Source organism: Oxyura jamaicensis, chromosome 2 (assembly GCF_011077185.1).
Source record: "Oxyura jamaicensis isolate SHBP4307 breed ruddy duck chromosome 2, BPBGC_Ojam_1.0, whole genome shotgun sequence".
Classification (NCBI taxonomy): Eukaryota; Metazoa; Chordata; class Aves; order Anseriformes; family Anatidae; genus Oxyura; species Oxyura jamaicensis.
Genome location: NC_048894.1, coordinates 118,657,456 through 118,780,310, shown reverse-complemented (window position 1 = coordinate 118,780,310; position 122,855 = coordinate 118,657,456). Strand labels below are relative to the sequence as shown.

Sequence of the window (122,855 nt, the reverse complement as noted above, 5' to 3'; positions counted from 1 at the left end):
GCATTGCTCCAGGGGCAAGACTGCAAAAATGCTCTTGGCCAATGTGGCTGAAAACACTGCAAAAGGGGCCTGCCGTATGATAGCACTAAACCTGCCAGGGTAGGCACCCGTCTTTGCATTGCCAGAAGCTGTTGCTACAGGTCAGAGCCTGTATTTCACACTCCATCCACTTCATACCTATGTTTAGATTCTCTTAGCTTGTCTCAAGGTGCTCTTCTGCAGTTGTGGTATTAATCCACAGCAGCAGGTCCCAAACTGTTCCCTCTGGTCCATTAGTGGTCAAGGATGTCAGGGTAAATCACTGTGAAGCCTCACCTGCCGTGCCAGTTCGGTTAACACCTCGGAGCTTTCTGCTAAGGAGAGCCTTTGCTTCATAGTTGAGCACAGAGTAATCATACTGGGAAGGGAAAAAAAAAAAAAAACTATCAAGCAACTGTTTGGCAATGTGTGTTTGAAACTTGATCTTATTATTTATAAACTGGGGTTAAACCTTTTTAAATGTTTATTATCGTGGCTCTAAAGATGCGCTGTAAAGTAGCATCACAGTTCTTGCAGATGTATTCTTGGCGTTTAGGTTTACCTCTGACTGCTTTAAGGAAAACTTGCTTGTATTTGCTTCTCCGAGGTGTCATGTGTCACACCAAAACAAGCATGCTCTAAATTACAAACTGGATTCTCTTCTGGCTTCTGCTTGCAGTCAAAAAAAATGGTTAATTGGTGGCCTACCTTCAGAGCAAGCTGTGTGTATGGACTGGCTTCAAATAATGATACTGCTTCCACCTGCGCAATTGATTGTATCAGAACTGCTTTCATGCAACTCAGAATATCTTTTGAGGTTGATGGGGTGTGACTGGAAGCAACATTTGGACTGTAAAATGCGAAACGAGTGAGAAAGAATGTAGGTTCATCACCAAACCCCAAACTGAGATCACAGAGACTGACAGCAAGTGGAAAAAAAGAAAACTTTGATTTAGAACCGGTAAAGAAAACTCTCAGAAGTCACTAAGACACAGGCTAAGGAACCATGACGCTTTCAGAGTAGGACTCTAATTTAAATACTTAGGAGGTAAATGTGTCTTCCTTCCCATGATCAGAAAGTAATTTAGGAGAAACACCGTGCTAGCTTTATGCTGTAACGCAGTTCTTAGCATCCACTGAACCCCAAGGCCTTGAAGGGTTTGGTGCATTGTACCCCAAACAAACGCACAAATAATAAAGCAGTGATCATGGAGAAGAATGTAGCTATATGCTCTTAAAATCTCTGAAATCAGTGCCGACCCCCGGTCCTTTTCATGGTTTAGAAAAAAAGGTGGCTGTTGAGAAGCACAGCAGTGATGCACCTCGATCAAAATCAAGCTCCGCTTTGCGAGAAGGGACCCGGGTATTTGGTACGTATCTGTTGTGGCCTGTGGCATCCGCACCAGCGCGTTAGACCGTGAGGCCCTCGGTGTCAGGGCTGCCGCCTGCTTTGCAGATCCTCAAACAGCGGTAGCAACTGACAGTGCTGGCAGACAAAGAGTTCTTGATACACAGCTGAAACGCAAGCGGGTGGACTCAGCGAGACCGCTGCTGTATTCCCTTCAGCTCGGCGCATGGATGAGGCTGGGCAGCTGTTGCGGCATCGGACGCCCAGGCGTGTTTTATTGGAGAATACGACACACGAGCCTGGCACGTAGCGGTCGCTGCCCTGGGTTGTTGCTGCTGTCACATCGCAGCCCTCAGGACACAGGCCGTGTGTTTCGGTGTTAATTTTAAAACTTCTCACTCTGTATTTGTTCTCAATGACACTTAAAGCAGCCAGAGCTCAGGCCGACAAGCACAGGTTCACACAGCTTCCCTTTTCCTCGCTGCGGGAATAGCAGTGAAATGGGAACGGCGTGCCTGAAGGCCTCCTTGGGTGCCTGTTGCAATGCCCTGGGTTTCCCTGGGGAAGGGTGGCAGGGAGGGAAGGGGGCTGCTTGCCCCCTGCAGCTCTGCTCCCCGGGCAGTTGTGCTGGAGCTGAACGGGGCTGTGAAGGACGTCCTGGGGTGACTGTGTCTCATGGGAAGCAGTGGGGCTGTGTCATCAATGGGAACACAGGAAAAGAAATTTTATTAAGAATAAAAGCTTGGTTGGTTTTAAATCTGTTTTAACTGCATTCACAGTGGAAGAAATTGGATGGCTCCCCGCCCCAGTCCTCAGCAGCCAGCTTCAGACAAGGCAGTCGGTTACAATAAGTCTGTTTCGACCCCAAAATGCCCCTCTTCCTGCTCAGAAATTCGGTGGGTTTCCAAAGAACAATACAACAACCTTGACATGAGAGGGGAGAAATAGAAAGGTTTCAGCAGAAAAGATGAAAACTACTGAAAAAGGACATGGGGTTTGAAAAAAATAAATGTGTGGAAGATCTGCCCTATTATTCCAAATGAGACTTCAAGCAATAAAATTTGGGAACAGTCCTAATACTAACCCTCAGTTTTATGAATATATATTTTGTTACCATGTTCTGAAACAACCAAAACCTCATATACCTATGCTCCTATAATTGCCTGCTAAACAGGTCCACTCGCGGACCCTTTGTCCACACCTCCTTCTGCCTCAACCAACTTCCCTTTAGGCTTCTCTGCAACCTCAATCTCGTGAAAAGAGATTGTGACAAGTGCACTTTTCCCATGAGAAGGCTGAAGTTCGTGACGAAATCATAGCAGAGATTGTCTCTCTGCTGTTTTTATGTATTATACAGCACAAAAGTCTGTGCCAGAATTAGAGGGCTTGGAAAATAAGCCTAAAAAATCCTCTCTCTCACCAGCGTAGACGGATCTGATTATTGCAGCTTTTTGTTGCCATCACAACTCACCTGCCTAGAATGCATTCCTGTGCGGATCCTAAGTGAAGACTTTTCATGCAAACATAAAATCACTGTGCTGCTTGGAAAAGGAGCGTAAAATTCCTGCTGTCTACATTGCTTACTTCGTGGAATGCTTAAAACAAGGCTAAAGCTCTGTGGGGCTTTGCCCCCACTGCCCCAAGGTGTCCCTGCACAGCTGATGTGCCATCACATCAACTGATGTGCCATCATCGTCACTGTAGCGGTGCCCCACCTCTGGCATCCCTAGCGTTGTTCTCTAACTCGGTAACAGCCCCTACGATGCATTAGCACCTATTTATCTAAATCTTCCCCAGCCAATCTGTTTCCCATTGCTGGGCGATAACCCAAGTTTTCCATTTGCATTCGTCTCTTGTCCAAGCTGGCTTCCCTGTGAACTGAGATAACAAATTCGAGTACCAGGGAAGATCTCACGCCTCATTCACTACAGGGTGATGCCTTTGACACCTTCTGGCTGAGCTGATCCAGAGTTCAAGCAGGGTCAGCTGTCTTTGGGACATTACATTTGCTTGTTTAGGTAAAGAGCTAAACCCTTCTCAAGGTGAAGGAGACCCCAGTTCTTGCAGATGTTCTGAGCACCCCTGAAACCTCCCCCCCTCAAAGCACCTGTGCTGCATCATACACAGGGGAGCAAAACGAAAGGAACAAAACACCTGGAAAATGCTGCAGGAGCTGTCTGCAAAGCCAGTGATGCCCAGAGGTAAACTCTGGGGAAAGAGGCACGACCTGTCTTTGAAATCTCATAGTAGGACCTGTATTGGCAAAGCTGACATCCAGATGAAGGTTTTGAAGGGTGAGGAGGTCCCAGATAGAGAACAAGTTTTCCAAAATACTTGTCTGCAAGAGCAGAAAGACACTTGCTGGGATATTCAAAAGCTTTTGGCTGTATAAGTCCCATAGGGATGCTGCGGTGCTTGGGCGGTACAGCAGGCACCAAACGCTAAGGCAATTAGTGTAAGCACTGTGAAAGTGTGAAAACATGGTGAAAAGAGCAAAAAGCTCCTCTGCAAAAAGCACTGGGACCAACAAAGCAAAATTAAGTTTGATTTCTGCCAGAACAGCTCTGTAAATTTAGTGATAACTTTACTACAGAGGATCTAGAGATAAAACACATCTTTCCAAACTGCACAGGGTGTGATAGGAAGACGAGCCCAAGCCCCTCTGTATAATGGTGGTTACTGTACCCCACGGATGGCACAGAGCACTTTCTGCCTTTATGGTGCTGTCAGGCTTGCTGCCCAGCGTGGGCACCTGTGAGCAGCCAAACCAGGCCCCTTGCTCCAGTCACATTTAAGTAACAGGTCTCTTTAAGCGCACTTTTAAACCTGGTTATGCCTGCATACGCTAATCAAATGCCTGCACTCACCTTCTCAGCTGCTTCCTCTGAGCGTGACTTTGAGCTGTTTAATGGAACTAGGTGATCTTTAAGGTCCCTTCCAACCCACCCCCCCCCCCCCCCCCAAAAAAAAAAAAAAAAAAAGTGATTCTGTGATGATTCTGTGATAATGCATCTGACGATGATCATTCTTGCCTGGAGCCCAGGGGAAACACATTCACCAGTCACTGGTTTACTTACTGCCAGGGTGTTTTGCTAGAGGCATTCAATGGACAGAACATCCTTCTTTTCTCCTGAGATTAGAAATTATGTGAAATACATGTGAGTTAATATATTTTAGTTTAAAATCCATACGCCGTGACTTTCTAGAGATTAACTTCAGGGTCAGAGAAGAATGTTTTCAGGTGAGCCTGATTGGGGTTCAGCTAGCTGTGACAGATGCATTTCATCTGGGGGTGGGAGGGGGAATTGTGGAGAGGATAAAAGAGGCTTTGGAAGGCAGTGTATGGTTCTTTCTCTCAGGGAAACTTTCCAGTCTTTGTCCAAGTAACTGCCTGCTGTGCCCTGCACTGTATTATGCCCTCACCTATTCCTCTTAATCACTTTCTTCCTTTGGAGCTCTCCCCGTCTGTGGACTTGAGGCCCTGCAGCAGCCCCCTAGTTATCCCTGGCAAAGAGGGGAAGGCGTTTCTGGGAGGAACCCCCTCGCCCAGGGTCCGCCGCCTGCCTCCGCGCCTGGCCTGGTGCTCCATCGACTGGGACCAGCTCTGCCTCCTGCAGCCCCTGGGCTCTGGGGGCTTTGGGTCTGTCTACAAAGCCACCTACCACGGTGCGACTGTGGCTGTGAAGCAGGTGAAGAAGAGCAGCAAAAACCGTCTGGCGTCACGGCAGAGCTTTTGGGCCGAGCTGAACGTCGCCTGGCTGCAGCACGAAAATGTGGTGCGCGTGGTGGCCGCCAGCACGTGTGCCCCTGCCAGCCAGAACAGCCTGGGCACCATCATCATGGAGTACGTGGGCAACATCACCCTGCACCACGTTATCTACGGCACCAGCAACGCGTGGAGGCAGGGGGAAGATGAGGAAGGAGGGTGCGGCAGGAAGGCCCTGAGCATGGAGGAGGCCGTGTGCTATTCCTGCGACATCGCCACGGGCCTGGCCTTTCTCCACGCGCAGGGCATCGTGCACCTGGACCTGAAGCCTGCGAACGTCTTCATCACGGAGCAGGGGGTGTGCAAGATTGGAGACTTTGGGTGCTCCCAGAAACTGGAGGATGGCTTGTCCCAGAGCCCCCACGTTTCCCAGCATGGGGGAACCTACACGCACCGTGCCCCGGAGCTCCTCAAGGGCGAGAGGGTGACCACCAAGGCGGACATCTACTCCTTTGCCATCACCCTCTGGCAGATGGCCATGCGGGAGCAGCCCTACCTGGGCGAGCGGCAGCACGTGCTCTACGCCGTGGTGGCCTACAACCTGCGCCCTTCTCTGGCTGCCGCCGTTTTCCACGAGTCGCCCATGGGCCGAAGGCTGCGGAGCATTATTAGCTGCTGCTGGAAGGCCAACGTGGAGCAGCGCCTCAGCGCTGCCCAGCTGCTGCCCAGCCTCAGGGCCCTTAAGGGGAGCCTCTAGAAAAACTGAAGATAACTCCTTTTTTTTATTGGCAGCTCGTCTTTCCCTCCACCTTCCCTCCAAACGTGGTGGGTCTAGCCCCTCTGTGATCTAAAGGCTTGGTTGCTCTTTTTATATTAAAAAAAAAAAAGTCACTTTGTTATAAGAAGATTATAAATAAAGACATTTAACTAAACTTTGGGTTTTTTTAAACCGTGGAGGGGAATAGAGAGGCAAGGATCAAGATATTGGTGGATATGACTTTTTCTGGTTGATCTCCGGTGTGCTGCTTCGTTTAGGGGAAAAAATGGGGAATGGGACAAGCAAAAGAAATAGTTTTGAAATACAAAAAAAAAAAAAAAAAAAAAAGAACTGCCTTGGGGAGGTTTTGTACCTAATGTTTTTTGTTGTTTCCAGTTATGAAATATGAGTGGTTCTTTAGACTAACTCAGTTTTTGTATTTAAACTTTTCTTCATAAATGAATGCAGAGTGTCAGTGTGTGTGGTTTTTTATTTTTTATTTTTTTCCTGTTCTTACAAGTAGCAATGTTGTTTCTGAAATGGATCATGTAAACTACTAGATCTTCCTGTTGACACAAGGGACCTTCTTGTCATTCTAAGACTCCTGAGCGTAAGTTGATAGACATACTAACAACCTGTGCTTTTATAAACTCTTGATGCTACCAGGTGTTTGTTGCAACTTGCTAGTTGGTATATCACAAACTGCAGTATCTGAAGTATTACAAGAACATCTTGTGTGGAATAGAAAGTTCCTACATCTTGGAGGTACAAGGGGAATTAAAAAAAAAAAAAAAAAGTAAGGGAGATGAACAGATACAAAAACCTCATAAACTGGAGGATGAGGGGAGAAATACGCTCCCTTCTTAATGCACAGGTCAGTACCAGATAAGATACTGAAAGTAGTGAAAAGCAAGATTGTTTAAAGCAGCAACAATGATACTTTGCCAGTGCTTAAAGTGTACACCATTGAACAATTCTCTGCTCATGACTGCACTGTTTATGTCTTATCTACTGTCTTTCCTAGTCTGGTTGTAACACGTCTGGGAGAGGAAGTGCTCTAGGCAATGCTAGAGACAGAGATCTCAGACCCTTGATTTATCAAAACTAATAATTATAGATCAGTCTAGATCTCAACCCTTGTGTGGAACTATGAAGATCTGGCTGCTCTAGCTAATGTTGTCATTCTACTCTAAAACTCTGCTTCTTTTTAAGACAGAAGAGCAAGAGTGATGTCTCGGTCAAATTGTTTTTCTTCTTTCCCCTTCCTCCCCCTTGCTTCCATTCTGGAAAAAAAATCCCAAAGGAATTGAGCCAGTTTCCTGGTTTCTGACACACATCTGTTCTCAGCTCCGTGAAATCCTGGAAATGAGCAACTATGTGAATTTGAGATGATTCTGTAGGTCTTTACAGTATTTGGGTTGTTCATTCATTGAAATTAATGTTTTATAAAGCATATCTAAGCTTAACTGTTTCTTGCTCTTCTGTCCCTCTTTACTGGAACTATAAAATGCCTGCCAGAATTGAGAAAAAATAAGGTAAATGTTGGAATAACATTCCTTTGTGTTTTCTTTGTCAAAATGATTATGCTATAAAACCAGAACTTGTTTTTCATGTTGCATAACTTTTTTTTAAATAAGCAATAAATCTTACAAGTTATCATAATAAGCCAGGTACCTTTTAAAATGATTAGCTGAGGGCACATAAGATAAACTGTCAGATAAAGCCATTGGCACGCCTTGTGTTAATATCAAACCTTAGAGGTTTTTCTCCAGTCTTCAAAAGAATACCATTAAAAAAAAAAAAAAAAAAAAAAAGTTTTTAGTGGTTCCTAGATGCTTATACACATTGTTTATTTTGCCAGTTGACATAGTATGTTGAATAAACTGCTAGGAACTTGGTATTTTGTGCTTAATGATACCATTGAGTCTGTGAAAAACCCAGTGCCCTTCAAATTGTCTTTTATACTTGGCAGAAGAATATCAGATGGCCAAGACCCACTCTTGAACCATAATCAGCAGTGCAGATGTCTCTGTCAATTTTACTGGATTCTTTTTCCAAGCTGGAGTGATAACTCTGCGAGGTATTCAAGATGTGGGAATATCGGAAGCTCCTGTCATAACAATGTTCTCTTTTTTAATAGGCTTCACTCAGAAGGAATTGTATTCCTTCTGTCACTGTCAAAACATGCAGAGAGAGGCATAGAGAAGCCAAAGTCCATCTCAAGCTGAATCTGGCAAGGGCTTGAAGAGCAACAGGAATGGTTTTTACAGGCATATCAGTAGCAAAAGGAAGACCAGGTCAAATCTGGGCCCAATGATGAGTGGGGCAAGGGAGCTGGTGACAAAAATTATGGAGAAGGCCAAGGTACTAATCTGTTTCTTCAACTCAATCTTTAATGGTACGATAAGCATTCAGGAATCTTGGGCCCATTGAGACCAATGGGAAGTCTGGAGCAAGGATGACTTACCCTTGGTAGAGGAAGGAAGAGGTCAGGGAACATCCAAACAAACAGGACATACACAAATTCATGGGACCTGGTGGAGTGCACCCACAGATGCTGAGAGACCTGGCTGATGTCACTGTGAGGCCATGGTAATATCTGAAAGTTGCGGTAAGTGAGGGAAGCTTCCGAGTGCTGGAAGAAGGCAAATGTCAGCACTATCTGCAAGATCATCAGAAAGGAGGATCTGGGAAACTACAAGGCAGTCAATCCCACCTCAGTCCCTTGGAAAGTGGTGGAACGAATAACCCTGGAAATTATTCCAAAACCATGAAGGACAAGAAGGTAATTGGGTGTAGTCAGCATGGATTTATGAAGGGGAAATCATGCTTGGCCAACCTGGTAGGCTTCTCTGATGACATTATGGGCTTGTTAAACAAGGGGAGAGCAGTGGTTGTCACTTATCTTGACTTCAGAGAGGCTGTTTACACTGTTTCCCATTACATCCTTAGGTAAACTGATGAAGTCCAGCTGGGGGTCGGTCATCAGTGGTGCACCCCAAGCATCAATATCAGGGCCAGTACAGTTGAATGTCTCTGTTAAAGACCTGGATGATGGGACAGAGGGCACCATCAGCAGGTTTGCAGGTGATGCCGAATTGGTTGGAGTGGTTGATACGCCAGATGGCTGTGCTGTTACTCAGCGGGACCTTACCAGGCTGGAGAAATCTGCTGATGGCAATCCGTGCCAGGACCTGCAAGGCCTGGCAAGCGGGGCAGGAGAACCCCAGGCACCCGTAGTGGGAGCCAGGGGGCTGGAAAGCAGGTCTGTAGGACAGGCCCCGGAGCTGCTGTCAGGCCCCGAGCTGACCGTGAGCCAGCGATGCGCCCTGGTGGCAGAGGCGGCCAACAGCAGCCAAGCGCCTTAACTCCAGGACTCCCCTGGAGCAAGGAGGGCATGGGGGGACTGGAAGGAGCCCAGCAAGGGGCGGCTGAGATGGACGAGGGGTTGGGAAAGGGCCTGGGGGGGTTCTGGGACTGCTCAGCCCAAAAAAGAGAGGGTTCGGAGGGGTTCACCTGCTTGTGTAAAGGCTTGGGAGGGAGTAAAGGTGGAGCCAGGCTCTTCTCAGCAGCGCCCAGTGACAGGGCAAGAGGCACAAGCTGAAATACAGAAAACTTCATGTAAAATTAAGCAAAATGTTTTTACTGTGAGGATGGTCAAACACTGGAATGGGTCACCCAGAGAGGCTGGGGAGTCAACCAGGGAGATGTTCAGACCACACGGATGTGGCACTGAGCAGGAGGGTGGGATAGGCAATCCCTGGAGGTCCCTTCCAACCTCAATACGTCTGTGATGATAATAATGCTTAGAGATGCCTGAGCTCCTGAGTCCTCCTACAAAAATATTTCTAGCATAAACCTATACTCTGTTTCCTCCAGGGACAACATAAATGCAAGGAACATTTTGACTCTTTGCAATGGTGTTTTTGTCTTGGGGGTCGGGTTGGAATTTTGTGCTTTTTTTTTTTTTTTTTTTTTTTTCTTCTCTTCACACTCCTACATCAGTAGATATACCAGAAAGTCTTGGCAGATTTCTCATTCTTTATATTCTGAAAATTATGAATTATTAAATATTATGAGTTATGAATTGTTAGTTCATTTTTTCCCTGAATTATGAATTATTAACTTTTTGTTAATTCCTTGAAGATTTCTTTCCATCGGTTCTTATATTCTTATATTTAATCCACTGGAGTCTTATCCTCTGTTTTCTTCATTTCAAGCTTCAGGTTTCTAAAGATGTGTTCTTGCTCCTAAAGCTGGCATAAAAGCCAATGAGTGGAGCTGCACATTGCACTTTGCTCTCTCACACTTGCACACCTCCGTATAAAATGCCAGCAGAGTGCTGTTTCAGATGCTTGTGCTACATCTCCTGTAGCATTCTGTTCATCTGAATTTTTCCCTAAGCTGATTTTTTTCTTTCTTTCCTTCCCCGTAGGTAGGTATGCAACACATGATGTTCCACATGTTTAGTAAGTCACAGTTACAAGTCAAGCTAAACTTTAAGGGATACAAACTTTAGGGATATCTCATCCCTCATTTGTTCTCCTTGTTCCTGAAACTGATCACCTGCAGCTTATCAACCATAACAAAGGTTTTATTAAAGGCCTGGAGAAAGTACCACAACCAGGTAACTGGAGTTTACCAACATCTTTCTATACTTTCTGAGCATGAAATACTCATGAAGTCAGTGCACAGCTCATTTGTCCATTTCCAGTTTGGGTTGCAGAGGTCAAAGGAGGGAGGAATTTTTTTATTACTGCTTGTGATGTTAGCAGAGTGTTGATATCAGTGTCACCCTGCCCTGATGTAAAATATAAAAAGGAACATTGCTATTTCTATCTGTGGACTAAATGCCTCAGCAGACTATATATAAAGGTATAATGAGCTTGAAAGGCTGAACTACCATTCTCGTCCTGATCGCCTCTAAGTTCTAGCAAACTGGGAAGATTGGGACCCAGCACTGCACAGGTTCAGACAGCGCAGGATCACTGGCACTGTAGCGCATCCAGGGGCTGTGCCCTCCAGCCTCCTGCCAGCCAGGTACACCCTGTTTGGTTTAGCATAGATCTCCTCAAACAAGAGTGACCACATCATCCTGACTGTGACTAGGAAGGAACAAAGCCTTGGTTGTCCTGATGGGTAAGTATCAGGTGTCTCATGTCATACCATCAACTAAGTTGCACAGTGTGATAACCAATTTCTGGGAAGAATGGGAAAGAAGGAAAAAATAAAAATAAAAAAGTGTAATTTTACTATTCTGTATTACTTTTATCTTACGGTCTCTATAAGCTATTGCTGAAGGTTTAACACCTTTAGTTTCCAAGTAGAAATATCTACAGATATCTCATAACCAGGTTGTTGTTGTTGTTTGTAAAGGCATAAACTGCAATTCCTATAGTACTCTTTCTGGGCAGTGTGGGAGCACTGTTAGACAAATTTGCTAATTAAGCAGACAATGGTTATCTATTTCACTGTTACATAGCTTCTGGCTTCCCATCAGCAGGGAGCCCCTGTAGCCCCGCTCTTGGCGTGTTCTGTTGTTTGGTTCTCTTTCCTTAGAGGCTTCTTCTGCATCCACTTATTTCATATATATATATATATATATATATATATATATATTTTCCACTCTGACACTGTATCTCAACGCAGAAAGCAAGAGGCAACAATATTATCTTACTGTGATAAAAGTAGTATATAATTTGGGGGTGGAGACATCACCAGTACAGGATGGGAGGAAGCATAAAGATTTTTGGGTTGCTTCTGTAATGGTAAGAAAATTTGTTCTTTTCATAAATTCTGGACCTTTCTGAGGTGGACTGCATTTCATATCATTTACCACAGACTCTAAATGCAAATAATTTCAGCAATCACAATCCAGAGTTATTTTTATACTCCTTATTTTTACCTACATGTATTTTATGATTATAATCTAAACACAGGCATCTAGTTTTATTCTCTGCAGCAAAGCAAAGAAAAAATGTTTTACAGAATACCACAAATATTTGTAAAATCAGTGCAGGCATAAGTGGATGCTCAATATTTGTATTGGGGTGTGTTTTTTTTTGTTTTTGCATTATTAGCATCTGTGTTTATGAATGCCCGGACTAGAACAAAGATAAAAATAGGGGTAAAAAACTAATGATTACTTTTAATGTTAGCTATATGTTGAATATTTTACTTATACTTTTAGTCATTCATCTGCTGCAAATATCTCATACCGTGTTCAAAGAACCTCTTTCTATGCTTCACTTAACCCAGCTGCCAAATATTTGTCTGCCTGTCAAACGAACAGCCTTTAAACCAGTTAAAGAAAGAAAATGGAGCAGCAACAACAAAAGTCTACTGGCTTCTGTCCCAGTACGCCGTCAGCTCAGGATGCCGTGGGACAATTTGATAGTAGAGGCACCATCCGACCTGGATTTGTCGGCGCACGAGGCTGAGTTGTTGCGCTCCCTACCCAGCCTGGCGTTCAATAGCCCGAGTGTTCGGCAGAGCAGGGAGGTGACTGCATTTGCCTTTGCAGGGCACCTGGGATAATAGAGTAATTCATAACTTAATAAATATTCTACTGCACATGTGCCAGGCTACAAAGAGCAAAGTCGGCTGCGTATTGGAAATGTAAATGTCCAGCCCTTTTTAAGTTATTCCCCCCCAAAAGGGGCGGAAGGAAAAGCCAGTTTTATTTTCAGGCCATGTGTTTTGCTCAGCCACTTCAAAAATGGTGTCAGAGTTTTGATTCACATATGCCACCAGTGAGACTGGCCCCAGAGACCAGAATGGAAAGTTGCACCTTAACGGCGGTATTAAAAAAGCTGAGTGTTCACGTGGGAATCCCCACACCGGGGAGGCTGTGTTTTTTTAATAGTAGTTAATAGTATATATTGTGTAATACAATAAGTTTAGACAGATAGCTATCATATACTTTGGCCACAACCTTGTTTCTCTTATCCAACAGTTTCATTAAGGGGATTTGCAGACAGCACAAAAGCCACACACAGCTTTTAAAGGACTGTGTTACTGTGTTGACAGGTCACCTGAATTTCTCTTTGCATATAAAGCAACAGAACCTCTCCAGACACTTAAAGTTGTACACCCTTGTATAGCTTTTGGAAATTAAATTATTAGATTAGATTTAAAGGGAAAAAATGGATGTTTTTCATTTTTAACATCTCCATGTCAGAGGCTGATGTTCAGAGGCAAACAATTTATTTATTTTTTTTTGTTGTTGTTCATCTTGAATGTTTCTGTATAGTGTATCTTATTTTATAAAGTTGTGTGTTGAATTACGAACTTTGCTTGGAAAAATGTGCCCTAACCATAAAAATCAGCATTACTTGAAAAAATCATAGCAAGGGTAGCATGGAAGAGCCATTTTTGTGTGGGGAGACAAGGGGTGGCTGGAGGAGGCAATGAGGCAAACCCCAAAAAAGGCAGCAGTTTGCTGCAAGTTTTTCAATCAGTGACATTCCCGCTGAAGAATCATCTTATGATGGTGTTTGAATTTCTGTCCTGTATGCTAGAGGTACCTGCTCACTGGGCTGTCAGTGAAAGAAAATAAGTTTATTTTATATACTTTATAATACATTATATACATAATGATTTTAATGGTAAAAAGCTCAATTTTCCATATCAAAGGTTTTTTTTTTTGTTTGTTTGTTTTGTTTTGTTTTTTGTTTTGTTTTGTTTTTCTTCTTCCAGGAAATGGGAAAAGCAGTCCCTAGGCATTAGCATATACATTTGTGCCAGCCAGAACAAAGTGACTCGCTCTACCTCACACCAGGAATATTTCACAAGAGTGTATTTGAAGCAGTTCTTCCTCTGAACACATCAGGGACTCTCAGAAAGGAAATGTACCTGCTGCAAGTTTGTGGAAAAGGGGCCATTGATAGAACAAAGTACAGGCAGGGTGGTCCCAGAAACATCTCCAAACAGACAAAAACATTGAAAGATGATGTTGTAATATAAGTATTTTTTACTGAAAAGAAAAACACGAGATCATAAAGCTGAAAAAACTACAGCTATTGATATTTATTTTTTTCAGGGGGCATCGCTACCATACTCAAAAACACCTTCTATGTATACTACAGAAATTAACTTTACCTGCCTAAAAATTGGATGTACTTGACCACAACATTCTTTTGTCCTAATGCTATTTTTACCTCAGTTTTAAACAAGTAGGTAATCCTGCTCCCCCTGGAAAACCTGTCGCTAGAGTTTTCACTGTGCATGGAGGTGGGGATGTTTCGGATGGAAGGGTGATCATGTGCACTCAAGCATAGTTGCTCTTACTACAATTTAAGTGATTGTTGCAGGGGGAAATGTATTTTCTACTTTATAGGACTTTCATAATACATTTCCTGGGATAATAAAGAAGCACTATTCTGTATTTGTAACAGTGATGTTTTACAGGCGGGTGTGAAAGGAAACATACAAGCCATGTTCTCATTACAAGTCAAATAGGAACTTCTGCTGTGTATTTAGGTCAAAGACAAGCTTTAATAGACTTACCTTACTCTCGTGTAACTTCTAAACAGGATGGTCGAGTCTTCTGTGAAACGACATTAGAAACTCTACAGTTGTTGTTCCTGCCCCCCAACCACAACCTCATAATTTCCAAGTAGTAGGCTGCAGCTGCCGCTTTGCCACGTTAGCTTTATAAGAAGTTAGCAAGACCTTTGAAACCCAAACTTCTTAATATTTGATGCCTCTTGGATCGCTTTCATGTTACAGCGTGGATCTGACCAGCTGTTCTGAACAATCAGTGTAATGATTTCCTCGGCAGCTATTAATTCCTGTTGCTAAAGCACATCTTTAACACCAAAGGTATCTCATTTAGTTCCAGGTTCTAAGTTTTATGTTATTCCTCCTTCTGTCGGTTTTTGAATAATTATACTTCACGACTTCATGCAGGGTCAGGTCACAACAGGGGACGCATTACTGAAATTGGCTTTGGTTTTCCTTTACAGACGTCAGGGTTGGGACGGGCAGCTCTTCACAAGTCACACAGAAGTCAGTCTGACACTGGGATGTAATCTAAATAAGACTACGTGATGCAACAAATCTCCTTCTCTAATAGTCCTGGACAATCATGATGCCAAATCCCTCCTTGCTCTATATCCCCTCTTCATCTCTAGCAAGCACTTCTTAAATTTTTCCAGTGCTTGCAAACATTCATCATCTGAAAAACAGATGATTCAGGAATATCTCAAGGAGGAAAGTATCCTTGAAGGAATAAAGAAGAATTTCTGGAAAAAAAGAAAAGAAAAAAACAAATGTGATGCAGTGATGCATTCTATGTCAAGAGGCTATCCCATCAGTCATAAGGCAGTGTGAGGTCCGAATCATTCCTGAAATTATCCTTGCTCCATGACAGAGGCAGCACAAGCACTGTGAAACTATTCCCTTCTACTCTGTCTCACTAAAGAATTAGATTAAACTGGTCTTTCAGAGGAAAAAAAAAAAAATATGTGATCAGTGGTTTCATAATAGGTCTGTAAATGAGCAGAATGTGCGTACCGCATGTATTGCTAAGCATAATTACTGCAGACATACCAACCTTTTCTTCCTCGGGGACAGGCACCCAGCCTTGCAAACACCCTGCTGCTGGTAGCATGCCACAGTCTTCACAGGAGCCAGACCCTGGAGAGAAAGACAACTCCTAAAGCCTGTGTTAGCCCAAAATGCATTGTGAGAGTTTGTACAGCCAGTGCGTGCTGCTGACCCCTCGATGCTCTGAGCACGGGGTCTGCAGAGAAGCCAGCGAGGTGAGTGTAGCAGCCATCACCTGGCCTGGAAGCCGCTTCCAGTTGCTAGAACAGCTTGCTGTGCTCAGACACGTGGATATTGGGGAAATGGATGCAGCTTTTCAACACAATACAACTATTGCATCTTCTTTAAGTATTTTTTTTTTCACAGTAAATCACCAATCATGACAAAAGTGCCGAGTGGTACTGCCTGAAGTGGCAAAAACGGGATTGGAGAGGTAGTTTGGAATACATTTGTTTGTACTTGGTTCACCTTTCCACACATGAGGTCTTCCCAGGTGATTTCTAAAATGGAAACTGTGTGCAGAAATACAAGTTTTTGTTTGTGTGCCCACTCGATCTGCTTTTACTGGGCTGACGCTGGGGGCTTTCTGCACAGGAATGGCACGCCCCCCCCCTCGGTAGCGTGGCCTTGATCCCGACAGGCGGTAGGAATGCGAGTGTAAATGGTGCGTGCGAGCTAATGCCCAAACCTGACTGTTCTCAGAGGGTGTTTGCCCAAAAGCTGATAATGCTAAGAGGAAACTAACAACAACAAAGTTTGCTCAATACAACGATCACACAGATTAAACAGAAAAAGCCTTTTAGGGAAAGGAGGTAGCCTGAAAAGAGGTGTCCTCCCCATAGCACTCAGCAAGCAGCTGCCACGCACAAGGGGACCCTCAGCAAGAGGCCACCAGCCGGGATCCCCCTCTCTGGGGAGCAGGTGGGAAGCCGGGGTACATTTTTGGCAGTATGTGGGGTGGCTGCACGGGAATGTGTGCCCACATCTCCAGCTAGCATTTAGGAACAGGGGGACCTGCACTCCCCAGAGTGGGAAGTAAACCACACTTCAGGCAAGGGGCTGGGAGGCGCACATGGAGGTGCGTGAATGTGTAGGTGGGATTAGAATCTGGGGAATTTGGCACAGCAGGATATTTAGGAAATTTGTAGGTGCTTGTTAGCATTTTGTAAGCATCCAGTATTGTGGTTTCTGTTGTCCTGCTGACACTCATCTACAATACATAGTTCACCGATTACTGACAAATTACATGTACTGTCTATCTTCTTTCAATCCTGAGTGTTCCAAGGTATGTTGCAGTGATGTACCAGATTAAGCATCAAAAGAAATGCTGCAGCATATTAGCTGTTAACTACTTTTCTTACTATAATTCGTGTCAGAAGAACAAGGCAACAGGCTCCAACCAGGTCAATGATACTAGTAGCCAACTGTATTACCTGTCAGTAGTAAAATACATATATGCAAGGAAAGAGCTTGTGTGGACTATGAAGATTGTGCTGCCCATTTGAAAAAGTCTATTTATCATCAATATTTGTGGCTACATTTATCCACTATATAGGACTCCCTCAAAGCACTATTGCTCTTTTTCTGAGTCATGGATCTAGTTCACTTTCTCCTCAATTACATAATAAATTAAAGAAAGCCTAATATGTTGAAAAAAAATATATTTTTATATGGTGGAAGTGGGACCAAAAAAAAATTAAAAATTTGAATGGACAGGCTAGGTGCAGTATTAGAATTCCAGCTATGGACCGGTGCTGATGCATTCTGTCCATCTGCCACCTGCAAAGTACGTTAAACCACCAAATAGCTTCCCAGCTACACAAGTCAGTCTTCAGAGAGGGTCTGCTTTCAGATCTGGCAGGTTTTCTGGAAGAGCTTCAACAGCTGAGGTAGCTGTGGACAGAGTAAATACAGATACTCAGAATCTACAGATGGATATTAGCAGGTTCTACCTAAGTGCTGGGCAAAGAACTTGTCGGAGATTGCTGAGATATGAGACAATTGAATAACTTCAAGTCAACACGAGAGGATCTGCAGACACTTGCAACTTGCAATTAAGCCCAAGCAAATGCAGAAGCCTTTCCGAAAATGCTTGAAAATAGCTTTTATTGGATTGCTGCTGACTGGTTTAAATACTCCAGTGCCTACTGATGATTTCCTGAGAAGCCTGGACTATGATCCTGCTTCACAGGTATTTTATGACCAGAAGTTCACATAAAATCTCAGTTTTCAAAGAACTCCGAGAAGGAAGTAATTTTCAAAGTAAATGGGAACGTATTTCGGCAGTATGTTCACCACCATTGAAAGCAAAGACTACAGGCTTAACCTGGCGTAACCCTGGCCCCACTTCCAGTGGGATGCCAGCATTAAATAATCGCTATCAAAAACGACAAAGCAAATTTAAGGAAGCTACCGTGAGCCCTGTCCTAATCGTTCACAAGCCTTCACTTCAGGACTGGTTGCTTCAGAAGATGCCGAGTGCCAGCAAGCACATGCTCATTCAGTTAGTCCTTCATCCACGTAGGTAGGCGCATACCAGAATCTGCTCTTGATTTATTACCACCCCAGCATTAGGTGGAACCTAGGAGATCTCAAAGATCTGTTTTGTCACATGAGCAAAGGAGGACAGAAAAGGTTAGACTGACAATAGACTTAATGGATTTAGATTTGTAGAATATTGGAATATTTTTTGGATAATTTGGATGATAGCCTCAGCCACAGGGAAAAAAAGTCTTCCCAGGCAAAACTTAGCAAGATTAAATTCAATGGCAATAAATAGATAAAGAATCCGACAAGCATTCATTTATTACAAAGTAAAGATGTTCAAGCTAAAATGAAGCAAAGGACCACAAATGATTACAAGAACCTAACTCCCAACACATACATAGTTTATTAACAAGAGGAACTGGGTAAGCAATCTGGAAGCATAAATTGCATCTAATTGGTTTTACTATAATCTGGTGGAAAATACATGGATAACAAAATATTCAGATCACTGCTCAGGCTATTTCTGAAGGACAAGCTGGCCAAAGGAAAAAACAGTAATCTATATATTAAAGGCAAACAAAAAAGAAAATGTCATGAATGGACATACGAGAATATTCTGAGCGACAAATCATGAAATTAGGTAATAAGTAGTTTTTGCTACAGGCTATTTGGTCACGTCAAAAAGATGGTTTGCTTCTTAATCTTCTACCTTCTTAGTTACGTGACATAAGGAAAGCACTCTTGGAAACTTCACCTAAAAAGCATATTGCCATCACCATATTTATTACATCAACAAACGCTGAATTTCATAGCTAAACTGAAGTTGGCACTAGCTGAGAGAAAAACCTGTATTAAAAGCAGTATGTAACCAAAGGGAAGACAGACATAATACAAAATATGAATTACATGTAAAAGCTGTAGAATATTCAGAAGGTAAGCTAAAGTTACATTGACAACGGATATTTACCCATGCGAAGAGCAGGAAGGAGTAATTAAAAAATAAATAAATAAAACACATTTCAGAGAAAGCAGAAAGTTTGGATAAATTTCTGTTCTAGATATTTGGCAAAACCCAACATATTACTATCAGAAAATTCTAACAATAACTAAGGAAAGCCTTAAACATAGGAGCTAAAGTAAGGCGTTTTTTAAATCAGCAGCTCCAGATAGCTAGAATCCAAGAATTTTAAGAGCTGGCAAAGGAGACTTGTGTGCTGTTAATGTGGATTTTCCATAAGCTTTGAGAAATCTGGGGAAGCTCAGAAAAAAAATCTCACAGAAAGCTGAGGTGGTGCCAATATTGGAAAAACGTAAGAAAAGAACAAAATCAGGAATTTACTGTCAACCTTGCATTAATCCTGGGGGGAAAAAAATAAAAGAACAACTGAATCCTTGGTAGAGGAACAAGAAATAAATGACAACACTTAAATAACACAGACCAAATATATGAAACACATCTTTTGACTTTATTTCTCTTACTATTAGAGCGTATGTTTGGTAGACAACAGGAACAGTGTTGACCTAACATATTTATACATGGACTTACTCAGTACAACACTGAGAAACTGGCTTAGTTGTGGACATAAGATTCAATGTAAGTAAATAAAATTTAAGTTTACAGGTGTGTGTCATCAATGAGGAATCGGACAGATGTCTTTCTAATTGAATCCCATTGGAATTAGTTCTTGGCACCAAGCTACTGAACATTTTATTGGGAAATGAAGTTTACTAACAATATTCACAAAAGCTCCAAATAAATAGTGTGTAGCAAGACAGCTGTTTTGGAATCATCTGTATTACTGGAAAAATCAAGTGCTTTAGCATGATCGGTGTGAGGTTATGTATTTAAGAATGATGAATATAAATCACTTTTAGAATGGAAAACTTCCTCAGGAGGTAGTTGGAACAGCTGATAACAGCGTAAACATGGATTCCTTATGCATAATTGAGTTCAAAGTTGTTAATGTAATTGTTAATCGGATCAGAAAACAAACTACCAGAAACAAAAGCTGCTTTCGCTGCAGGGAGGAAGAGGCCAGAGAAATAGGACTATCACCAAACAGATTTTCCAAGTATGGATTGCGATTGGCAAAGGAAGTTGTAACAGGATGACTACTTCTGTATTCATGTTTATTGAAGCTGCTTTATCAGAATACACCATCAAATTCAGAAACAATGCATTAGCAAATGAGAGACTACAAACTGTAAGTCCAAGTGATCCAACGGCAAAACAAATCCAAAACTGAACGATGCAGTAATTGGCATATAAAAGTTATGCATCTCATGTGAAATTTAAGGACCATATGAAGACCCATGAAGTATTTAATCACGGAAAAGAATATATTAATAGTAGTGTGACAGCTGAAACAAAATTCAGATTAAAACACCAGGCAGGCTTTTTTGAACAGATGTACTAAGTACTGAGCTTCCAAAGGTGGCAGTAATTGTGCTAACGTTATGCACATCTGTGATTACTGGACAATATACCCACAACCAGAATCGATATACTATTTTTAAAAGCTAAGTGCAATGATCTTACTATCACCCATTGTTTCTTAAGTTACGACACCCGTTACTCCATCAGGTAAGTGGCAATGCAAGCAGGATGGGCATACTTCGAGCAAAAAGCTTTGCGGCTGGCACTTGTCGACGTCCAGGCCACACCGAGTGCTCCCGTGAGGAAAACGTCCCCCCGAAGCAGGACCTGAAGGAGGGGAGTTCAATAAGCAAAATTAATCGAAGTTCCTGGGCCCGGGAGGGAATGAAAGCAGGATTTTTGCTTAACACCGCTTAAAGCTTCAGCTGTCGCGTCTCCCCTGCGGCAGCAGACACGGAGGGCCGCGCTGACACCCCGCTGAGCAGCCCAGCACCCGTCCCCGTCCCCCAGCACCACCACAGGGCTCCCCCAGCCGGTTCCGGGTGCTGCAGCGGGGGTGAAAGGTCCCGCGGCTCCCGGATGGAGGCGGCGCGGCCCTGCACAGCGGCGCCCCGCCCGCTATATAAGCGTGGCCCGGCGGCCGGGCCCTCCTCTCGCCGCGCAGCCCGCTCCGCAGCCGCCGCCGCCGCCTCCTGGCTCACCGCTGTTCGCTGGGCCCCGCGCCGGGAATAAGTCGGTCAGGAAGGCCCCGCTGCCGCCATGGTGAGCCGGGGGAAGGGAAGGAGCCGGGAGCCGCCGCTGCGGGGTCTGTGGGGCAGGCTCGGCGCCGGCTGCGGGCCCGGGAGCCGCGCTGCGGGGGTGGGCGGCTGCGGCTGCCTGGCTCCGAGCTGGGGCGCCGTGTTAGGTCGGGGGGCTTCGGGGGCGCTGCCTCCCCCTGAGGGCTCCCCTTGAAGGCTTCCCTTCCTTCCTCCTTTGCTTCTTCCCGCGGGGAGCCGTGCCGGGGCGGGCCGCAGCGGGCATGGCGCTGCCGCTCCCGGCGCCGCGTGGCCGGGACTCGGCCGGCGCCGGGCTCCCGGGGGGGGACCCGCGGTGCGGCCGTGGGGCAGGGGCTGCGGCCGGCGTTAGGAGAGGCCCCGTGCTGCCAGCGCTTGGTTTTCAGGCTCTTTTTTTTCTTAAATTCAGTCTCCTCAGTGGGCTAATTAACTTTTTTTTTCTGGCCAGATGCCTCTCTTTGTTCTCGCTGTTTAGGTATGCTGCTGTTTAGTTGATGTCTTTCTAACTTGATTTGTGGCGAGCTTGCTAGGTACATAAAACCCTAAAGGTGATTTATTTGGGGTCCAAGGGGGATCGGTGTCTGGGCGGCCTGCTTTATATATAGGCAAGCCAGGGAGGGATAGTGTTGCAGCTTTCCTCCTCTTCCTGCTGTTCTTCCTCGCAGCAGTTACAGCACTGACCATCCTCCGTGCTCCCTCTGTTTGCTCCGTGCCCTTGTACCTGCCCGATAAAGCCATCCGGTCACTCCAATAAATAGTCCCAGAGCTAAGCCATTCTTGACGCTCCACAAGTCTGTTTTTTATTTTTACTGTGCCATTAGTTGGTGCTGACCGTAGGGTTTGATATTTACAACTTCGGTGTTTTAGGCATTTAAGGATACTGGCAAGGCACCTGTGGAACAAGAGGTGGCAATCCATCGCATCAGAATTACTCTGACAAGTCGCAACGTGAAATCACTTGAGAAGGGTGAGTGAAACCTCTTTTTGTTTTAACTGGGGTAGCGTTTTAAGTAACAACTGATACAAATGGTGTATTGCAAAATGTAATTGTGTTGAAATTAGTTAGAGATTTTAGCATTTGCCTATTTGTATGTGACTGCAACTAACACCGTTAGCCATGTGAAGGGCTTCATATGCTGGTAGGTAGGTTCTAATTGAATTCATAGTGGAGACTAGTGTTCAGGGATTTCTGCTGTGCTGAAAATGCCCGTCCTCAGTGTTAACGTAAGAGCACAACTTCTGTCCCTCGGCTGTTGTGGGGATTTTAGATGTTACTGGTGGAACATGTAAGAACCAAAAGGCACAGGTTTCTTGGTTGATATTCTGTTGTTATTAAGTGGTCACTTAGAAGTTTAACATTCAACCCGGAATCACTTTGTCTTGTTTAGAAACTGACTTTGCCAGTGTTCTAATAATATGCTGGAAATATTGTAGAATCAATGTTTGTTGCCAGGTCTTTGGGCTGCTAACGGCTTATATACAGCTTAATATGTAGTAAGAGCTGCTGGCTGCTGTTACAATGTGATTTTGTGAACCCTGGGGTAAGCCTTCCACTTCCATGCAGTTGGCTATGAAGAGAACTCTTAGACGTGAATTGCAGTGATCACTCTATACGCTATTCCGAGCCAACGTATCTTTTCTAAGTCTTCACTTAAACAAAAAAGCTCCCAAGCCTGAAACTATTCTGTATTTTTTTTTTTTTTTTTTAGTCTGTGCTGACTTGATCAGAGGTGCTAAGGAGAAAAACCTAAAGGTGAAAGGACCTGTTCGCATGCCCACCAAGGTATGGAAACTTCCAAGATGAGAAAAACCACTTTTTTTTCGAGCAGAGAACATCTTTTTAGTAGTACTGCTTTTCATCTCAACTTTTTTCTAGACTGAGGGCGATATAGTGTGAACAGATAACGGCTTGACAAGGTGCTTTGACGCTTGGGACAGCTGTGTAGTAGTGCCATAAATGTTGAAATAGGAAAGGGGGCTTCTGTGAACCTCAGCTTGATACCCCGTGTTTATGGTCTCGCTGCAGACTCTGCGCATCACTACCAGGAAGACACCTTGTGGTGAGGGTTCGAAGACCTGGGACCGTTTCCAAATGCGTATCCACAAGCGGCTCATCGACTTGCACAGCCCCTCTGAGATCGTGAAGCAGATCACTTCCATCAGCATCGAACCAGGCGTAGAAGTTGAAGTCACTATTGCCGATGCCTAAAAGATGGTCATCTACTTTTAATAAAGCCGATTGACAAATTTTCTTGGCGGTGCGTTTTTATGCTTGTGCCCAGAGTCTTTGGTAGTCCTCTGATTTTCGTGAAGAAAGGCAGCAGAAATCATAATCTGTGTGCTTTGGGGGAGGACTGCATTTTGTTGATCTTTTGAGGATGAATACATAAATTGCAACATGAGGAAGATGAAACTTGGGCATCACAGTTTCTTTAGAGTTTGACTGTATGGACATACACAGCACTTGAATCCTTTATGGGGGAAAAAAAACAACGCTTCAGTAATTTAATTCTGGCTGAAATCATAGACAAGCAATAGCATTAAAACCGATGCCTAGGTAAACTTTTGCTATGCAAGACTGAACTAAAGCAGCACTTTTTTCCCCACACTTCTCACAGTCCAATAGTTGAGGCTTTTTTTTTTAAAAAAAAAAGATTGTTGAATTTTGCAAGTTCTTTCTAGACTTGTTCATAGAACCACAGTCAAAATGAAGCCTTGGAACTCTAACTTTTTTTGAGGTTTAGATTTTCATAGATGGAATATTAAAAGCAATATAAAATGTAAACTATACTTTGTGTAAAGCAACAAAATATCTATTTGTTGCAACTTGGGGCTCTCAGGTGTGTGGTTGTGTGGGCTTGTGTTTATTTATTCTGCGAATTAATCTTTTAAGGAATGGTGATTCTTAAATGTACAAGAGGTAATGCCCTTTGTGCATTTAAGATGATGTTGCTGTTCTAGCTTCTGCTCCAAGCATGTGGGAGAACTTTAATTAAACAAGCAGCAATGAGGACAGAAGTTTGTGTGGAGAGCCTCATCTTTCATTTGTATTCACCAAGACCCACAACAGGCCAAAGCTTGAGCTTTCTTTGCCAAAGGATGCAGGAGTTCCTCATCTGCCCACTTGTCTTAATGTCATTAAATTTAAAGCCTTTCTTAGAAGGATTCTGTCTTAGTGGGCTTAAGAGCTGTGGTGAACTGAGGAGGTGAGAAATCGTGTCACATTTACACGTTGCTAGGCTGCTTCCTTGGGAACAGGGTAGGAATAGCTGTTCAAAGAAATGTGTCAAGAGAGGGCAAAAAAGTGTCTTCCTGAAGATCCATCTCCGGTAATGCTTTAAAATTGAGCTGCCTGACAAATATTTTGAGTTTCATTTTTAAGGTTTGTTGTATTTACAGGGTGCTCTGAAAAGTATGGTTAGGACTTGAGTCAGGTTAGAGGGGATAAACAGGCAGACAACTGACAGCCGGGCAGTGTTTGTGTATGATTAGCTATACTGCACCCAAGCCTAACCCAGTCACCTGCTGACCGAATGCACTTGCAGGGATGTGGAGAGGGCTGACAGGGCTGCCCGCCTCGTTCACGCAGTGCCCCCTAGACACGTCCCGTGGTGTTCGCCCACCAGCGGGGGCTCTACGACCTTCCTGGGAGCTTCGCGGCTCTGCCCTCCCCCCACCGTACCCCTATAACCAAACCCAGGCACCTCCGTGCCTCAGCCCCGCTCCTGCCCGGCAGAACGAAGCCCATTCCCCCGCATCCCCGTTTCCCTAACGCCTATTTAGCCGGCACGGCTCCGTAACGGCCGCGATCCCCGCACAGGACCGCCCGGAGCCCGCTCCGAGCCCCGCAGCGCCCCGGCCCCTCACAGCGGCCGCCGCCGCCTCACGGCCGCGTCACGCGCTGCGCCCCCTCCCACCCCGTCCCTCACGCCGCGCGGCGGGCGCCCCCTGCCGACCGCAGCTCTGGCCCCGCCCCCTCCCCGCCAGCCAATCAGCGCCCGCCTTCCCCCCGCCCAAAACGCTCCCCGCGCGCTCTGTGTGTGCGCGTCTGGCGGGCCCCGGCGCGCGCGGCGAGGTAGCGGCGGTTGGCGGCCGTTGGGGCGCGGTGCTGCAGCTTCCCGCCCTCGCGGCTTCCCGCCCTGCACGCGCCCCCTGTCGTGGCGGGCGGGGGGCCTCGGGGCCGAGCCCCTCACGGGGGGGGGTTGAAGGGAAAGGGGCTCCCCGCCGGGGCAGTTCGTGTGCCCCAGCCTCTGGGTTCCCCAGCACAGCCCCGGTGTGCTCAGGGCTCCTCCCAGCCTTGCTCTGGGCACCTTGTTTTCCTCAGAAGTGGCTGGTTTTACACATACTTCCCTGCTCCCTGTTCCTCCTGCGTATTTTGGCTTGTTCTGTGGAAAAAATGATATTTTTCTATTGATCATATGCTACCCTGCGCCCTTTTTTGTTCTTGTGTCTTTTGGCTTGTTCTGTGAAAAAAAACATACATATTTTTCTTACAAGTTCCTTTGTACAGAGCCATGGATGATGGAGGGAAAAGCTGTATGCCTGCAGAAGTATCTGATACATCGGAATCAGTTTCTTTCATGGACTTGGTGGGTAAACCCTCACCTATGGAGTCAACAGTGCTGTACAACCCCGAGGAGCAGGAGGTGTGGATTGGTTCTGTGACGTGCCTTCTGTTTATTTCATTTTTCTAGTTCAGGCAAATGTTTTCTCAGTATGAAGTGCTGTATTCCCCGTCCCCAAGATGTGTTTAGTTATTCTGCTTACTCCTCATTGCTTACAAATAGGTTATAACCTGTAGCAAAAGCAGGTGGTCAATACTCAGTATGGCGCATGCTAAGCTTTTGAGGAAGTAAATGACTTGAGTAATTGCACTGAATGTAATGTGACCTTCCTGTTCCTATTAGTAACCTAAAAAAATACAGATCCTTGTTGAAATTTTCTTAGGTGCTTGGGAATAAAGTTTTACTGCTCTGCTGCAGCCCATTTTTGAAGATGGTATAACCATAGCTGCTTTTTGAGTAGGAGGTTCCCTAGTTGATTGCACTCCAGGTGGTTTAACCTTGTACAGTGAGTGGTGTGCTGGTCATGGGAAGGCCGTGGGGAACTGGTGAGGCTTCACTGAATCATGCAGCTAAACAAAGCAGGGCCTCTGAAGCTCTGAGAAAGGAGGGAGTCTTGAGGTCCCTCAAAATCTCCCTGTCACTATTGCTTCCTTTGGATGGAGGGCACCTTTATATAAGGAAAAGCATGGAAAAGCCCATGTTAGCAAGTGAGAGTTGTTACTTAGAGGAAGGCGGTGGTAAAGAGGTGGTTTCTTGAAGAGTGTGTCTGTGTTACCTGAACATGCTCCATACAAAATGGAAGTGCAGAAATACAGAGCAGCAATTTAAAAACTGCAGCTTGAATTCAATACAGAGGGAGGCCAGAAGGTGGAGACAGTGCATTTTGCACCTCCCATAGCCTCCTTTTCTTAAAGTCAAAATATCTTCATCATCATGGAAAAGAACATCGAGTTACAGAATCACAGAATTTCTAGGTTGGAAGAGACCTCAAGATCATCGAGTCCAACCTCTAACCTAACACTAACAGTTGTGGGGTGACGTGGAAGAAAGGGCATTAGGAGGTCAAGAAGCAAGTGACAGCTCAGGGTGTGAACCTCACAAGGAAGGAGAGAGGGAGGCAGAAAGATAAAATAGGAAACAGTGCATCAGAGATGTATGCTGGCATGGTTTGGGGCTGTTTTATTTAAAAAGAGGCCATTATAACAATGCATCTTGTTTTTTTTATGAATAGGCATACCAACCTTTGAAAGTTTTCTTGAGGGTGAGGCCCTTTTCTTTAGCAGAACTGGAAAACCATGAATCTCAGGTTAGTTATAGAATTAAGAAATAAGCTTTTTCTTCTCCCCGAAAAAGATCTAGTATTGTAAGCTGTGACTTTTGCTTTAAAGTCATGTACTTCTTCTGAATAGAGTTAGTGGACACCTGCATAAATATGACTATTACAATTTTTACTAATTTGCACAATACCTGTATCTCCTGTGAAACCCAACTGGTATGTTATTTAAATACTTAAATTTGTGGTCACCCTTAGCTCTGTACGTGGCTCAGGAAATGAAAGTTTCATGCAAGATACATACTTCTAGGAATAATACATGTGTTTGATGCTTGAGTTTCTTGGGAATGTCCAGAATGCCTGGTCTTAGTTGATTTGCTGCTCTTCTTCCTGTCAGTTTTTTCTGTAACTTTTACAGTTTATTCTGTCATTCTTAGATGCTTCGGTGTTTTACACTCACTCGTGCACATGCAAACACGGGAATTCTCCTCCTTCCCCACTCCCCCATTGCAGACACTGCTGCACTCAGCTGCCCTTGGAGGATGATGTCTCTGCAGTGTGTCTATCAGCCCTGATCTTTGCAAGGCCCCATGGGCTTTATAATTTGTACATGACCTGTTTGAGGAAGGATTTAATATTTGCTCTGATTTGCTTCTTGAGATTTGCTGCTTCCTTTTTTGTGTGTGTGCTCTAGCATTTAATCTGCCAGAGGTGGAAACTCGCATTTTTTTTTTTTCCAGTAGGATTTGTTTCCCCAGTTTCAATATAGTTTTCCCTAGCCAGTCCTCATTGGCTAGTATGCACTGCCCCAGTATTTCCCATTTGGTGTCATTCAGCCATCTGAGCTGACTGTAAGGATAAACTGATTTACAAAATCAAATTGTTCTACAAGTTGTCTCTTAATCCTTCTTTGGAATGGGAAACTTCTGAATGCCTGACCATCAATGAAACTACCTGTATGCTCTTAAAAGCAGCAAGGGAGGAGAAGAATAAGTGCTGAAGATTTTTGTTTTAAAGCTTTTGTCTTCATGTAGATAATAAAATTGTTGATCTTCTGAGGTATTAGCTGTACTGTATTTTGCATGGTATGAAGGCTTTCTCAGCCTCCCAAAACTATGAATGTTTGCAAAATCTCAGGTGAACTGATCACTTGTTGCTTATAGAGGTAATGCAAGCAAGGCATAAGAACACAAGATGAAATTCTGTTCTTGGTACAACTGGCAGTGATCCTACTCTCCTGTCAGTGACTCTGGAGAAAGTTGTTTTGCAGATACAGACTTAGATCAGATGTTAGGAAGAAATTGCTCACTCAGAGGGTGGTGAGGCACTGGCACAGGTTGCCCAGAGAAGCTGTGGATGCCCCATCCTTGGAGGTGTTCAGTGCCAGGCTGGATGGGGCTTAGGGCAACCTGGTCTGGTGGGAGGTGTCCCTGCCCATGGCAGGGGGTTGGAATCAGGGGATCTTTAAGGTTGCTTCCAACTGAAACCATTCTATATGGTTGATGTGTACACTGCCAGAAATGGTCCAACTCGTGCCAACTTGGCTGTGGGGTTAGCTGAGGTAGACAATGAGATTGGCACATTACCAGCTGGATTTCAGCTCTGCAGTTCTGACTCCTTTGGGGTCTCTACTCACTACTTCTGTGAGGCTGGAGGCAGCTGATGGCATGTGCTGCTGAGGTAGGATCCTTCTATATATAGCTTGGTAGGATTTAGCACAGCTAACCTGCATTCCTCATCCTGCCATGTGGAGGGGATGTTAGAGAGCACAGGGGTTTAGAGCCTGGTATAGTGAGTAAATGATTGGCCTAGATTCAGTACCCAGCTTCTCAAAGCTGCTAAACAAGTTGTCAGACTGACTTGTTATGGAGACTGCTAGGAAAACAGTACCTCCTTGTGTACATGCTGCATGTGGATTATTAGTGTGGCCAGCCTCTGCACACAGATGTCAGATTTAGCTACAAATGATAATCATTGCTGCTGATACTTCAGAACACTGTCAAGCTATATTGACAGTTCAGTTTGTGGTTTTGGTAGCCTGTCTGGTGTAAAATCAATTTTCCTGTCATATTGTATTCTACATTTATCTAGTTATGTGAATGCCAGGTAATCGTATCTTGCCTTTTACTTAGCTGGGAAAAAGCAATCAAACTAGACTTGAAACTAATTCAGGTTCCTTCGCTACTGATAGCACCATCTATCAATCAAAGGGTATGCTTCAAATTTCCTTTACTTCATTTCTGCTATTCATAACTTGTTTCATGTTGCCCCACTTCAATCATTTTAAGGTTCTCTATAGCTTTGTTTTCATAGCTTTTATACTGCAAGCCCCAGTCACAAAATACTGGTGTTTGGAAAGGGCAGGTTGGGGTGGGAGGTGGGTAGGGAGGAGGGAGAGGAAAGGAAGGGTGGGAAGGGAAAAAGGAGAGGGGCACAAGAAAAGAGAGAAAAGGGAGGAAAGGGAGAAGGTGATAAGGGAAGGAGGGAGAGAAAAAGCGAAAGTGAGAGAAGTTGGTGGAAGGAATCTAAGAAAAAAAAAATAAAGCTTTTAGAAGGCTCCAGACAATTGCCTTAACTTTATCTACACCCTGGTTTTCATGTGAAGTGACTATCTCCATAGTTGTTACACACCTCAAAAGGGATTATCTGTAAGCTTTGTAAGTGTTCATAGTTGTGGTAAATGGATGAAAGTACTATCTTTTTTACATAGGTTTTTACCTAAATAATTTTGTGATGTTCTAGTTTACCTTCTCCTGTATTTTTTTTTAAGGGTTGTGTAACTATTGAAGATCCCCAGACAGTAATTCTTCATGCACCCAAAGAGTCTTCTGCGATGAAAAACAGTGAAAGAGGGATTGGTCAGTCTGTGCATAGGTTCACCTTTTCTCAGGTAAACAAACGTTTTTCTTCTTGTTTTTAGTTACAGTTTTAGTTATTTATCCACTGTAATGATAACAATTGGAGTCTTTCTACTACATTGTGCAATTTGATTTTTCATCTTTGGTACTGTGGCATTAACAACCCATCAGACTGCTTATTATTTACTTACAGGCTGTCAAGAGAGCTGTATTACAATGAAGCTTCCTATTAGATGAGACAAGGAAGCTTCTTTGGCAGCTCTGTTGTTTTCTTTGATTAGATGCCACAGACGCTTCTTGTAGGCACAAACTTACTGTGTTTCTGCTGTTCCTGCAGATGTCCTCATCTGGAAAGTGTTACAGGAAATTACATGTTTAAAGGGACTTATGTAAGCATGTGTTTAGGGACTTACTTTTGAAAGAACGGCAGCCTAACTGCTTAAGCCTTCTAGAATGGAGATAAATTTCTTAATTCTGTTACCTACTGCAAAAACTTCTGGTCTTACCATATCAAAAGAGAAACAGTTCCAGGTTTTGAGTCATTTAGGCCACTGTGACTGCTGATCTTCTCATCGATTGCGGGTGGTTGGTTCAGAGGAGGAGAGAGCTGTGCATTACTAGCAGAGCTGTTGAAGGTATCCATTAAACAGTATGTGCTGAGTAGTATTCTGAGCAGTTTATAAGTAGGAAAATATTTTTAAGGAATCTGAGTGTCTCTAAGAATTTAGCAGGCATTCTACAGAAAACCAAGCTGATATCTCCTACTCAGCTTGCCCTGAAAAACTAGTCACTGCTATTCAGTGTTCAATGCTCTGATACGTTTAAAGCTTCTTTATGCACTTACCGCTCATTTCTTCCGTTCTCTTTTCCTCCCTTCCCCAAGGTCTTTGGACCAGAAACTACTCAAAGTGATTTTTTTGAAGGCTCAACAAAAGAGATAGTAAGAGCGTATGTTAATGGAGTGAATGGACTGGTGTTTACTTATGGGGTTACAAATGCAGGCAAGACATTCACTATCCAAGGTATAACATGTTTGCCAAAAAGCACCTATATCAACCAAGTAAATATTCAATGAGAAGATTGTACAAATATCTAAACTTTGATCTTCCTTTATTTTAAGGAACTTCAAAAGATTATGGTATTTTACCTCGCTCACTTGACATGATTTTTAACCACATAAGGGGAAGACAGTATCTGAAGATGAACTTTAAGCCATATTTGAGCAATGATGTTAAGAAATTAGAAGATGCACAAGTTAAACAAGAAGAAGCCATTAAAGCTGCCATTCTTGCATCGTTGAAAGAGGTCAGTGACCAAATACTTCCTTATTACTGTATGAAGCTTCTTACATACTTGATATCAGGCTAGTCTTCACTGATCAGTTCCACTATTGATTCTTTAGATTTCTCCTAGTCTACAGTATGGATTCGTTATGAACTTTGGAATAATAAGGCAGGTGGTGGTTTTGGAATTCGGGATAAACTGCAAGAACTTTTTGCAGCAGCTCACAGTTCAAAGCAAAATTTGTTGCAAAGCCAAAGTCTGGACTTCCAGAGAGGGGCAGTTCTCCAGCTGATGTTAATAGCCCTTGAAAAGTCTCTTAAAAAGCTGACCCATCTTAAAACCTGCTTCTTGTTGTTGCTAACAGAATCTTCTTTGGGTTCAGGTCCTCAGATTGCTTCACTGGGCAGCTGCTCAAATTCCAGTGCTAGTTCAGAAGAGGTGATGGCAACTCTTCAGCAGGGGCAGCAAAGAGGAGGAGTCTCTTTTGGTGGAAGATGGTTTTAAAGCAGATTAAAACTTGTAAACCTGTGGCTTATGTATGCGGTTTCATATAGAAGGTCCTCTGATAACAGCAAGTAAAATGAAAGGCTACAAAATCCTTTCCTAAAAGGATTGCAGCTTGCTTTAGGGGATTTTAGGTATCTCACTGTTCTCCGAGTCAATCACAGAATAGTTTGGGTTGGAAGGGACCCTTAAGAATTATCTAGTTCAACACCAAGACTGTAGGTATAACAGCTTTGATAGCAGAGACTTCTCTGTATCTAGTGAGTTCTGTTATTTGCAGGATAAGAAACAGCTCTCACCCAAAAAAGGGCACCCTTGTATAGAACAGTCAAGCATACTTCTAAGTCCATTTGCAAATTTTCACAGGATGTCTGACTTTTTTCATTGTATTCTGTTTATTTACTTCTGGTAAATCAGTGTATTTAATGCCAAAATTCAGTAGGTTCAGCTGATTATGATTCAGAGCAAGTCTGAATGAATACTGGGAAGTATAGAAGTAACAATTGCCTGGGTTTTCTTTTTTCTATGGCCTTTAATACCAACATTCTTCAAGTACTCAGTTAGCTCTGAAAGAATATCCTTCTATGACTCCAATTCATATGTAAAGTTCCACTCTAAATTCTATTGTTTAATTTAAATTCTGCAAACTGAACTGTAGTCAGTCTGATTAACTTTTGAGGTAAGACCTCAGATTTAAAAATCTAAAAGCCTGAAAACCGCGTATTTATTTTGTGAGTCTTAAAAGCTCACTCATACTTTGTGTGCTTGTGCAGGGGGTGAGGGTCTTCTGAGGATCTTAAAGAAAAATAGAGACGATCAGGAGGATAGAGGGTAAATATTTCTTAAAAATCTTTGTGCAACCTACCAGCTTACAAGAAGGAACAAGCAGGAACTTAGGATCCAGAACAGGAGGTTGAATGCTGTATTTTGAAGATAATGCCATACTTCACAAACATTCCTTTCTGTTAAATCACTGTCTGACTTTGCTAATAGTTTAGCTGCTCAATGTTACAGTAGGTGATCTAGATGCTGAGGCGCTACAATGAAAAGCAAGCAGGAGTCCATCATCAGGAAAGAAAGGTAAAAATGCACCTAGAAAATAATGTGTAACAAGAACTTGTTTATATGTTACAATACTTCCATGCTGATAGCTCAGCTGTCCCCCATGCTGAAGGCATGCTTCTCGATAGCTTGTGAATAGCATCACTGTTCGGATGCTTGCTCAGGCTTGTAATCTGAGAGCAGATATGGTTTGGTGGGCTTGGTTTTGCTTTACATGGATTTCTGTAGGCCCTTTTCCCAGGCTCAGTTTACAACTCATGCAGAAAGAATCTGCTGTTCTTTTCGTTCTCAGTTTAAACTGCTCTGAATTACTGTAATACCCTTGTATTTAATGTTCTGCTGTTTGTTTGCTATACAGTACTGCTGCAAAAACTTGCTTGGTGTACTTTGCACAGTTTCCTTCCCTTTACTTGTTCTTTTCACTGGGTTAAATATTGCTTTTTGCTGTATTAAAAGCTGCTTTGCTGACACTCCTATTCCCACCTGTTCTTGTACTTGCTATTAAATGTCAGCCTCTGTCACTGGCAAACAAAGTCAGTTCCTGTTCCCACTTGTTTTCAGTCAGTCTTAGTATTCTTCCCTGTAATCTTATGATTTGAAGAATAGTATAGAATCATGGCTAATTCACTCAGTTTTAAAATCTCATTACAAAAACATTATCACGTGCACAAGTATCTTTTGCATTCAGTTTTTCATGTGTATACATGCCATACATGCAAGTCTCTCTCCCTGCTTTAGGATTTTGCTTTGTACTTTACAAAGAGAATGAATAGAGTCCCTGCTTGTGGTTGTATGTGTAACTACTCAAGCAACATAAATATACTGACGGTGTAGTCTTTGTAAAATGAATGCTTCTAAATTAATGATAATGAAACTGCATACTATTTACCTTTTAAAAAAAGGCAAGACTTTTTGAATCTGTTCCTCTCTTCTGCTGTCGGATGACCTCCATTTAGCTTTGGGTTTCAGGAAATCAGTTTGAATGCCCTAATGAGAACTTATTTACACAGGTACATAAAATGTGGGGAGGCAGGGAGTGAAGTCCTACTTGGAGATGCAGGAATCTCTAAATAGTAGGAGATGCTACTTCTGTTACACCTGTTGTCCTAGAGATATTTTGAAGCCTATACTTTGACAAGTCTTAGCAGGTTTTCAAATAATTTTGTTGATGTGAAGAAACTTAGGAAAGGTGTTTACTCAAAATACACTGTTATCTGTATGGAATTTTTGTGGCCTTTTAATTTAGACATAGGCTGTTGCTTTATCAGATCTTTGAGTCCTTTATGAATCCATCACTTACTTTTTAGGACCTCACACCAAAAGGAAGTTTGACACAAATGCTCACAGACTTGGCACAAGCCTCTGACTCTTATTTATTAAGCGATCCCTGCTGCTTTTGTCTGTCCTTTGCCCCCTACCCTGCCGTCTGTCCCTGGAAGAGCCTTATTTCTCCTGTTTGGTTGACCCAAAATACTGTTCAGACTTGTCCAGTAATTCATAAATGTGCTCTGGGCAGTCACAATCTGAGAGATATCCTTGTTTCTTCCTGAACTATAATGTCTCTCCTATAATAGTGGCAAGTGGCCTCCAAGACATGTTGCTTGGAGTAGCAGAGGGCAGTAATTCTTGTGAGGAGGGAAAGAACACTTGCTGATTTGAGTTCAGTATTGTTAGAAACATTTCTATCACAGCTCGAGTAAGGGTGGCTTAACAGTGTATGCTGCTAGTTCAATATTTAAATCTTAAATACTAAAATGACTGTCACGTTTCACTTCTGCTGGTCTGTTCATTTGGATGTAACAGTCTCTTGTTTCCTCCAGGAGACGGAAAGTATCTCAGGTGCTGTTACAAATATGTGTCATGTGGAGCTGACTTCTTCCAACTCTACTTCAAAAAATCAGCCTTCTGATCCACTAGGTAAAGTGGAAAATGCCTTTTTGGGGAAAAAGGAATAGAAACTTCGGAACTTAAGAATATAAGTAGGTAACAACTGGTGGATTAAAAAGTCTCTGTACTGCACTGCAAATTAAATAAAGGTATTGCTTTACCGAATTTAAATAGTTGAACTGGGAGGAAGAGTAACAATGTAAAATATGTTGTGACAGCTTTGCTCCTTCTGGGGGGAGAGGGAGATCTCCTTCTGCGAAGCTAATGCATAATGTGCTGAAAGCTTGCAGTAGAAGGGGAATAGCTTACAACATGTGCGTGTCCTGGGTGCTTATGGCTGCTGTGAAGTATGAAGACTTCTGGGTAAACTCAGTTATCCAGAAGTTGTATATCATTGTACAACGCATATATACAAACCTCATTTTAGAAGGTTCTATATATTGCCTTAACACGAGAGACTACTAAAACTGTTAAGATTTATTAATATGTTGTTTGACCACTGAACTAATTTTCTTTTTTTGACTAGCAGAGAAGAACTTTGTTCCACTTGACACACATAGGACCAATACAGACCAAAGAACACAAGCATCTGTGTGGATTTCCTTTTGTGAAATTTATAACGAATATGTGTATGATTTATTAAGTGTATTATCTACATCTAAAAACCAGAAACGTAGAGTCTTAAGAATTTGTGAGGATCAAGGAGGCAATTCTTACATTAAAGGTATCAGTACTGCTTATGACCTCAGCAATTTCACAGAATGTCTTTAGAGATCAGAAGTGTAAAAGGTCTCTTTTCACAGACTTAAAGTGGATTAACACTCAAAGCACTGAAGAAGCCTGCAAGATACTAAAAATAGGAAACAAGAACCGAAGCTTTGCTTGTACTAGAATGAATGAGCAATCAAGTAGGAGGTTTGTTCCTTTCTTTATAAGAATACTCTTTTTTTAAGGGCAGGAGGAGGGGAAAGGAGGAGAAAATTTCAGAATATCTGTGAAGTGAACCACTAGTCAACATTAATTTAAGACTTTCCTTAATTCTGGTGTTGTTATGAAATTCTTCCTGGAAGAAAGCTTGGACAAGTGTGGAGAAGCCCTATGAGTTCAACGATATCTGGACTTTGGTTGCCATTTATGGCTTTAGACGATGAAAAAGATCAAATCTCATCTATTCTTGAATATTGTCAGGGCTATGGATTTTGACAAGCATTAATGACTCTGAGTGGGGAGGGCTGCGCAAGGACTTTGAAGGAAAAGCTGGATAATTCTGCCAAGAATTATCCTGCCAGCGTGAAACCTGGAGCCTGTCAATAGGGAATGTAGGAAGGAGGGAGTCTTGCAGTGCCTTCTGGTGCTGCTAGATTGCTTTTTGTAGCTGAGCTTGCTTGGTATTTTAAGATGTAAGACCCTAGCTCTTAGCCAGCTTTGGGAGGGGGTCAGGGAGAGCCTGGTTTGATTAAGTGGGAGGGAGTAAATAAAAAAAGATGGTATACTTTCTGTGGAAATTGCATTCCTAATTGTTTTTAAAAGTCCTCTTACTAATTTAAGTGTGGAGGGGCCTGCTGCAGCTGCATATTCAACTAGTATAATCATAGTGTTACTGAGGCTGCTTTTTCCCTAAAAAGCAGTGGTTATACATTTTGTATTAGCTAACGACAGCTTCCATCAAATTTCAAGCTATGCTTCCACACGAGCTTCCACACGAATTTCACTAAAGATTATAGTGCAGAAAAGAATCATTTGCTTTTCTGGCAGAGTTCTGTGCCTAGCATGTAATATTTATTTGCACAAGAGAAGACACTGACTTTGACTTAGCTTGTTCCTGAACCATGCTGTTTTTTTTATTTTTATTTTTTTAAGAAACTTCACTCTTTAGTTGTGGATTGGTGTTGAGGGCTAAAGCACTACTTTACATTTTTACTGGAGAACTTTGTCTCCTATAGTATGTGCTTCCTGATTTACTGGATAAACTGGGGACAGAGCACTTATGGCTCTGGAACTTTGGTTTCAGCTAGCATATGTCCATTCTCTTGTCTTTGTAGCTTGATGTCTGAAACAGAATAACTATGGCCTTTCAAATATTGAAAATTCAACCTTTCTGGAAAATTGAGAATAACTTTGAAACAGAACAAATAATTGTGTATGTTGAGAACTAGAAAGAATTACAGGATTGTTGACCTATTCATTTCTAAGTTAATGCTTCAGATTCACTGAGTTAAGATTTTGTATACCAAGTGACTACCTGAGTGCTCACTTTCTGATCAGTAGACTTAGGGAACTAGCTTTCTTTTTTTTTTTAAGACAGCTTCCAGGTTTCATGCAACATTTTTCCTTCCCCTGTATAGAAAGAAATGAAAAGTTCCAAAATAAAACTTATTTCTGCTTTTTGCTGCTGGATGAATGTACTGCGAACGTAACTACTGTAAATCAGTGAATTCTTGTTCTTTTGCTCTGAATTTTATGTAGCATTACACATTTTACTTTGCTTCAATGGCTGCTTAATTCTCATAATTCTAGTTATTAAAAAGGACTTCTTTCCATTCCAGTCACAGTATTTTCTCAATCCGGCTACTAAAGCTAACTGATGAACATCAACCACATGTTCTTGGAGTTTCAGAGTAAGTGAATGCTTCACTTGATTACCAGAATCTAAATATTCTAGCATGCTTGCACCTTATCAGATTTTTCTAAACTGTTGAACTGTCTTTTAATACAAAAAACGAGTCATCTGATTGCTGAGAAGGAAATCAGAATTGCACTGGCTACATAAAACTGACTGGACACCTGATGGGGCAACATTTCTACTCCTGTCCTTACTCTGTGAAGGCGTGGCTGAGGGAGCCTGTTAAAATTCTGTCAGTAATACATATACTTGGGGAAATATCTTCCGTAATGTGGGAGTGGGAGGGGGGACAAAGCAGTACTCAGTAATACCACACTAAAATATTCAGGTCAGAAAAATTCAAATGTTTGGCTGATAGAAGCCAACCTCTCAAGTCAGGGAGCAGCCGCTAACACTGAAGACTGAAGGTGCAAGCTGTACCGGCTTATGGGTTGAATGCCTGTGGCCACACATTTGGTGTACACCTGGAACACAAATTCAAGTCTATTTTCACTCAAAAAGAACGTGGGTGACATGCTCTGGGCCTGCTCTGTAGTGTAGACTGCGGTAGGAGGGGATCAAGTGATTTGCTTTGAAACTATTCTCATCTAGAATGCTACTGTAGGTGCACCTGGTGAGAGCAATTACTAAGTCCTTATGCTTCTCTTGTGATTTAGAGGAAGTGGCCTAATCTTTTGGCTTTTTAAATGACTATTCATTTTTTTCCTGATTGATTATCTGTTTAGTTTGATGTGGAGGAATGAGGGCAGTCCTACAACAGAATGTTTTAGTTCATTCACAGCTCCTACTGAACTGTCTCTGCTGAGCAGAGATAATAACAAATAGGCTTCACCATGCAGTAACACCTTTTAGTGTCAGATGTTACTGTGATTAAAAACTCTTAAGATCACCTGAGGAAATGACTGCTGCTGAATTCCTTACCACTTCCTGTCTGGTGTATTCTGCTGTCAAAGCTTGTGGCAGCTGATAAATGAATGACAGTTTGTATGTTGCTTAAGCTTTTTTACTAAAAGCTATTCATCCTGTACTGAAAAGGATAGAGATCATACGATTGTAGCCTTTCACACAGTTCAAATGTGCCTTTACTAGTATATATAGTACTAATATGCACTTCAGTTGTGTCAAAGGCTACAATCTTATGAAGATATTATATAAATAAATGTATAAGTGAGCAATACTTGGGTTATGTAAGTTATCAAACTTCAGAGCTTCCTGTATTTCAAGAGCTCTGTATAGTATGTAAAAGTGAAATTCCTTGATTATCCAGGCTAGTTTTGTGATTGTAGCCTGCTGTGTCACAAGGGACAATTCAGTGGCCTGACTTTAGAAGCATATAATTGCTATAGCCAAGCTAACAGCTCTGAACTGGTCTGGGAAAGGCTTCTGGCTTCTTATTTGCAGAAGAAAACCACTTGTTCCACATCCAAAAGAGGCAGACTACAGATTATTGAAGCATACTATTGTCTTCTGTGCTCGTGTTGCTTCAACTGTGGAGGTTGGTCAAAGTGCACAACTGTCTCTGCATCTCTCATCTTGTCTGGAAGCACTTACGTTGTTATTGCCACAAAATTTGAGTTCCTAAAGTGACTTTTTTGTAATGTAAGAATGCCTACAGAGTTTAAAATGAAGCCTACAAGCAGCCTTCTTTAAGGATGCTGAATAGGTTGTCTCAGGAGCAGCAATTTTATTCAAGTATCTTTATATACAAGGGGAAAATAGTTTAGTGCTGTTGTGCTAAATACCTTGCATAGTGCCTTCTGGACAAGGTACATAATAAGTACAAATTATTCCATGATCTAGGTAGGCTGACATGAGTTACACATTTACAACTTAGATGTGTAAAGAAATAATAATAAAAAAAAAAAACAACTCAGTTCTTATACTGTTTAGAAACATGTTTGTGTGTTCTCGATAACTCTTGCATGCAGGTTGTCTTTCTGTGACTTGGCTGGATCAGAGAGGTGTAATAAAACACAAGCCTTTGGAGACAGACTAAAAGAAGCAGGAAATATTAATAATTCTCTTCATATCCTTGGAAAATGCATTGCAGCCCTGAAGCAGAATCAAAATCCAAAGTAAGTAAAGAGTTGTAAACAGCATGCTGAGTGTTACATTGAAACCCTAAGCATCCCTTTTTGCTTCTGTGAGGGATTCACATAGTGAGAAGAACATACAACTCTAAAATATTGTAAGCCTTCTTTATTGCAGATGTCGCTGGAATACCTGAATTTAACACTTTATATAAAACTGTGGGGAACAGCAAAAAAAAAAGGGGGGGAAGCAGGAATTAATAGCAAGACTACCAAGTTTTTTTCTTAGTATTTTCATATAAGCAATATACTTTATGTATTTTTTTTGAGGTGGAAGTGAATAAGACAAAAATCATACAAGTGGGCTCATCAGACAATTGACAGATGTCCTGTACTTAGATACTGGTACAAACCAAAATGGTTTTCTAACACTAGGGAGCAGTGATGCAGGCACTTCACTTCTCTTAGCTTTAAATACTTAATTTGCCAGAGAGCTTATGAGTAAAGGAAGGCCTTGATCTTTGAGACAAAATAGCTTAGGTTCAAATATGAGCAACTCGATCTGTTTCCTGAAAGAGAAACAGAATTAAACCAAATTACAGTATCACACGAGCCTTTTCACATCTTCTTAGTTTCGTGTTTTCATTATTCTTTTTTCTATGAGGATGAAGCCAAGCTATATTCCGTTCAGAGAGAGCAAATTGACTCGTCTGTTTCAGCCGTTCTTCTGTGGAAAAGGCAAAGCTTGTATGATTGTAAACATCAATCAGCATGCTTCCACCTATGATGAAACGCTGCATGTAATGAAATTTTCAGCTATAGCCAAACAGGTAAGGGTGCATCTAATTTCCTTGCTATTCTGCAGTCTGCACTGCTAGCATTTTGTGGAATGATCACATAGTGCGGGCTTCAGTGTGATTAGGATTGTAGATGTGTCATATGAGTTCTTGTGCATACAGTTCCTCTCTAAAAGGCTTCCAGTAGTCTGGCCTGTCCTCAAACCTGTTTGTGGTAGTAAGACAAAGATAGCTGCAGCTGTCTGTGGCTTGTTCAGGACTGTACCACAGACACTGTAAAAAGTAGTCTGGGCAGTTTCATATATGACTGGCTATGCTGTACATCTGAGGAAGTGCAAGATTAAAACTTAAGCTTTTGATGACTTGTTTAATTTGTGTGCACTTAAGCATCTGTTTGTACAAGCTGACAATTGTTCAGAAGCTTTCTAGATGGCTAGTGGTGGTAGTAAAAGAAAGAGCTTCTCGTTTTGCAGTCCAGTCAAGGTCTCTTGTGCCTGTGTTGCTTCTATTTGGCTAAATGCAAGTAACAACAAAGAGAGAAGGCATTTCTTTGTAAGTTAAGTCTTGAAGGTAGCGTGCTCTTCTCCTTCTGCAGGCCTTTTAACAACAACAAAAAAGCTCCCTTTGCTGAATTTGCATACTTCCATGCTTTCTGCCAGCTCTGCTCCCATTAAATTCAGCACTTGGAGATGGTGTCTGGTCTGAAGTTCACTCAGTTTCCATAGAAGCTGCTTCTTGTAGGTTGTGGGATGGTGGGTGATTCTGTTTCATGGGGAAAAAAAGTCCATCTCTAGTCCATGGACTAGTTCTTATACTTCTCAAGTCTGTAATTGCATATCTAATCTCATCTCAGATTTTTTTTCTAATTATCTTTGGCTGCAACTTTCTTAATAAGATTAAGAGCCTGCGCTGAGGAGACAAGCTTCTTTAATATGCTGTCCTATGACATAATTACTTATTATATTTCCCTAACTAGGATGAATTTCTGGATCCTGGTCCCAGAATTTCAGGAAAGCAGCAAATGCTTTAAGGGTTTGCTTTCAGCTTTTCATCAGCTTTCCAGGAAACTACGCTAAACTGTTATTGTAGGGGGAAAGAGAACACCTTTCTAGACAACCACATCAAGTTTGCTAGTAGATAATCTTTCCCACTTTTGCTTTGCTACAGGACTGAAGTTTTTTGTTTGTATAGATGATTGTCTGCTAAAAGCCATGTAAAATGTTGTTAGTGTACTTGGAATCATTATTGTAAATACAACAACATGTTCATGCTACTTCGTAGTATTCTGATTTTGCAATGTTAACAGCACTGATATTATGTTCAACTCTGGATTTTTCAGGTAATCCAGACAATCCTGCCCAAAAGTTTAGGTTACTACCCACCAAAGTTAGTTGGAGGTGATGGCAAACCTATTGTATGCTTTGATGCAAACACATCTTTAGATGACCTTCCTGACTGTACTGAAGCCTCCACAGAAGAGGAAGTGGACATCACCATTCTGAGTCACGAGGTAGATAAACACCTACTCAAAGCTGAACCTAGGAAAGCCGTTGCTATTAGCTCTGATATTAGAAACTTGCTGTAAGAGGTGTGCTCGAAGCTGTGTCAAATGAGAACTGCAGACGTCTGCTCAGTGTTGAGTAAACCTAGACCTAAAGTGGTCTAGCTCCGAGGGAAACAAATGTAGTTGTGGGAGGTCTTCAGTGGCTTTGTAGATAAGCCAAGTGCTAAAATTTAACTGATTGCACAATGAGACAGATAAGGAAGCTGTACATCTGTTTAAAACACAATGTTATTTAGTTGCTTGTGCTCTTTTGGAAATGGCAGGAGCAAGTTAAGATGTGGCATTTTAAAAACAATTATATAATCTAGTGGTAATTAACCACTGATTAATATTTAAATGCCAAAATGTACCAAACCAAAAATATTTTTGATGGTATAAACAGTCAAGATGGAAGGAGACTGGCTTTTTGTAATGGAAGAAAATCAAATTTGAAAATATCTAATCCTTGGTGCAGCCCCCATGAAAAGAGGCTTATAGAAATGCCCATTGTGAATGTCTATCTGTATTAACACATCTTTTCATTTGATGTGCATATCGGTATGTACTTCTAATTTTTCTGAACTAAAATATGTTAAATTTAGGATCTCTTGAAAACTACAGAGAACCTAAGAGAGAAGCTAGTTGCAGAAAGGCAAAGTAAACTCCTTCTGGAAGTGAAGATACGTAGAGAGATGGCAGAAGAAATGTTCCGACAGCTGCTGGAAACAGAGGAAGCCTGGAGGCAAGTCACATTACAATCCTATTCAAAGCTGAATTCCACACATATAAAGGCATATGCTTACATATATGCAAGACGTGTGTGCTCATACTACTTAGAGAAGTTAGGACTGACTAGTTTAAAAGATTCAGATGAAAAGAGAAGAGGAACATTAAAATCAGCTTTTACAGATCTTCCTCTTCCTATGTACAAGGAGAAAGTAATGCTGCTTTCTGATGAACTTTGTAATTTGTAATTACTGCAGGTTGTCTTGTTATTAATATTTGGCAAATACAGAAGACTGTTGTAGGTACCTGACTGAGGCTTGTGGTTGCTCTAAGGCAAGCACTTGGTCACTGCATGTCAATATACATGCATGTGCTTCAGGTGGTTTGAACTGTATCTCTTTGAGCTCTCCTTCTGGCTTCTTGCTTCTTGATGACTTTTGAACTTATCTTACTGTCTTATTAATGCAGGCAGCCACAGTAGTTTACGTTACTAACTTGGGGATTTCTTCAAGTGTGTCCAGATTGCTCAAGCTGAATTTATTTCCTCTTAACTCATCTCTTCTTGAAAATGGTTTCCTGCTGTTTGAGTTGCTAACAAACACTAGCCCAAAGTTAAGTTGCCAGCTGAACCCTCCGTGCTTTAACACCTGTACTGACTTCAAAATTGTTTGGGTGCATTTTGCCAAACACATGAAGCAATTAATGATACTTATCTGTTGGGCTGATGTTCAGTTTCTACTGGGCCAGATTTTAAATTCTGACAAGACTAACGTGTACTTTCTGTAACTTGAAATAATAAAGTAAAGCAAATTTGATGCTTAATGAAAAGAATAAACAACAAAAAAAACCTGCCCACACCCCCCCAGAAATAGGTTTCAAATATCAGGTCTGAGTGTAGTCATACCTACCATTATAAGTTGGTGGTTTTTTTTAGTAAAACTTCTGCTTCACAGATCTTTCAAGACATGGTCTAAACCCTATACTTGAAAATATTATGCAGACATCTGTCTTTTTAATAGTCAGGCTAACAGAAATCTTCTGAGTGTGATGTAGCTACAAGCACTGATCACCGGTATACCAACAGGATTTAAGATATATCAGGAGGTTTTCAATGCCTCAGCTGAAACTGAAGCAAGGACTGCTTACACTCAAATTTAGATTTCAGGTTGAACTTTTTTTTAGCCTTGTTAAAATCACTTGAGCATTTGGGATTCTAACTGGTTCTAGTTCCTGGAGGCTGAGCAGTGACTGTGTGGTAATAAAGGGTTTGTAACTTGGGTTGGTGAGTTACTTGACAAAGGTGTGTCATGCTGATAGAGTATCTTAATTCCTCCTAGGCATCAATTTCCACTCGACTGAGTGCTTATGTCCTACTGAAGTAAGCTTGCCACTGGCTTACCACTTCTGCAGCTGTGAAATAGCAAGTTCAGTGTCACTGGAGATTCATGCACTTGAGCTGTGAAGTGCTTACGTAGTATAATGTGGTAGACCACCTAAGTACCACATAGATATTTTTACTATTAGCCACTACTATTATGACCTTCAGCTTCTAAACAAGAGTGATGTAGCTTGTGCTGAGGTCTGTAGCTGTGTTTAATAGTTCTCATATAGAAGAGAAGAAAGGATCAGAATAACCACAACAAGGCTGAGTTCAAGGGTTAAATGCATATTCTTCTACAGCATTCTGTTTGGTATGACCAACTAGAAGTTATGCCTTGATGCAAGTCTGTAAGATTATTGAGAATAAAAAGGAGACAAGGGAGAAGAGTACTTGTTTATTTGTTTACTATGTATTATTAGATAAATAACTCTGGTGTTTCAAGTTGAACATGTGTAGCCAAACTGTACTGGCTGTATAATTCTAATACGCTAAGTAAACTAACATATCCTTCTCAGTAACCGCTTGGAAGATATGAAAGACAGCTATGAAGAAAAACTGGAGAGCAAATTTGAAATGTATAAAGAGGCCATCAAGAAACACGCGTACATGTGTGCAATGGAACAAATTGAAGACCATTATGTTCCCATAGAAGAATTTATAGCTGAACAAGAGAAAGTTGAGGTATGACTTGATGGCTGCTAAAAACTTTTCTGACAAGCTAGCCTTTTAACTGTAAATAGGGCTTTTCAGACTCATTCAGGTGTTCTAAGTGTAACACTGAACATTCAAAATAACTGTAGCAGTTCAGCCTAGCTATTCTGATGCCTAAAACTATCTATAGGGATAGAGATGTTTTGTCTAACATTAAGTGATACTGTATACCGAAACTTCATAGTCTATGAGAGCCCAGTTCTCTTAAATCTTTATCTCTGTAATGCAATGATTGCAACACCTAGAGGGGTAGGTAGTGTATACAGCAGTCTGGCTGTGAATATCCTTGGAATTGTAGGGTGTAGAGTCAAAGGTTGGTCTGAAAGGGCTGATGGACAGTTTAGTACAGGATTGCTATTTTAATGGTAATGGATCTCTGCTCTGAAGGCCTGTAAGAGAGGATTATGGAAAACGAAGCAGTGATGAGAAATAAAACTTTACACAGGAGAGAGCTTAATCTGAATGTGCTCACAACTAGGGCTGCTCAGTAGCTGGTGTCAGGAAGTTACTACTCCTTTGCACAGCATAAAGTGTGCAGCTTCTCAGAACTGCACGAGTATGCTACCTTAGTGGTAAGTCTTCGTAAAAGAAGTGCACAGTAGCACATCTGGGAAGGTGTACACTGGAGGTGTTTTCTTGTTGCGCTCGCCTGTCCAGGAACTGATTAGACATCTCACTCCACTGATAAACAGGCTTCTTTCAAGTTGTGAGGGAAGTTTTTTCAGTTGTACATTGTGAAACATTTCTGTGCTTACATCCCTCTATTTAGGTGCTAACAATCAATACTGTATTGTGCCGTGGACTCACCTTTTTCCATCTCCTTCATACTTCTCTTTGACAAGTGTTATTTATTTTTGCACGTAATGGCTATTCTCCTCAGATGGTCTCATACCTAATTTTCTATCAAAACATTACCAGATCAAGCTCTGTGGAGGTCTCCTTAGAAACAATTGTCAATAATTCTCTTGATTGGTCCTGTGTGACTTCTGATTTCTTTTGTTCTAAAACAATATTGGATCAAATGTGTTTCTTTTTGTTGTTGTTTTTACATTTGTGTTTTTGCTGCTGTTTTTTTGTTTGGCTTTTGTAAAAATGAATGGAGATAAGTTGGGATGCTGCTAAAAGATAAGAGTTTACCCTTACTTGCTAGTTCTTGCTGGCAGATAATTAAAAAAGGGCAAGCAAAATAACTGACTCTTACCTGCAGTTCAGACTGGAATTCAGGGCAGGCATGATGACTCAGTTACCAGAACAGTTAATGTTTTTTTTATTTTTTACCTACTTAGACTCTGTTTATATGTCCTTTTAAGCCACAGTTATAAATCATTTTGGGGGAGAAGTTTTTAATAGTGTTCTCTGTAGTTATATCTGCCTCTTATGCAGCTGTATCACCAGTGTAAGGGAAGATTCAAAGCCCAAGATTTTCTTGGTAGAAAATTAGATAAGGTTAAGTAGATGTTTAGACTAATTCTACCAAGTCCCTTTCTTTTTTCAGGATAGAGAGAGTAAAATATTGCAATTGGAAAGACAACTTGATGAACAGTCACGGAGATTGTTGGCTCTGGGAAGTCCAGATTCAGATATACTGACTACTGAAAATGGCACAGAACTAGGTAGGGATCTAATCTGGATTTTTTTTGTTCCATCTACTTTTGGTTTTGTGTATAAAATCAAACTTTTTTTTTTGTCTATAGGTCTTGCAAACAAGATGATGAAGAGAGCCAATGAAGGACTGCAGAAACAATGCACAGAGAAAGATGAGGTAGCTCTTGCTTAATATTTAACAAATCTGGGAATAACAGTCCTAAATTCTGTCATAGCTTCAGTGAAAATCCTGCAAATGGGTGTCAAGTTTACAAAAGAGTTCTTACCCAATTGCGGATGCCTCTTGTCAAAGGTTGGCTGTGTTTTGGCATTACTGTAGCTTGCAGAGGTACCTACTGCTCTGACGAGTCATGTGGCAAACATAATATGAGGTGGAAGTAGGGGGATATATGGGCTTGTAAATGTGTTGTAAACATTGCTGCTGTGGCCTCGGTGCTTTCCTTCTGGAAATGCTGCCTGCTCATACACGGGGGAACAGTTAAAAGAATCTGGTAGATGTTTATATCTAGAGCCAAAATAGTGCCTTAAACCCATCCTCGCTGTGAGTACTGAATTCCACCATCCACCTAAATAAGGAGTGAGGTCTCAGCCCTTTAAACAGACATGATCTCCCAGTTCTGAATAACCTGTAGAGGTGGAAATAGGGGCTTCAGGCTGCGTTACAGAAAACAAAATACTAATCATTTTTAGGTAGGCATTTTCAGTTTTTAGTCCACACCTCAAACTTACTGTAAGGCCATAGCTAGCTTCCTGTGTTTAAAGAAGATGGGGAGGAGGGAAGAAATGAACCTTTCTCCTTTCACTAATAGCAAATAGGAGTAGGGTTTGGAGAAACAGTTCCAGTTGGTTCTAATAAGCCATGTAGATGGAAAGTGAACTTAAATGCCTTTCTATTTAAAAAGTATAATCCAAAAATAACTTTTTCCTACCAAGTTTAATGTCTCGTTTTATGGCCCTGGCATTTGTTTTCCACTCCTGTTCTCAAGAGCTCTGCAACATTTTCCACTTCCTATGTCAATTTCAAATTTTGATGCTAGAAAGCAAGTTTGTCTTCTATGCTTGATTTGAAGATTCAATATTGATTTTTTTGTGAGGCCGGAAAATGTCAGTTATGGGAGTGCTGCCTGGCAATAACTGAATTGAGTGTAGTTTAATGCAGCTACTTTCATCAGTGCCCTTCCACTGCTTTGCTTCACAGTATCTATGCATGTGTGTGACTACTGTTCTTCCCTCCCTCTCAGCCATTAAACACGGGGCAAAAGTTTTCTAATTTAGCAATGTAGATGCTTCCCCTGTGACCATGTAGAATTAAATCATTGATATAATGTTGCTGGTTCTGACTTTGTTTTCCCTCTCAAGACCTTATCTACCAATATAAGAATCCATCTGACTAGCAGAAAGGTGAGGTTTTCTGTTGCAACTGTACTCCAGGTCAGAGCATAAATAGTATTAATGAGATGAGAGCATTCTAACAGCTACCCTGATGGAAAAGGAGCAGACTGTTCTTAGAAGTCTGTGCTGCTGTTCTTTGATTGCCAGGTCTGTGGAATCAATGTGCAACTTCGTCACAATGGTCCTTGAATACTCCAGCTATATTTTTACTAGAAATGATGGGTTGGGACATGGCAGGTTGGAAGAAGTAGTCTTCATCTTCGCTGCTTTGATCTCCCAGTTTGTAAGCATTTCCGATTGAGCAGTGCAGTGTATGAGTTCTAGGCAGAAACCAAATGCTTATGAAATGTGGTGTCTTGAACTTCAGTGTGTATGGGTTTTATTTTCAGCTTATAAAATCTCTGAAGTTGAAAATACAGAAGTTAAATGAAACTCTGCTAGAAGCTAATGAAGGCTACAGAAAAATGGCAGAAGAGAACAGCAGACTGAAGCATACAATCATGCTCAAGGTTTGACAACCATTTAAAAACAACTTTAACGTGGCTTGTTTCTGCAGTTACATTCAATGTATCTGCATCTTTGTACATGTAAAAACACTGTTCAGTCTCACTAATTGCTTTTGATGTTAGCATAATGTGTTTTTTTTGTTTTCCTTTGTTCCATTCTGAAATTCCTGTACTTATAACCCTCAAGCTTCACTTTTTGGCTTTGTATCTTGTAACGCAAGACTCCTGAGACTCCTTTTTCAATTTAAGTAATAGACTCAGTCAATAGGGAAACAATGCTGATACTGCTTGCTAATCTAAAGATGCCCCAATTTATTGTCAAGCACAAACTACTGTGTGGAATACTTGTGGAATCCTCTCTCCTGTCTAATCATGAAATGTCCTGCTGAGGGCGGGCAAGCAAGCTAGTACACTAATGTTACCGCAACTAAACCTAAAAATTTTTGGCTTGAAAGCTGTACTGGCACTCCTGCAGAGGTGGCCAAGCTGGATAAGAGTGATGGGCAGGCAAGCCACTTAATATTTCAAAAGCTTCATAAAGTTGACAGCATCTGACCTCAGGCATCACCTAGACTCCTAAGTAAAAAATGAAAAAATTGACCTCTTGACGTTTTGCACATGTAACTTCCAAGTGAAATAAGACAGGTATCAGACTGAGTGTTTATCTGAAAATTAAATTACTTCCTGCATAGTCCCAAGCCTGAGACTGATAACTGTTAATATTGAATTTCATTATTCTTAATTGGTGTGCCTTTTTCACCACAAGGACTACAGAGCATCTTGAAGACTGTGTTCTGCCCACTCAATGAATTTATTCAGTCCTAGTTAGCAGACTTACAAGTTTTGATTTGACCAGTTCTGCTTTAGTAATCACTTTGTGGCTTAAGTCTGGAAAACTTTTTTTTTTGTTCCTTGAGCAACTGAAATTCTTTGCATGGTGTGGCTGAGCGTTAGTGTCAGCTACTTCAGTCAGACTTAGTCTCTGTATCTGGTGGCCCAATAGTTTGCTGTTCTATTAATTACATAAAAGTAATTCAGAAGAAATAGCTACTGAATATCCACTTAGCATAGTAATCACAGGGGTGTTTGAAAGTAGTAAAATAGAAATATAGAAAAAATAGAAAATTAAGCTATATGAAAGACTTTGGAGTGTTCATGCACCTAACACAGCTGTATGCTCATAGGATCAAGAAATGGATAATCTTCAGAACTGGGCTAAACGTGTTCTTGAGCTTGAAGAAACAGTGTCTTCCCTGCAAAAAGAACTCGATGAACGCAAAAAGCATTTCTCTATTGAGGAACCAAAACAACAAAAACCTCGGCGAGGTTTGTTGGCTAACCTGAAATCTACGGTAGCAGGCACTGCTAGTACACCTCTTGGTAAAGGCTGGGGCAAGTGCGAAGATGTTTCAACCCCTTCAAGAAAACATGTACTGTTTGCTCATAAAACAAAAGAATAATACTTGATTAATGAACTGTGCAATTACTGGGCTGCTTCATCAGTCTTTAGCTGTTGTTAGCTTTTTTTTTTATCTACCCTTAGATGCCATCCTTACTGTCATGTTAACTGACAAATGTTTAATGCAAGACTCTTTTAATCATGTTGGATCAAATTTAGAGCTATGTAACTGTAGACTTCTGCTTTTACTGTTGATATGGGGATGAGATTTGAGATGTATTACAATATATATAAAATATATAATATAAATCTTAATTCTTGAGTAACTGCTATTGAGGTCTTCATACTTAAATGTGATTCATGAAGTGGGATGTTCCTCCTCTGCTGCTTATTACCTTTTAAAACTAAATATTTTGCTTTTGTTGCTGATTCCTAGAAATCAGATGGCTTGTAATTTTATAAATTTGCTTGATCCTTCAGAAAATACTGTGGCTTTGACCTGAGAACTACCCTCCTGGGACTAAACTGACCAAATTGTTTAATATTTGACCTCATAGAAGAAATAAAATGAGGTCTTATCTGGCTTCTTGCTATTTTGTGGTTAGTTTGACTTTGTAAAGGAACTTGTTTTAATAATGTTTGACTTTCCACTAAGGACATACATTAAACTCTGAAAAATCTATTTATAATAAAACTTTCAATTATTAGATTAAGCTCTGAGTGTTCATTTTATAAAGGTGAGAATATCAGTGAAACCAAAGAAAAGGTAAAATGATAAACTTTGAGGCTGAGCTGTCATAGCAATTGACGAGTGGTGATCTTGAGCTGCAAGAATCATAGCTCTGCTTGTTACTTACCTGTATCTACTAACTCGATATAAGAGCAAGTCTCGGGCATCATAAAACTTGAAATAGCTTCCTTATGGCAATTTCAGTCGGTGAGTGTGAGGTTTTCCTTGACCACTGTGAAAATACTATGCCTATAAGAGTTGGAGAATTGTTTTAGGACAAAGCAGAGCCTGTAAATAAATCAAATGAATCAGTTCCTGCTGCTTCTCATGGTGGAAGGGGAACCCAGTTCAGCATGAGAACCTTCCCCTCATGTGGAATCGCTAGGTGGTGCAGCCTTCCTGTGTGATACTGCAACAGCCTGTTTTGGATGGGAATGCTCTTACCCACCAGTTGCTTGAGTTGGTCTGCTCGAATGCAGTGATAAGTATCAGAAGACATCACTCTGGTATGTCTCTAACCCGTCTGAAGAAGTAGGACTTGAGCCAGTGCAGGTCTCGTGTTTTGAACGGTTTCTTTTAAATATGGATTATCTCCCAGGGAGAATTTCTAAAATATTACTCTATTCCCACACAAACTATTCCAACTATTAAAAAATATTTTTGGTGTAGTGCTATAGTGCACTGAGTGCTGATCCCTTGAACAAGAAGGCTGCTGAGTACAAATTGCTCTGGACCAGCAATGGTCAAACAATAGGCTAATACTAGGAACTTACTATAATATCTCTTCAAATGATTTCATGCTGTGCTTTGATGCTCTGTTGCTTGTCGCTCTGTTGCTTGTCTGAGATTGTATGCTAGCACGTTTGCAGCATGCTATCTATAATCTCTTATTCTCTGAGCAAATGGCATTTCCATGCGCCTTCCTGCTTCCTGGATCACTTTTGTTGGCTTCAGGTTGTTGGCTTCAGGAAATGGTTTGAAAAACAAATTTATAGTATCTCTTAAGCTTTTTTCCTTAAGCTAAAACACAACCTGTAGTGAAGTACTTACCAAGTTTTAGCTGTAATCTCTTCCAAAGTGTTGTAACAGACTGTTACATTAAAGAATTTTGAGAAGCTGTTTTAAAGGACAATTTAGGACTAAACCTTTTCTTCCTGCCTGCTGAAAAGAAACCCCAAAAGGGCTGTAGAAATGGATGGTTCAATCTGCTTCAGCTTCCCAAGACTGAATAGATATAAGGTATGCAGAGTCCATCAATATTTACCATTCTAAATTACCCTTCTTAGTGGTAATAAGCAGAGGCTCCTATGTTCCATGTCCTACTGCTGTGGACAGAGTATCAGGTGTTTTTCCCCGAATTACTACTGTACAACTCATTTCAGACTAAGCGTTTATTAAAATTAAAAATCACCATACAATAGAAACAATATTTACATATTTATCTGATAGTCTGCTTAACCAGCGTAGTTTGACTGAAGGAAGCCAATGGAAAACAAAAGCAATGATTGTTTATGCTGCTGAACTTTAGCTGCAGGCACACCGAAGCTTTATCGAAAGGGTTGTAAGCTTCTGCAAAGTACCACTTGCCTAAATAATTGGGGTGAGAGGTGGAGAAGATGTGCTGGGTTTCAGTGGTAGGAACAGTGTCACCAAGAAAAAAAGCCCACTTATACTGTAGTTGTGTTGTAATTGCAGTAGCTCAGCTGTTTTGATAACTCATTTGGATAGAACAATTTAATATAGAGCTTAGCAAACTGCGTTTCATTTTTATGAATTACAGATTTGTATACTTAGCAACAACGTTATAGTGTTACTGCAATGTAACTTAATAGCCTATTGCATATTTCCACAAATTGGTTTTGACCGTGCTAGAGCTAGTTTTAGCTTTAAAACAGCTTTTAGGTTAGTTGATTAAAGCAGCAAAAATACAAGGAATACTCGGATAATCACAGACCATTAGAAATTACAATTAAAATATTTTCACGGGTACCATTCTCAGTGACTGCAATAAAAGTATGAACTTCCTTCAAATTCCTGTGCTTTCCCATTGATGATGACTTTGGCCTTGTGGGAAACCAAAGGCCGAACACAGAGCTGGGTATGCTGCTGCTTCTGCTGTCATGTACGCGCTTCTGCATCTGAGAGGGCTGTTGCATTGCTTTGAAAATGTTTTTAAACTTAATACGAGTGACAGAGCAGTAAGAGAGAATCATCTTCAATGTAAAGAATTACATACACAACCCTTCCTTAAAGGAAATCATTACAACATTTAGAAAGTCTTACAAGAGGTGCCAATACTCCAACTGAGACTGCAAAATAACAAGGATACAAAAATAGTTTTCACACTATGCTGCATTTCAAAAAAGGTGATTTAAGAGCAACACCATGTCTTAAATCTGTAAGGTCTCCTTCATGACTTTTTCTTTTGAAGACAGCTGTTCATGCATCCCTTTTATAAAGGCCTCCTTGTAATGTATTCCATGACTGATCCCGAGAAGGATTTGTCAGACTGTACAGGCGCATGGTTGCTTTCCTTTTGCCTCCCTTCCCACCCCAGAAAGCTGACTTGGTTTGGTATCTTTCTGCAGCTGCAAAACACAGAGCATTTAAAGAGAACTTCAGCCTCAAGAGGAATTGTTTTAACCAAAGAAAAGAATGATTATTTCGCTGCAGAATTAGTCTTTCCATCAGCATTTCAGCTTCCACTCTTGGTTAAGACATCCAAGCTCACGGAGTAATTGGTTACAGCAGTCTGTCCAGGTAACAGTCTGTGACAACGCTCCATGTCAACAGGAAAAGTGTTCTTTGTTCTATGGCTGCTGTTGATACTGCCCTTCTGTTGCTGTGTAGAAGTCATCGAGCACACTCTGTAGATAATCAAATGTTGGTCTCTCTTCTGCCTTGTCTTTCCAGCATGTTTTCATGATGTCATAAAGCTCAGCTGGACAGGTTTCCATACGAGGCATCCGGTAGCCACGCTGGAGAGCAACCATCACATCTGAATTGCTCATACCTTTAAAAATAATAAAAAAGAGGTTTAGATGAATTGATCTCTTAACGCCTTAAGAAACTATCTGACTTGATTTCTTGTTCATTTACTTCATGCTAAAGCTTTTCACACATCTAACCCAGAAATACAAGGCTACTGCTACTTGTTAAAGGCAGCTACTAATAAGGGTTCAGTAAACAAGGCCTAGGTGCGCATGGACACAGTGGGATTTGCTCTGAAAATCCCAGGAGAAGATGTCTGTTTCCCTGGTCAAGTACAGCACTGTCTTTAGTGCCAAGTCTAAAGAGCCTGGAAGAGTTCATAATGCTTGTCTCCAGAATCAGCTCCATTCTGTTCCCCAGATCCCTCCTGTGTCTCCTACTTTCAGAGGTGGTCAGATCCGCAGCCAAAACCCCACCCTGGCCAACTGTGTCACTCTTCCCTCTTTGTCTCTGGCTGCAGAGCTTTAAACCTGCTTGTTCCACAGCGATGGAGAGCAGCACACTGTGCTTCACCACACTGCCAGTGCCCCACGTCCATGCACCCTTCAGTGTAGTTACACACTCAGATTTTTCTCCTGTCTCAACTGTTGTGCATCTGCTGCTGATTGCAAGATAGTGGACGTCACCGACACCGTTACATGTAACAGGCAATTTCCTCTCCCTCTTGCTCATACTATTCCTGTTGTGCAAAACCATCTCATCAGCTGTGATGAGCTTTGCTTTGTTTCCCCGTTGTTGTTCTCTGAGAAAAAGAGCAGTAACAACCAGCAGTGCATCCCGAGCCTCACATACCTCTCATGGACCAGCCCCAGACTGCATCCCCCTCTTTTTTTTTTATCTTGTTCTTTTCCTCCTTTATATCCTCGAGAGATGGGTTCACAGAAGGATTGCAACACCTGCTCTCAGAAGGCAGTCATGCACATGAGGTCAGCTATGCCAGGGCCGACAAGAAAACCACTTCCTACCCCGAAGCCTGCCTTTCAGCTTGCCCTTTCCTCTGCACATCTTACGCAACTCAGGGGGTTAACTATGCCAGCTTTACCTTCTCCCAAGCCAGCCTCTGAGCTTTTTGTACTTCAGTGAATGCTCTTTCTTCCAGGGACAGGGCATGCAGGAAGCACCTGTGTTTCAGCCTGGACATTTGCCATCAGTGAGGACTTCATCTCTACCCAGAAGGGTATCTCGACCCCACAGCCGCTGGCTGCTCCTCAAACCAAGTTCCCCATGTAGTGCAGCTCTAAGACTACCGTGTGGTGTGTTTTTTTTAACCTCTGGTTAGGTGAGAGTGTGACATGCAGTGCTCCAATTGATGCCGAGGCTTGCAGCAGAGGTGCAGGTGTGCTGTCCCCTGGGCACACGGTGACGGAGCAGCTCCACCGCTGCAGAGCACTGCATGCATCGCCAGAGCACCGAGGCTGTGATTTAAGCCACTTGGCTGGTAAGGATACATTTGAATCACAACCAAATGACGAATTAATTCAGTGTAACTACTTAGATTTTCAAGATGACTTGAATTAAGGGGGTTTTCCTTAATACGCAGGGAAATTCTGCCAATCACATTATGCACACCATAAGACCAAGCCAAGTTTTCCTCAATTAGAAGAGCAGATACCACTGCAACAGAACATAGTGGATCCTCTTTGCATTCATTTCAAAGGGAGAGGTTAAGATCTGTGCAGGGTAGGATTAATTCCCCCAAATAATTTGACATTAACTATAGGATACTGCCCCAAATTCTTCCAAAGGTCAGAGTTCCTTCAGTTCAAGCCTTTTGGCTTTAACTTCTAGAAATATCATCAGCCATGAAATCTGGGTCTGAATCAAAGCGGTTACTTTGGGCACATCTTTTGTATTTTCAAAGTTTTTCTTTGGAAGGAGGAGTGAAGTTTTCCTAACACTGCACGTGTTATAGCAAAAGAGTATTTTGAAGGTAGCAATGGAATAGGATGTTTTCACAGAATAAGGAATTACTGCTATACAAAGATAAAGTAAAGCCAAAATAAATATAGAAAGAAAGCCGATGAAGTATTTTTACAGAGAACAATGATCTGACTGCTTGGGTTTGAGTACTTTATAGGCTTGTGTTTAGATCTAGTGTCTTCAGGATTATTGCTGTATTCTGAATGCTGCGTACTGTGTTTCACCTAACTTGCAGAAAAAAATATGCATTAAATAACCACTTAAGTTCATAAGACCAAAATGAAGAGCCTTTTATCAGTATTGCGTACTCAGTACAGCATCATGAACATCCTTATGTATTTTTTTTTTTAAACAGATAGGCTTACCTGTCTACCCCACACTTGATGTAGTACTCTCAGAATAGCTACTTGTTTAACTTTTCCAAGTTAGTTTTTTTTTTTTTTTTCTTTCAGCTAGAGGGATACCTGTTTAATCAAAACTATGTCCTAGTCAGTAAAAGACATCCCACATGCATATTCATTACACCTTACAGCAAAAAGACTAGCTAGCAAAGGACTACCTCTAAAGATTTGGTACATGTCTGTTAATTACTCTGTGGTACCTGAAGATTTCCTTATGTTACAGCCCGGGAAATGATGTAAACAAAGCAACATGAAGGAAGAATCCCAGTGTACAGAAAGTGACATACCTTGTGAAGAACACCTGACATATGCAAACATGGCTGGTTCCAATAAATTACATATTGTGTAATCACCAGGAAATTCACAGAATCAGAGAATTGTAGGGTTTGTAAGGGACCTTGAAAGATCATTGGGTCCAACCCCCACTGCCAAAGCAGGTTCCTCAGAGCAGGCTGCCCAGGTAGGCGTCCAGACAGGCCTTGAATATCTCCAGAGAAGGAGACTCCACAACCTCCCTAGGCAGCCTGTTCCAGTGCTCCGTCACCCTCACTGAGAAGTTCTTTCGCATGTCGGTGCGGAACTTCCTGTGCTCTATCTTGCGGCCATTGTCCCTGTCCTATCCCCACAAACCACTGAGAAGAGGTTGGCTACATCTTTCTGTCTCCCACCCCTCAGGTTTATAGACATTGATGAGATCCCCTCTCAGTCTTCTCTTCTCCAGGCTGAACAGACCCAGGTCTCTCAGCCTTTCTTCATAGGGAAGATGCTCCAGGCCCCGTATCATCTTTGTGGCCCTCCACTGGACTCTTTCCAGGAGATCCCTCTCTTTTTTGTACCGGGAAGCCCAGAACTGGACACAATACTGCAGGTGAGGCCTGACCAGGGCAGAGTAGAGGGGGAGGATCACCTCCCTCGACCTGCTGGTCATACTCCTTTTAATGCACGCCAGGATCCCACTGGTCCTCTTGGCCACGAGGGCACACTGCTGGCTCATGGTCAACCTGTCGTCCACAAGGTCCTTCTCCTCAGAGCTCCTCTCCAGCAGGTCGTCCCCCAGCCTGTACTGATACATCTGGTTGTTCCTTCCCAGGTGCAGGACTCTACACTTGCTCTTATTAAACCACATTTGGTTTCTTCCTGCCCATCTCTCCAGCCGGTCCAGGTCTCGCTGAATGGCAGCACAGCCTTCTGGCGTGTCAGCCACTCCTCCCAGCTTTGTGTTGTCGGTGTACTTGCTGAGGGCAGACACTATTCCCTCATCGTCAATGAAGATATTGAACAAGACCGGACCCAGCACCGACCCCTGGGGAACACCGCTAGTCACAGGCCTCCAGCCGGACTCTGCGCCGCCGATTACCACCCTCCGAGCTCAGCCAGTCAGCCAGTTCTCAACCCACCTCGCCGTCCACTGCTTTATCCCACACTTTCTCAGCTAAAATTAGTTTTTTTTCAACAAATTCAACCTACTTGCCTACAGAATCAGACACTTGTTTCGTATTTCAGAGGTAGTTCCTGAAACTATAGTCCTACTAATTGCTTTGAATTTCTCAGGAAGAGAAACAGCTGTTGGAATTTAGGAACAAAGATCACAGAAGTTCCAAGTTTCTTGGCTGGAAATGCTTCCTACCAAGCTGCCTGCCTAGATTTTCATTCCTAGCATTAACTATTTGTCAGCTGCAACTCAAACTGTTTTGTATGCAGCTTTATGCTGAAAACTTACTAGTTGCTGAAGCCGGTTAATACCTGAAAATAATATTTTGAAGTGTTCCCATTAGAACTGAAAAATCAATTTACTGTTTCTACTCCAGCAGCTGCTACTCACAACCTATCACTGGGCTATTCTTGCCATGCTGGGGTAATTTATCCAAACCTGTCACATTTCTTCATGTGAACTAAATTGGTCATCCACTTATTTTGCTGTCCCGCTGGTTCCTCAGTATCAGCTTTTTGCCTGTTAGGCTACTTCAGTTTAGACTTTTATTTAAAATAGTCATATATCCCTCTTGCAGTTGAATGCAAGCGATGCCTGCAAACTATTACAAGCATAATGCAGGCAAGAGGCTTCCCCTTCTAATCTCTGGCTGACAAATTAGTTCACAGTGTATGGCTTATTTATGATACTCATAAAAATGCTTCCATATTAAAACAAACAAACAAAACAACAACAACAACAAAAAAACACTATTGCCTAGGCTTCCCCTAGAAGAGATATTTTCCCACAGTAGTACAGTTTCTGCTGCGCCAATTGATTTTGTTCTTAAAATAAAAATATGATGTGTTTTACGGAGGGTAAAGAGACAGCAGACTTAGCTGCAGAATTAAGTATTGGTTGGGGTTTTGTATTTTTGTAGTGCTGGTTTCTGGGTGAACTTGTAGGTTTGCTCAGGGAAGGACAGTTTTCAAGGTATCCAGAAGTATCTTGTGGGGTCACCTCAGCATGGGCTAGTGTCTGGATGCATGGGCATGTGCTAATGGGAAATGAAGTATTGCAACTGTGGGAAGAGCCATGAATTACCCTGCTGCTGACAGCTTCCATCTGATCTTTCCTTGGGGACCTGAGCAGCTTTTTTAGACTAGGACTGGGAGGACCATCTACTCAGTCACATATTTTATAGCCCTTACCTAAAAAATGACCCTGAGCGTATGTTTAAACATTTAGCTATACAAGTAGTAGCCCTATCACCTCTTGAAGCTTAAGGGGGCTGCTCTCGAGCTTAAGTGCTTCCCTGGACTGGAGCCTTGAGGAGAGATAAGAACGTCTGCTTTGGTTCTGCCTCTTGCACAGAAAGGTGGTATGTTCTTCCTTCACATAACATCAAGTTGGCTGCCACCAACCTGTCCCTGGCTGCTTGAGTCTCATGGGAAGTCTGGTCTCCCTGTGCCCACAGGTGTTAAGCCTACTGTCACGGCAGGGTTCAGGACTCAGGTCACCCATTGCTGTCGCCTTGACATCCCTGGTGTTTCAGGAAGCAGAGTTCCAGCTGCTTGTGAAGGGATGGTGAAAACGTTTTCACTGTTTAAACAGCAAGAGCTGCTGCACTGGAAGTGCTGGGAAAGCATTGCTTGAATATATAATATCTGCTCTCCCTTTCCTGCCTGTAAACTGACGGATCCGAAGGCTTTATCTCAGGAGTTACTCCGTCTGTTAAATGGAAGTGAGCAGGCCAGGTGAATACAGCTGCACTTTCTCCATTTGCCCACAAGATAAGAGAATTTAGGTTAATTTTCCATAACCTCAGCAAGCTGATGTGAATGCACTCTGCTGCCCTGAGTTAATCAGCTATGCCGGAGATGTGACAGTTTTATATGCACAAGTATCCTTTATATGACCCATTTCTATGCATTGGAAAGATTACTACGTATTTTGTTTAACAGAAAGAAAAAGGAAACATGAAGCACATCACCATTTCACGGCTACCTTTATAGCCATTATTGATGTACTCCCCTGTGGTCTCGTATCTGAACCATGGGAACAAAGAACAACTATTCCATGTGGTTAAGCAACGCTGCTTTAGGCTCTGTTTCTTGTTTGTTTAGATTAGCTCATGATGACAAAGTATTAGTGCCTATTTGCTTGTGAAAACACACTTCTTTAGTATTTTCACATATTATGATATTAAAAAAGGCAGTAGCTTACACAGTACCATTAAAACTTGTACTGTGTCCTCCCCGAGACAGTGCTTTAACCTGTGAAGTTGGGATCTTTGACAATTACAGCAATTCTGCTGTAAATTCTTTTAAATATGTAAAAATGACTCTTCATTCAAGGTGCTAGTAGTCCATTTACTAAAATTTACCCCCAAGAGGCACATGGCTTGCACATATGGTGATGGTAGCTTTGCAAAACACTACCATTACCTGCAAGACATTCCCAAATCACTGGCGTTGCTACTGTCAGATGCTAGTTCTTTCCCTGGGTAATTTCTTTGCCTTTAACACCAAAGTATAAATACAGAGTAATGGTATAATTGTACATCCATACCTGGATAAGGAATCTTTCCATACGTGACGATTTCATACAGGAGAATCCCAAATGACCACACATCAGACTTAATAGTGAAAGATCCATAGTTAATCGCCTCCGGTGCTGTCCATTTAATAGGGAATTTTGCACCTAAAAACCAATACAGACTCAATCAGTCAAAGGCAAATTTAAACACTCTATATCAAGTAACTGGAAGGTTTTAAGAGACTTGTTGATGGTACCCCTAGATCAGGAAAATTACCAGCAGCTCCTTCTATCCAGGAGTTACCAGCAGAGATGTGCTGGAAGACACATTGCCATGCTGCATGTCCTGCATTAAAGGTGCAAATAAAATGCTGAAAGTTGCATAGCACCTTTTGTCCCTCGGGTATTGTGAATTTTTGCTAAAATGGCAGTAAACGTTTTACCTTCTGCCAGTGATCAGGGAGAAGTCCTACAAATCCCATTTGCTGGGGATTAACCTGGCAGGAGCTCAGCACCACGCAGCCATTCACTCACTCCCCCCAACCCCCACTGGGATGGAGGAGAGACTTGGGGGAAAATAAAAAAAAATGCCCAGCCAGACCCTGAGCAGCAGCACCCCCAGCCAACTCCCCCCATTTTATCATTCAGCATGATGCCCTGTGGTATGGGGCATCCCTCTGGCCAGCCTGGCCAGCTGCCCTGGCTGTGTCCCCTCCCAGCTCCTGGTGCACCCCCAGGCTCCTTGCTGGCAGGGCAGCACCAGGAGCTGGAAAGGCCTTGGCTCTGTGTGAGCGCTGCTCTGCCACAGCTAAAAACATCAGTGTGTTATCAGCATTATTGTCATCCTAAATCCAAAACATAGCACCAGCTACCAGGAAGAAAATTAGCTCTATTTCAGCTGAAACCAGGAAACCATCAGCTGGAATTTCACAAGACTTAACTAACTTCTACCATTTTAAAGAAAGTCCATCTTCCTTCAACATGCACTTTAACATATGCCACACAGTTATTTCTAAACAGCCATGGATGCAAAAGGAGTAGCAAGTCATATCTTAATATACGTCTTTCGTGTCTAAATAACTGATTCCAAAAAATCCCATATAAATGCAAACTCCATCTATTTAAGAATGAAACCCTTAAGCAGCCATCATTGGGGAATATTACTTTAGCTCTTTGGAAAAAGAAGAGTAATGCGAACAGATCCTATTTATGCCCTTTCAACCCTGCTCTGTCATGCTGGCACAAAAGCTAGGTAAGCTAGGAAACTACCGAATGCCAGAAAACCGATCAAAGAAACCCAGCATAAAGAATTGATAACATGAAAGGATCATTTAATCAATATACAATGTCCAGAGCTAGCTAAAAAAACACAGGTATGGGTTCTGTTCCTCTGAAAGCTGCTTAATCAGGTCCTTCCCCCTGAGCTCCCATTGAATTAGTCACTGGTTACCTAGTGACTTCTGAGCAGCCCTTTAATCGTCTCCCTTTAATCTCAACTGTAACGCATTGTTCTCTTTCTTCCGCATGCCCTGGTTCTTCCACTCTCATCCGACATTACCACAGTTTCCACCCAGTCAGTGTGAAAACATGAGGTAGTGCCCTTAAAACAAGAGCAGGACAGCCAGCCAACAGGCACGCTCAGAGATGCTGTAGGGCATTTACCCTAATGCAATCTGTGCATGGGAACATTAAAAAAAATCTTTTCACTACAGCTAATTGACTATGTCCTTCTTAAAACAATTTGTGACAATATTAGCAAAACACATATGGCAAAATACAGACAAATCTTTAACAGCATGCTTTCCTTTCTCACCAGTCCTGCCCCTGCTGCAGCGTTACCTCCCGGCCGTGTGCTGAACAGGGAAATGGAGGCAGCCTTTGAGCATCCCTACGCACAGGAGCAACGCTGCTGAACACGCAAATTGATGCTGCAGCTCCTAGAGCAGCTCCAAAAGAGAACCAATTTTGCAAAAGTTTCCCCCCAGCAACTACAACTACCAGGGCTGCTTCCTTTCTGAAAGGGGAGGGAGGTGCACGTGGCACTTAGGATGTGAAGAGAAAATAATTTTTGTAATTTCTCAGCACTGAATTCAGTGGGATGGAAGCTGCGGGTCTTTTTAAAAGTTGGTAGCATTAGAACACTGTCTCTAGGAAGCTTTTATGGCATTTTCTGTCCTTGGTGACCATATTATTTTTAGATACAGCCTTATTTCCTCCCAGAGACTGAAGTTTTAAAGATAAAACAAAACAACAACAGAACATACCTTCTCTTGCTGTGTATTCATTGTCTTCAATAACTCTAGCTAGTCCAAAATCAGCAATTTTGCACATCAGTAAGTCCGAAACCAGAACATTAGCTGCTCTCAAGTCTCGATGGATGTAATTTTTCCTTTCTATGTATGCCATCCCTTCTGCAATCTGTAACAAAAGAAACAACTATTTTGGTATTTCAGCACAATACAATGCCATCGGCAGGCCAGGCCTCTCTGTTCTTTCAATGTACCACCAAAGGCACGTTCACTTATTCATTACCAGTAACTTTGGAGCATTTTGTACATGAAAACTAGGAGAGGTTGACTGCCATGCAAGACTTACGTGTAGATCCAGTCCTGCACAATGATACAGTAGCAGCTTCAAAATAATAGTTTGGATGAATAACAGTTGGCAGGATAAGATACACGTTTATGAATCTTCCCAAATCAAAAATGTAAATGAAATGCTCATAAGATTTCTACTACAATATTCTCTTTCCTAAATTACTAACCAGTTTATTTTTAAAATAATAAGAAAATGGAAGAAATTGGTAAGTTAAATGAGAGACATGTTCTTTTAAGTTTCATTAAGCAACAATGCCGAATGTTTTTTAAAAGAAAAGGAAACAACACAAAAGCAAACAAGCAAACAAACAAAAAACCCACCAGCTTTCTAATTACCTGGTATAAGCCTGGGTAATTACTAAGACAGGTCAAATAACTATGTATGTTTTCACCTCCGACAACATCTATCTGCTCATACATGAGGGAGCAAGTACCCAGATACCATCACAAGTAAATTTAATTTGCATTTCAGCAACCAAAATTAATTTCCAAATCAAATTAAAGGTGATTAATGCTCTCAAAATACACACTGGGGATGATTACCTCAGCATTTGTCCAGACTGCCCTATTTCCCCTCCCAAAGAAAAACATACTATTTCTCAAAAAAAAAAAAAAAAAAAAAAAAGAAAAAAAAAGAAAAAAAAAGAAAGAAAAGTTTCTCACTCAACTCAGAGCAGTAAAACTTTTGTGTTGATAGTATGTTAGTAATGTTAGTATGCTGTCCAAAAGTTCAATAGGAGATAGGAAAAAAAATAAGAACAGACTAGTGCTTGGGAGCTGTCAGTATTTATTTTCCTTGTGAGACTGGGGGTGCCATTCCCAAGCAAGGCCCACAGGCTAACTGTGCCACAGACACTACTCCAGAATTTCTCTAGGTGACATGTCTCTGCCATCCACGTTGTTTGGGGAACACAAGCTCCCAGATTTGTTAATGAAGCAGCAGTGAAACGTAAGGGCCCTTCTCGCCCCAGTCCCTACGATGCTCATACATGTGCCCTTTCCCCTCCATCTCAGGAGAAGACGAGCACACGGACACCTTGCCAGTGCCAGAGCTGCACATTTCAGCTGTGCAGTAAAGCAGACAGGAGCACCTGGCAAACTTTTAAGAAAATATTCACACCACTTCTGCTTATCCGTTTTTAAAAAGTCCCCAAGAGATACACACACCACACGCAGGCAGCACTGCCACTTAGAGCAGTGAAACCCCGTTACCTTCGTTCCTCTTTTGTTGTTCAGGCAATGGAACACGCAGCCACTTTCCCTCCCACCTCTTGCCACTAAAAAACTTTTCTTACAAACCAATATATCGCCACTTCTTCAGGGCAGTCTTAAATTTCACTTACACAACACAAGGGGGTTCTCACACTAAACCAGAAAGAAAATCTGTGATGTTGAATAAAGTGAAGAACATCTGCATTTCAAATTTTCTAGAAATATGTAAAAGGTATTTTATAATGAAGGAAGCAGCTACTAGTGAATAGTCACCACAGAGACTTACTAGAGACTTAAAGACTACTCACAAAATAGAAGGGTAGCATTTAATTCTCTCCTCCACATGTGATGATTTGGGTTTGGGGAAGAAGGAGAACTGAAAGCGAAAGTTTTGCTCTAAGATCAGTGCTGAAATGGCGCCGGCCAGCTTGGCAGATGCGACTGAAACGCAGACAGGTGCACTAACGCCACTGTGAAAATGCAGCAACTATCGAGAAGGAATCAACTTTCCTCTTACTTCCCTGCACAGATCCAACATTTGGACTAACCGCTGGCTGGTGAATGATGAACCGCTTCATGGAAGAGAAGTTTGTGGCTGTGATTTTCAGTTTCCAAGCTCAGCCAAGCAAAGCCATTGGAAAGACCTTTTTATTTCCTCTTCTTTGTGCCAGTTCCACTGAACTTATCATCTGTTCGTCACAAACTAAGAATGTGACAGCAAACAATTCACTGTGTTTTCAGCAAATACAAATTACATTTCCACGCAATTCCAGGGCAATGGTTTTGACTGGATTGAATCAGGGAAATTCAAAGAAGCCGTGTACATACAAACGTTAGGGCATGCAAAAAATTCCCAAAAATGAGTGGGCAAGGAATTCTGATTAACAGGAGGGGAAAGGCAGAAAATCAACAACTGAATTCAAACATCCAGTTCATGTTAAGCCCTTGTGATCGACAAACAAAAAAAAAAAAAAAAAAAAAAAGAAAGAAAAAACCACACACACAAACCCACAACAAAACAACCCCCACAAAAGGATCTTTTGATGAAGGAAATGTGTGCCAGAGCCCATGCGATAACTCTTTCTGATAATTGTTGGGTTTTCATTGCCAAATGTTATGTTAGATGTAGAGAAATCCACAGGAACAAAAGAAAAAGAAAGCACTCTTTCCCTCTCTTTTAATGATCATTTGTACCTGTCAAGGCTGTTCGGTGACGTGCAAGTCAGAAGCAGGAAAGGAAAGTTTACTTGGGCTTGCAGGATATTTTCTGTGGCCTTTAAGAAAGGATCCTGCCTACACTGCACTACTACCAGTCAAAAAGAAACTGGTTTTCTCATAACCTGTAATCAACTACGGGCATGCTTGTAGAATTACCTAAGCTAAATTATTTAACAATAACAATAATAAAAGGCAATCACTAAACAGTAGGAACGATGTACATAATGTAAGAATGACAAGTAACTAACTAACTCCTGGAAGGAATAAATCAGCCTGTAGGACAGCCTCCAGACTATGAATCTTCAGCTGAAGTTCAGACGATAAATAAATGACTCCAAGCCAACATTTTGCATACGGCTCTGTCACTGACGTGGTGATTTCAGCTAGCTGTGCTCTTTTCTCTCAGTTTCTGCTCTTTCTGCCTGTAAAACATGGTGATTACTTAACTCTCCAGAACGCTTGTGGGTCATCTCACAAACAATAAAACTCTTATTTAAAGAAAATGGTAGGAAAAGCAGGCAGCAAACAATGGTGCTAAAAGAAGCATTCCATGTGATCTGCCCAGTCCTTCACATCTTCTGAAGGGAGAGGGGAGAACCTAACAAACCAGCGTCTCAGGAGAGGAGACTCTGCTTTCACAGCAAAGCTACACTTTCAGAAAATGAAAAGCACTTGGTCACAACTCACAGATTACATCAGTGAAATGCCATAGCTGAAGCTAAACAGCACATACAGGGATGGGCAGTTATGTTCTCTTCGTTTTTTCGAAAGGACAAGGACAAATCTCTGCCATTTTTTTTAATTTTTATTTTTTTTTCTACAAAACTGGAGAACTTCTGGGTTCCTTAACAGCTCAGCTGTTAAGCTCAATTGAAAGACGTTTCATTTCAACTTTCATTCCAAGGCCTGTGATTCATTTTTGCAAGAGTTATTTCAAACGAGACATGTTTACATATTGTTTGCAATGCTGTTTATTAATGCAGAAGGAGGGTTGCAGTAACATCTGTAACAGATTCCACTTGTGCATTTGTAAGCTATGTGTAAAAATGTGGAATACTAAAAAGGCCAGATGGGCTTGTTCGGGGTTAACCTGATAGGATGTTTTTGTATCATGCTGAGAATATATGATATCATGTTGAGAATGAAAAGTGGGTGACGGGGATCATGAAACAGATGGGAATGAAAATGAAACATAATGAAAGAATGGCAATATGAAGACTTCTGTTTTTCCTAGGAAAGCAAATTTTAAACAACTTGGAGAGTTGGCAGGTGCAACCTTATAGGAAAATAGTCTCAGGAACAACCATGCCAGCAAGGAAACAACAATTACAAGTGCAAGGGCAAACCATGCATTGTAAAAAAGGTGCTCAACAAGAAAAGGTTGGCCAAATCTTACATGGTCTGAAACCCCTGAAAATGATACAGTCAAATTGAAAATTGTAAAAGAATACCCAAATACAACTAAAATCAGAAGAAGTGACCCACAAAACATGCTGAAAACAGAAAGCATAAGCAGAGAAAAATTCTAGAGGTGCATTTGTAACAAGATGAGCAACAAAAATATTTATGTTAAACAGATGGGGAAAGCTACATGCAAATGACACAGAGTTTTTAAATGCCTGCTTTTGCTTCAGTCTTCACTAAAAGCATCAAGGATGCACGCATGGCTGACATGAATAACAAAGGGGTAAGAACTCAGGGTGTAAAATGGAAACTGGGCTAGAACAGTTTTGAAGGACATGGGTGTTTATGAAACACCTGAACACTGTCAGTAAATCCAGTCAGAGAGCCTCTACTCACCTGCAAAACAGGGAAGTAAAATATGGACAAAGAATAAATAAATTAAACTGATGAATCAGTATTCAAGGTTGCACCTAGTTTGTATTTGGTAACAAATTAAATCAATTCTGGGGGGAAAAAGAGAAGAAGAAGAAGAAAAACAGAAAAATATATGACCTATGATGTTATGATGTCCAAAAGACTGAGAAACACTAGGCTAAATCATCCCCAGTCCTCTCCAGCACTATTTCATCTATAATTTTTAAACCAAAATCATCTAGAAATGGTTACTTTGGGGATGGTTTAGGTACTTTTAAAAGGCTTTCCTTTGCATTGACAGATGGGGCTTTTTTGTCCATTCAGGATCCGTACATATGAAAGCTACAGGTGAAACTGCACCCAGTAGAAGCCAGGGATCTATGAATAAAGGTGGCTTCAATGATCCCTCTGTATTGCTGCTGCCTGCTACACAAGTGATTCTCACTCCCTAGGGCTGCTCTACCACTGAGGCTGCATCTGCAGGCTCAGCAGTGAGCAGGACATCCTGGCCACATCCCTTTTCCTTTGCTGGGCTGGGCGCAGGGTGGCCGCAAAGCTGCTCTCACTGCAAACCAGCCCAGGCCCGTGGCTCTGTGGGAAGCTCCTGCTAGAGCAGGTGAAGCAGCCTATGTAAGTCAGAGTACATAGGAAATCAGCGAAAAGCAGCTACAACATGAGGGACTATCCCAATGAGGTTAAAGAAGAGGAGGTAATGTAGCATTTGCTGAGGTTCACACTGCTTTAAATTTGGTAATTCCCAGTTTTTAGGGAAGAGTGTCAGAAAAAACAGCCTGCGGTTTTGGAAGGTTTAAGCAAACACATGCTATTGACCTGGATAAGACTTTATTTGGTCTAGGGTTAACCAAAACCAGATTCCTTTCAATGATGGCCAGACATGTAATAAAATAAAACATGCTTGCAGAATTTGAAACAATAATTCATCCTCACATCATTAGGGTAAGTGCCTATGAAGAGGGTATAGACCCTCTGTATCTGAAAACTGTTGAGATACAGAGACGTTTTAATTCTTCAAATGATAATTATTGTAATACCTATTTTCCATTTGCAGCAGAGTTTATACTAAAGGTGAGTCAAGAAAGGCTGCAAAAATGTATTCCACTTTCTCCAGTCAAACAGCTAGATAGTTAAAGCAGACTCACATAGAAAAAAAAAAAAAAAAAAGAGTAACGTACTGGAATATTAGAGGGAATCATTATTACTATTTCAATATTATTATTAGTCTAATGGCATTTTAGCCTTAAAAAACAGAAAGAGGATAAAATAAGAGTTGCTAACAAAGTTGTAGATCATAGAAGGATTAATGAAAGTATCAGCGCTGCATGGAAAAGACTGTTTTTTGTGATACAACTGACCAGTTTGAAAAGTATGACACGAGTATGTTCATTAATATTGATATAATTTTCCTAAACCCAACATGTGTATACTAAGCAGCAGATAACAGATTTGCATAAGAAGTAGGAAGAGTTGATAAATGCAAAAAGTTCACTGAATTTGCATCACACGTTCTTAGTTGACCTCGTAAAACAGAGGCAAGCATGATTTCAATAACTGGAAGACAAAGAATTGGAAGCTCTTTGGGCAAATTAGCTGTGGGGCAAGACAGGAAACAACTACCAAGATCCAGTTTGCCAGTCACCCTGGTGATGCAACAGCCAGGCTATTGCCTGTAAACGACAGAGGGGAATACAAGCAGCCTGCACGCTGAGTGTTTTGGTCTGCTGCCTTAGCAAGATCTGGCAGCAGAGCTTGTGGACAAAGCAATGAAATTAGCTCACATTCAAGCCTGTAACTGGGAACTGATAGCCAACAGCACCTTTGCATTTCCTCAGCCTGATTGCTGAGCTGAGAAGCAGAAGTACCAGGAACTGCTCGCAAGTTGTGTCAGCTCGTGACTGCCAGACCAGGGAAGTTACTGGACCAGCCCATGGGGTTGCTGGGCTACTTAGCACTCACCAAGCAGTGGTCTCATAGGCTGTAAGTACAGGGAAAGAGGCTCAGGTGTTGGTTTCTCCATGTACCTGACTTTGTTTCTGGCGGCTATTAAAAATTCACAATTCTGCTGAATTCTACAGGGGATGCCACTGCTCTCTTCTGTATGAAAGCAGGCAGTACTGAAGATATGTGCTGAAGATATGTTTGCAAAACTCAGCTTCTTTTAAAACACTCTCATTACAGAGACTGCTAGCATTCATCTCTAGTGGCCAAAATTATCTTTGCCAGGGCATAACCAACCCTAGATTTCCCTAGCCCCTACTCATACACACTAATTAAAACACAGAAGAGAAACCTCAGCTCTTCCAGAGGGCAGATTGTTTTAGAAACTGAGCTGGACCTCCTTCCCAGCAAGCATTTTCTTGCCATGTTTTCCACAGACCTAATTTCACAAATTGGGACTGCTAGTACAGCAAAATAGAGAAATTAAAAAAATAAAATCCCTGAGTCCACAGCTGTACACTGAAGTCACCACCAGACTTAAATCCACCTAAATCCTCCTCTGTTGCTGTTAACAATGGCAACTGATGCATGCAGATGCTCAGATAACAAAATAGCAGAATCAGTACAGCAGAGCAGAAGTATATTCAATTACTTGCTTGCAAAATGTTATCTTTTTACAAGATGTTTATTTCACCTGTTGGAGCAGTCCTAACTTTTTTTTTTTTTTTTTTTTTTTTTTTTTTTCCAAAATCAGATTATTTTATCCCTTGTAAATACAGATTTTTTTCAAGATTATTCAAGGCAAAGGCTTCATGAATTCAGTAAGTGAAGCACTGAGTAGCCATCTGGCAATGCAAACACCAGCTCACAGCACTCTTTAATAGTGAAAAAATCAGCTCCAGAAGTGGGTTCATATTTAAGGGCATTACATTCTTCAGCTATCTGTTAGTCACACAGCCACAGCCTCCCCTCCCTTTCTCTCACTCCCAGTCCTTCCCTATCTGACAAGGCCAAAGGTGACAAAGGCCTTTCCTCTAGATAAAAAGGCAATGTATTAAGTGGAAAGACTTCCTGACCATTTTCATGCTGCTGAATCACAAGTCCATTGCTAATGTATTGTTCCGCATTGGGTAGAGTTTCAGAATTTTTTGTTGCAACATAATTCTTGCATAGACACGTGCATACAGACACGCCTGCTGTGCAGTGTGGCTGTGAGCAGCTCAGCCTTGGGAAACATCACAGGCAAGCAAGGGGAAAAAAGAAGACAATCCTCAGCTACCATTTGTTGCATTTTCAGTCTTCCTGAGAAGCCTGGATGGACAGGTAAACTGGCTTACCAGAACAGTGTGACTAAAGAGACATGCAGAGCTCAACAGTGTGTCAACCAAGGCCAAAAAAATATTCCTGATCTTATTTTAGTTCACTGTGAGTTTTCTCCCTGGACATTTATAGTGTGTAACTGTCAGAGGCAGAACACTGCACTATAGGCACCTTTCATACAGACCTTGACACACAAATCACTTTGGGGTTTCTCTCTACATTTTTTTTCTTATGGTGTGGGATAACTTGTATATTTTGAGACTATCTCCATGGTTTCACAACCAATGAGATTTCTTGTGAAATATTGATTAGATTTTATTTGCTTCACAGTAATTTACATATGAATTTGAAACAGACATTACTCTGTGGAAGTTAAGATAGAAGTTTTACTAATTGAGCTAACCTAAGAAATAAAGACAACACCACCAATGAATGCTACTTGGAGGCATCTCGTAAGCACTCACTCCACAGAACTTGTACACTTTCACCTCACTTCTGTTGGAAATGAAAACAGCCTTTTCACAAAGGAGAGTGACTGTGTACCACTGCCATCTAAGTAGATTGCCAGCAGTATCAAAGAGGGAGGCCTAAATTCACAAGTTTCCTTTGAAACACATTTTTCCTCTATTCCCTCCTTTCAAGTAACCATATTTACTCAGACAAAAAAACTAAATTCTCCTTTAATGCGACAAAGTTTAGGATAAAGTTTCCCATTCTGAATTTCAGACTTGGAGAGAAATAGAACCCCTTAATATTGAGCATGGTTCTTAAAACTTACCTGAGCAGAGAAGTCAATTAGTTTTGGAAGCAACAATTTACTTCCTTCATCACTCTTCAGAAAATCCAGCAAACTTCCTGTTACAACAGAGAAAGACTAAGTCAGTGTAGCTTATTATCAGAATAAAGTTCCCACTAGGTCCTCAATTTTCTGAGTCACAGAAGTTTTGCAGTGAATGGTTTTCATGTATTTTCAAGCTGACTACAGTAAGCCCATCTCTTTACACAACCTAATAACAGCAACATTCAAGTCAGCATGGCAGGTATCCAAGTTTTGCAATTTTCCTGGGTGTAGAAAACTCACATCAGAGCATACCTTAGCTCATTGGTGCTGAATTGGATAATTACCCTAATCTACGGGCTATCAGGAAAGTTCTCTAGGAGAATCTCACTCATTAATTATTTCAAGGTGATAAAGAATATGTTGCCAAATGGTAGCTAGTGTTTATGAAATCATCAGCAGAACTGCTTGAAAACAGAAAACAAACAAACAAACAAAAATGCTACTACCTAAGAAAATCTGAGAAGGAAACCTCACTTATTTTGTGTAATGATACTCTACTACAGGTTGCCCTTTCCTAGTAGTGCAGCAATCCTTTCAGGAACACTCATCACTCCCTTATTAAACAAGTATTTATCAATTCAAGAGCTACATAAGACAGTTTCTAAGGTTTTAATTAAGTGCCTTGTTACAACAGCAAAATTAAGTATTAGAACCCAAAGGAACCAGAGCTATTTTGAGGGTTATGCTCTGCACATGAAACAATTAAAAAATGATGCATTTAAGAAATCTGTAAAAAAAAAAGTTATTTCAAAAATGCATAATGAATCATAAAATCAAATCCTTATCCCTCCTCTAAGATAAGTGCTCCCTCACTTTATATCAGAGCATACAAAAGAATAATGTGAAAATCCCAAGTTTTCTGTTGCTTCCTTTTTAAAGAATGGGCACTGACTAATGAATGACTAATAAACAGAAGTGTTTACTAAAACCATGCTCACAGACCCTGTGTCACTCTCACCTTTTGCCATGAATTCTGTTATAATATAAATAGGTTCTTCTTTGGTCACTACAGCATAAAGCCTAACTAGCTTGTCATGCTGAAGTGTTTTCATGAGGTTGGCTTCCTCCAGAAAGGCTTGCACAGACATCGTTCCCGGCTTCAGAGTCTTCACAGCCACTTTTGTACTGTTATGATAATAACCTAAAAGGAGGAAATACATTCAGTGCACTCTCAGTCACCCTGCACCATGCAGCACCCTGACTAGCAGGAACCCATAAAGCTGGTGAGGTTAGATTCCAGTAACAGCTAGGAGCCTGACAAGAAGTCATCACATGTAGCACAAATGTTTACACTAAAATTCCTTTATATTTTGCCGATGCACTGCAGTCAATTATAACCAATTTTCTACTTTTTGTGAACGGTTTATTGGAATAAATAAAGTTTTCATTTATAAGTAGCCCATGAGAAAATGCTAAAACAGTCAAGATGTTTTAATAAACATCCACATAAATTGTTTCAAAATGTAATAGAGCCCATGGATTGCTTACAAGATTGCGGATCATCTTTAAATATCATGGTTAGAACCATTTTATGTGTGCCAGTCTCATGCTTATAATCCTTTCTTTAACCCTCAGTACTCAAAATGGAACTCTTCAGTAAAGTGCAACCAAATGAGCATTCTCGTGACCAACAGAGATATGCTGGCAGGACTGCAATCCCACAGCGTTCAGAGAGAGATTTAAAACATGATAATTCCTTTCCACATAGCATATGCCAAGAGTAGAAATAATCGTGGCTGTTTCATTTCTCTGTTTATCAAACCTTCTAATGTAATACTCTGACTATGTGAAACTCAACTGTCAGTAAATAAAGGTTAAAATAGCATTAAATAAAATCAAGAGAATAGCAAGAACTGATCCTGAAGTTCATCTTGTAAAGTTGTTTAATTTGAAAAAGAAAACAAATAGGAAAGAAAACAAATAGAAAATACAAGAAATAGAAAAAGAGAGGGATATAAATGCAACATTCCAGATTTACTGTTTGCTCCAGTAATATTAAACTGCAGCCTGTTGTCCCCCCTACTACACACATTTCAACATTGTAAAAACACTTCTTGGAGAAGTAAAGCTTTTGTGACTCAGAGAAATAACCTCAGTTCCACATTCAGCAGTAATCCAGACAGTATTACCACAATGGATGTACCTCTAAATTGGAGCCTGTAATTTCTGTGTATTACTTATCGCCTTAATATAGGAGCTCAGTGGCAAAGCAAGGAAATAATTTCTAGATCCTAAGTAATTGCTCTAACCACTGCACATTTTATCACCTTTTTTAAAAGAAAGATCATCACCTGAGAAAAGCCACTATAACTGTGAGCAAATATTCAACTGCATGATTATTAAATATATTTTTTCCAAGCACAGTATGGTCAAAGCATAACACCGATATGCCTCTCTCTAGATGGTCAAATCAGAAGAAATAACAATAACAGGTCAAATTCTGCCATTAAAACTCAGGTATACAATTTCTATTCATGCAAAAAATATGTATTAAATACATCTCTTTCTGCCTAAAAAGCAGAAGGCTTATATGTGTAGTTTGTAATATTCTGCACCATACCCTGAATGAGAACACCAGCTCCACTCCCCATTTGTTGAATACTCTGCTAAACATACTAATTAATACCTTTACTTCTGTGAAACAATTCTGATCTACACTCTTAACATTAACTATGTAACAGTACTTCATATTCACTAGAGATTCATCAGACTAGGTTTCTGCTTACAGACAATTTGCATTACTAACAACAAAAACCTCACCCAATACTGATGTTCTCTGCAGGAAAACAGTCTATCCTGGTCATCTGGTGGTAACATACAAAACAAAGTAGCATGAGAGCATTAGACACATTTGACCCTGATCTGTGTCTCATTCATTTATTTCATCAGGTTTTGGGGGAGGTGGCAGGAACAACAACACACAGCCAGTGATGAAAGGTCGTTGAACTCTCATCATCAGTAAATGTTATGATGTCTGTAAAAAATTGACCCTTGACAGCTCAGGAAAACTGGAATGTGTCACCTCTTTCTCCCACCCATTACAAGTAAAGCCCTCACAGAGCATGAGGCCCTACCTCTTCAGGTAAGCTGGTGTTACCTAGCCACCTGAGAGAAAACTCCCATCATCTGTGAGCCAGAAGTGGCAGAGTACGAATAACACATGAAGAGGAGCATTATGTTAGAATATCAGGCTAGACAGACATGGAGCAGGCAGCATCTTTTCAGTATGCATCTGTACCACCAAAGCTTAATGTCCTAGTCCTCAGGTTGGGTCACTTATGATTACCACGAGGACCCCACACTTGCTGTGTCATCGTATTCCTTGGCATACAATATTAATGAACTTATGCTCAGTTTGCCACCGAAACATGAACTCAAAAGGACAGATAAACAAGCAATGAAATTCTTGCTTACATCTAGGTCATCTGACATAAAATTCAGATTCTTTGCAACTAATGTTCAGCTCCGGTATGTACTGTAAAAATACACCTGTGATGCTGGTGAGATCTAGCCAGTTTTCTTGGTTCATTTTAGATGTCTTTGTGAAAATAATAGTATTTCTGAGCTATGGTTTACTCTGATTTTAATAACAGCTGCATAAGAAAATACACCCCAAAATGTTTATTACTTATATTCTAATTTGAGGTTTACAAAATGAGAGAATCTTTTACACCCGAGATGCAAGCAAAATGTGTCTCATTAATAAAATACACCGTAATGGCTCCATTTGGCTTGTTAACTTTTCTCCTATCCCTGCTTGAGAATTCTATTCATGGGTTATTAATGTCACAGAGCATTATGGTTCACATCATATCGGTGCACACTAGGAACAAAAATGCATAAAACATAGACCCTACAGTGCTACTCCAGTTCATCCCTTCATTAAAGAAGATGCCCAAATTAACTAAACGTGGCAGATGAAAACCTTTTCATACCATGGCAGGAAGCAAGCCCCTCAGCAGTTTAGGCTTTTGTTAAAAATTAGATATGATGTGAGAAATAATAGGCAAATCTGAGGAATCTGACAATTCCTTACAGAGAGCTATGCTCTTCTTACATGTATGAATAGAATCCTCCAAAAATTGTGTTTCACAAATTTATTTTGGAGTTGATTATGGTATTTTCACAGGCAGGTTGCCAGATTTTCACATGGGCTTATTCAGGCCAAGCTGTGATACAATAGGCAATAAGTTGAGCCTACCAAAAGCATTTCTGACCAGATCTCCAGGACTGAAGATGGACGGTTTTGTGAACGAGTCTACAAGAGGCAGCTTTCTCCTTCCTCTGCCTTCACACAAATTCCCTATAAGGTTATACTGGGAACAACCTGAGCTACATAAGTATGACACTGTTAGAAGTCAGACAATGTCTTGGGCCATTGCAGGTACAGTATTTCCAGAATGCTGGCTGGAAAGAGACTGAGGAATAGGAGCTTCTCTGCATCCTATTGCACATCAACACATCACTCCTCCTTCACCATCTACACCATTGAACAGTTTGGGTTGGAAGGGACCTTAAAGATCCCCTAGTTCCAACCCCCTGCCATGGGCAGGTATGTCACCACCAGACCAGGTTGCCCAAAGCCCCATCCTGCCTGGCCTTGAACACTTCCAGGGATGGGGCATCCACAGCTTCTCTGGGCAACCTGTGCCAGTGCCTCACTACCCTCTGAGTAAACAATTAGTTATGTCTAGTATAAATCTCCCCTCTTTATTTTAAAACTATTACCCCTTGTCCTATCAATACAGGCCCTGGTAAGAAGTCTTTCTGCATCTTTCTTTTAACCCCCTTCTAAGTATTGGAAGGCCAAATTAAAGTCTTCCTTGGGCCGTCTCCAGGCTAAACAACACCAACTCTCTCAGTCAGTCTTCACAGGAAAGGTGTGCCAGCCATTTGGAGGTCCTTTTATGGACCTGAGGTCCTAACAGTTCCATGTCCTTCTCGTGCTGGGGACCCCAGAGCTGTGTGCAGGACTTGAGTAGGCATGAAGGAGTAGGCATGCAGCTGTTCATAGTGATGGCATTTCTCTTCCCAAGAAACTGTCACATGTGAAGATGGCTGAACAACTGCCTGACAATGGGAAGTGGCGAATAAATTCCTTATTTGTCTTTGCTTGTGCATGCAGCTTTTGCTTTACCTCGTAAACTGCCCTTATCTCAGCCCATGAGTTCTCGCACTTTTACCTTTCTGATTCCTGCATCCCTCCCTGAGGGCAATGACTGAGTGGTCTAAAACATAGATGTGTTATCAGCATTACTCTCATCCTAAATTCAAAACACAGCTCCATACCAGCTACTTGGAAGAAAATTATCTCTGTTCCAGCTGAAACCAAGACATTCTTCTCTAACATATGCTAGCTTTCTCTAAAACCCAAAAGTAAACGTGCAGGAGGAGGATGTCAGCTTGGAAGCTCAAAAAGTACTTACTGTTGAACTGAAAAGACTATAAGAGAATGCTGGCAAATCTTCACATTGCAGTAACCACATGGTCTCTATCTTCCCATATACTACAGAGTGGTTAAGGTTGGGAAGGACTTCTGTCCAACCCCCTGCTCAAGCAGGGCCACCCAGAGCAGGCTGCCCAGCACCACGTCCAGGCAGCTTCTGAAGATCTCCAAGGAGGAGACCTCAGCCTCTCTGGACATCCTGTGCTTGGTCAACTCCCATAGTAAAGAATTGCTTCCTGTTGTTCACATGGAACTTCTTGTATTTCATTCTGTGCCCACTGCTTGTCCTGGCACTGGGCACCACTGAAATGAGACTGGCTCTTTCCACCCTCCCTTCAGGTATTTCTAGATGATGATAAGATTGATAAGATGCTGAATAAGATTCTCTTCTCTGGGTGAAAGGGTCCCAGCCCTCCCTGCCCTTCCTCAGAGGAAGAGATGCTCAGGTCCCTTTAACATTTTCATGGCCCTTTGTTGGTCTCTTTCCAGTAGTTCCATATCTCTCATGTTCTGGGAAGCCCAGAACTGGACACAGTTCTTCTGAACTGGAACTGGTTCCCTCTGAAATCAAAATTCTAGGTACCCTTTAGCAAGCAGAAATTTATTTGGTATTGAAGCTATGGAATAGTATTTCTCATTCATACTATGGCCTAAACATAATTTTGCTCCAGATGAGGTAAGTAATCAGGAGAGTCGAACAAGTAGTTTATTTCTCAGTATCTCTATTTAACTGCTGATGCCTCCGGTTAGTCATCATTACAATAAACAGTGTTTGTTCATATCCTGCACTGGTGACGTGATAAGTGTTTTTCAGCCTGAACTTCCTTGGCTCCAAGATTAACCATGCTCCTGATTTGAAAGGATCTGCGCTGAGCAAATCAGCTTCTCTTGCTTCAGAAATGAAGCAGAGAAGAGGAAACACAGTGATCATTTCACAGTACATTAATTTTTCTCACAGTGCAACAATTCAGATAAAAGGGTTAGGCCCAATTTAGATGTCAAAATAACGACACAAATAAGAGGAAGCATATTGAACCAGAAACACCCTTTTAAAGTTTTATGCCTTTGTGTGTGTATGCAGAAGTAGTCACTTCCCATTATGATCTACATTTTCAAGCAGGTGATAATGTTCTGCCATGAAGTCTTCCACAGCATTTCAATGTCAGTTAATTATTTCTTGCCCCGGTTTATCAGGAAGAGAAAAACTGTACAATGGCTGACACTTGGCTCGACTGTCAAGTAAATTGTCATTTATGTATAACACAGCCAGAGCCTTTCTTAAGCCTTTTCTTGTGAAGGCAGATGAAAGGCTGAATTTGTCTATGTTGCATCATGGAGATGTGTTGCTGACATTTTTGCATAATTTGTATCAGCAGATTGCACCTATTAGAAAACATCTCCTCAAAATAATGAAATATCAAGTGTGTTCCTGTTAGACTGCTGCACTCCTGTCGGTCATTAGAGCACCCTTTGCATCTTCTAATAAGCTTTGGGATATGCTTCTAAGTTTCTTAGAAATGCCCTGCCTATAGAATCTTGATAATACCAATAATAAAAAAATGTTGTAATAGTATTACAACGATATTATTGCTATCTAAATATAACCTCCAAAAAGGAGACTCAGGGAAGGGTTAAACAATTATTTGACCTGATGAAACATCATAGTGAAGACTTTGGAAGGAAGGCATAGTTTATCTCAATTAAGTCAAGTAAGATGGTAACTGTTCACACGTGCGTAACTAATGAATAACATACAGAACACATAATATGCTTCCCAAAGGAATACTCAGACCCCTGAATAGGCAGAACTTCAAAAGCAAGAGAATTAAAACATTTCTGCAGAACACGATTAGACAGTGGTCATAGCCCTTTGCCAGGGAAAGCCATTGAGGCTGAGAAAATAAAAATGTTTTTAAACAAGCAAGGTTAATTATTATTATAATAATTAACACTATCACATTTAGCTGGTTATATATTAAAATTTACTACTTGTAAGTCTTACAACATTTTCATTATTGGGGACCTGCATGATAGTTCAAGGCTGGGGGTGATCAGTGTCTTATCGTCTACCTACATCAGCCACCTGCTTCCTGAGTAGCAAGCTCCAACAATAATCTTGTATTAAATATCTTTTTTTTTTTTTTTTTTTTTTTTCCTATGGTAGTGCCATCCATTTATTTTTCAGTCTCTTCTTTGCCAATAGATGATAAAAACTTTACACATAATTCACTGTAAGACAATTTGTTCCATGTCTGTGTCAGGTACTTTATCTTTCACAGATCCTCTCTCCTATTATTTTTCCTCATGAGAAGGTATATTCTGAGCCTGACTGTTCTGTTTTCACAAGTATATCATACCAGGCTTATGTCCACTATTATTTTGAGTGATTCTTAAATTGTAATTCTTTCAGCAAATTTAAATATTCTTTTCAAAGAAATAAACTTACCCATCCAGACTTCACCAAACTGACCAGCTCCAAGTTTCTTCACTAATTTAATTGATTCCCGTGGAATTTCCCATGCATCTTTATCCCATGGTTTTTGAGGCTTAGGACAAATACATGCTTTTTCCAACCTTCTACATAAGCCATCTGATTGCTCTGTTTTTTCAAAGGAAAAACAAAATATAAAATCCATTGCAATCCATTTAGTCAAAGACCACTTGATTTAGGTGTGCATTAACCAGCTGAAAATAATTTTCAAACAAGTCAGTGCCTTATGAAAATGTTATCTTTTTAGTGCTTTCACACAACTTTAAGCGCTTCTATAGTTTCAAATTCAGGGACAGATTTAATAGAGAAGTGCCACACACATCTGGCTACCATCAGGTTATTTTGTTTTAGTACAATTTGTACCAAATAACTATAAGATCTGATTGCTAACAGCAAGTATGAAGATGCACATTGGTGTCAGGCTTGAAATCTTTATTCTGAATCTGTCCTTAAATTTTCTTATGCTGTGTGGTTTTAGATGTGTGCACACATAAGAATGCAAGCATAAGTAAGTCACGATTATTTCTTCTCCACTCACTTACCACCTATAACTTTAATAAAAAATGTAAAATAATTCTCAGGTTTATAAGCTGTGCAGAATTACCACGCATATCTAACAACTCAGAGAAATGTCATGGCCAAGTCTCTGGTGTGGCTTTGAAAAATGAATGTGATTTCCTGTCTCACATCTTTTTTATTCTCCGTCTTCCCAGTGACAAGACAAAAAAAAATATATTTTGGAGTTACCCACCATGAGGTTATACAGAATAAAAATTCACTTTTGTAACTAAAATATAGGTGGAAACTTGTTCCTATCCCCCTCTTTTGTTAATAATAAATGTGTACATTCTCTGTAGGTGTAATTTTCTTTTACAGCCTTCAGAACTCCATTGATGAAATAAATAAATAAATGTACAGGAAAAAAAAAATCCTTCACTCTCATCATCAAATATAAAAAGTATATACCTATTTATATTATACTATGTAACTTTATATACCATACCTATTTCTGCTAATCATGGTTACAAATTTAATCTCAAATATAGAATTTGTTTCCAATGCAGTCAATTCTTACTATAGTTTCACATCATCGTCACTATGATGAGATGTTTCAGAAAACTATTCTTTATTTTACAGTGGTATGCAACAGAGAAAGCAGTATCAGGTCTGATTATATAACAATCTTACATGGGTTCCAACAAGTTTTACTTTATCTTCAGTAACATGCACGTCTGAGTTATTTAGAAAAAAAAAGAAGAAAAGGTCTGAAACAAAACAAGAAAGCATTTATTTTCCTTCACAGGAAATAACAGCTGTATTCTATTAAGTAATCCACTAATTGATTTAACTTACTTTGATAATGTTTGATCATATCATTGATGCTGGGAAAAGTTATTCTTGGAGAGATATAAAACCCTCCGTTGTCTAGACTCCTAATTTTGTAGTGCTTAATGACATCACCATGTTGCGGATCATAGTCTCTTATGGACAATGAATAGCTGCCTGTGGATAAAGAAAGAATGAATATTAACAGATAGCAAGTCTGTACTGTCTGCACACACAGCTGAGCTCAACAAAATTACCTTGTCTACTTTTTTTCCCACTCCCCTATTTCCTCAAAAAACATTTTGCAATCAACATGAGGAAGTTAGCCAATAGCTGGTTCTGAACCAGTTACCAAAATGCTTACAGTCAGACTTTTTTTTCCCAATCTTATTCAATAAACTTAAGAGTTCCATAATTCAGACAGCTCCATGACTAACACACACTTCTGCATAAAGTCCCACTGACTTGAATGGAACCACCTAGGAAAGCAGCTCCACGGTTGTCATGCTAATGAGACAGGAGCTAAAATTCTGAGATCAGCATCTTGGAAAAGGAACACACTGGGGGCCATGGGCCAACTAGGAAAAGGGTTGTTTGGAAATGGCTTGAGGCATTGAGGAGGGAAAGAAGATCTCTTAATACTTGGGATCCTAACCTCAGCTAGGATTTAAGATGGGCCAGCATAATATCTGTCCTAAACTACAAAATTCTTAATTTCTTCCACTTATGCAATTCTTGTCATCCATTTTGAAAGGACAAGAAACCACTTCAGTTCCTTCTCTCTCTTCACATGCAGATCCAGTGACAGAAGAAGACAGAAAGAAATATTTTGTGGTGACTTTGCATTACTCCCATCAGTCTCTGCTGAACTTAGACCTCTGTCTTCACTTGAGACTACAGAAACAGTGATGTGGGCCCATTACAAAGAACTACCCGGTCAAGAATAATTGAATTAGGTTGGAAAAGACTTTGCAGATCATAAAGTCCAGCTGTTAACCTGACTTACAGAGTCCCATCACTAAACCAAGTCCCTTAATGCCATGTCCTCACACCTCTTAATTACCTCCAGGATTGGGAACTGCTCTACTTCCCTGGGCAGCCCATTCCAATGCTTGACCAAGAATCTGCAATGTTAGGACCAAAAAACTACCCATGTGGAGAGGAAAGACATATGATCAATTGAAGGGGTTAGCATGTCTTCCTCTGGAGGGTCCAATGTTAGAGTATCCAACTGAAGCATCCAATTAGGACACTGTTAGAATCAAGATATTGGAGGAGAACCACCTTATGTTCTCTGTCTCAGCTAAAAAGTCTGGAGCTTTTATTAAGCATTTCAGTACAAAGAGCTGTGTAGAAATATTTATCAAAAAGGTTTTTTGTTTATTTGTTTTAAACCATATTACGAGGTAGAAAGAGTAAAGTCTCATTATGCACTAACTATATTTTAAAACTTTTAGTGATGGATACAGACCCAATAATGAAATACTTTATTATAAAATGCAGCTTCTGATATTTACAACAAAAAATGTCCTTTAATAAGGAATCACAAATGTTAGGAAGGAAAAAGATATTTTAATTCACTCCTGCTTTTTCTCAACGTATTAAGCCATATATATACACAACCACCACCGCCAGCATGTCCCATCTCAGCTCAATAATTTTAACTCCCCTCTCTTTCTCTGGTGATTTTCTCATCCTTCTCATTCCTAAGTAACTGCAGTAAATTCAGATAAGACACTCTAGAATAACTCCCTACCAAGTGCCACTTGATGCAATGTTTTGTGAAGCCAGATCATGTGTTTTTAACTCTACTATCAATTCCAAAATCACCCATCCCAAAGCCTACCTTTTAATGTTTCACTTTCTCTGATAAGGAAAGCTCCAGGAGCATTTCCAGGAGCCAGGAGTTGCCTTTCAGCATCTTTTCGGGTTATGTCCTTGAAGAACCACCTGGAAAGTATGTCAAAGAGTTAGAACCTTTTTCCCCCACCCACAAAGGATACAACACCAGGGTGAAAAAGAAATTTGCCCCTACTGAGAGGACAGAGGAACTTACTCTTCTGTTTCCAAGGTGTTTACTTTTGCTACATAGTTGCTGGGAATGAAACCTTCTTTTTTTGTTATGAGAGATTTAGCTTTCCACCATTCTCCCAGCCTAGAAAACAACAAAAAATAATGATAGTATTCAAAGGAAAACAAAGTCATAAAGGGTTGTTAAGGTTCCACTGTGCTGAGAGCTTTGCCTGTGCCACAAAGTGCAAAATCACCTTTTCTCTGTACTCAGGCTCCTCTTAGAAGCCATTGGCTCCATCAGATCAAAGTTTGGTCATTGTTACCAAGGAAAGCTGTCAAGTCCTATTAAAACTACACGTACATTTATATTTTCACTTATAAGGGATTTCCCTTAACATTCATAAACTCATGTTATAAGTAGGATATCAAAAATTTTAAAAGGGATTTAGATAAGTCCGACAAAAAAACTACCATATAATCAGTACTGTCATACTTACTCCTCAATAACTTTCAGTTTTTCTCCTTTTTTGAAGGACAAGTCATCTTCATGAAGGCCATCATAAGGATACAGAGCTATCACAATGACTCCATGCTCTTCCGTTTCTACAAAGGTAGAAGGCCAAAGGAATGGTCTCATTATCTCACAGGCTGACAAAGCATAGCACACAGGCAGTAACATTTCTAGGAAAACATACCTTCGTTGGCAAATATCTGTCCTGGTAAAAGGTGTGCCTGTGTATTTGCCTAGAATGAAATATGCCTTTAATTAAGCAGTTTTACATTTTTGTGACAAGTCTACATTACAATTATACATTATTCAGTTACTTCAGTATTATCCTCTATGTCTTAGATTAAAAGAAAGCATTTTGCAATCATTTCTGACCATTCTTCAAAAGCAAATTACAGTGGAAAAATATAGCAAGTCCCAGCTAGATTTTGAATTGAGCAGCTCAGACCTCGGGAAAGTGCGAAACAAGCTGTGGGGAAGTTCACATTTTGTGACTTCTGCTGAACAGGCTTAATGCAAGAGAGCTTAACAGGACAGTATCATGTTGTCAGTAAGAGGAGCTGTCATGCTAAAGAACTACAAGCACATCTACACTTCTTAGGTTCTGAAAGATGAAAACTGTAATTAAAAAAAAAATGCAAATGGCAATTGTGATTTGTGTACATTGATCCAGAGTCCACTGAGTCCACTGTGTCAGCTGGTGACATGCAAAAGAAGGGTGTTAGTCACACCCACAGAGAATATGGTCCCTAAGGACAATTAGGAAATACGATTTCCTCAGCACAGTAGAGAGTGTGGGGGAAAGAGGAACTAGCAAATCTGAGAAACATCAAACCCCCTTAGTACCCAATGGGATTCCCCTTCCCAGCACCCTTCCTTTAGCTAGTTCCTCTTACACCACAGTTCTGCACACTTTAGAACTGCATCCATTTTGCTCCACCTTCAATTCTTACGTACACAGCTTGTGCAAGGTCAAATACTGGCCTTCAGTGAATAAAAGGAAAGTTGACTAGGAATGGTAGAGGTAGAGAAATAAACTTCTGGATCCCACAACTATTAATATACAACATTGATAAAACACAACTAAAAAAAGTTTCTAAAGTTACCTAGCATTATTCTACAGACACAGCTGTATCTAGATCAAAGGTCTCCAAGGATTATTGTTTTCATGCAGAAATTATGATAAGTAACAAAGTAATTAATAAATAATTTAAGTGTTTATTCTTTGAGGGTGAAATGCACAATGCCAAATTGTAGACTAATGATTGATTTGGATTTCTTCATGCATATGTTTTGGATTGAAATTTAAGCTATGCCAGTCATGCTTTGATCTTGCTACTGGAATTCTCCCCTGAGACTATCTACTTACTGGCCTTTGCTGTTTATTGGACGTTGGATCCCTCACATAAATAGTTCGTTCAGTTTTACGTACTGGTTGATTCTTCAAATCTAGCCCATCTCCATGCAGATTGTCTTTCCTTTTTGATTTTATACATCCCATATTTCCTGTTGGAATAAAAAATGTATTAAACAAAAACATTATGCCACAAGCTAAGCAGTTTCCCATCCAGTCACCTGGTTTATGTAGCAAAAATTTACTTCCTTTTCATCCACAACAGTTTACTGGGAGAACAACTCAATGTTAGGAACACATGCTGAAAGTTTTATTTCTGATGCAAAGGAAATAAATTATTTATTGTCTCAGTCCACAGATGAAGTAAATATTCTAAAATATTAATTTCCCATTCTAACATTTTTAGATTTATAATCTTTTCTCCTCAAACACCCCCAAAACCCTTTCCATTTTTCTGATTCTTCTGTGAACTTCCAAATAAATGTAAGAGCAAATGTAATTACTGCAGTGAAAACCTGTTTCAGTGTTTTAGAGAGAAGGATGCTTCGTAAAATATAGGAAATATTGCAGAGGCTCTAGTGTAGCAGATCTTCAGGAAAAATACTAAAAAATATCCACTCCAAATGATGAGAACCGCAGCTGGAGTCAGCAATTCCTGTATCTCCCCACTTTATTTTGTATATGCCAGTCTAACAGGGAGCTCAGTGTGATTCGAACCTCAGGTGAGCGCTGACGATTTGTGCAGTCCCAGCTGCATGGCCGATATGCTGCTGCTGTGACTTTCAGCAGTGAATCTCCTTGTTCAGATGAGCCTGTTACAAAGGTCTAAAATTGACCATAGGTGTGTTGGTGATGACAAACCACCACACAAGTATTTATCCTCCAATATAATTTAGAAGAATAATCCTCCTCTCAGGATGTGCATCCGTGCTAAATCGGATGAGATACAGCTGCTAGCATGTACACGACTGGAACCTGACTGCTAATCCCATGATGTAATTACACAGTACTTCAGCAAGCACATATACAGTGTTATCTCCACGCTCCTCCCTCAGAGGATAGTAATTATACTTACTCTTGAAAGAATCCACTATGAATGCTCTACAAACCTCTTCTTCCTTTGTCTCTCCCTCCTTTCAGGTCAGTGCTCTAATGCTAGGTTTACAGTCATATTTTCTCTTGCAGGCACACACTCTCACTCCCCCTGCCCTAATTAATTTTTAGAGCCAGCTCTGAAAAACAATGTAAAACTTGAAAAAGGGCTCAGTGCATATGCAGGCTCAAGCAAACCAGCAGTAAATGAAACACACCTGGAGAAGCTAAAGCAGATTGCTATGCCCTACACATCTCACTTTTACCTCCATCTTTGTGAAGAAAAGGTTATCACAGCTAACAATTATAGTAGAGATGCCTACTTGCAGGCTGTTTGACTGCTTCAGTGGAATGGCACCTTAAACACCCTATCCCTGTAGGAAGAATTAGCTGTATTGGTCTGGGTCCATATTAAGACTTGTACTCTTGTAACAATACTGGCAGTAGTTATAATACTGACATTGCTATAACAAAACAAAGCCCAGATGCAGCACTCCCACGTGGCACCTTCCCACATCACCTTCATTTTGATCTCCCCTCCCGCTTTGAGGAAGCACCACATAATGACAGATACACTGTCCTGTGCGGGGGCTGAACATTTTCTTCTAAAAATGAGAGGACGGTATCTGCTGTCCCCTCCAATTCTGCAAATTATGTTACCTATTGTCAACAAATTTTGGCGGTCTGTATAATTTCAACAGGAATCTAGCAAATTCTGATCCTGGTTTACAAGCAGCATGAGAACTCATTGTTCCCCTCTCTTCTCTTGAAGTAAAAGGAACCACACAGAAAATTAATAGGCACTGACCAGGCATCACCACCCCCCACATGCAGAGCGTACGGTTTCCTCTTCCTGTGTGTCAACACTTCAATCTTCCACTACTTGCTTGAAGGCCCTGCAGGGCACCTTCAGCCAGAATCTTCCCTTAGAAGCCAAAATCATTTATGCCGAATATTGTTTTGTGAAAATACCCACTGGGAGATTTTCCAAATGCTCAGTTCTGTGTGGGTTACATGCTAGTCATTTTAAAAAAATGTGAAGGATTTTAATAATTTATTTTTAATAATTGTGGATATATGTATATATAAAAAGGAAATTTTTGTACACCCATAGGCATGCTCGTGTTTGCATGCTCTCACTAGACAACTGGAAGCCCAGTGTCTAATTACTTGCTATATCTGCAAGATCAGGTGTTTAGTCATCTAAGTGCTAACCTTTTTTGCTCTTAAATAATTCTGCTTCTACAGAACAAACAGCTAAAGTTGAGGACATAAGGTAATTTGATCTAAATTGCCTACTCCTGTTGCTGTAAGAAAGCTGAAGATATCTTTAGGGACTGCAGCTCACACAGTGCCAATGTAAACTCATAGACAAGCATTTTCACTCTTGATACTTGTGCAGCTTAAAGCACATGAACAGTAAACCCATTGTGAGGTTCTGCTGGTAAACTCAAGGTTAGCATTTGTGACAATAACAACAATAGATCAGTAATACCAACGTGCAGGTGCCTCATAATCCCAAGGAAGTATACTCAATGTCATGTGAAATTGCACAAATACAGCATGTGAAATAATACATGTGATGCACCAAAGAGAAGAACCCGAGCCTCATCAGGAAGAACTTTTTTTTTTTTTTTTTTTTTTGTCCCGAGGAGACGAAAACCCTTAGACCTAGCCACAGAGCTTGGCTAACTAAAATGATGTAGATACATCCTGGGACTTTTGGCTTCCTTACAAAGCAGCCCTCTCATTCTCACAAAAGAAACATACGAAAAAATGTAAAGGCATAAAACAATGTTTAGTACTTAACGTATATATCATAGACTTAACTGCATCGATATAATATATAACTTTCTGACATGCTATTTCTAAGCAAGGATAGGCAGACCGTGGAAGCAAGTATAAAAAATGTTGAAAAAGTATTTGAAGCACTAGAAAATGGATCAATGAGCACATGTTCTTTTGATACCATAAAATGAAAGATTCTTGAACTCTTCAAAGGCCACAAGATCTTATATTTCTACACATGCTAGCACTTTGTAAAGCTGTGTGTGCTGGGCTCTAGACTTCACATGTAAAACTCCACAAGCTCAGTCCTACACCCAAAGCAAACTTAACTATCCTGGTTTCAAAAGCTTCTGCTCAATGACTGACTGCAGCAGTCACTGCAGTATATACAACGAAGGGTTTACACTGAGTTTGTTTCATCAGCAAGGCCAGATGCAAAGCCAGTACCACAGTATTACACATTTTTACTGAAATCTGATAAAGTTCTTTCCAAGGGTTTTGAGAATGGTATTAAAGATATGTAGAGTATAAACAGGAGGCACTGATGGGAGAGTCACACATTAAATCATGGATTTCAAAATACAAAATGCTATGTAATTACGAGAGTTAATCACAAAATCCTTGCACATTACAAATTAAAAAAAAATATATATATTTGAAATATAAAACGTGTACATCATTCTTAGTCTATAGAGTACTCATAAGGAAAATCTGAAGTGGGAAAGTTCAGTCACGCATGAATAAAATATTTTACTTAGTGTAAAGTGTTTATTTGCATAGCTCTCTCTTCCTGTATCACAATGAACATCAAGGAAGTGTTTTGAGCAGATATAAAAAGAAAGAGAGTATGGTGAGCAAGAAAACAATACAGCATCATTACAAAGGACGCTACGTTATTGTTCTTCAGAGATAAAAATAATTATGACACCAAAGGAAATGCTATCAGTCTCCACTCAGACATTTCCCATCCAATACTTTTGCAATACAGAAAATGCTACATCTCATCCATGCTTTTCACTTATTGTCCTGTCCCCACTTCTAGACATGAAACTCTTCATAAAAGTTAGCAGCTATGTTATATACATATGTAAAAAAAATAAAATAAAATAAATAAATAAATAAATTCTCTCTTAACAAAAAGCATTATATCATATAACATTGCTGAAAGACAAAGACACATACTTGAATTAATATCTGCAGCACGGTGATAGCAATCCAAGTTCAGGCATCCTTCTAAAATCCACAGAACTATCCTTCCAAACACAGCTGGGTTGTTTCACAGATACTGACTTTGGTGTCTAGAGAGACATTTGCCTTGAATTTTTCCCACTGAATTCCTTATTATCTTCCCTTATTTCATCTTGCTACAGCAGCACTCAGGTCTTTATTCCAGAATAGATTGCTAGGGTATCAGAAACTAGCACAACATTTCTTCAAGGTTAAAAGCTGCTGCCTATCCCAGAAGTGTTGTTGTCTTATCTGCTTTCTGCTGCTTCAGGCAGTCAGAGATCGTGTGACCATTGCCTGTCCATCCACCATTTTTAGCATTTGAGGTTTCGTTTCCTCCCAGTGCTTATCTTCTGTATCATCTAAGAAGCTGATCTTATTTTTCACTTTGTTCATGATCACAACTATTGGCATCCTTGTGATTCTATTACATACAGTATTTACAGTGCAAATTAGAAACCATTTCCTAAAAATCAACCTGATACATCTCTGTGTTTCTTAAGTCATATATTAATGTAAATGATTTTTAAATCCTCACAGATTTTTCAATTATTTAGAGCAGCTTTATTTTAATCTTTACAGATAATTTTTCATAAAACAACTAAAATAGATTATACTTTGGTGTTTTTTTTTTTTTTTTTTTTTTTTTTCCAATGAAAAGTATTTTAATGAATTTGAACTACAACATTGAGCATACAATTTTATTCAATAGGTGTCTGTTTTTCAAAAGAACAGTAATCACGTATATAAGCAATTCTGTGTGTGGCTTAGTCTTTTAACAGATATATATATGTATTTTAAGAGATACAAAGATGAAATTAATTTGTATTCAAGTATAAGGTTTATCAGCAGTAAACCCTTCATTTAAGCCACTGAACTGTATTACACATATAGAGAACATGCATATATGTGCATACGTATGCATAGAGAGAAGTGTTCCTTCACAGTACAAATAAGACAGAGGTACATTAAGGAAGAAAAAAAAATCAAGACCCTCAAATTATTCGAATTCTTTAGCACTGCTTTCTGTATTTAAGTTCCCAAGTCAAATAACAGGAAGCAATTATTTTCATGTATATACAACACTGCTTTTAAAGCTGAAGCTTTAAAGCAGCTTGGAGAACAGAGAGGTAATCATTTCAGTTTTCAACACATCTTTCAAAAATTGAAAAGAATTTATTTTCCCTCCTCTCTTCTTCTGTAGCTTAATACTATTTTGTCTTAGCGTGGCCTTTAATGTCTGCTATTTTGCTGCCACTTCACAAGTTACGAGGCCTGAAGGAAAGACTAATGCCTTCGTAAGATCTCCCAAATAATAAAGATTGTGAGACTTCTCTGCATTACCTTCAAGGTTAAGGCAGAAGAGTCTTGAAAAACAAACATACAGAGTTTGAAAAACAAACTTGAATCTAAAACTGCTGGGGAAGAAAAATTATAAGTCGACCCTGTCAAAGGACACAAACACCAGCTTTCTCAGTACCCTCACCCAACTTTATCCATAACTTCATTTGACAGCTTCATTTTCACATTCTACGTGAAAAAAAAAATGGGGTGGGGGGGAGGGAATTTTCAAATTTAAGGAATTCATTTATTTTAAACTTTGTTGCTGACTTCCTTTCTGTGTTGACCTGCTACCACATCAACTGTGGTACCTGTGTTGCAATGGTCTTTACCTCTGTTATTGGGACTATGGGAAGGAACATCTCTGAGGGACCTGGGAAAACCACGTTCATTTCTGACCCAATGTCACATGGTGCAGAACAGCAAAGCAACCTTCAAGGCATGCAGAGGAGTTTATTTTGAGGTGGTAGAGCTCAGAAAAGCTGTACGGGACTGTACACATTTCCATAGTGCCACTCAAGACGTGTTACTAGGCTAGAGTGAGAATAACAGCAACAAAAATAAATGAGCTGTGGTCAGGGGTGATGTTAAAGAACTGAACTGCAGAGCAACTGAACTGAAGTGGATTCCTTATTCCTTGCCTAACGCTATGTGCTGTCTCAAAAATGATCAGCTTTGGTTTTACTCAGCCTTGTTTTTATACCTGCAATTCATCATTTCATATATATATATATATATATATATATATATATATTTAAATCTTACTCTAAGTCCTGACTGCTTGGTAACTTTCATTAAAGCAGACTCTGGCGAGTGCAGAAGTCCTGGGTCAGCTTTCATCTTGGGCTTGTTTCACTTCCTATGTCTTGTTTTTGCACTAGAGACCAGCTATAGGGACTTAAGCAGTTTTTTCTTCCCTCGCCCTTCTGCTGAAATAGTTATGTACCTCTCAGTTGCTCCTCAACTCATGTATTTTATACTGTTTTTAATTCAGCTTATTTCTATTGGACCGGGTTACATCATCTGCATGCCTCCCAGATTGAATCAATCCCTTAGATGATACAGGGACAAAAAACCACCATGTGCTCTCTGTAATGCTTAGAAAGGAGCATGAATAGCCTCAAGCTACCCGGTGTTTAACCATGACAGCCTTACCCAGTGTAGACTTTTTGTTCCTGTGAGACACTATAGTCCATCTGGCAGCATTTCTAGAACAAAAAATTTTGGCACCTAAAGGCTGAACCTACTTCAACCTTTTTCTGGCAAAAGGTGAGACAAGGACAAAATAATATTTTGACATCCATATATATAAACAAGCAAAGACAACAAACAATTTAATCTGCAATGTAACCTTCAAAAACCAAATATTACTATAGTGTATGTAACAAGCTGTGAGAAATCATCAAACATTTAAGTCTAACCCTCAAATTTTCCAAGGGTGCCCTTTTATAAGAGCAAGACAACACACTGTCTAGTTTATCACCACTACCAGAACACAGGACCAAGAATTACGCTGTGGGAACAGCAGATCTGTTCTGAGAAGCACAATTGCATCATATAAGCTCAGTAACAAGTCTATTGAGCTCTGTTTATATGGAGCTTTGGGGGGTGGAACAAAATATTACTGCTGAAAATTTCAGATCCTCACCACCACTGGCTTTGAACCTGTCTCATAATTCCCAGTCTTAAACACTTTCTGAGGCCAATAATGGCATTTAGCCTAAATAGCTCTTCATCTTCTCAGGCAATTAAGAAGCCACGTCTCTCAGCTTCTTTTCTAGGTTTTAAAGACCAAGCCCTCTCAGTCTTCTCCATTTGCAGTGGTCATCCCAGCAGCCCTTCCCCACATCTGTTTCAGTTTGATCTCATCCCTCTTAAGGATAGGCTGGACTTGGTCACGCACTCCAAGCTGACTTTCAGCAATGCCTTACAACAAATAGCACTGCTATTTCTTCCAAAGACAGAAATATGATCCCCAATAAATTTCAGCAATGAATTTATTGTTTTCAAACTTTCATTATGCTGGCCCTTTATAATCATCTTGTGATCAGTTAAGACATCCAGGTTTGTCTCATTTTTCATCATGACAAACTCTCATCACAGCAGACTGTCATCTCTCTCCAGCGGCACAACCTTGCACCTTGGTATTAAATTTTTCCACATTATTTTGCCAGACCATTCTTTCTGCCCAATATTCTCAGCTGCCTGTGTGTTTCTAATGCCTCCAAGTACCACAAGGGTACTCTGACTTTCTCATCGCTAATGAAAGTGTTTTTAAAAAAGTGTCAGTGTAACACTGATGTATCATTAGGCAAGAGAGACTGGTATTACCAAGAGTTTCGGGAAGTGCAGCAGACAGGCACCACTACCCCAGTCAGCTTCTTTCTCAATTCCTTTCAAAGCAATTATATGAGCAAGACAAATTCTACTTTTCCCACTCCATCTCATATTATTTTTTTTTTACCATTTTCCAGTATCAGTTACAGAAAATATCACCCTACACTCTATCACCTTCATACTCTTCAACAATTACATTCCCATCACAGTCATGTTTCTATTTCCTCTGCAATGTTTTTTTTTTTTTTTCAGTCCTGCACCAGTATTTCTGGTCCTCCTTTTCAAAGCCTGGATTCCCAATGTTAGCACACAAATATTTGCCTTTACACAACAGTCTGGGCTGACAGAATCCTTTCTTGATCTTCTTGATCTCATTAGCATTTTTGACATTAATTCTTCTACCCTTTGGTGTCCTTTTTTATTTCCCATATTTGCCTGCAAAGTGAAATCGGGTGAAAGGCTAGGTAAAATTTATAATTTAAGTCTACTTCCTAATTCAAAGATTTTTAAAAATCAAAATTCAAGTTAGAATGGAGAAAAAAAAATTGTGCTGTTATCTGACTATAGTGGAAGTGTACTGTGTATTACAACACACAGACAAAAAAATCCCCCAGACAGCTGATATAAGAACAGGAAACCTTGGTGCGATAACATACCTGCAGCTGCTTTATTGATGTGTTTCACTGCAGACACAGGAGAAATGTCTCCTGTCCCCCTCCCCCCTTCTTCTTTTTTTTTTTTTTTTTAATTAATTTGTTTTAATTTAACTTACAAATTGAGGCATTTTACCTATGTAATAATTAATATTAATTAACATGTTGCTATGTTAAATAGAAAATCAGTGACGTGAGTTATCACACTTCAAACTTCCAAGTGGGAAATGGTCAAATACAGCTATATAGAAATTATGTATGGTCATGAGAGCTTTGAGGATTATGTACTTCCCTCCACAACAGCCTTTACTGAGTGCTTTGGTAAAACTAACTGTGTCAGTTCAGGTAGTTTCCTATATTTGAATCCACAGTCCAACATTTGTGTGTCTAGCCATTAAGCCTCCATGGTTAGGATGAACTTACCAGAGCTCATCTCCTTAACCTTTATTGGAACTCAAAATGACAAGGTAACACATATAATAAATATCAGCATAAATGATAACCAAAAGGGTCAATTCCTATAACAGGAACCAGGGGAGAGGGTGAGGAGGTGGGGACCAAGAAAAGACCAAGAAAGAAGAGTTTTCTATTTATAAAACCATCTTTTTTTTTTTTTTTAATAAATAAATTTCCTAGAAGGTTGGTTTCACGTGGGAAATTTGGCCATGGTAAAAAAAAAAAAAAAAAAAAAAAAATCAAGAAGAAACGCTGAAAATAAGTAATGTCATCGTGGTAGTGCAATAAAGTTATTATGCTTATGAAAAGATGAAAATAAAATTCTGAAGCTACACATTACTTTGAAATGGTACAGAGTATAATTTATACAGACTACTGATTCTTTTCCTTGTTTATTCAGTTGAATAAAAATACCAAAACACAAGAACGTTAATCCACACAAGACTGTAATTTTGTTAACATTGCATAATAGACTTTATGTATTATGAAAATGTTCCAGATTCATGTAGTCAGTCCTTTTGGCACTGATTTTGAACCAAGTCCTACATTAAGCTAACATCTGGTTTCTGACCTTCTAACACTCACTTCATTTATTACAATCATTTGCCTCAACTGCATCCTTGAGAATTTTGAATCAATATCAACAATGAATTAATTCATTTTGCCAGCCCTCAAGCAACTGCATCTTCTATTTCCTCAACTTCTTTTCCATGGTACTTTATCTTTTGAAGATAGAAGAAAAGGTCAAATAACATCATAATTTGTCACAACAGAATAAATACTTTTATCAAATTCTTCAAAAGGATCAAATGAAATGGAACAGAATAAAAATGTTCCAATATGTTAACCAACTTAAAGAGAAGGTTTCCGAATACTTTATGGACTTAAGTGTTGTGCAAACTGTACGTAAAAAGTATCATTTTCTTTACTAGCAAAGAACCTTAGTAATGAAAACCAGCAGATCCATATAACCAAATTTCTATTTCCAGATGAAAATTTGGCCAAACCACTACACTGAAGAGAATTAAATTTTTTCCTAAGTATCCGGAAGTGTTCCACTCCTTTGAACAAACTCAAAGGACTATGTCTGCCTTCCAATTGGAGCATATCTGTGAATCACATACATTTTTTTCAGCTTTAAATCTACCACACGGGCCAATAATGGCAGCATGCTAAAGGTTCAGTAGCCCAGCGCCTGAGAGACGTCAACGTTTACAAGTAGGAGGAGGAGCCTTCTTCCCTCTGTTGCAAAAGACTAGTGCAAACACTGCGGGTAGGGAAAATGAGAAACTCGCAAAAATGGTCAGATTAGGAGGCAAGGTCTAGAGGTCTATCTGTGGATACCAAGGGACACACCAGAAGGACAGAGGGAGAAATTTCAGGCAACTTCTCTCAAGAACACCTTTGGAGCAGGTGCAGCACAGCACATGCCTCCGCGTGCTCCCCTTCCACATGCCAGGCCAGAAGCACATGAACCATCCTCCTCTCCCACCCAGCACAACTGCCCGAGCTCCTTGCTCCCTCCCTCTGCCTCCCACATACACCTTCTGTTTTCCACACAAGGGGGTGAGGTGTGCAGCAAGCAGTGCTGCATCCGTCCAAAATGCCTAGTATACATACACAGTGGTTTGATGCTGATCTTATTGATTTCAACGTACCGGTCAATTCACTTGTGAACAAAGGCATAGCCACACAACTCACACCGAGTAACCAGGTGCTCTGCACGAGTACTTTGCAGTACCAAGTGTCTACATTTACTATGTGATGTATTAAGGAGAAATTAGTTAGCTTCGAGCTTCAGAACAACACATGGGACAAAGACAGCAGCTTGCTAACATTTAGCTAACATTAATAGCTGCTGTGGCTAAGGGAGAACAGTGGTTATTTATGAATGTGGCCTTCAACTAGTTAAGGATGTTGCTGGCAATAAAGAGTCCTTTGCAGACACGATGTCTTGCTTTGAGATGCACCTGAAATTCAAACCTCCTGCTATACTGTAAGCAGAGGACTAAAGATGATGACATTTTCTCAACATGCCTGTGAAAACATGATGAAGAACAGCAAATTCACAGTCAAAAATCCCACGATGAAGGTTTTAAGGGTGGCCTCATAGAAAGTCACTACTTCTCCTTTGGGTTTACCTTCTGTTTTCAGTGTGTTAAAAAAAGGGAGGGAAGGAGAGGGAAAGATCATTAGCACATCTTAGCTTTTGTTCTCTCAAATTCAGGTAACCTTAGCCCTATGGAATAAATCAAATTATTATCAACCTTACCTGGTTTTATGCATTCTACAATCCACTTTCAACATGGATTAAGATAGTTGTGATTAAATTAGTGCAGAGTGACCTCTATAACAATGAACCTTATTTCTCTCACCTTATGAACCCAGTCTATTTACCATTTCCTAACCCATTCTACTTTGCACCATACTGCATTTACCATCCTCCTCCACTGGCCTGAGGCCTTCTTAATCTGCTGTCTTAACTTCCATGTTTAAACACTGACACACACACTTGGCCAAACTTGCCATTTAAAAACAGCATTCTTGTTATATTATCATACAATGTCTTGGGTACCTGTCTAAAGCTGCATGAAGCTCTTACTTTCACAAATAACTCACAAGAGGAAAACAGATGTTTTTTCACCCTCTTCCAAGCCAGCTGATTCAGTTGCAAAAAAGAGCTACTTCTCCTGTAGACCATTTTGTGTTTCATTAGCTGTACTGCCCTCAACATTTGATATACACAGAGCAACCCTTCCAAAACACAGGTCAGCGATGTGGGGTATGTAATTAAGATTTAAGAATGAACTCTAAACTCAGATGAGGGTTTAAATCACTTGGGGTTAAATCATTCATACTGATGTGCACTAACACTCTTATTCAGATTGCAGTTCCTCCTGGAACTTTGCGAACCTTGGACAAATTTTCTTTGGTTGCAAGAGGAAGTTGCAATAGTTCTGTAAAAATCAGACAGTGCTGAATCTGGTGTCAGTAATGAAGTCTTGTGCTTTTTAATCTTTACAGTAATACTAGAACATTTAGCCCTAGCTGTGTAAGTATTTATGTTAGGAACCACCCAACCTTATTCTCACAGATACAGCAGTAGAACCTTTCTCAACTTCAAAGGTGCACTCCATGTTCTTGCACTTCACAGAGGTCTATTTAAAATTGGGAAAAATAAATGAGTTATAAACTCTGTGTTAGTTATATTCCTTTGAGAGCATGAACCTAAAACATGCAAGATGCCTTCTTGCCTAGCTTAGTAAACTGTTCCAAACAACTGCTGTAATTTGGAGTGTGTGCAGGGGTACCAGAATGATACTGTCTGAACCAACAGTTTGCTACAAATATGAAAAATACAACTAAAAGAGCTATATATCATGAGCAATTTTTGAAGTATTTTAGATGAAGTTCTTGAGTTCAGGGCTTTGTGAATAGATATGACTACACATAATCCTACCAAACAATCTTGAAGGACTGCAAATTATTGTGGTTCAGGTCTGAAAGCCTGGCTTGTAAAGGCAGAAGCACACTTCAGTAAAAAAATCTTATGAAACTACATGCTCAAGCTGTGGTGACAGTAAGACCATGAAAGGAAATACATCACTGAATGAACATGGAATAAGAATTGACACGCAAGTTTCTAAGCATTCTTTTCACATTTGTTGTGCACATGAACAAGAAGTTTCTTGAAAGTTAACCAAAATTAAATATTTGACATTCTTTCAACTTTGAGGGAGCAGTGAGAATGGGAATATGGAAACTCTTTGGAGAGAGGATTGTGAATCACTGGTATGGCAGTTCACTTGATTGTTCCTAGTTCAAGTGTTTTAAGAAATAACTACAGACCTTGGATTTTAAACACATGTATGTCTTTGCAGATGACCTTTCTCAAGAGCAAGAATAAGAAAAAAAAATAGTTATGTAAATCATTGTAACAGCAGCTGTGCAAGAATTGATTCAAGTTCTTTTATATCTGAGATGAGTTACACCAAGTAGAAGTCCTGAGTGGAGGACAACACTTTTCAGTCAGGCTTGAAGAACCATGTCATATTTGCTTAAAATGTCAATTTCTTTCATTTTCAGAATCTCGTTAATACTTTGACCGCTGCTACTGTTTTGGCTATGCCTGGACACTTTTTGCTTTCTCTCTCTAAAACCAAACAACATTGCTGCTTTCACAAAGTGTCATGAGTTGATTGCACAGCATTTAATATTTTCTGTTGTTTAATGCTCAAGAGCCTAACAATTGGCTGCAGATGCAGACCTAGCTATTGTGACCACAGTCAGCTCCACTGAACCAGGCTGTGATCCTGTAATTGACTGTGTGCCTCTTGCAGCAGCTCTACATTTGGTTTGAGCCCCAAGCCAGGCTGTTCTCAACAAAGTGCAGGACATGCACCTTAAAGAGCATGGAAGCATGTGTGATAATTTTAGCAGATTTAGAGTCATGGAAAACTCTAGGTCCAAAACAATATATATTTTCACATTCATACTGTGGACTGCAAGTAGTTTACTGCTCTCTTATTATAACCATGGTAGCTATTCATTAGAATTCATAACTTTTGTAATTGCAAACATGAAGTATGGATCTCATAAGCAAGCCATGTGATTATACCTTACCAAGCAAAAACACAGCAGATAGTGCACAATCCCCATGGTTTATATGTGATTTTAGCACTCATGGCGACTTTAGCACGCAGTTAACTTCTCAGGCAAGAACTAAGAATAAATCAGTGTTCACAATTGCTACCTAAGTCTTGTTGAGGGAAAATGTAATGACTCCGCAGTGAACTTTACATTTGAATCCCGTAGAACTAAGTGCTGTGCAATGAAGACACTTCAGTAAAGAGTAAGACTGCTTCATTGTTGAGCATGCACAGGAAGTTCTCAGGACAACACAAACCATATGAGGAAAGGTGTAGGGAAGGATGTTGAAATCTCTGAGAGGTCAGAATTGGGGCTGAAGCTGGGAAATAAATGAAGAGGGAAGACCAGAGCAACAAAGAGATAAAACGAGAAAAAAATATCAAATAAGAATGCGCAGGATAACTAATGGGGTAGAAAGAATTACAGTCCCTAGGAAAGCACATTTCCTTTATGAGTGTGACAAGACACAGAGCACATAATCAACACAACAGTCATGCCACTGAACCTGTACTCTGTGCTCAAATGAGCAACGACTTTTCTGTGTCTTACTGTACCAAGCATTTTGATATTTTTGCTTTTACCACAGCAGTGAAGAAAACATAGCAGGAAAAGACTTCAGATGTAAATAGTCAAATACATTACAGAAAAGAATAATGTTCAGATCTCCGAGTTAAACAAGCTATTCAAATGCTGATTTTTTAATTTTCTAAGTGCTCCATCTAGAGCAGAAATATCTCACTTGAAGGGCCTTTTTCCCAGTTGTCCACTCCACCAGCCAAATCAATTTTCTGTTGATGCCTGCACCACAGAACTTAGTTCTTCAAAATTCGTGCTTCCTTCTCACTGCTCAAGTTTCACTTTCTGAAGGGACAGAACGTACGGGGCATGTCGACACCAAGGAGCTCAGCATAGAAATCCTGGAACTAGAGTAGTTGCCTTAGCACCACAGGCACACAACACGAAGCCTTGGTTTCTTCATCACATGCTGATAAATCCACATTCAGCTGCACTAAACCAGTTGGATATTCAACAAGGGTCAACGTTGGCTCAAAAACCCTTCAAATGTGACACTGTACACCACAGAAAAGCCTCCTGCGTGCAAAAGAAAAAAAAAGTTGGCCCAGGAGAGACAAAAGCAACATCACAGACAGATGATAGCAGACAATGAAGTAGGAGACAATTCACACTTTATTTTCAAGATAGAAACTAACCTTTTTTCAAGTAAGGTTGAGGACACCGTTTTAAACCAAAGGCAGTTAGCAGTGACAGCTGACTCTAAAGATAGACTATCTACACATAATACACATTCTAGATAAAAGAGTCTTGCTGGCCATCTAGAGAAGTACAGAGCTGCACTTTAAGGAGGCTTCTTAAAACATCCTGAAGACCATGTGAATAATGCCGGGCTGGTACGCTATGGGACTTTACACTTCTCCAAGAGGCTGGAAGTACATATTTCTGGGCACACATTCCCTGATAAGGTAGCACAGGCAGATTACAAAAGGGTATGCTACAAATGCCTGTCTTGTGGAAGGGGAAAAAGAAAAAGTTGCTACACAGAGATCTAAATCAAGCAGTGAAATAAACGACTTAAACCACTGGCAGTCCTGACGACAAAGCTGGAGAGCAACAACAGAATGATGTTGGAATAAAAGAAGAAAAAAGGAAACAGCAGTAGGAAGAGAGTAGTACTGCAGCAGGAAAAAGACTGAAATATTGCTTTTCCCAGGAAATGTGAAAAAAAGAAAAAGGAAAAAAAAAAAAAGGAGGACAGCACATTACTAGTAATGGAAATATTCAAAGCAGTGTGACTCTAAGACTTTTCAGATGCACAGGTAAATGTCACAGCAGAGGGACAGGAACTGTTACCAAGCAAATTAAGAAGCAGATTTCCAAAGGAGGCAAGCTCCCCTAGTCGGGCCTAGTTGGAGTACTGCTGTCTGCTGACTGCCTTGTAGGAGCTATCCATCAGGTTGTCCACATGCCAAGAGAAACGGGCTTAGCATTCACCTCATCATGGCCCAGAGCTCCTTCACCAATGCCAGGAGAGCTGCTTCGGTATCTCTCCCAGCTACTGCAAGCACAGCTAGGAAGCAGTAACAGCACAAAAACCTTGCAGGACAGAAAAAGGAAGACAAAGTGCCACGCTAGCAATAAAGCTGGACAGTTGCTTAAAAGGCAAGTTCTCCTACACCTCTGCTGGGCTGTAATGCTCCTCTCCAGCCTTTGCATAGACTACCAGATCTCTGGCACTGGTAGGTCTGTAGTTGTAGAAATGAACTTCGAATCCCGTTTGCACACTTCGCTACCCCACAGCTACACACTGAAATGGCTCTTGCAATGTAGTTTGAACAAACTGAACCCAGGATTCAACATAGGATTTCCTCTTTCTCCTGCCCATCCCCTTCCTGTGTGTTTACCAAAAAACTTTCACTTCCTCAGTGGCACTGACACTAGTGCTGGCAATCATTTTAACCGTGTCCTCCACCTCCCATCTGCTATACCTAAATCACGGGTATCATTCAGCACTTACTGAAGAGGTTCTGAAATCACATCAAAACACACGATAGGGTTGGGGTTGCCCTGGAAGAAACCAGTTTCTGTCCACTGGATCTAATGAATAAAAGCCTCAGGATGCTGCTAAGGGATACTTGAGTAAGCAGTTTCAATAAGTGCAATAGATGCACTACTTCTCAGAACTTCTCCCACTCTGGTGATACTACTTGAAAATATTTTTTAATTTTTTATCTGGAAAGAGTAAAACTTAGTCATAGGTCAGACCTACTAATTTATAGGTATGTTAGCATTATGTAGGAATTCACAAAACATACTCTTACCTTTAATATTAATTCTGTTATAATACCCTAATACAGTCATATGAAGAAAGAACAAAAATGTTTATCAGCCAAATATACTTCCGCACTACCTCTTGGGCATAGCCTGAAACATGCTATGCCCAAGAAAAAGCTTTAATGTAAGATATCATCATAAAAAAAAAAAAAAAAAAAAAAAAAAAGTTTGTGTGCACTTATCTGTACAAACTAAAAAAGCAAGTGTAAAATAAGGCAGTATATTATGGAAACCACATCAGTAAACCCACTTAACAGACTACATTTTTGTTGACGAACTTCCCGAAATGGCTTTCTGTTACACCAACAAAGGAGTAGTTGAGAACACATCTCAGAGAGGGCCCATTCTTTCCAAGCTTTCATCACGTACAGACTTTCAGTAGCCTGTTAAAACACAGAAAATTCCAAAACCCACCATTCCAGAAAAGTATCTGTATCCCACCCTTCGATTCCTATGGTAAGCTACTAAATTTTTTAGTTTTAAGACCTCATGGTTTGCTATCACAGGCACTTTAAAGATAGAGCTTGGTCAAAAGAACGTGCAAAGTAAAATGCAGGCCCTTGCAAATTAAGTAACAAAGTTTTTGACATACCAACCACAATTTAGACAGGAAGAACTAGCCTTATGCTACATGCAAAAATGTTCAGACTGTTTATCATTTTAGTACTTTGAACTGAGTGGGTAAGATAGTAAGCTGTGCAAACACAGGAACCAATTGTAGATACTTAAGATGCCAGCAGTTCGAAAAAGACAGACACTGCTCCCCCAGGGTATAGCAAACACTGGCCTGAGTAGTGCCAGTTTTCCAGTTTTCCCCCACAGAAATGAGATCTACGCATACACCCTTCACCTTTCCCTCATGTCCTGCTCCTTCCCCACAGATAATTGCTACTGTCAGAATACCATCCCTCTCCTGATGTCCAGCTGGCAGAAATAACCAATCTATTCACCTCGGGGAGCAGATCATTAGGGGATACTACAAACGCAAGCATTTCAGACGTATTTGGAGAAGATGCTTCCAACACCAGATGAAATTCTGCCTTTACATTTTGTCCCATCAGCGCACATTTTCAGGAAAGATGCCAAACCCTACCATGCTTCAGCTTCAGAAATTACACCATATCATGACAACGTCAACAGGAAATGTATTTGCATCAGGCAATAACAAATAAGAAAGCACAGACCTTTCCACCCTTCCCTGATGGACAACTGCCATTTAAACTAGGAACATACACAATAAGGACAGCTACACTGTATTTGCTTTTTATTAGTAGGAACTAATTTATTTGAGAAGGTACTATTACTGTTTATAATACGACGGTCTTCTCCTATTTGTATGCTTCACGAAAGGCTGTTTCCATACAAATGTAATTTTGTACTGTTTATCTACATAGTTTCCTGTGACATGGCTTGGTAAGTCGGAAAGTCTTTCCCTCTACGATATCTTTGCACTCCTACACTCGCATGAAAGAGGTGACACAAGTAAATGGGAGTTATTAAGCAGCAGATAATTGACAGAAGTAGGAATATGATCTGGAAGAAAAAATAAATCTAATTGTTAGCTGGCAACTGTTTATTCTACAGACTGAAGCCGCTGTTCTTAGAGATGGAAATGCTTTAAGAGTAAAATAACAAGTACTACTTACCGGATTGGCATGATTTTGTGCAAGTATGTACATACTCAGCACCATAGCTCCATAAGGAGGTATCACCACTCCACACAACCCTGAAGATTCCCAGCCAACAGATTCTCCTCTTGTCCTTTGCATTACCGCATGACATCTTACATGCTTTAGGGATCACTGGTGCCAGGAAAGGCAACTCTGTGCACAGGCATGCTGCCACAGGCAGAGCACTAAGAATCCTGTTCTATACCTACTGCCCCCTGCCTCTTTCTTTCTTTAAACCTTCACACTGTTTCTCATTTGCTCGTTTTCTGGGTTCAACCCGATTTGCAAAGAGCTGCCTTCACAAAGGATCCCCTGGATCCCAAGAGTAAAACTGGTTTTACTTTTCCCTGAACACAAGAAATAAAGTCACAGCTGCCTTTTACTCAGAATATGCACATATGGAAAGGAGAAAAGACCTTGTTCCCTCCTCGGATCACCTAGCCCTTTGACAAAAATAAAAATTGGCTCATAGTCAGTAAGTTTCCACTCAAAAACCTCAAAGATGTTCATTAAGATTCCAAATAACATGCAAAGTGCAGATAGGAAAACATCTTTTTGTGACGGAAATGGAATCACATCTGAGATTAAACGCTGCAGTTCTTAAACTTTCCTGAATAGCTACAGATAGGTCAAATGCTATTGGCATGCAACACAAGAAAGGCCAGGCATAGCATCTAGGGTCTTGTGAGCCACCACACTGAAGCTCAGCTACTAAGCTGAGGCTGGAGGGCCTTGGACTATTTTCCTTGCATGTTTTAGGAACTTCTTCCCACAACGCCTGCTGCTGCATGACGCTATTTACCTTACCGGAGCCAACAAGGTCACAGAAAGACAGCTCACTCCAATGACATAGATAAAACAGAGGGAACCAGTATATGAAAGAGCTCCTTATACATCCCTAAATACATGCAAGAGAAAATTTCACTTTGAAAGGGTAACATTTCCCTTGAAAGGGTAACATTAAAAGCCAGGAATATTAAACAACTACAAAGCAATAAGGTTTAACTTCATATGCGAAAGTTTCAAAACTCATTGCACTAATAGTAAAAGTCATTGTGCAACTGGTCAAGGAACTTACGAGGAAAGGTGTAAGTCTTACTTTGTTCTCTGTACAGTTGTATTGAGAGCGGAAAAAAAGAGGAAAAAAATGAAACAAACAAATCAACCTTATTTACTCAACAAACTACAGGAGAAAAGCAGAATAATTTTAAGTCAGCCAGCTACAGTGCTGGAAAAAATAGTTCATTCTACACCATTATGGTTTTAAAAAGTATTTGAACAGCATACGATTAAAATTGAACTTCGTGTTATTAAAGCAAGAACTCATTTCTAGTCTGTAGCTCACAAAGCTGAAATGGAGAAAGAAAAATGCTACAAATCTTGAAGGAGAGAAACAGAATGGGAAAGCTGTTGATATCAGAATTCACTAATTTTTCATCCTTGCCCAAGACTTCCTATTACAGGTATCTAACTGATTTCTAGTCAGTTGCTACTTTTTCAGAGAAAACTGTATGATTTTTCTCATCCACACACTCGGTGTTGATGGTGGTACCCGTTACAAAGATATGAGGTCCTGTCATAAGACATAAGCAACACCTACTGTGCATTCAGTACTGGGCTGAAAGCAATTCACACAATTTTACTACCCCTTGGATAAAACCAAACCATGTTTCCCCAACATAACTTTGTAACTGCCCAACATTTTTATTTTTATTTTTTTAATAAGGAAAATAAAAACTAAGTCTTTAGTAATAATATGATCAGTATAGAATTATTTACTGTATTTTACAGATATTGCAACTAACATCAAGATATCTGAACTATGAAGGTCTTTCACATCATTTCCAACTCTGGTTTTAGCACGCTGTAATAAAACTGGTCAGAGTGGGCTTTTTTCAAAGGTGGGAATGAAAGACAAGAGGTGAGGCACTGATTTGGGGTTTCAGATAAAACAATAGAACAAGAACCTTTGTGCTCCCTGTGTACATCCATGGCAGTATGATCTGGCTAGACAAGTTTTAGGTGTTAATCTCTTTGGTCTTTAGTGCCAACAGAGGTCAGTGAAGCAGCGAGGTGAGTTCTTGTGAACCCATTCACTGCAAGATACCAAGATGCAATTTCAACAGAAATTCCAAATGTAATGGCTTTACTGAAGATGTGGCATCCACTACGGAGATCCAGCTTGGCTTTCAGATCCTCCTAATGAAAATTAGGAGGAAACCCCTCACGACCATTCCTTGGGCATACAGCATCATTATGGTAACAGCAAACAACACCACAAGGCCGTTTGCTCCCTTGTTTAAGCCGAAGCACATTGGAGCACCCAGTTAGGAGGAAGCAGCTTTAACTTGGAAGATGCTCCGGGAGCTATTCCCTTAGGAAAAACAGTTAACAAGGAGCACCCAGTAAACCCAGGCTGCTCCTTTGGCTTGAGACACCGACTGCAGCCTTGGACCAGTTAATTCGACACAGCACAGCACACTCAGAAGCCCTGAAGATTCCAACGCCACCCGAGCAAGAGGTAAATCATTCATTTCGAGGACGATTACCGTGGGTTTCTTTCTTTCTCTCTGCCGCGTTTCCCGTTAAGACCCCATCCAGTGCCCCCTGCTCGGCAACACGCCTCGTACCCCCTGTATGCGGTCGGGCATCCCCCGGCTGGGGCCGGGCACCACCTGTACGGGACCGGGCACCCCCTGTATGGGGTCGGGCATCCCCCCGGGCGGGGACCAGGCATCCCCTAGCGCCCCCCTGTTCTCCCCCACCGCCGCAGCCCCTTACCACAACCGACCCTCGGAGCCTGCCCGGCGCCCATGAGCCACCGTCGGGAGGGATCCCCCCTTCTCCCTCCTCCTCCTCCTCCTCCGTGCGGGACTGGCCGGCTCAGGGCGGCGCTGCGGGGGGGCTGCGGAGTGGGGGCGGCTGGGGAGGGGGCTCTCTGACGGGACGGACGGACGGACGGAGGGACGGACGGACGCCGAAAGCACTTACTTCGCCGTGTGCGGGGCTCAGTGGGCGGCGGGTGAAGTCGCCGGGTCTTGCGGGGGGCTCTGCGGGCGGGCCGGGGGGGCTGCGGAGCGCGGCGCTGCTGCCCCGCCGGCCGGGACACGGGCGCTGAAGCCGGCGAAGGGAACTTGGCCCCGGTGCCGGCGGTTGGCCGGGAGCCCGCCAGCCTACTTCCTGCTGCGGGGCGCGATTTGCATAGGAACGGAGAGAGGAAAGGGCTCCCGGCGAGCAGCGGCCGCCCCCGCGGCGGGGGAAGGAGCTGAAGGGGGGCCGACCCACGGCCGGGGGTCGCCTGGGGCTGGGGAGCTGCGAAAGGTGCGAGGGGAGTGACGAGGTGAGGCGGGGGGCTCTGCCCGCTGCCTCCTCCGGTAGGGGCAGCCGGGGAGTGCAGCCGATGAAGGGGGTACGGAGGGGTTGAGGATGGTGCCCCGGCCGTAAAAAACGGAGTCAGCTTCTCCAGAACCCGGCTGGGGAACTTCTGGGGTCCGTGGGTTGGAAGACCCACCAAGCGGGCTAGGAAAAAGCAAAGAACAAGTAGATATGATCAATTTATCTTTGATTAATTAATTATTATCATCATCATCATCACCATCACCATCATCATTATTAATAACATCTTTATTATTATTATTATTATTATACATTTTTCTAAGGGGGGCTTACTGGCCTGTTGGAAGCTGAAATACAACTCACGCATCAGCAAAACTCCAAACAGGAAGGAAGAGCGTGCGGACAACGTCTAGAGGATGCAGCTGAACAGCTCGATGACAACGGGAGCCGAGGCGTCATATGTGTACCACCAGGCCACCTGGACGGGTTCGAGTCGTGGAGGTTTACAAAGGCAGAATTTCAAAATAAGAGCTTTTAATCCTTCCACTTAAAGTGTTGAAGACAGTGGGACAAGTCTGGGGAACTGTCAAGGTGGTAATAGTTGCAAGATGCTCTGAAATACCCCTGCATCCTTTTCTGAAGACCACCAGTAAGACCTAACTAGCTGGGAGCTGGAGCAGACTGAGGAGATGGTGAGGACTTCCATCATAGCATCCTTGTGGCTGAAAACGTCTCAATGCAGATCACAGCCTGTGAGTTTAAGAAAAAAACCTGAATAATTCCCAGGAAAACAAACTCTGCCAGTAGGACTTTGGCATTGATTAATGGCCTGTCACACAGCATGATGCACAATTGTCACAATCTCTTTGCTGTAGCATGTGCTGCAGTCTTCTCTCTAGGTTGTGGCTTGAGCATGCAGGCCACTGCCTTGATCCCATAGAAGACTCCATCTGCAGAGGCACTAAGAACGTGATTTGCCACATTTCTGAATCAGGCCCACATGTCCATGTGCATCTGCAGAGCTCTGAAAGGTGGAGAGCAGCAGCTGCTTATCTTCTTTGAATTATGCCATCAATGATTAAAACAGTGTCTCTTAGATCTGCTACTAAAAATTTGGTAAAGATTTTATCCCCTCCCCCAAGACACTTAAAAAGAAAAAAAAAAGTAAAACAACATTTTTTCCTATGGAAACTTTATACGAAAATGAAATGTTTGATTTAATTCACATTGTCTTTGGGTTTGGGACATTTTTTTAGGCTGGAGATTTGAATTCCAAAAGTTTGTGCAAAATAAGCTACTTTTGCTTGGAAGTGCTATCACAGAGGCTCAAGAGAATGTACTGCTCGGGTCTCACACTTCCCTTTTCCTCCATTGGATAAGTTCCTTGATCTTCTGTCTTGGAGAGAAGTGGTGCACAGAGCCCACATCTGTATTGGCCATCCTACTTTCCTCTCTATTCTCTCTCTCAATTATCAAGCATTCTGCTTGGTTTAAAATCCACGTTCTCCTACCAAAGCATCAGGGTAAATAAAACAGAATTGAGTTTTATAAATGTGTAACAATCTAGCAGCCTAGTAAAATACATTCTTGCCTATAGTATGAATAATTCAGAAGAATCAAAGAAGTTCTGAACTAAACTCAGTAAGCTGCTGAGCGATATTAGATTTGGAAGTTATAGCAGAAACTCATCAGCTGTGCCCTGGAAGAGCTAATATGAAGAAAGGTTGGAGTAGAATAAATATATTGTGCTTTATATGAAGAAAAAAAAATGTTGTTAGTATCACTTAATATAAGTCACCATTTTATGCATCTTTATTTTCTCTGGTACAACCAATATGCACCAAATCTACCTTGGACAGCATAAGCAGGAAATGAACTCTCTCTCTCTCTCTCTCTCATTATATATTCACCAAGAGGAAAAAATAAAAACCTGGTTCCAGCCTCCTTACTTCTTTAGATCTACTGTTAGTTACAAGTTTTAAAATGCCTTTGTGTTTAGATCAAGAAAGTTGGGTGATTTGAGACATGTAAAACAAGACTTGAAGTTTTCTTTAAGCCTATCACTGTAGTGAAAGAAGGACAGTGAGTCGTGTTAGCCAGCTAGAGTTCATACTCAGCAATTGATTTTCTGCTTTGGGCAGGCTTAACTCCAGACTATGTCGCTACTACTGGATTAAACCGGGCTGCAAGAAAGTTCTCCAGTGCTGTGGCTATATGGCTCTTTAACAGTCCGTGTCCAAACTGTTAAATTCTCTTGGCATCCAGAATAAGGGGACTACATGCAAACTGGTGTTTGAATAGTCACTGGCCTGTGTTAATTTCCAGATCAGCTCTGGAAATTTTTGGAGAGTGATAATTGGCTTGGGCCAGGGATCTATCTGATGTGTAGATTTGAAGCTCCAAGGTCCCGGAACATTTCCTCAGTCACTGTTAATTACTGGCATATATGTAGCCTATAGGCTGTGGAGCAATCCAAGTTTTCAGCCGTTAGGTGACTACTGATCTAGTCATTATTTGGATTATATCCAGGAGTATGCGGTGGCACAGAATTTAGGGAATAATGGCTCGGGACAGTAAATCAAACTTTATCACAGACAATGCAAACACCAGACTTCAAAAGATAATTTCTCTCACTGTGTTTTTGCATATTTCTTGCTTCCAGAGTTTCTGATTACTTTCTAGACTATGCTTGAACACAAAAGCAGAGCAGAAGTAGAAGAATGCTAGTTAGTCATGAAACCAGAAGTGGAGCAACCAGAGCAGTCATTTGAGAGACCCCAAGGAACACCCAGGTTCGCTTAATAGAAAATAAATAAATAAAATAATTAATGAAAAAGATCTCTTTGTTCAAAAATAGGCTTAAGAAGATGTAAATTCTGTATAGAATAACAGGGAAAGAGAGATCAAAAATGCATGTAAAACTAAAACATGAAATCATCTGGCTTTTTAGTCTGAGTTGGTTTTGGAAACTTGTTCTCATTTTGTTGACAGCAAAATATCTTTTCTCTAGAGATTCCAGCATTTACGTGGTCACTTCATTGTTTTTCTGTATTTTATTTCTTCCTCTAGAGATTATCATTACGTAGCTGAAGTCCAAATTGTTAACCTGCTTTGTAATAACATGGCATTTTTTTAAGCAAATAGTGAAAAATGGGTTATAAAAAAATGAGATCCAAGTCACATTGTCATTCATTGCAAAATGTTGGGGGACAAAAAGCAAACAGAAAATAAAAGCAATATATTTTGGCATTCACTTTGCAATGCCTCCTTTCTTATTATAACCTCTATATGTAGAGGAAGTTATATTGGCCTATGTAAGAAGAATATTTTCAAATTTTATTCTAATAAGTGTTCTTCTCTTGATAAAGACTTTGCTTCTCAAAGAAAAAGACTAAAAGGAAGAAATGTTACTTTCAACTATGAAGCAGCAGGTTAATGCACTCTCTGGTGGATATTCTTCAGTTCCTATTCTTGTTTACAGTTTGAAGCCTAGGAAAATAGTTTTTGCCACACTAAAGAGAATTGAAAAGAACAGCAATAAAAAATATTTTTTATTGTAGTTGCATTGTGATTATTTGTGGTGTATCCCTTCTTTATGATTGTGACCTACATGCTACTTTTTTTTTTTTTTTTTTTTATGATTTAACAACTTTGGGGAATAATGCAAAGATCCCTATATTGACTCAACCTGCACTTGACCTGTCAGTTGGATTAACACAACACATACTCAGTAAATTAAATGAGGGAAATCTTGTGTCTTTCCTGTAGACAATGGTCTGCTTAACACACAGCCTCATACATTTTATTACACTGTCATTTTCTGGCCATTAAACCTAAATTCACACTTTTTTATTTTAACTTGTTAATTCAAATTATCATGAATGAGCAATAATAATACAGCACACAGAAAAAGTGTTTGCCTTGAGATAATCTAATCCTGAAAATTAAGAAAAAGCTGCTTCTTTTGTGTCTTTGCTGATCTTAAATATTTTATTCACCTGCCATTAGCTTTTTTTATACACAGGAATCCTTACTATTTTTTTTTCCCTGCTTGTTTCATGTCTGTGAGCAGAAAAATCTCTCATTAGTGAATTGAAACATGTCCAACACTGCTAGCCAGTTTGAGAACTGGTTGCAATGAGCGAGGTTGTGCTTGTGGTGCGGCACTCATGAGTATCCTGATGGGGACTGAAAATGGCCTATGTGTATTCTGTAGTAAGTCCAGATTGCCTTTCTTTAGAGATGACAGATCAACTGAAAGGTCCTCTTGGTTCTCATGGATATCATCTTATTCACAGAGCCAAGAAAAGCAGCTGAACTGATGAGTTCTTCACAGCTCATTCATGTAGGCAATAATAAGGGTGAGCTGGCAAACAAGCAGTTCCAGGAGCCCTTTACTTCCAATGATTTGTGGCTATTTGCAGATGCTTTTATTGGTCCAAAGAGTCTGCCCACACTATTCAAGAGTGGTTTTCATTTATGTTTAATTCAGCACGCAGTTCTGTGATCACTAATATAATTACCTGAAAGAACAGATCTGAGCTAATTCAAGGGCAGGTTTGTGGTCATTTCAAATTAGAAAGATTACACTGCAGAGAGATTTTTGTTTGGGTGGATTTTTTTTTCTTTCTGCCTTGAACTATGGGCATCATGCCTAGTCTCAGCAGCCTGACTGGGCATCCAGCCTGCATCTTGCCCAGCCTGTGTCAAATGAAAGGTTAGTTCAGAGGAAACGTGCTGTTCCTGGAGGTGGCTTCCAGAGCGGGCTGCTGTAGAAGTATGGCTTTCCCTTTCCAAGATAAGCCATTTTTCATGGAAAATTTCCTCACAGAGAGGCATTGGATGACGATTAGCAATTCTGCTGTGCAAGAGCAGAGCAGTGTTTAAGCTGCCCTTGGACAGCTGCAGTAGCAGCAGGGAGGCAGGCAGTCCTTTCCTGGTCACAGCCACACAGCAGTATGAAGGATCCCTGCACTGCACAGCTTTTGTTTTCTTCTGGGGCAGCAGAGGCAACATATGTGGGCACTGAGTTAATGAGGCCAACTGATGGCATTGATGGAAACGCTTGGTACTGACTGAAGTCATCAACCCCCTCCCCTTGTTCCCCAGGGTTTGTGAGAAGGAGCTCCTCTCTGGGATAGATGACAGTCATCATCATTGTCACTGAGCATCAGTAAGGTTGCCTTGGCTATATGAAAGCTGCAAACACCTGACTTTTACTGGTGTATTACCAGTCAGCCTGGGTTTGGGAAGGTGACAGCTTCCTGTGTGTGTTAGGAGGTGACACCTGTCACCCACAAAGTTCTCAGACTGCACCCTCTGTGGTCATGTTGGAAAGCTGTGCTACCAGTAGTGGCAACATGATAGGGTGATTTCTTCATTCTTTGTCTCCTGATCTGGCCAATTTTCCATCAGCAGGGATGATGAAATGAGCCACCACGGGTCGTTGCAGATACTTTGCTTCTGTCAGCTCAGCCTGGCTGGTTTGCCAAAGCACATGACACTCACGGCTTCCATATTTCCCACCCATCTGATGGTGTGTAGCCATGCAAAGTACAAACCCGCTGCTGAACCCATTTAGATCAGTGGAGTTGCCAAATCACCTTAACAGTGAATGAGCCCACTTACCCCTTCTTGCATTTAGCAGCAACCTAGCTCTTGCCACAACCTGTTGCTCAGGCTTCAGAGTGGCTGTGCACATGTCTAAGAGGAAGCTGGAAGGTTCCTGAACTGCCCTTCCAAGCCAGGCTCCAGCCTGCATGCTGCTTCCTTCACAGAAACTCAAAAGAGAGCTATTAGAGCAGATGGTGGCAGGGTAGGGGTGTAACAAGTGGAAGCACCACCAGTCCCTCCTCCAGCTGCAGTTTGTTCCTTTCCTGTAAAAACGGGGAGGGTCACACTGTCAGGGACAACCTAACTGTTTTTCTGCTGAGAGGTTGACAGCTGTTTGCTGTAACTTGAAATCATGCATGTGTTGGACATGAGCAGTAAATCAGATTTTCTCTGATTTTCCTGTTCCCGGTTGCTAATTCCCCCTGAAGCCCTTTGTATCCCACTCTTGGAGTCAGGCCCCGCTGACTTTGAAATCCCAGCTGTGCTGTCCCATCCAGTGCAGCTCTTTGCCCCAGGCTATGAAATGTTTGAGATTTCAGCCCTTAATATCTCTGATGCCATCCAGCCCTACTATGAAAAGCCCCCAGATAAAGCTCTGAGCTGGAAACAAATCAAGAGCACAGGGAGTCACTGAAAAACAAGTGCAAAAGAAAACCAGATCTTGAACAAAACTGGACATGACAGCTATTTCCAGACACAACTTAAACTGCAGGTGTGGAAGATGGGCACTGCCCAAGTTCTTTTCCAGGGCCGAGTCCTAGCAAGAACCTCACACACTGTCTGCAGCAGGTAATGCTTGCTTTTTTAGGAATTGTTATTTAGAAGCTGCCAGGCCTTAAGTAGCTGCTTATCTGGTGTGGAGGTGTTGAGGAGAGGATATGAAGGAGGCAGGAAGGCTAAGTCTGAGGTAGAAAGACCTTCTGAGGGAAGAGGAATTACTGATGTTCCTTATGGCTATTACTGACCTCCTCTTGAGTCTATGGCAGCACTTGTGATCTCAACAGCAGCTGTGTTTGTTACCTGGCCCCACTCTTTGAATGTCCCAGGGTACTTTATTTAGTCCAGGACAGAGTCTGTTCTTTCTCATCACCACAGCCACATCTTTCTTGCAGGTGGTTGTGATGATGTCCAGTCTCCTGGCTAACATGCATGCCATGTACTTGTTCTGGTTTCTGCCACAAGTCATTAGAATTGGTTTAGTAAGAGAACCAAAGCAATCCTTGTTCTTTCCTTAGCTAGACAGGTTGACAACATTTCCAAAGGCTGTTTGAAGGCCTAAGACCAGCAACTTCTGCCCTGCCTGGATCAGTTCAGCTCCTGGTAGCTTCCATGTGCAGGTTCTTTGGATAGGATGCTCCTAATCCATGAAGGGCTGTGCATTGGAGGCAGTAGGGATGGAAAACCACCTACATGGAGCTTAGATTTAGGGGAAAGGAGGCCTCCTGGCTTGAGGGAAAGCATATACATTTCTGAAGGATGTAAGGCATGATCTTCAGCCTTTGAGACAGAAATTACCGTAGACTTGCAACAGGGTGGAGGGTAGCAAAGGCAAATTTCTCCACTGGTGAAGCCTTTTTTAAACAAAGGTTTAACACTTGATAATGTGGAAAGTGGCTCTTTCCAAGTGAGGAGACTGCTAGGGATAAGTCAGCAACACTGGGACACACTGGGGTCACAGACCTGGAAGACTTTCAGGAGTATGAAATGCAATTTGACTTGACACAAAGTATGGTGGTGCAAGGGTCAGAGGAACACTGTAGGCAGTAACGGGGAGGTACCACACAGCTTAGGGACATGCAAGAGTTAGGGAGCAGCATTCTTCAGGCACTAGATAGATAGTCTGCCAGCAAAGCACTTGGGACATGAATTACTAAATGAATTACTAAAAAATGCAAAGATAATCCAGGGGAAAAATATATATATATTGTTCTTTGAGCATTAGATGTCGCTTTTGGCTACTAAGGATATTTTATTTCTCTTTGGCTGCCTTTTCCATGTGGGTAACTTGTTGTGCTCAGACTCCTCCTCTGCCTTAAGGGGAGTGACATCAACCATAACAAATGGGAACCTTAGTTTCTTTGCCATAGAGTCCTCTATTTTCTCTGAAAGTACATGTATATACCTGTTCAGGATATATTACACCACTGTAATGATAGTAGCTGTCAGCACCATCTCACCTCTCCTTTCCTTTCCACTGTTCTTCATTTCCTACTCACCTCTCAGAACTTTTCAGAGATTTGTCTTTTGCTCTTAACTTTTCCAGGTCTCTCTGATATCCCCACTGAATCACCTGTGGGAAATGGTGAACTGTATCTTGGTATGCATTGCCCACAAACAGCTGCAGCATGAGGTAGTGTAAGGGGCAGGACTGGGCTGGACAGTTTCTGAAGAACATCAGCTATTTTTATGTCTCGAATAGATTTACAGCTTGACTTAGCTTGGCTCTGAGTCAGTGACAGTGCTGCACTGGCAGACTTGTGTGAATGCTGAGGCAAAGGCAAGGGTTAAGGAAAAAATCTGATGAAGAGATTTGTTGCAAGGCAGCAATTGAGGATAAGATCTATGACAAAGAAGCCTGACTACAGTAAATGTTCACAGATGCATCAGAGATGGCCGATGCATGTAAGATCATAAACTTGCTGATGATATCTAAGAAACATTATCTTTATATAGGATGAACAGAGTGGAGGTAAGAGGGCACTGGGGCAGACCCTTGGGATGGGCCTAGTTGTGGGAGAGCCACTGAACTTGTGCTATGGCAAAGCCAGATTAAAATCTGTTGATACAAATTTAACCCTTCAGAACTTTCTACTCTATGTATCAGATCAGTGCATTGCATTAGAGGGTCACTGAAATTTTGGTCCAGAAGTCTTTAAAATTAGATTTACTTTGTATTGAACCACTGCCTTGGAAACAAGGGTGGCAGTAGAAATACATCTCAAAATACCAAAAGCAACTTAAGACTGAGATGTGGGGCTGTTAGGCTAGTCTTGTAGATGGCATGCATGTTAAGAGTTGTCTGTTCGCCTAAATTAATTTTTACTTGTATGAAGTATAATGAAGTAAAAGACCCATTTAGCATATGGGCCTTTTTCCCCCCATGGGCTATAGAGTAACAGAAAATAGATATAAAGATATATAGATATATTAAACAGCTTCTATGAACAAAGCAAGCAGTTTACAACTAATTCCTACAACTAGGAACCTAGTTTTAGAAACTACAACAACAATTCAGTTCCACACCTGTGCACGCACTCTTGTCACCAAGCCAGCCTTCTTGCACACAAAGGTTTAAATTTATTAGCTCATACTCAGAAGCAAGTCAAGTTTGCTCACATAAAGAAACAGACCTGCACTGTGTAGTCCCTCAACACATAAAAATGCATACTTTACATTAGGCATGCAAATTGCCTAATATTAAGCACAGCTAATTTGCTATTTGTGTCACCGTTTCTTCAGGTACAGCTGTGAGGGTGCTTGTGAACTGTGCAATCTCAGAGATAAAAGGAATGAACCCACCTATAACGTTTTTTAACCAAAATATGTAATACACATTTGATTCTAATCTAATTTGAATCTACTACCTAAACATCTGTACAGACACTTTTTCCTGCCTTATAATTTTTGCTACATAATGATGGCAAAAGTAGATAGAAAAAATAATATTTGGGGCATGAATATCTGTTGAATGTTGTGGATGGTACATGTTTTCCAAGTCTTTTTTCATGCAGAAAGGCAACTATCTAGGGAGACACAAGGACAGTGGAGGGCATCAGAACCATTGTGTACCTGGTAAAGGATTCCCAGCACCCTGGATATCCTTGCCAAAAGGGTTCCACTGAATTTCATCTCTTGTAGTCTCTTAAATGGGCTCAAGTGGGACAAGTGGGACACAGCTGACCAGACAGAATGACTCTGTATCTTCTACTACTACTCCGTTTGACTTCTTATTTTCCCTTCATTTCAGAATTTAGACTTAAGAGTATATAGTGCTGAGATGATTTTAACTCTTTCTATAAATTGTCTAATGCCTTTTATTAATAACATTATTATTTCAGTATAAATCACAAGTTTTGATAACAGTTAACGTTTTTTTTCAGGTGATTAAGCAGGATGATTAGTCATAAAAAAAAAAAAAAAAAAAAAAAGATGACAAAATTGAAAGAAGCTCACCCACAGCAGAGATAGGTTGGTGTTTCATAATTTGCAAATACAGCTGAAAATCTGAAATATCTACTTGAACAAGTAATATCCTGAATGATAAAAAACTATAAGATAATCCTTAAAACAATATATTGGGTTATATTTTTAATAATTTCACAAATATTTCCCTAAAAATAAAGTAGAATAATTTTTTAGAATTAATAATACACAAGGTGGCAGTTGTAGTCCCATTGCTCAGTAACATTACTCAAAATGTCGCTCTGCTTCACCATCATCGTTGCACGAATGCAGTACATTGTCAAGAACTGACATTAGCAGGCCTCCAAAGTAGCTTTGTGGCCCAGTGTGTCAAGTTAATGTCTGCTAAAGTATGGCAATGGGGTCATTGAGCAACAGCCACTTGATCTGTCAAGCTCATGATCAGAGGAACAGATCACAGCAGTCCCAAGGCAGCAGAAGAAAACTCTCCGTACTAGAGAGTAACAGCCCTGACAACCATTTCAAGCAAAATCTTCCAAATGACACCTATGCCACCAAGCAGGAGAGCATCTTCTGGAAGACCAGGATGCTTCAAAACAAATGGGAAAGTGGTCACACAACAAGCTCATGGCCATGCCTGCTGCTATGAAGAAAATCAAGGTATTAGAGAAAAGGTGTCAGTATCTGTCACCCCCACATTTATGTTGCAGAGTTGTCTTGCTTAGACACCTGTGTTTGTAAAAGATTACGTCTAATGAAAAAAAAAAGCCAACATCACTCACTTTTTGGTGACTATCTTGTGTGATTAACCTCCCATTTCATGCTGTCCATAATTTATGCACGCTACTGAAAAATTTTAGTAAGCCACTTTTGAAAGAAATGCATGTCAACACTAACCTTTAAAGGGAAGCAGTGGAACAACAAGTCTCTAAGACAAAAGCATTTGGGGCCAAATTCTTGAGATGTTCTAGTAACATAGTTACTACAGGTCACAGTGGGAATTATATGGCCAGTTTCCTCCTGCCTTTTTTTTTTTTCTTTTTTTTTTTTTTTTCTTTTTCTCCTTCCCATCCTCCACTTTCTTTTGCATACATTGTTCTAATAGCTCAGGGCTCTACTTTTTGCAGGTTTTCCTCCATATCCTCTCTTGTCTCATAGCTGTTCTCCTACCCTATTATCTTTCACCTCTTCCTCACCAGGGATCAATTTGCAAATTGGAGCAGGTTCAGCAGAGTGCCGTGAAGATGATTAGGGATCTGGACTGCTTGACATATGAAGAGAAGCTGAGACCTGTGTTCATAATGGAGAAGAGATGACTTGGTGGAGGTCTAATTATAGCTTTCAACCTTGTGAAGATGTGTTATAGAGAAGAATGTGCCAGATTCTTGGAGGTGCAAAGCAAAATGACAAAAGGCAATGGCCAAATTACAGCAATAAAAATTCCAGCTGGATCGGGCGAAAAATATTTTCATCATGAGAGTGGTTAAACCCTGAACAAGTGCAGAGAGACTGTAGTATCTCTGTCCTTGGAAAAACTCAAAACTACTAGACAAGGCCCTCAGCAACTTGATCTTAGCCTGATTTGAGTTGGAGTCTAACCCAAATTATTCTATGTTTCTGTCCAACTCTTTTTGGTCTGCTAATCTCAGTTTTCTTAAGGCCTTCTCAAATAAGCTTGCTTTTAACTCATGCACCCTCTTGCCCTACCTGGTCTTCCTTCAGCTACTCTGGCCCCAAAGTGAGACCATGCTTTTGATTTATATGCACCCTTCCCTCCTCACAATTTTTCAACCTGCTCTCCCAGTACTCATTTGCCTTTAAACTGGAAGAAGTTCCTTTAGCTCTCATACAGCATTACCTGCAGAGCAGGTAGCAGTTGGAAGAAATGTGTTGAATAAGAAGACTGGTGAGACAGTCACAGCCAGCTTGCTGTGTACAAGGTTGAGCCCACCCATCCAGACTGCATCCAGATGCAGTATCCAATGTTTGCACAGGACAGCACAATGTGCAGTTATTTCAATGCTTAATATTTAAAAGCTGGATTTAGAAACACAGTTCTTGATATCCATTTTAGTATCATAACATGAATATCAAAATCCTGATTAAAAAATAAAATGTAACGAAGTTGTTAAGACACATTTGTTCTCATCCAATTATGCCACTATGCCAAAGTGTACAAGAAAAACAAACAAACAAAGCAACAACAACCTCTTCTAATGGCATAGGTTTGACATTTCCTGCTAGACCAAAATTTCTGTGCTCCATTTAAAGGCTGAATGACATTTAAACCTCAAAGTAGCAAATATTTGACAACTGCATGGTAGATGTGTTCAGCATTAGATTGTTTCTTAAAAAGTGAGTTATAAATAGCAGTTTTGGCAAGAGTCTGGCTTGGACTGACAACAATGATAATAACGTGCTATTATGGCACACAGGGCAAAGCTAAGGCTATGTGCTAACTGTAAGAATGCAGTGAGACTTAGCAATCTAGTGCTTCCTGAAATAGCTCAGAATAAATACTAGTTAAAATGATAAAAATATTAAATGAAGGCACTTAGAAATGTTGTTGGTAGGTAAAATCTTCAACGACTAAGTAGCCCATTAATTTTTTTCCTCCTCATCGATGCAGTGGAGAATATGAATGAGGGTAAACAGGAAAAAATAAGGGCTACTTCTTTGAGAAGTACCAAAAATCTCCTTAAAGGGGTCCCTACTGCTCAAAAAACCTGTCAGGCTGAATGAGATAGCCAAAGGAAAAATAAACTTGGTGGTGTAGAGGACTTCTCTGCTGAGCAGCCACTTCCAGGCCCTGCTGCAAGACCACTTTGATGGTATGCTCTGGGAGGCTGCTGGCAAGGATCTCCCAAGACTTTGAGGACCCTTGGATAGGCAGAGTGTGAATGTGATGAAATCTGGGGTAGAACTGCTGCTCTGCTAGGGAGGAAATTTCTGATATGGACAGCTTCAGCCAGGTTCCAGGACCGCTTTCCTGGATCTCACACTCGTGAGGCGGAGTGTACCTTCCACACTGTACTGCAGCAGGACATGAAGAAAACAAAAGGCACAGGCAGATGTTCATGAGGCACAGAAATGTCTCTTGGACAGTCTGATGGCTGCCAATCAGCTGGCTGTGCTGCTGAACGGAAGAGTATGCAGAGCAGGCTGTTTGTATGGGAGGGGTGTTGGACCTGGTTTCAGCTCCAAGGCAGTCAGGAAGCACCTGCACAGGATGGCCACAATGGTCACCTCCTCCTGCCAGCAGCTGTCTGGAGGTTTCCAAGGCTGAACGCGTCAGCCAGGATCAAACTGCTGTGCAGAGGAGTCCTGCAGCATCTGCAGAGCCCACAGCCACAACCCGGGGCAGGCACAGGCCGCGGCTGCTGGGAGGTGACACCACATCGCCTCCATGGGCACCGCAGCTCCAGCCTGCCTCACTGAGGCTGTCCAGCCCTGGGACACTGGGACGAAGCCTACCTATGAAGAGTCAGCTTCCTTAGTTTCTTTGTTGTTCTCTTGCTTATCCTGTGAACAGCGATGAGAACCATGAGGATATACTGAGTTTAAGGAAGGAGACCGTAATGATCGCCATACCAGTTCTCTGGTGGCGGTTTCTTTCTGCTAGACTGAAATAGGCTAAATATGGGTATGCTGGCTTAGAATTATGCACTTTTGTGCAAAAATGCAACTTCTGAATGCACTTCTGTGTGTGTTTCTGTATATTCTTAGTATTATGCTTCCTGATATTAGCCAGTATTTGAGTTCCAATGAAATAGGCTTTACAGAAAAAAAAAAAAAAAAAAAAAAGATAGATGTAAAAACTAACAGCAGCATAAAAGAAACTTTTTCCCTTCCAGCTTCACTATTTGTTTGTGTATGTGTCAATTTATAAAAAAAAACTTTTCAGTTCAATACTCAGGAAAGACACCTATTTTTTGCAAACTGGCTCAACTGTGTTAGTCATCAAAGGTAAAGGAAACAAGTACAACCCTAAACTGGTTTATTAAATATGCTCTGATGTCTAAAGAGAAGTAAAGGATTGCAGTGACTACACCATACTAAATGATGAGAACATGACAGAAAAATGATACTGCCATCAGTAACAACAAGCATTGAAAGCAGCTTAGTAAGTAAACTGAAGAGAGCTCCCAGCCATTACAGAAATAAAAATACCATCTGGAACAAAGCAGCACTTTCTTTCCTGTGACATTTTTCATAGCATATTTTACTAAGCCAACTAAATCAAAGGTTTTAGAGAACAATTGTGTAAGAACAATTAGGAGAGGAAGGTAAGTTTCAGGTAATGTTTGAAGAAAAGCAGGGAAAAACAAGTTATTCAGGAAAGCTATCCCAATTAAAGGAGATAAAAAGAAAAGGCTCTACAATAGTACTGTAGAACAATGGAGGCTGCAGAACCCAGAGCCAGATGAAAGGAGAGCTCAAGGGCTTCTGAGGGCCACGAAGAAATCTATACTAACCTTTACCTTTTAGTCAAGACTAGAAAATAGCATTTCAAGTAGTTCCTGGAATTAAAAGGTTAAAGCTTTTTCACCCACATCAGCACTACTTACTGTAATAAGGCTTTGAGGTTTGGAGCTGGGGCTTTTTGTGGATAAATAAACATATACACATGTAAATACAGAGACAGTGCCAACTCTATTGACTTCTCAGTCTACGCTCAGGGCAAGAATCCAGAGGTGGAAAGCAAATAGCGAGTGGGAGGCATTTTGTTGACAAAAATGGTTGTGAAATAGATGGCACTGTGAGAGGAAAGGAGAACCAGTGATTGAAAAGTGGAAAAAAAAGTTTGCCAATATAAAGAACAAAATGCCTGCTGCCAATGTACCTGTGACCAGATCAGGAACAGGCTCAAAGAATGAGGGAGTGGAAGAAGTCCATGAAAGAGGTATGTAAACCAAAGGGAACTCCTCACCCTGGAGAAAATGTTGATGTAAACTCAAAATGAAAACAAAGAAAAAGTCACAACCTGTTCTGCCTACTGAGGTACGGGAGATAGAGGAAGAAGAGTGTCAGAATTTAATATATATAACAGTAGTAATTATATGCTGACTTTCTATCATCTCGCCATCAGGTCATGAGATGCGAGAAGTATTGACAGAGTTGATTCCTGGTCATTACTAATGGGGTTTATCATGATCACAACTAGACGTCACTGTGCCATGTACTGTGGGAACACAGAAAGGCATATCCTGATACTAAATAAAGACAATATATAATAAGTGGCAATACAATCCTCTATATCCCAGTGACACATGGACATTTCAGATCCATCAGCTAATTACTTTTAAATGTCACAGGAAGGCCAAGTCTTGAAAAAGGATTTCAAGGAGGAAGATGAATTTCAGGAGATCACAGTTATTTCAGGTGTGAAGTCATACCTCCAAAATTCTCTCAGGAATTATTGCTGAAAGTTAGGCTTTATTCATTTGTGATCTCTCCACTAATTCCCTTTCACTTGATTTGTAGTCATAAAGCTATCTGTTTAGTTTTGTTTAGTTTCTGTTGATTACACGTGTATACATAAACACATAAACACAAACTGTCTCAGGCTCACTCCAAGATTACTGACTAGATGTTTATCTACCTGATACCAGATATATTTTCCAAGGCCTCTGGGTATGAACAGATTGACATTTGATAGATTGAAGTTCAAAGCTCTGTTTGTACTTGCAGATAGAATGGAAGGGGGAAAACATTTTTTTTTCCTGCCAATGTTTTAGCTTTTCCTTCTTTCTCTGTTACTCTTAAATATACTGACTGCATAACCAGAATTATTATGTTTTATGACTTATTGTTTTCTTTTGCTGGGAGCAGAATTTGACTTCAGTTATTCCATTCTTACTGGTATTCTGGTCAGCTGCATCCTGTTATCAGTATCTAAAAGAAAGACCAGAAATCTCCTATAATTTCTTCTACTGCCATGCAAGAGCTAAACAAATGGCTGCGGGGAGGTTAGTCTCTGAACAGCAGGTGAGAGAAAGGGCTGCTGCTGGCACAGACCCTTTGGTTCATTTCCTGGAAAGCTCCAGTGAAGGCTCATCTCTCTGATGTTGGTAATTCCTGAAGCTTCTTCAAGAGACAAAGGGCTCAGAGAAATAACATCAGCTTCTCTAACCTCCCTCAGGAGGCCTTGCCCTTGAATTCCCAGTTCCTTGCCAGGAGGAGAACACAACCCATATTTGTATCTCAGTACCTAGGTGGGTAGTTGCCCCAGGAGTTCCCCATCAGATGCAGGAGAGGATCCAAGTGCAAAGGAGAGTATAACTGTCTGGAGATGACTACACTGCCATTTTCTTCCCTACTTCACTATTTATGTCGTAGGGAAAGAAAAAAAAAAAACCAACACAGAAGTTAAAAAAACTGCACAACGGTTACAGGATGTCCTGTTGCATTTATCTAGCTATGCAGGCGAATGACTCACCCAAAATATTTGATGATCGGAAACTATTATGTTTTTCTTTCTTTTTCACATTTCTTCCTGAAAATATCAAACATTCAAACTCTGAAACATGGTTAATGGGAGACATCTAAAGCTATATGGATACAAAGAAAGAGTAAGGCAACTGACTGTGTTTGAATGCTTATCATAGTCCAGAAAAGTCGTGAAAAAAAATTATGTCCACCTCTGAAAGCTGTATTACAAGGCAGCAAACAGTGTCATGCATATCACTGGGAAAAATCCTGCCCAGATTATAGTCTTTGATGTGGATTATAAACTGAATTTATTATCCTGATTTTTTATTTATTTTTTATTTTTAATAAGAACTGTTCATAAATGGTTCATCATGCCAGCCACAATTCACAGAAGTGAACACCAGCATTATCACACTGCTGTAAAGTGTTGCCCAGCCTGCACTGTATGGAAGCCCCTCCAAGCTCACAGTAGCCAGGTTGCAGATCGCTAGCATGTGGCCCATGCACGGATGCAGGGACACTTCATGCCTGCTTTTTCCTTTTGACACTTCTCTTCGGGACCATGGGAGCAGGGAAGCCCATGGGAGCCTGGGAGAGGGGAAAAACTGAACCCCAGTTCCTGCTTCCAGGGCCATAAAAAGTAAATAGAGACCAGTAATAAAGCCTGGCTGTGTAGGGCCATGTAATGTGCTAAAAAGCAATCTCTGTCCAAAATAACCTGCAGTCCCAAACAGGTCAGAAAAGTAAATATGGTTATCTTCATTTCACACAGAAATGGATGAGGAACTATTACATTGACCTTCCCCAAATCCTGCAGGAGGTCTGTGAGCATGGGTCCTGTTTCTGTTTAGTAGTAGTATAGTAGCCTGATCACTCAGAGTTTAAGGAAGAAAAAGAACACAGGACCCTATTATTGAAGGCACAGAGAGAACAAGGCATGTGTAAATTGTGAGAATATCCAATGCACATTGATGTAGGCCGATTATCAGCACACACCTTTGGACCTGCAAATGAACAAAAAAAAATAAATCATGAAGGTGGCTGAATGAGGATGAGAGCAGAGACTGTTACAGAATATTTCACTATGAACCAATTCTTTGTCTGGTCATGTATAAGAAGCAGCAAAGAACCATTAGGCATATTAACCTAGGAGGAGTGAATAAAGGGTTGGAATGACTGTGGGATGATTTTATTTAACTTCAGGATTTAGGACTTTTCTTGCATCATGTTTTCTCAGCAACCACGAAGCTAGAAATTTGCAAGAGATTTTTTAAGTTTGTTAAGGAAGTCAAGATTATTATGTGGTTCCTTGATTATCATCAGCTGGAGAATTAAGAAAACGTCAGATCCCATGACATTCATGAGATTGTGAGATTTGATAGGACTGACTCTGAGCACACAGAATTATCTTGACATGCTAATGCTTATTTTTGGTACTGAGTGTTCAGCTGTTTCTGGGTAAATTTTTTCTTTCTTTTGGTTATAAGAAATTCTTAAGTGTTATGTAATAGGGAAACAGATAGGAAATGGTCATTCCTGTCCTAGGGAAAAGGATGCAAGAAGGTGGGAGGCAGAAGAACAACTTAACCAGCTCAATAGCTTGGCCAGACACCCAGCTCTGTTTTGTCTTTCAGCTCAGCATTTTGGACCCCAACACCACTTACTTACAAAGAAATCCACCGGGTTCCAGAGAGCAAGGCATAACTAATGGCTGTATGAGAATATCATATGTAAGACACACAAAGTCCATGTTTTAGAAAGCCCTTTTATGGGCCTTTTCCAAAATAATAGCTCCCTCAGGCTCAAATGCCTCATACCCAAATAAAGATTTTGTTTAATTCATAAAGAAGTTGATTTGTCGGCTAGATTGTTTCCCATGGATCAGCCTGTCCACAAACACAAAACACACAGGCATCCAGCTGGGTGTTACTGCTGCCAATTTCAAGACAATAAATGGTTCAGTACAGTGCAAAATTCAAAACTTTTATTCCACAGAGCAATGAAAGCAGTAGACA

The 122,855-nt window shown here is 40.9% G+C and overlaps 4 protein-coding genes, 2 long non-coding RNA genes and 1 other non-coding gene across 13 annotated transcripts in view; 6 read left to right on the top strand and 1 right to left on the bottom strand.

Moving 5' to 3' along the window:
- The first annotated feature begins 4,679 nt into the window (after positions 1 to 4,679).
- On the top strand, positions 4,680 to 5,982 carry MOS (MOS proto-oncogene, serine/threonine kinase). The gene has a single exon (XM_035318736.1). It carries the CDS (start codon positions 4,780 to 4,782, stop codon positions 5,827 to 5,829), a length of 1,050 nt encoding a protein of 349 aa, XP_035174627.1. The 5' UTR covers positions 4,680 to 4,779; the 3' UTR covers positions 5,830 to 5,982.
- Positions 5,983 to 20,924: 14,942 nt separating this feature from the next.
- Positions 20,925 to 23,266, top strand: RPS20 (ribosomal protein S20). The gene is made up of 4 exons (XM_035318738.1): positions 20,925 to 21,004; positions 21,883 to 21,982; positions 22,725 to 22,798; positions 23,042 to 23,266. The coding sequence occupies exons 1-4, from the start codon at positions 21,002 to 21,004 to the stop codon at positions 23,222 to 23,224; spliced, it is 360 nt and encodes a 119-aa protein (XP_035174629.1). The 5' UTR covers positions 20,925 to 21,001; the 3' UTR covers positions 23,225 to 23,266.
- On the top strand, positions 22,581 to 22,646 carry LOC118163336. Its single transcript, XR_004748995.1, has one exon. It is a non-coding gene; the product is annotated as a small nucleolar RNA U54 (small nucleolar RNA).
- Positions 23,267 to 25,051: 1,785 nt separating the features above from the next.
- LOC118162536 (kinesin-like protein KIF20A) lies at positions 25,052 to 49,874 on the top strand. 3 transcript variants are annotated; one of them, XM_035318733.1, is made up of 19 exons: positions 25,052 to 25,090; positions 25,513 to 25,661; positions 26,812 to 26,886; positions 29,624 to 29,743; positions 30,595 to 30,733; positions 30,832 to 31,016; positions 34,382 to 34,478; positions 34,975 to 35,172; positions 35,252 to 35,363; positions 36,995 to 37,066; positions 39,000 to 39,146; positions 39,766 to 39,931; positions 41,238 to 41,408; positions 42,044 to 42,183; positions 44,064 to 44,229; positions 45,755 to 45,872; positions 45,954 to 46,021; positions 47,646 to 47,765; positions 48,947 to 49,874. In XM_035318733.1, exons 2-19 carry the CDS (start codon positions 25,530 to 25,532, stop codon positions 49,220 to 49,222), a joined length of 2,502 nt encoding a protein of 833 aa, XP_035174624.1. In that variant the 5' UTR covers positions 25,052 to 25,090; positions 25,513 to 25,529; the 3' UTR covers positions 49,223 to 49,874. The 3 variants fall into 3 exon arrangements, with proteins under 3 accessions (XP_035174624.1, XP_035174625.1, XP_035174626.1); XM_035318734.1 differs by having other exon boundaries at positions 25,053 to 25,090; positions 34,978 to 35,172; XM_035318735.1 differs by having other exon boundaries at positions 25,082 to 25,090; positions 25,513 to 25,604.
- A 1,590-nt stretch (positions 49,875 to 51,464) lies between these two features.
- LYN (LYN proto-oncogene, Src family tyrosine kinase) lies at positions 51,465 to 104,489 on the bottom strand. 5 transcript variants are annotated; one of them, XM_035318548.1, is made up of 13 exons: positions 104,308 to 104,489; positions 83,331 to 83,404; positions 82,086 to 82,134; positions 81,888 to 81,993; positions 81,434 to 81,532; positions 81,224 to 81,327; positions 79,405 to 79,554; positions 78,007 to 78,159; positions 71,073 to 71,255; positions 70,052 to 70,128; positions 61,417 to 61,570; positions 59,186 to 59,317; positions 51,465 to 52,904 (listed from the first exon to the last, which is right to left on the bottom strand). In XM_035318548.1, the coding sequence occupies exons 2-13, from the start codon at positions 83,397 to 83,399 to the stop codon at positions 52,702 to 52,704; spliced, it is 1,479 nt and encodes a 492-aa protein (XP_035174439.1). In that variant the 5' UTR covers positions 83,400 to 83,404; positions 104,308 to 104,489; the 3' UTR covers positions 51,465 to 52,701. The 5 variants fall into 5 exon arrangements, with proteins under 5 accessions (XP_035174439.1, XP_035174437.1, XP_035174436.1 ...); XM_035318546.1 differs by having other exon boundaries at positions 83,268 to 83,404; positions 104,308 to 104,488; XM_035318545.1 differs by lacking the exon at positions 104,308 to 104,489 and adding an exon at positions 104,098 to 104,115 and having other exon boundaries at positions 83,268 to 83,404.
- Positions 104,490 to 104,508: 19 nt separating this feature from the next.
- LOC118162419 lies at positions 104,509 to 107,899 on the top strand. Its single transcript, XR_004748442.1, has 2 exons — positions 104,509 to 104,637; positions 104,976 to 107,899. It is a non-coding gene; the product is annotated as an uncharacterized LOC118162419 (long non-coding RNA).
- An 11,279-nt stretch (positions 107,900 to 119,178) lies between these two features.
- LOC118162229 overlaps positions 119,179 to 122,855 on the top strand; it is an 11,005-nt gene continuing 7,328 nt past the window's right edge. Inside the window, exon 1 of the long non-coding RNA XR_004748348.1 lies at positions 119,179 to 119,311. This is a non-coding gene — a long non-coding RNA (uncharacterized LOC118162229). The remainder of the gene's footprint in view (positions 119,312 to 122,855) is intronic.

Bases quoted from the DNA above. Each gene is read 5' to 3' on its own strand.
- MOS (XM_035318736.1), top strand. From the start codon at position 4,780: ATGCCCTCACCTATTCCTCTTAATCACTTTCTTCCTTTGGAGCTCTCC.
- RPS20 (XM_035318738.1), top strand. The intron at 21,983-22,724 runs GTGAGTGAAACC...TTTTTTTTTTAG, and splicing joins CGTGAAATCACTTGAGAAGG to TCTGTGCTGACTTGATCAGA. The intron at 22,799-23,041 runs GTATGGAAACTT...GTCTCGCTGCAG, and splicing joins CTGTTCGCATGCCCACCAAG to ACTCTGCGCATCACTACCAG.
- LOC118162536 (XM_035318733.1), top strand. From the start codon at position 25,530: ATGGATGATGGAGGGAAAAGCTGTATGCCTGCAGAAGTATCTGATACA. The intron at 34,479-34,974 runs GTAAAGTGGAAA...TTTTTTGACTAG, and splicing joins TCAGCCTTCTGATCCACTAG to CAGAGAAGAACTTTGTTCCA. The intron at 45,873-45,953 runs GTAGGGATCTAA...TTTTGTCTATAG, and splicing joins TGAAAATGGCACAGAACTAG to GTCTTGCAAACAAGATGATG.
- LYN (XM_035318546.1), bottom strand. From the start codon at position 83,399: ATGGGATGTATAAAATCAAAAAGGAAAGACAATCTGCATGGAGATGGG. The intron at 78,160-79,404 runs GTAAGTTAAATC...TTGAAAAAACAG, and splicing joins TATGATCAAACATTATCAAA to AGCAATCAGATGGCTTATGT. The intron at 59,318-61,416 runs GTATGTTCTGTT...ATTGGTTTTTAG, and splicing joins TGAATACACAGCAAGAGAAG to GTGCAAAATTCCCTATTAAA.